The sequence below is a fragment of the Sycon ciliatum genome, chromosome 5 (assembly GCF_964019385.1).
Source record: "Sycon ciliatum chromosome 5, ocSycCili1.1, whole genome shotgun sequence".
In the NCBI taxonomy this organism is placed as follows: Eukaryota; Metazoa; Porifera; class Calcarea; order Leucosolenida; family Sycettidae; genus Sycon; species Sycon ciliatum.
The window spans coordinates 30,070,570-30,212,985 of NC_088647.1; the positions used below are offsets into that span (position 1 = coordinate 30,070,570).

General features: G+C 48.0%; 7 protein-coding genes and 6 non-coding genes across 18 annotated transcripts in view; 6 read left to right on the top strand and 7 right to left on the bottom strand.

Annotated features, from left to right (window-relative positions):
* LOC135818279 (nicotinamidase-like) overlaps nt 1–2,856 on the top strand; it is a 6,282-nt gene extending 3,426 nt beyond the window's left edge. The window contains exon 5 of the mRNA XM_065331626.1: nt 1,988–2,856. Within this exon, the coding sequence (XP_065187698.1) occupies nt 1,988–2,017 (30 nt within the window). The 3' untranslated portion in view covers nt 2,018–2,856. The remainder of the gene's footprint in view (nt 1–1,987) is intronic.
* Nucleotides 2,857–20,689: 17,833 nt separating this feature from the next.
* Nucleotides 20,690–47,827, top strand: LOC135818280 (rho guanine nucleotide exchange factor 5-like). 4 transcript variants are annotated; one of them, XM_065331628.1, is made up of 17 exons: nt 20,690–21,488; nt 35,369–35,608; nt 36,248–37,009; nt 37,846–38,070; nt 39,660–39,889; nt 40,382–40,438; nt 40,749–40,921; nt 41,319–41,394; nt 41,863–41,939; nt 42,268–42,397; nt 42,764–42,838; nt 43,698–43,790; nt 44,315–44,460; nt 44,971–45,216; nt 46,024–46,103; nt 46,496–46,600; nt 46,916–47,827. In XM_065331628.1, exons 1-17 carry the CDS (start codon nt 21,383–21,385, stop codon nt 47,119–47,121), a joined length of 3,027 nt encoding a protein of 1,008 aa, XP_065187700.1. In that variant the 5' UTR covers nt 20,690–21,382; the 3' UTR covers nt 47,122–47,827. The 4 variants fall into 4 exon arrangements, with proteins under 4 accessions (XP_065187700.1, XP_065187699.1, XP_065187702.1 ...); XM_065331627.1 differs by lacking the exon at nt 20,690–21,488 and adding an exon at nt 30,446–32,150; XM_065331630.1 differs by lacking the exon at nt 20,690–21,488 and adding an exon at nt 32,854–33,351.
* A 324-nt stretch (nt 47,828–48,151) lies between these two features.
* On the bottom strand, nt 48,152–75,203 carry LOC135818282 (serine/arginine repetitive matrix protein 2-like). 3 transcript variants are annotated; one of them, XM_065331631.1, is made up of 17 exons: nt 74,002–75,203; nt 70,023–70,067; nt 66,593–66,697; nt 59,270–62,769; nt 58,011–58,067; nt 56,683–56,779; nt 55,491–55,566; nt 54,949–55,024; nt 54,709–54,785; nt 54,412–54,538; nt 53,223–53,297; nt 52,389–52,472; nt 51,851–51,993; nt 51,493–51,657; nt 51,019–51,101; nt 50,284–50,388; nt 48,152–49,198 (listed from the first exon to the last, which is right to left on the bottom strand). In XM_065331631.1, exons 1-17 carry the CDS (start codon nt 74,318–74,320, stop codon nt 49,053–49,055), a joined length of 5,280 nt encoding a protein of 1,759 aa, XP_065187703.1. In that variant the 5' UTR covers nt 74,321–75,203; the 3' UTR covers nt 48,152–49,052. The 3 variants fall into 3 exon arrangements, with proteins under 3 accessions (XP_065187703.1, XP_065187704.1, XP_065187706.1); XM_065331632.1 differs by lacking the exon at nt 70,023–70,067; XM_065331634.1 differs by lacking the exons at nt 70,023–70,067; nt 74,002–75,203 and adding an exon at nt 67,373–67,959.
* On the bottom strand, nt 53,700–53,772 carry Trnar-ccu (transfer RNA arginine (anticodon CCU)). The gene has a single exon. It is a non-coding gene; the product is annotated as a tRNA-Arg (tRNA).
* A 10,398-nt stretch (nt 75,204–85,601) lies between the features above and the next one.
* Nucleotides 85,602–96,816, bottom strand: LOC135818284 (uncharacterized). Its single transcript, XM_065331636.1, has 9 exons — nt 96,651–96,816; nt 95,910–96,149; nt 94,604–94,687; nt 94,086–94,174; nt 92,896–93,075; nt 92,567–92,704; nt 91,686–91,741; nt 90,513–90,649; nt 85,602–86,737 (listed from the first exon to the last, which is right to left on the bottom strand). Exons 1-9 carry the CDS (start codon nt 96,715–96,717, stop codon nt 86,460–86,462), a joined length of 1,269 nt encoding a protein of 422 aa, XP_065187708.1. The 5' UTR covers nt 96,718–96,816; the 3' UTR covers nt 85,602–86,459.
* Nucleotides 96,817–99,230: 2,414 nt separating this feature from the next.
* On the bottom strand, nt 99,231–107,193 carry LOC135818285 (uncharacterized). The gene is made up of 9 exons (XM_065331637.1): nt 106,960–107,193; nt 106,190–106,431; nt 104,757–104,840; nt 104,361–104,449; nt 103,649–103,828; nt 103,098–103,235; nt 102,747–102,802; nt 101,777–101,913; nt 99,231–101,025 (listed from the first exon to the last, which is right to left on the bottom strand). The coding sequence occupies exons 1-9, from the start codon at nt 106,980–106,982 to the stop codon at nt 100,742–100,744; spliced, it is 1,233 nt and encodes a 410-aa protein (XP_065187709.1). The 5' UTR covers nt 106,983–107,193; the 3' UTR covers nt 99,231–100,741.
* Nucleotides 107,194–107,597: 404 nt separating this feature from the next.
* On the top strand, nt 107,598–116,631 carry LOC135818286 (EARP and GARP complex-interacting protein 1-like). Its single transcript, XM_065331638.1, has 10 exons — nt 107,598–107,787; nt 110,583–110,666; nt 111,120–111,196; nt 111,720–111,775; nt 112,008–112,176; nt 112,400–112,499; nt 112,978–113,108; nt 114,004–114,171; nt 115,298–115,447; nt 115,774–116,631. Exons 1-10 carry the CDS (start codon nt 107,746–107,748, stop codon nt 115,946–115,948), a joined length of 1,152 nt encoding a protein of 383 aa, XP_065187710.1. The 5' UTR covers nt 107,598–107,745; the 3' UTR covers nt 115,949–116,631.
* Nucleotides 114,622–114,693, top strand: Trnaq-cug (transfer RNA glutamine (anticodon CUG)). The gene has a single exon. It is a non-coding gene; the product is annotated as a tRNA-Gln (tRNA).
* A 398-nt stretch (nt 116,632–117,029) lies between the features above and the next one.
* On the bottom strand, nt 117,030–136,499 carry LOC135818283 (peptidyl-glycine alpha-amidating monooxygenase A-like). Its single transcript, XM_065331635.1, has 14 exons — nt 135,959–136,499; nt 132,367–132,421; nt 131,709–131,793; nt 130,210–130,295; nt 129,717–129,800; nt 127,706–127,757; nt 126,915–126,982; nt 126,152–126,235; nt 125,098–125,177; nt 124,682–124,735; nt 123,318–123,370; nt 120,531–121,285; nt 118,651–118,689; nt 117,030–117,959 (listed from the first exon to the last, which is right to left on the bottom strand). Exons 1-14 carry the CDS (start codon nt 136,109–136,111, stop codon nt 117,667–117,669), a joined length of 1,941 nt encoding a protein of 646 aa, XP_065187707.1. The 5' UTR covers nt 136,112–136,499; the 3' UTR covers nt 117,030–117,666.
* Trnaq-cug (transfer RNA glutamine (anticodon CUG)) lies at nt 118,875–118,946 on the bottom strand. The gene has a single exon. It is a non-coding gene; the product is annotated as a tRNA-Gln (tRNA).
* Nucleotides 119,733–119,804, top strand: Trnaq-cug (transfer RNA glutamine (anticodon CUG)). Its single transcript has one exon. It is a non-coding gene; the product is annotated as a tRNA-Gln (tRNA).
* Trnaq-cug (transfer RNA glutamine (anticodon CUG)) lies at nt 122,271–122,342 on the top strand. The gene has a single exon. It is a non-coding gene; the product is annotated as a tRNA-Gln (tRNA).
* On the bottom strand, nt 129,398–129,469 carry Trnaq-cug (transfer RNA glutamine (anticodon CUG)). Its single transcript has one exon. It is a non-coding gene; the product is annotated as a tRNA-Gln (tRNA).
* Nucleotides 136,500–142,416: the final 5,917 nt, after the last annotated feature.

Below are 142,416 nucleotides of genomic sequence, written 5' to 3' on the forward strand. Positions count from 1 at the left end.
TTACATTGGACTACTGTTGGTCAACAAAATTTAATATTCGACGCCTATTTATTTTCGGCCTGGGCATTTTTGGCCGAAAATTTGTTGCGACCGGAATTTTGTTCTGCAAGGTTCAGTGTGACAGTGTATACAGGCAGCACCAGTACAGGCCGACATTTTAATGCGTCCGAAATGAGTTTTAGTCCTGGGAGGCCGAAATTTCAACACGCCGAAAATTTGTAGATTTACAGTATCCTAGAGTTTGGAGTCTAACCTGGTAGGGTGTGATTGTTTTGGGGGCTGTGTGTCATAGTGCTGTGGCCACCAAGGTAGGGTGTGATTGTTTGGGGGGCTGTGTGTCATGGTGCTGTGGCCACCAAGGTAGGGAATTCGTCATCGCTATGGTGATTACCACTGGCTAGTCATGATGGCACTCATCATAGCAGATAGCAGATGCTGCTGATCGCACTTCTGTAGAGTCATGTACGTGTGTGTGTGTGTGTGTGTGTGTGTGTATATATATGTGTGTTTGTATAAAGCCTGTCTTGTATAGAAGCCTGTTTTGAAGACAAGCCTGATTTTTCAAGATTCGCTGTCGGCACATCAGCATGTCTTTAGTGTTGATATACATAGATATACCTGACTTAAACAGAATCCTAGCACTGACGACGGCTTCTACAGGAATATGCCAGGCTTTAATACGTGACATTACGATATGTGTGTGTGTGTGTGCGTGTGTGTGTGTGTGTGTGTGTGTGTGTGTGTGTGTGTGTGTGTGTGTGTGTGTGTGTGTGTGTGTGTGTGTGTGTGTGTGTGTGTGTGTGTGTGTGTGTGTGTGTGTGTGTGTGTGTGTGTGTGTGTGTGTGTGTGTGTGTGACGGATACCCTGATGCCGTCAATCCTTTTTCTGCACCTTGTCCTCACCCACTTACTGAGGTGTGGTGAGCCCATAAGTGGGATCATTTTCAAGTCCACCCAGAGTTTTGGGGATTTCAGGGGGTGTCGGCCGTTGGGCGGTTCAATAGCCAATTGAGTCATCTTTCCAAGATTCCTTTTGAGTCTCTCTCCCCTCTCCCGGGGAGACCCACGTGACCAGTTTTGGCAGTGAGCAACAAGTACAAGTAAGTACAAGTGTGTGTGTGTGTGTGCGTGTGTGTGTGTGTGTGTGTGCGTGTGTGTGTGTGTGTGTGCGTGTGTGTGTGTGTGTGTGTGTGCGTGTGTGTGTGTGTGTGTGCATGGACACACGGATTTCAGTCAGTTAGGATGAACTTGTGTCTCTTGCTAAACCATTACATGTACATGTAGTTTTGATTTGCATGGCAGCAGGCAGCATACAGTCGACTTTGCTATTAACGACTGCGGATATAACGACAATTCGCGAATAACGACAGAATTTCCATGCCCAGAGCAAAGTCCCATCGAACTGTAATACATAATGATATAATGACTGAGACTCCGGTTATAAGGACACTACGCGAATAAGGACAATTTTCTGCCGCCGAGTGTCGTTATATGCAAATGTGACTGTAGTGCGTAACACTTGACGTATTGTTGTGGACATTGAAATCCGTTGAGGAGTCAAGGAGCCACGGGGCACTGGCCTTGCAGCCGCGAGAACTGCTGGTCCATTTTACAGTGTGCTTGTGAAGTACAGTGCGTGTACGCGCTAAACGCAGTAGACTCGCCGGCCCCGGGTCATCCCATCGGATTTCAATGTCCACGACAGTAGGCTGCTGAACATGCACTGCTTGCCCAAATTTCGGTACCTACATGTGTGTGTGTGTGTGTGTGTGTGTGTGTGTGTGTGTGTGTGTGTGTGTGTGTGTGTGTGTGTGACTTTTCACTTTCAATGCAGTGAAAACATAATGCGCTTGTCATTAGTACTCTGTATGGTTGGGTAGACAATGGCAGTTTGCCGACGAGCCCAACCAGTCCACTGCACGCACTGTAGTTGTCGGGCTCTTTTCCTTTCCGTAACGTTCTGCTCTGTGCTTGCTTGTTAACTTCAGGTTCCAGGACTGTTGGCAGAGGCAGCATAGACCTAGGTGATCCTACCCAGCGTGTTGTGACTCAAGATTCAATGACTCCTGGTGCGATCGTGCCCAGCTTGCTTTGATCAAATGACTTCCAGAAGAGAAATTTAAACTTAGAGAAATCAGATATTTACCTTTCTAGTTATATCCATGCCTGTAATATTTATCCAGAATAATCAGCACCGTTCATCGAGAAAGCCATCAACAGTATTCAGAATTTATATTCTACGTGACCCAGCAGGTCAAAGTACGCACCCATCATGTATTCTTAGCCCTCTGGGGGTATTTTCTAATTAGGGTGTACAGCCCACGCAGCAGTGCTGTCCACCAATATTTGTATAGGCTGTGCTCTCTGCTGTGCAGGCACTTCTTACTCGTTGTGTCTCTTGCTCTTCGCCAATTTGTTGACCAACTCTGTTGGCCCGTAACTACTAGCCTTCATATCGCCCGGGCCGTTACTTCTTGTGCGGCTCTCTCTCTCTCTCTCTCTCTCTCTCTCTCTCTCTCTCTCTCTCTCTCTCTCTCTTTCTTACTTTCTCTCTCTTGTTTGTTTGGTTTCTGTAGAAAGGACTATCCCTTTTTTCTATATTTTATTGGGAGGAAGACATCTTTGTCAGCTTGTGCTCAGCTCTACTGCGTGAAGTAAATTATCTTTCCATGCTGTCATGGTGATCTTCGCTTTCTCCGCTTTTTTCTGTCCATATTTTCAGCTTTCTGACCCCGTGTTTCCTTATTATCTTACACGTTCTCAGGCAGTCACTGGAATCCTTGCTTCAGCCTTATTCTATCAAATTTCTGTATTATTATGTTGGAATTGTCCCACAGCGAACCATTGTGGAGATCTATTGCCTAGTTTGTGGGATGTGTTTGCGTGCACACTGTTGTTGTTGTTGTTGGTGCGAGACGAAAGCCATCCAGCATGGAAACATGCTCAAGATGCTGGGCATGGAGTGCGAAAAGACTGACTCTTGTGCTGGAACACGCAGCTATCTGTGACTCTTTGCTGGAACACGCAGCTATCTGCAAGTGTACAGTCATGTAGATATCATAGCTGGTCTCTTGTCTTGCCACACTTGTTTCCTGCTCTGTGTGTACCAGGGAGTACAAAAACCCGGTTTTTAGCTGCATGATCCGCCACCCTGGTATCACAGGCATGGTGGTGGCCTGGCACGAGCGAAACTTCCTAAACTGGTTTTGTTTCTCAACACAATTGTATTGCCTGTTGTAACACGGACGTGCAAACTTACAACTACAATAATGAATATGGCTATGTGTATATAATTATTATGGTGTACAAGTTAGTTCGGCTGCGTGCGCTGTAAGCTTCCATGATCAGGACTGGATTTTCCTGATACAGTAACAACAGTGAAGACTGCTCTCTTATTCAATACCCGACTCGACAGCCGTTTGTTCTGTACGATACAAAAAATAGCCTGCGACTGGTGCATGGTGGACGGCCGCGAATAGTTTGTACGCGGCACACACCTGAAAAGGTTTTGCCTTGAGTGGCCGGATTCCGGCTGAGTCCCAGTCCCCCTCGGATCTCCGCCGCAACACGCATGGTGCAAATTGTGTATGCCAGGATCGAGTGCAGTAAGAACAAATGTTAAAACTTTAAAGTGTACTCCGCCTGGCATGTAAGTAACCATATGGCCATAGCCGTTCTTGACTCCGACTCTTGATAGTAAAAATCATTTATTTATATTTTTCACCGTCCAATAGCAGGAGCCGTACATATCAAAGTGGCTTTACTTGTACTGTAGTCTGTATCATTGACTATGTAGCCAGTCGCGGCAATTCATATCTGATCTGAATTTGAAAAATAAAGTGAGTGAGACTCAAGTCAGCAGCAATGCATAGCATCATCCCGTCGCCCTGAAGCCGCTGGGACGTTGTAGAGAAAGATCAATGGCGTTTTTCTAATGTCAATGGTGGCGCTCATGGCTGCGTACACTGTGTTTTTAGTAACTTTATACGTGTGTGTGCGTGTGTGTGTGTGTGTACGTCCGCGTATTGGTTTAGCACAAGCTGCACACATGGATGTGCGCCCACTGGCTCCACTGATCTAGCAGGTTGTGGCGTTGGGCCCGCGCCAGTAGCTCTGGAACGGGTTGGAGTAGCAGCGCTCGTTCATCTTAGCGTACTGCGGAATGCTGCTGTAGTTCTGCAAGGTGAGCGTATAATCGCCCAACACCTGGCAGTAGGGAACGGCCGGGTCGTAGAGCGGCGAGGACTTGCACCGGGCCGGAAACCAGGCGGTCGTCTTGTTGTAGATGTCCACCTGGTATAGATCCTTGGGCGTCTGTTCGGTTGCCTGTATGCTGTCCAGGATAACGCCGGCGCTCTTCAGCATGCTGAAGATGAACACGTCGCAGACCATGCTCCGCTGGCCCTCGTAGCGATACGTGTCCAGCTCCGGCATCAGCGCCACATCGCCGAAGAGCACGTCACGCCGCAGCAGCTCCTCGTTGACGCACTCCAGTGTCTCGCACTTCGTGCCTAGCCGCTGGTTGAGGCCCTGAGTCAGCAGCGAGTAGACGGACATCTGTGACGTGCGGTTGTCGGCCAGCCGATCGGCGATGTTGGCGCCGGCGTGGAACAAGTAGGGTGTCACCGGGAACGGCAAGCTGTTCCAGAGCGTGTCGAAGAACGAGTAGATGAAGTTGTGGAAGCCGTACGGGTCGCCCTGTGTCGCGTTGAAGAACGCCCAGGCCTGGTCGACGTTGTTGCTGAACGTCTCACTGGCTTGGTCGTTGAGTCGCGTCAGCGCCAGCATGTACTTGGCTGCCGCGGCGAGTTTGAACCAGCGGCGGTACGGTGTGATGATCACACCGTACGGAGGCGGCCAGTAGACGGCACCGAACGGGTTTGCCGACGTCGACTCCATGACGAACGTTCCTCCGGTGCTGTTCTTGATGATAATGGTTGTATGGCCCGTATGGCTCCCCGTGCCCCAACCGATCAGCGGATCTAGGCCGTCCAGCTTCAGCACCTGCAGGATGTCGCCGCTCCGCACCTCCGACTCGTCCGGCACGATGGACGGTGGATCGTCGAAGCGGTGCATGGTGAAGTTGACGCGCTCACCCATGAAGCCCGCGTTTCGCTCCGCCACCACCTCATCGTCCGCACCGACAAACAGCTCGCTCGTGTTCAGCACGGATAGAACGGTGCCCACTGCTCCCAGCGGCCATACGTTAACGTGCATGCCGGACTGCTGCAGGAATGCAAACTCGTCCTTGGCCCAGGCCAGGATGGACATGTGAAACGTGGTCATTCCTCCACCACTGCTGACAGGGACTGGCTTGACCATGTGCACTTTGGGGTAGCCCAGCGAGCTGGAGAACGTCAACATCTCCTGGTCCAGGCCAACGCAGTCCGTGCGGTACGGGCTCGTGTGGTTCACCGTCACCATCAGCGTGCCGCCGGTCTCGTCCACCTCCTTGAACTCCGCCGTGTACTGTCGATAGCACGGGCTGGCAAACATGACCGCTGCGCCAGGCTTGGCCGGAATCGCGGCCAGCTCGCGCGGTATGAAGTCGAAGTAGCCCATGACCTTGTCCTGCAGCTGCAACAGCGGGTCGCCATCCTTCAGCGAACCAGACCTGAGCTGCTGCAGCTGGCCTCGGCCCAGCAGTAGGGCATCTCGCAGTACTCGCCAGTTAATGAGACGATTCGTCGGATAAGTCACAACTACCTGGTGTTCGAAGGAGCTGCCGTTGGACGCTTCCACGATCTTGGTGAATGAGTGATGGAAAAGCAACTGCTCGTGGCTGTAGCCGTCTTCAAGTAGCTGTGCGACTTCGGGCGGCTCTGGCATGGGACTGAAATCTGGAGGCGCAAAGCCCAGCTTCTCCTGTAGAAATTTCCACAGCCCGTCCAAGTCGTTGTTGGCCTGCGTAGACGATGCAGCGCCTACCACCACGAGCACCGCAAGCGCTATGCCCGTCGTAGCTCGCATCATCTTTTCCTCAGCTGTAAGAAGGCACGATACAGGATGTTCTTTGGCCGGGGAGAACGACCAGTGAAAAGAAAGTAGACGAGCATACTAGTATGCCGCAGTCCGCGATCCGATCCGGTTGATCTTGAATGAAGCCTGCAGGCCTGACTCATTATGATAATGTTACTGTTTCTTGAATTATTTTGGCGTTTGGCCTGGGTAATCCTGAATATTCATTTTTATTATAATATTTAGCGCAATAAATAATGCGAGCTGCGCACTCACAAACACCATGGCATAAATTAATGGCATACAATGTTATACGGAGGATTAGCAAGACGAAATTCGCGTTCGCGTTCGCAAACATTTTTCAGTTCGCGGGATTGCGAACTATTAACTAACTTATTCTTTCGCATTTTTCGTTCGGAAAAGTAGTCGGAACACGAATCGTGGATTCGTGTCAGGGCAGTCATAAATTTACCACGCTGTACTGCCTACGTCGTGTCAACATCATGCATGTGCGAATTCTGTTTGCTAATCCTTCTCATAACGCGAATTCCGTCACTGAGTTCGACTTTCTTTGGAGAGCGAACGCGAACGCGAATTTCGTCTTGCTAATCCTCCGTATTAGCAAATCTTGTTTTCATATTCCTTGAACGTTTTCGAGGCCATCTCATCAGGAGGATTACCATGATTACTGGCAAATCGAAGTCAATACAATAACTCCGTATAAATAAGCAGTCAGTGCAAGACTGCAAGTAGTAACTAATACTTAGACCCTATTTAGTGCGAGCAATGGGAGCTGAAAGAAATAATCATACCCATCAACAATATCAGGTTTGAAGAAGGGCTGAGGCTTCCTGCAGCTTCATCTGTGAAAAGAATTCGGGTGGACACACCCATTCCCATAGCGCTGCACATCACATCCGAACCAGTTCCGTTATTTTTACAACGTTTCGGCACTTGGCCATCGTCAGGTAATAACAATGAATACCGTGGAAGCCACACAAGAGCAGTATTATACGCAGAGTGTAGCGCCAAAAAAGATGCGAATTATGTCTCTCTGCCATTATGCCAATGATGGTGCTATACCGTACCCTCGCACTCGTGTTGCACTTTGCCACGTTACAACGACTCTGGCACCATGACAGCACGGCTTATACGTGTAAGGAGTAAAATTCACCAGGTGATTTCCTGTATTGTAAACGTGCCTAAAATAATAGTAAATATGCCTGGAGCATTAATTTTCAGCCAGCATCGTAAGGTTATGCTGACCGTCTGGTCTAATTTTTAGACAAAATCCGAAAATTATGCCAGAAATTATGCCAGCACAATCCGCCAATGGCTAATCGATAGGCACCCATGCAGTCTTGGGCATTTGTATGAGGGGTCCGAGGTTTGCGTCTCGCAACTTACCATGGGCCTAAAAGAATGAAAGACGTGGAACTATGTACATGTAGTACAGTACGGTACATGTACATGTACATCTACATCTACAATTATTTACAGTGACATTGTAGCTACAGGCAAAAGGAACAAAGGAGGTTTACAGAGTTCGTCGCAACTCGGAGTTTCTTGCACAATACAATCTGCTTACATGGGTGTTTAATCCTGACGCTTCTTCCTATGCGTCCAGGGCGCTCTTCCGGCAACATGAGGGCGCTAAGAGACTTCAATGTCAGGAGAGAGTAGTGAATGTTGAGCGTGGTGCCTTTGCACCTCTGGTGTTTTCCGTGAATGGGGCTGCTGCGCCGGCATCCACGGCCTTCCTCAGGCGCCTTTGCCTCCTTACATCTCTATCTTCGGGAGGTAGCTATTCATCGTTGATGGGTTATTATCGCTGTTGGGTGTCTTTCGCGCTGCTACGTTCCGCTGTGTTGTGTGTCAGGGGTGCTCGGTCGGCCCGTCACCGTCCAGTTCACATGCTTCGTGAGTTGGCGATGGTGGAGGGTCGGGTTCCCCTGCCGTGATTGGTGCTGCACCGAGCTTGTTTTGTGTGAAAGTATAACTATTATTATTATTCTTATTAATGAAAAACAATCCAGAAAGATACTAATAAAGAGAAATGGAGTGAGAAGAAACAACACCTATGAAAATGATAATCCTAGCACTAAGGTAATAACAGGAAAAACTGCGAAAGCACTTAACGAACTTGTAAGGACTACTAGTATACTATATGACCTATTTCAGTACGGAAGTACCGAGCCAAAGGAATACACAACAGGAACGTGAGACGAGGGATGGGAGGAGACGGGACCTGATTGCTCCGAGGCAGGAAGTCGTTGAGGAGGATTCGGCCAGTGAGTCCAGTGATTCCGGTGAGTGTGAGAGCAAGAATGATCGTGTGAGTAAGAGTGGGTGCGAGCGTGTGTTTTCTAGTAGGAAGTCATCAGTGTATAAGCATCTTGCATCTCGTCCTGATTGCTGTAAGGTTTATTCTGATTCTTCTTTTTCTGTTTTGTGCCGTGCTCGTCATGGTTATAAGTTGCAGTTGAGTGTGTTAGAAGCCGTTTGTCAACGTATTCATAAGCCTAATCTGTGTGTCCAGAATAGGCCTTGACAGATTATGCTAGCATAATTTTTCGCATAATTCCTACCAAAATCGAATAATCGCATAATTCGAGGCAAATTGCATAAATTGGAATAATCCGCCTGTTCGCATCAAATTCGATACAGTTGTACATGTTCTACAAGTACAAGTACAAGTAGATCATACTAGATGCACCAGGAAGTCGTAGGTTTACGACTCCTTTGATAACATGTCCCATCCACTACAATCAGTGACGGTCGTAGCTTGGTGGGACGGTGCGTTGACCCCGACGAACTTTTGCTACTACAGTACAACGCCCTCTACAAAAAAATTCCCCTGTCATTTTGCATGCACAGAACCATCATATACATGTACACTGTACCTGTACATAAGCAGCATATGTGAGCATAATTTGATAAGTTTTAGCATAAAAATAGCATAATTCTGCAATTTTTTCAGCAATGCGAAAAGCATAATTTCACGAAAATAATAGCATAATCTGTCAAGGCCTAGTCCAGAAGGACAGCATTATTCGTTTGAAATTGTTTTAGTAGCAACTAACGGTTACTTGTTCTGTCTGTTTGGCTCTGGTTGGCCATTGTGTCATATCTTGTGTCACAGTATACTAGTAGTCCTTACAAGTTCGTTAAGTGCTTTCGCAGTTTTTCCTGTTATTACCTTAGTGCTAGGATTATCATTTTCATAGGTGTTGTTTCTTCTCACTCCATTTCTCTTTATTATTATTATTATTATTATTTGAAACTCGGATGTTGAGCCATAAATAAATGTGGAAGAGAAAAAGACATATGGATACGAGTTAAGAGTAACTCTCCATCACTGTAACATGATACTATATACAGTCAGAAAGTGCAATAACTAGGCACAAAACTGACAGAGTACTGAAACATTCGACGTCCTGACACCTAGCTTCAACACATCTCCGTAGCGCTAACCGACAGCCTTCCAACTTGGAAGGTTCAAGGTTATGGAAAAGACCAAAGAGGGGAAGGCAAGCGCAACGAAAACGAGCAAAAGCTACAGTCCCAACGGAACAAAGAATGTCGATTGTTACTGGACGATGACGAGACCAGTACGATATTTGACAAAGCGGTCTAACTACAATTCGAAGCAGCAAAGCAGCACACCACCCAACTTGGGTGGGTCATAAATATCAAAGATAAGTAAAGAAAGGGAAGCTTTGCGAAAACGAATTCGCTACGGAGATGTGTTGAAGCTAGGTGTCAGGACGTCGAATGTTTCAGTACTCTGTCAGTTTTGTGCCTAGTTATTGCACTTTCTGACTGTATATAGTATCATGTTACAGTGATGGAGAGTTACTCTTAACTCGTATCCATATGTCTTTTTCTCTTCCACATTATTATTATTATTATTATTATTATTATATCTATACATCAAGTATTACAAAATAATTCAGAGGCTTTGAATCGTTTTTATCAAAATCAAAATATTTGCCGGGTTGGAAGGTGGGATCAAAAAAATCTGCTTACATGACACGTGATCATGGACAATGGGCGGTCTTCCCTCCGTGGCCATATTCAGGCCACCAGGACCGTTTGACGTCACTTCGGGAATAATTCCACCTTTCGACCTTTGACCTTACATAATACGTTGCTTCGTGCTGTAAGAAATCAAATCAAGCACACTCTGTCTTTCATGATGGCTGACTCTGCCCTTGCCTGAAGCCCTCCGGCCTTTGGGCAGCAGGCTCGAGAGAGAGAGAGTGAGAGAGAGAGAGAGAGAGAGAGAGAGAGAGAATTTTAGCTTTTCTTCCTTCTCCTGCAGAAGATTCCAACCTCAAGCAGAAACAACAAGAGTTCAGCCATCAGCAAGCCCAGAAGAAAACACTTGCTGAACTCGCGATCGCCTCCACCGACTTTACCACGGCGTACACGAACGGGAAGATAGCCACTTGGACACAGCAGGTGAAGCGACTGGGGGAGATAGCTACCTCACAGCCACAGGCAGCGTGCTCTGCGTTCACCCGCGGCCTCCAGAGCAAGTTGACCTTCCTTTGCCACACCATGCCCGGTCTCACTGAGCAGATGATGCCTCTCCATGATGCAGTCATCAATTGCCTTGTTCCTGCTCTCCTTGGCCGTCAGGTTAACGACACGGAGAGGGCAATGATCGCCCTACCATGTCGCCACGGTGGTCTGTTTGTTTGTTTGTTTGTATACTTTATGTCTGGGCCTGACACCTCCATCGTCAGTTGCCCAGCAACACGAGTCGTCAGTTCGGATCTCTCAGGCGTTGGCCGAGTGCATTCTACGGCAGGACGTCGAGCCGGGCAATGCCATTGCGGGCGTTTGGCAGGCAAAGGCGCAGGCCAGATCCGATTCCCGGGATAACGCTCGGGCTGATGCTTTGCTCCTCCACTCATCGGTGTCGGCGGAAATGCAGAGACACCTGGATTTGGCAGCGGAAAAGGAGCCTCCAGCTGGCTCACTTGCAAACCGGGAGAAGAAGAGGGCATATGAGCAGCGGGTGCGCGATATCGAACATGCCTCCTTCATCCCAGCCGTCCTCTCCACCACTGGGGGCATGAGCAGATGCGGCACTGAATTCTACAAGAGAATTGCTAGTCTGCTAGCTGAGACGACCACCGACTGACCGAGCAACGTGATGGCCTACCTCCGCTGCCGATTGAGCTTTGCATTGTTACGTGCCACTGAGCGTCATGTGCCTGCGTGGGGCTCGCAGCACATTCACAGCTCACCTCCCTGCTGATCCAGTCTCTGCTGAAGTTGTTGTTGCAGAACCTGGCGTTGCCCGTGTTTGATATAATGGGCATGTGTTCCTGTGGAAAAGGCGGACAGCCGGAAAGCAACCACTATTACTTTTTCATTTTGGTCATCTTTTGTATTTTCATGACATGATTGCATTCAAGAGGTTGGTGCGACTTCGGCGATAGTAGGGGAAGAGTGTGTTGCTCCCTACATGGGAGCTCGCGGTTTTCCTGCCGACTTGAATTCTCACTTGACTGACTCACGACTGGTGATTGTATTGGTTTATTTATGTCAGACTGGATAATTTTGCCCGTACAAGAAGAGGCTTCGTGCCGAAAAAAATATTGGGATTTCCCCTACATAAACGTTTTGCTTCAGCAAAATGTTGTGCTTGACCGCATTCCTGTCAGCTTCGCAATGCTTTTCGTTGGTGCAGTTTGTAACGTTACGTTACTTCGCCATTGCCGAGGCACCGTGCTCACAGCAGCGACTTCTGTGTGTGTTATTATTGTGAAAGCGGACCACAAAGAACGTCTTTTTGCATACTACAGTGCTGCTCAATGAAATCCAGTCGCGTCTTTGTGGTCCACTTTCACGACAATAACACACACAGAAGTCTCTGCTGCGAGCACGGTGGCTCGGCAATGGCTTTATTAATTTTATTGATATTACAAGTATATCCTCTTCCTGATTTTTTTAAAATAATTGTATACATAGAGATAAGAAAAAATTCAAAAAAATAAGCACAAGTTACTGCTGCTAGTCGCACAGCAAAGCACACAGAACACGACAAGATGTTACAATGAATAACACCCGTCCAAGCTAAAGGACACCTACATGTACATCCCTGCCTCAGGACGGTATCCGTTAATTTTTTCTTTGTAATTTTCCACTCATTTTTGCTTTAATTAATATTTGCTTTGTTTTCCTAGCTTACTATTGCTGTGGCTGGCTCAACGCCCTTGTCTCAGGGGATTCTGTCCCTGCATTTGTAGCGTCTCTGACGTTCTCGCATCATGACATCATCATTTGTTTGCATGTACACGTCATATTTTCCTCATCATCACAAACACTGATTCACCATACTCTCGCACACATTGTAATACCTACCTACACGTACTTCTCTACCATAATAATTACGTAATGTTTGGCTAGCATAGTTCCAATACACATTACGACATCTTTTGATGTTACGCACTCCTCGCCTACAACGCTATTGTAGAAAAGTAGTCTTTACTCATCTCTTGTAAGTTCTGTTTGCATCCAAACACTTCTTCCAAACAGCACACGTCAGATATCTAACAAAACAACAAACTTCATTGCACAGTCTTCTATCACAATCTCTTTCCTATATAAACCTCCTTTCTCTTCACTTTCTTCATGACATTTAGTGTTCGCCAGTCTTGTAAAGATCTTGGAAACTAACACTCGTTGCACTGTATCTAGACTACTAAATTGGTGACCCCCGACGTGAGTAAAGTGCAATATGTCCAGCGACGATGGTTCTTCCGCTTCCGCCTCTGGAGCTTCAGCTGCCGCTAGCTCCTCCGCCCCGGCCCAAAACCAACCACTCGCCCGCAACGACCAACACGACGCACCGGACCGTCCGGTGTCTGCCATCACCTTCCGACTGCCGCAGTACTGGCCCGGCGATCCGCAGCTTTGGTTTGCACAGGCAGAAGCGCATTTTGCCAACCATCGCATCACCAACCCGCGGGCCAAGTATAATGTCGTCGTGAGTTCGCTGGCTCCTGAATACGCCGCTGAGATTCGGGACTTGCTCCTAGCGCCGCCAGCCGAGGAGCCGTACCAAGTCCTGAAAGAGGCGCTCACCGCACGCACACAAAAGTCCGATCAGGCACGGTTGCGTGAGCTACTCTCAACAGCCGACATCGGGGACAGCCGACCAAGTCGCGTCCTCCGACGCATGCAACAGCTTTTAGGCAGTAAGTCGCTAGACCCAACTATCCTGCGCGAGCTATTTGTACAGCGTTTGCCCGTGACGGTCCGCCTGATTCTGGCTGCAACACCTGCAAGCCTCAGCCTGGACGAACTTGCAGCGCTTGCTGACAAGGTGGTTGAAAGCACGTGCTCAACCCCACTCACCGGTACAAGTGTTCACGCTCTGAGTGAAGCCCCTAGCCCTGCTCGGTCTAGTACGTATACGGCCTTATCATGTAGATCTACAGCGTCCACAGATGCGGAACAGGCCTGCACCGCTGACAGGGCTGAGATGGCCCAGCTCCGAGCTGAACTCGCCAAGCTGACGTCCGCTGTGAATGTGATGACCCGTGACACCGGTGCCCCTTCCCAGCGTGGCCGCCAACGAGAGCGTAGTCCCGGGCCACCGTCACGCCACCCAAGTGCCTCCAGGTCTCCCGGCCGTGACAATCACGACGACCTTTGCTGGTATCACCGTGCGTTCGGTGCGAAGGCGAACAAATGCCGAGACCCCTGCCGATTCCTGTCGGGAAACGGGAAGGCCAGCCACTAGTCGCGACCGCTAGTGTGGTTGGCCCCTCGAATACCGCTACCGGTCGCCTACTATTCGTCAAGGATCGCTCCCAGTCCGTCGAGTTCCTTGTCGACACCGGCGCCGCCGTCAGTGTTCTTCCTCCGTCATTCGTAACTCTGTCTCGTCGTGTTCATCGCAATAGTCCTCGTCTCCGTGCAGCGAATCAGAGCAGCATCGCCACGTACGGTCAGCAGCTGCTAGATTTAGACTTAGGTCTCCGACGCACTTTCAAATGGGTCTTCGTCGTTGCTGACGTCAGCTATCCGATCCTGGGTGCGGATTTCCTTGGCCACTTCCAACTCACTGTCGACCTGGCCGCCAGATGTCTCCGGGACTCCACTACTCAACTTGCCGTTGTCGGATCCGCCTCGGATGTCAGCACCTCCGCTACCAACCTGCTGGACACTGATAGCCCTAGTGAGTATTCTGCCCTGCTGAGTGAGTTTCCTGACCTTGTCCGACCGACCACTGGTGACTCGCCTGTCAAGCACAATGTGACACACCGCATAGTCACAGATGGCCACCCCGTCCACGCTAAGCCTCGCCGTCTGGCACCCGACCGCCTTGCTGTCGCTAAGTGTGAGTTCCAACACATGTTAGATTTAGGCATTATTCGTCCCTCCTCTAGTGCATGGTCATCCCCTCTGCATATGGTGCCAAAGAAATCCGGTGACTGGCGACCCTGTGGTGATTACCGAGCCTTGAATGACTGCACGATCCCCGACCGCTATCCCATCCCGCATATTCAAGACTTTACGTCCCACCTGCATGACAAGATCATCTTCTCTAAGATTGACCTCGTCCGTGCATACCACCACATTCCTGTGCACCCTGACGACATCCCGAAAACTGCCATCACCACCCCCTTTGGACTGTTTGAGTTTGTCCGCATGCCCTTTGGCCTTCGCAACGCAGCCCAGACATTCCAACGCTTCATTGACCAGGTAGTTTCAGACCTTCCCTTCTGCTTTGCATATCTGGATGACTTGCTCATTGCTAGCGCCTCACCCGCTGAACATATGGCCCACCTTCGCTGCATATTCTCCCGCCTTGCTTCACATGGCATCTTGATCAACGTCCGGAAGTCGCAGTTCGGCCAGGATGAGCTTGACTTCCTGGGACATCACGTGACTGCCTCAGGTATCCGACCTCTCGACGCTCGCATGACCGCCATTCGTGAATTCCCACAGCCAGCTAGTGTTCGTAAGCTCCGTGAGTTCATCGGCTTCGTCACGTTCTATCACCGATTTCAGCCACATCTTGCTGCTAAGCTCGCACCTCTGCACGCTATGCTTGAGAAACGCCACCGCACCAAAGGCGCGCTCGTCTGGTCCGACTCGGCCATCGCTGCTTTCAATGATGTCAAAGCTGCGTTCACTGATGCCATCACACTTCACCATCCTCGCCCGGATGCCGCCTACAGCTTGATGGTCGACGCTTCAGACATTGCTGTTGGTGCCGTCCTCCAACAAGAGCTAGATGCTACATTGCTTGTCACATGCTATGAAGTTGTGTCTAATGATAATAATAATATCTTGAAAACCCCACACATTCACCACACGGTCATCATCTAGCTTCAGTTCAATCACAATACAGTGGTATTCTTCCCATGTAGATTCAACTCCCCTGGCACTAGCCATACAATCTGAAGCTGTACGTAACCATACAAAGGCCCGCGACGCACACACCGCCCCATTTAACTAAAAAGGAAAAGCAGTCGTAACTGCCACAGCCACATGGCCAATAAGAAAGCCAATACGATTATATCGATAAACATACACCCAGACGTCAGGGGTGGGAGGGTGGGATACAAACTGCACCAACGAAAAGCCACTGCGAAGTGACAGGCATGCGGTCAAGCACAACATTTTTGCTGAAGCAAAAGGTAGTTGCAGGGAAATCCCAAAATCAGTGCGATTTTACATGAGCCCAAATGTTCAAGTTAGTTACCCACAAAGACACAAGCTTTCCAACTCTCTTTGGCCGTTGGAAAGCGTACCGTCACTCAAGTTTACGCCTTGCATCATTTCGCAGCTCAGTGTTCGCAGGTCTAGGGCTGCGCAACGCCCGGCGCGTACTTGAGCGATGCGACTGGATTTCATTGAGCAGCACCGTAGTGGTCAGAACTGATCATTGAAAAGAATCCACTCCGGTGCCATTGTCTAGAGATTTCAAGACCTGAGCCCGATGGCCAACCCGATCAATAATACCAGTATTCTGCTCATTGATGCGGTAGAGTGGAAGAAAGAGGGCATCGAACATTGACTTGACTTGAGCCTGTCTATCTGCCAAACAAACATGCTGGGCTCGGGCACAACACGGCTACATTCCGGCGTTGCAATCGAGCACAATGCAGACCAAAATAGACTGAGTGAAAAGGGCATTGTCTATTGATCTGCCTTGCTATTGAGTATCCGGTGTACGCGTGCGACTTGCTGAGCCGCGAAGAATCGCGACTGTAATGATCCTGCTGATGGTGCTACATTACTACTTCAAAATAGTAAAGTGTTTTTGTTCTTGAATCATATTCATAGTCATATCCCGGAATCAATGCAGAACGCACGTTGGGAATCCTCATGTATCCCTTATAGAGTCAATTCGTGTATGTGGGAGTCGTTTCCAATCACAAATCAGTATAATAGTTATTACTATTAGGATATTATTCATACTACCGGTAGTAGTAGTAGTACGTTTGATTGAGTTGAAAGTGGGGGAATTGTGTGGTGTCGCCGAAGTCGCAACAGCCTCTTCTTCACAGTGTTGTCCCCTAACTAAAATAAGCGGCGAGCTTGCGAATTACATGAGTTGAACATGGGGAAGATAGCACCAAGGAATGATTACTAGTATGCAGACGTGCAGAACTGCACCCACCTGAGGATCACATACATGTACAGTCATGTACACATACACTGTAAAGCCTGCAAAGGCGACCAGTCGGATAAGGCGACCAGTCGGATAAGGCGACCAGTCGGATAAGGCGACCAGTCGGATAAGGCGACCTCCTAGTACAAGTACTTGTCCAAGAAGACTACTGCAACCAGCACCAAGGGATGCTATTTCCAGTCAACTGACCATGGATAAGAAGACCACCTGGTAGCAGAGACCACATTTTTGAAGGTCCCTTGAGCGGTCGTCTTAGCCAGGTTTCACTGTACATTATACCGGTACAGTAGTAGTAGTGTAAAAATTGGTATGATTCAATCACAAGCAATGCCTCATCCTGCCTTCTTGGGAGGTACACGTACATGTCCCCAAGTAAATCTACTACTACTACTACATGTACAAGGCCCGTATACGCGTAGTGCCCGGCCCGTAGTGCCTAGTGGTGCTGGTGACGATTGGGACTGATTACTAGTACATGTACATGTATGTGCATGTACATCGATACTTTTAAAAAACAATGGAGAGCTGATCGGCCGGAAAGACTGACTTGGTGACCATTGTCTGCACGGTCAGTGGTCACTGACGCGCTAATTGTGCTTTCCAACTTGAGAACTGGAGGTTCAGAGTCGTAGTCTTAGCTTCTTATTTTCACGTGGAACTGTATTGTAAAAGCTAGTACAATGTAGTTGTCCAAAATGTCAAGCCACCGTTATACATGCGGATATCCTGCACCTGATAAAACTCTAGCCTGTTCGGCCGCCAGGGCCCGACGGCACTGACTGTACCACGGTGTCTGTTATGTACATGTACATGTATAATTATGTATATGTACGTCATTCTACTAACTTCTAACTACGTTCTAAGTTATATTCTGGCTGCCATGCTAATAATAATACAGGTCCCATATCCTTCGATTGTTTTCTCTCGGACTGTACTGGCCAACCCGTCAATTCAAGGAGATTCCATTTGCGTCCACCAAGGTGCATCATACATGTACATGTCATAGACTTGGACTTTAGTCTTTAGCATGCACAGACATTAAGGAGTTCAAGCTTCAGCTTCTTCGTCCTGAATAATCTCACCATTTTCGTCATGCCTCCCCTTGCAGTACTCTCTTTGTTTCTCTCCTTATTATTCAGTTCGCCGTGGTTGGCTACCACCCGACTTCTCATATATATTGGCAGTCTTCTGACGAGCCAGGAGATGTTGAATTAATAATAATAATAATAATAGCCTTTGATTTCGGAGCTCTTGGTGCCAATGCAATGGTCCTGGCTTAGCATGATTGCGTGGAATGGGCACGGAAAAGCCTCACACTTTCACACTGCTCAAAAAAATCATCTGGGGGAAAACCCTGAATTGAAGTACAAGTACATGTACGGTAGTACAATGTACCAGCTATTACAAATTCAGCATTCATCACTCTCGAAGTGTATAGCGTTATACAATGTAGTTCGAAAATGGTCTTAAACACAAGTAAAATAATTTATAGGGAACACAAATACTTTAAAGGTGTTACACTAACACTGTTAGGTCAATTTCTGATTTTTTGAATTGTCTTGTCAAGCAGACCTCATGAATTCACGCGAAGTGCCCGCACAGTCGACGCGATACGCAGTGTGACTACTGACTAGGACTGCAGTAGGAGCCGGAGGAACACAAGCATTATTCTACGGGATAGTGGAAATCTAGAATGTGCTCGATAATAGCGATTAGCAGTACGTAAACATACAAAGTAGATGTACAATGTACAATGGACATGTACAAGTGCGTGCACATTTCCACAAAACGTGGATCTACATGTACATGTACATGTATGCAGGGCTGCGTCTAGGCGACTAGGGATTTTAGTGACTTTTAAAGCTGCGTTTACACGACAACGATTGAAAACGATTTGCGTTTACACGACAACGAAGTAGGACCTAAACGGAACGAAATCGTTGCGTTTACTACTATCGTTTACACGACAACGCCCGAAAACGATACCTAAACGGAACGAAATGGAAACGCACTTCAAAGTGTTTTGAAACGTTTTCAAAACGTTTTCAAAACGTTTTCGTTCTCGTGTAAACGGTGAAAACAGTGAAAACGATTGGAAACGGAGCGCGGTCATGGAAACCATTCCGCGCGGGACTATATTTCGCGGGAAATACCTGACCTTTGCGACCACCAGCACGTACCAACTCCAACTAACGTGTTACTTCCCGCCCTTGCGCCAAGCCAGCACGCACGTGCTTACTCCAGCCTGCTCGCCCGTTTTCCGTTCTCGTGTAAACGGTTTGAAAACGGTTCGAGGCCAGCCCGTTTTCGTTCCGTTTCGTTCCGTTTCGTTTCGTTTCGTCTCCGTGTAAAACGCAGCCTAAAAGTCTTATGCCAAAGACAAAGGTAGGGCAAGTTTCAGACTTCACTTGCGTTGAAACACGTGTAGGCTGTGCTGACAGTCTGTAGTCACGGTGAACTCTAGTGAACAAAATGAAAAGGCCTAGGACTCTCATTTCCAGTTTATAATAATAATATTCAATATCGAATTTATCGAATTGCTCAGCCAATGTGCCTATGCCCTATGCTTATGGGTGTGCACTGTGCACGTCACGTCGGTGGAGTCAGTTGCATCTGGATTGCAGAGAAACGTCAGGGATTCCTTGGAAAAGGAAGGCGACAACTGAACTGTCCTATTCATGGTGCATGGGCCACGCGTACTCTTCCGGCGGATATGGGTATAATGAGGAAACTCAAAAAAAAGAAGGAAGGAAGCTTTGTAAATGCAGTAAAGAGGAGACTCTGAGTAACAACGAAACAGCCCTATTTTTACTTCCTTTTGTTTACCTCTTGGGTCTGCCTCTGTGTAAATGTCCATGACTGTACTGAATGGCTAGTACGCAGGCAAGTACATGTAGCTCAAGAATTTAATCGCACTGCACGAGGTGTCAAACCAGACTCCTGCTGAGTAAGCATGTGTTCTATTTCAAATGCACAGTATGGTCAGTACAGACTAGTGACTACTGGTTTGATTTTGATATTACCTGTATAGTGTATTGACTGGCAGCTAAAACACGCACCAGTTCATTATCATGAAAGACAACGCATTGATGTGCTTTGTCAGTGATTTACTGGCTAAGGCTCCATAGTCTCACAGCATACATAGATCTAGCTGTACGTATCCAGGATGTGCGCCAGACTCACCACCGGGGTGTACATGTAGATCTACCTATACACAAAGGCATGCATACGGCCACAGTCATAGCCCGGGTTCTAACAATATCATCAGCGCTGTCAAACTCCAGTGCAACTAACACGTAAAAACCGTCGTTACTTCAACTTGACACTGACAAGTCATACAATGTCAACGGGGATTTGACAGGTGAGCAGTGTTGTTGACTCGGCAGTCCTTTTTCCAGCTCCCTGTATGGGGCTGTGACGGTAGCTAAGCCTTACAATGTAGGCGCGAGGCAGTACCAGAGGCAGAGCCCCAATGGCAATGATACCCATACACTAGTCCACAGTCTATAACGTGAATCAGAATCTCCGGATGCCATGTCACGTCACAAGAGAGGCGAAAACAAAGGCCGGTCGACGATTCCGTACCAAAAGAAGTCATGATGACAGCGCGAGCGTGAGCAGTGATAACTCAACACAACAAGCTGATCCCCAGTTGAGTTGTGCACTGCACCCGTATCGTAGTCTACACTACACTCTAGACTAGAGCTAGACTGAAGACTGCAGTGGCAGGACATGTCCTACTGAGTACTGAGTACTGTAGCCTAGGCTCACGTGCGATAAGCAGCATACAGTACCATGTACCTGTGTACCAGCTGCATGCAGCCGGCGATGATCGAACTCAAACAGTGTCCGTGATATGTCGGAACTCTCATCGAGGTGTCGATAAAAATAAAAAAAATGAATGGACTGTTTCGCCCATCATGATATCAGTGCACTAGTGCCATCACCTCGCTGAGTGTCAGACTCACTGAGACAGTGAGAGGCTGTGAGAGCTAGAGATGAGTAGACGAGACCTCTACTTCAGCCTATAGGCCTAGGCTAGCTGTTGTAAAAAAAGTCATTGTATGTGATCGATCGGATACTAATACGCCGGGCTCCGAGAGTATCGGAGTGGACGAAGAAGTAATACGACCGAACCCGCTCGTGTCGCACCTTGCACCCCGTGACTGTGCTCGATCGCGAGTGAACCAAAAACCTGTGATTCGAGTGTGAAGTGTGAGTGACTGTACGAGATTGACACCATTCAAAGTAAAGTCCAGCTCTGCAAAATGATCTAAAAACTTCTTACTTCGCTGGCCGCGTGGGATAGCACTTTTGGTGAACCTGGTCCACGGCACTCTATCTGGATGGGAGTAGTGTTGCACTGTTGTAGCTAATACTAGTAACAGTAATACAGTCAGTGGGTCAGTAGCTGAGTTGTGAGCGGCAGCTGCCAGGATAGATCAGAACGCCGCTGTTGGCTAAGAAGGTTTTCCGGTCGCCCAGACCTACTACCCAACCGCGTAGATCTACTACCCTGGCCCTGAAGTATCCACAAACCGAGGACAGGTGACGCAAAGCAGTTTGTAGAGGGAGTAGTAGTGCTAGCACTGTCTTGGACACCCAGTGATAGAAGCTGGACCTAGACTCTAGGAATTTCTCGCTATCCGGGAGTGTGCCGATTGCTTGCTTGCTGCTGCGAGTCTGTTGTGGTGCGGACCATACGCCTGCGAGTTTGTGCCGCTTGGATTGAGTTTGTGCCGCTTGGATTGACGCGATCATGTTGGCTACCATGGACGGCAGCAAGTCGAAATCCTTATCGGATTTGGACAAGATATCAGTGAACCATATCCGCATGATGCCTCGGCCCTCCGGAACGGCAAACCGTAAGTTTCATTGTTGTTTGCTACGTGCAGCGCTGTTGTTGTTTATTACCGCCACCATCTTTCAGATCAGATGTTGAAAGCCTCCAGGGCCTCGTGAAAGCGTAGGTCTACTATCGACTATCGTATTGTACTACATCATTGCCTGAACGGTGACTAAAAATAATGTCTGTCTATGTGCATCCCTGTAGTCATTGTAGAAGCATCGTGAGCGAGTGTGTCCTGGCGTGCGGAAGTAGTCGCACTGTGCTGCAATGTCTAGTGATAAGACAGCCATGACGAAGGCTTAGCCTTTGGTTTGGTTCATAGGCGTCGCAATTCCCTCCACTCCTACTCGGGATAGTGCGGGCGGATGGCGATTCGACACACGGAAAGGGCGCGACTGGACGAAAAACCGAGAGCTCAAGCAGCTCTAGTTCATAGTGGTTATGTGTGAGCTGCTCCGTTTCTGTGTAGAGCAACCAACTGGCGATCATGGTGGTGGCGAGCAGCAGGGAATGTAGAAACTAAAATGTGAGAGTAGCGGTGTGAAGGACCACAGCATAAGTGCAACGCACATTCGCACTGTGCAGGTGTTTTCAGGATACTAAGTATCATTCCTCCAGCAATCTGTCCGCGAACGAGCTGTGAGGGAGAGAGAGAATTATCGTTATGTTTTTGTGGAATCTCCAGTGTCTGCGCGTATACCTGTCAACACTAGATGTGTGCTTGTCCCTTATCCTGGCAAGTGCGACCCCTTCTGGCTCTGCTGCAGGGCCATATGTGCACATAGCCCTTTCAGCAAAGCCTGTCAAAGTCGCTGTGTGCCCACCCTGGCGTGGGCAGTGTATTTCCTGCCAGGTACTGTACAGCCCTCCCTGATTGGAACACAAGTAAAGGCTTTCAGTCAGGGAGGTTGGAGAAATACTTGCCTTTTGAAATAGCTTTCAAATAATAATGTTACAGTTATATTGAAGTGAAACTAGTAGCCCAGAGATCACAGAGAAATAGGCAAATGCACTGTGCAGACGAGTCAGATATACAGTGCAGTGCGTGGACTATATTCTCGTGCCATTTCGCCTTTTGGGGGCATTTGACGTGCTGCTCCAAGATGCCACTGGTGGCTACCCTGTCTGGTTTGCAGCTGCCGGTGACCCGAGAGTCAAGACGAGAAGTGTTGCTGAGACTCAGTCGCGGTACCGAGTATGAGCTCAGACTTGGGTGTTTGGTTACAGGGCAACTTTACCTATCGGCTCTGTTCCCCAAAAAAAGCATGGCTCAACAACCACCTACCCTACAGTCTTGGGCTTTTCCTAGCCAACCACTGTTGGGAAAGGCTCCAAGCCCTAGGAAGTTAGAATGCGTATGGCGTTTCAGTTCAACAGAATTCGCCAGGACATATCCGTGCAAAAGCAGGAGCTGTCTTAACCGATGTTACTGCCAACCGCGCATTGCATGATGTGGTATGTGCAGTGCGCATGAGTCGTACTGCGCATTGCGACAGTGCTTACTTCGATTGTAGTGACTTCTTGGCATTTCCCTGCCGGCATTGAAAGGAAATCTGTGTCCTTCTGACAAGTTCTTAGAAAACTCTGCTGAAATTTCTAATTATTACCAAAATCATTAATGATACATGTATATGTACAACATTTGACAGAGGTCGCCGCTCAACATTTATCTCATTGCGCATCTTTCACTTACACTGTTATGAGCAAATGAGACCCACTATGGCGTACCAGCTTTGACAGGGTAACAAAGGGAGATGGAAACACAGTCCTAGCAAGATAATTTTTTGAATGATGTCGTCATGTAAGCAGGGGAATGACTTCCGTAGAACATGTCGGTGATTCATATTGGCCAACATTTGTGCTAAACGTCCCCAGATGACGTGTAGTTGCAAGCCTGTGTTCTGACAGCGTTAATAGGGAAATTGAGGCAGGCAGTGGCACACCACAACAGTGAGACTTGACATAACCCGTATCCTGTATCCCTGCATTAAAGCTATTTTACCAGGTCAGCCTCACCCTCCAGTCCCACAGTCCGTCCCAAGTCATGCAAAGTATGATGTACATGTTCCTTGCATGTGATGGCCTGTACCGCCCCGCCCGTCCTTTGGGTTGGTCGTTTCCTTTGGGTTGGTCATTGAGATTCTCGCTGGGTTTGGTACCTGTCTATCAATTTACTGGGAAAATCCTGGCTGTCGCCGTAGGTTATAGTTTAGAAAATGGCTGTTGAGGCATATAAAACATATGGAGGTTGGTTGTTCCATATTTTGTACTGGCATAAACATGTGCAATTTAAATTGATAGTAGAAGCAGAACTTGAAACTTGTTGTAACCAACAACAGCAACTCCTGTTGCAACAAACGTCTATGATCCATACACCAATATGGCTGTTATCCTGGAGAACTCATCGTGCACAGCATGAGAGGACCTGTCAACAGTGCACAGCCAGTGTATGGTCCATAAGAAAATTATGATCATCTTGCTTGCGACCCTTTAAAAAAAAATTTTCCTGTGCGTATCGAATGTTCTTCCAATTGTGTTGTACTGTACCGGTATTTCTATAAAATGTTGATGACATCGAAGTTATTTTTGGCCAGGTTTTGAGTATTTAACCGAGTTTAGCATAATGATTGTGAAGACATGCAGGTCCAAATCCCATCTCCAGTCAAATTATAATTGGGTTTTGATTGATGGCAAAACCCTAATACGGCTTACGCCAGTCGGATTTGAAAAGGGCCAGAATCAATGGTTAAAAAAACTTCGTGAATGGATTGTAGTGTAGTGTATTGTGCCCATTTCCACGTGCATACTGGTGTCATTGTGTTCTTCAAAAACGGTGCAACACCTGTACTACAATACTAGGTCTTGTGATTGTTCCGTGTTACTGACAGTGTTACTGACAGTGTTACTGACAGTGTTACTGACAGTGTTACTGACAGTGTTACTGACAGTGTTACTGACAGTGTTACTGACAGTGTTACTGACAGTGTTACTGACAGTGTTACTGACAGTGTTACTGACAGTGTTACTGACAGTGTTACTGACAGTGATACTGACAGTGTTACTGACAGTGTTACTGACAGTGTTACTGACAGTGTTACTGACAGTGTTACTGACAGTGTTACTGACAGTGTTACTGACAGTGTTACTGACAGTGTTACTGACAGTGTTACTGACAGTGTTACTGACAGTGTTACTGACAGTGTTACTGACAGTGTTACTGACAGTGTTACTGACAGTGTTACTGACAGTGTTACTGACAGTGTTACTGACAGTGTTACTGACAGTGTTACTGACAGTGTTACTGACAGTGTTACTGACAGTGTTACTGACAGTGATACTGACAGTGTTACTGACAGTGTTACTGACAGTGTTACTGACAGTGTTACTGACAGTGTTACTGACAGTGTTACTGACAGTGTTACTGACAGTGTTACTGACAGTGTTACTGACAGTGTTACTGACAGTGTTACTGACAGTGTTACTGACAGTGTTACTGACAGTGTTACTGACAGTGTTACTGACAGTGTTACTGACAGTGTTACTGACAGTGTTACTGACAGTGTTACTGACAGTGTTACTGACAGTGTTACTGACAGTGTTACTGACAGTGTTACTGACAGTGTTACTGACAGTGTTACTGACAGTGTTACTGACAGTGTTACTGACAGTGTTACTGACAGTGTTACTGACAGTGTTACTGACAGTGTTACTGACAGTGTTACTGACAGTGTTACTGACAGTGTTACTGACAGTGTTACTGACAGTGTTACTGACAGTGTTACTGACAGTGTTACTGACAGTGTTACTGACAGTGTTACTGACAGTGTTACTGACAGTGTTACTGACAGTGTTATACATAGTGCTCGTGACACGGAGAGCTGTATTTCTAGACGCACATGATCTGAGTTGTCAGTACGACATAGTTCTCTCAGATTTCACAGTCTGACATTTCTAGCACGTACTCTCTCTCCCTAGTTCTCTCTATCTATCTATCTCTATCTCTCGATCTATCTCTCTCTTTATCTCTCTCTCTCCCTCTCTCTCTCTATCTATCTATCTATCTATCTCTCTGTCTCTGTCTCTCTTTGGCTCTTGCTCTCTTTTGTTGACACACTCCACTCAAGCCCTGGCAAAACAAATCACTGGAACATGTGACACATAGCCACACTGTGCTCTTGGTGGACTCCATACACTGAATCGTGCCTTCCAAGGAATGCTTTTAGTCTCAAGGATACAGTGTTATGTAGCCCCAGTGCCATGGTGCCAGAACTCAGTACTAATAATGCCAGAAAGTCCTAGTCTTTGCCGTTCCTGCACCCTCACCAGTACATTATAGAGAAGATTATAACTGGACAGCGATTCCTCGTGGTGGAATGCACACATGCACTCAGTTACATACATCACACACTTCAGTACCCGTTCTGACAATCCAGCCTCCCTCACACTACCAGTTACTCATAGAGTTATACTAGTTACTTTTACATTCAATGATTGGAAGGTGCCATATTTGGCAGTACATGTATAAAAAATGTTGTCAATGCATGGCACCGAGAAATATAAAAGCGCACCAGTTTACCATGGTTTCGCCCAGAGCTCCAGTCTACAGTCAGTCCAAGGTTACACCTCCACTCCTGTCCACTGACTGTACACTGTCCTTTACATGTGTGTGCTACTGGTACCCTATCTGGGCGCTGAAACAGGGCGCATACGGGTACTCGTACTTGACTTGAAGAAACGTTACTTCATACCTGTCGCACTGTAAAGCGCACTAGTTGTCTGTCCCTCAGTTGCCAATTTACACAGCAAATATTTGATAATTAGGTTAGCTCTGAGCCCATTTCTCTATGGATATTCGTTTTGTAGTGCACTAGTCAGCGGTGCATGTACTCAGGTTCTCGTTTCAGGTGGCCATTTCCCATGAGGGATTGATCCCTAAAATGTCCAGTATTTACATGTGTATGTGTATGTGCCTATGTATGTGATGGCCAGGTCCCTTTAGCACACAAGTACTTAGGCTAATTAAGTACAACTTCAGCACTTGGCTGAGTGATGCAGCTGCCCAATAATATGCCAGTGCCAGGGTCTGTTTTTTTCTTCGTCGTCGTTCTCCGTTCTCCTCGAGCTCATTCCACTCTCTTCACTTCAGTGGCCCTTGACATCTGAGATCAGGGCCTGGGGACATGTCCTCAGAATGTTGTGTGACGGTGCTATCGTTGTGGTTGACGTACTACATAATGCAGTGCTTCTGGGGTCAAGACGACTTTCTCTGGCGAGCTGGACTCTGGCTTCTGATGGCGCGGGTGCTGCTGACCTGTTGTTTTGTGTGTACTTCAGTTCAGACCTGCTGTATATCAAGAACCAAAAAAAGAAATCCGCGTCCTTATATGTTAGGCTTGGCCGTTGCGATGACACACGCAGCCGGTAGGTCTTCACCATGCTTTTAGAAGTCACAAGTGTGCTAGTACATGATTGTACTGCTCCATAGATTCTATGATACTTGTAGAGCGTCCCAAGTGGGACAGTCCTGAGTCCTGACGCTACGCACTTGTATTGCCTTCCTGTTCAGCTTGCACCTGTCAGGATGTCCTTGGCTTGGGAGTTGGCTCGTCCTGCCTGCGAGTGCGAGCACTAAAATCTATACAGTGTACTACATAACTAGTACTACACTTTTTTATGGAGCTTGCGCATCTTTTAAAAAGCAATACTCTTTCAGTTTACACCTCAGTGATTTCCGCGTGCAGCGTGCTGCCGCTTCGAGCCATTACAGACGCTGACGGTAGAACCTACATCGGATGATCCGCGTAACAGTGTCAGTGAAACTAAGTAATTAGTTACTTCAGCATGACGCACTTCCGCCGTTCTGGGGACGTAACAATCTGCACCTTATAGCGGGGGCACTGTATATCCGAGGTCAACGGACTGCCACTGGACGTAGGTCTACGTCACGGGTGTTTCGCAGTGGCCACTCGTCAAGATGGCTGCAAATCCGAGAGTACAACAATTTCGACTCTGGCTATGTGCGCGGCGGATGCGAATCTCGCACGTGCATGCAAAATCTAGCCTTCTGCAGATCTGGGTAGAGCAAGTGTGTTGGAACGACGACCTTTTCCGAGAGAGAATGTGGCTCTTTTCATCCCAACATTTTACTCGCCACGCTCTCCCTCCCAGCTTATTGGTACGAGTATCTGCTACCGAGTAGAAGTCTCCATCTTCACAGCAGGCCAGGCAAAATCGCAACGTTGAAATACTTTGCTCACTTGGTTTTTTGGTCCTTTGAGGTGTTGATGTGGTTGTTGTGTACAACTCGAAGTAACAAACTTGAGACCCCCGCGCCACAAAAAAACTAAGGCGCGCCACAAAGTTTCGTTTGGCTGTTCAATGAAAGGACGTATGGAAGCAGGGATAAAAACTATCGTGGCTGCCGGCAAAACTCTTAGTAATGTAATAAACGGGGATGTGACTTTGGTAATTCCAAGGAGAATGTACGCACGGCCATTCCACAACGAAGACGAAACTACGAGCTCAAAAACACTCCGATTTTCAAACAAACGACACAGGAAAGAAGATATGGCCGCAGTGTTCCCGTGTGGCCTTCAAAACACCTAATTTTACTCCGATAGCGGCTGGTTCAGGGCAAATTCAGGCCCAATTCGACAGCGTCGTACCGCTCAGATTCGCCCAAAACATGAGGAAATGTACGGTAGATCCGAATGCGTACGCATTTTGCGTACGGGGACGACTGGCCAGAGTTCATGCACTGCAAACACCCGTGACGTGTATTTTACTTCAACCCGCAGGCCCTGGCAACCCCAGCCTTCCACAGCCTGCCTAGCTTTTTTTCTATTTTTTTTTTACTTGAAATCACATGCTGGCAGCCAGGTGATTTAGGAAGAAACTCCATGAAACTTGAAAGATTCGAAGAGCTGCGCTATCGCGCCTCCGCTTGTGCCGAATCTCCATTTTCTTCTTGGCGGTGACATGCAAGGTGCATATTAAGATGATTGCACAAATCATTCCTACCTAATGCCTAATGGCTTGATGATCTTCATATGGTTACCATGGTTACATAGGAGATAAGGCACGCACATACAATGTCATGATAATAATTATCATAGTGCTGATGCTGTCTATCATGGCTGAACGAAGGTGTTCAAAGTCTTCGACTGCTGAAGTGCAATTGTTGACGCTTGATAGTGACCCGACTGGATCCCCGAGGAGAAGATGTTTTTTTACAATAATTATTTCTAACAGTGCCAGTACAATGTAGAATAGATTTCAGCATAATGATCCTTATACAGTAGTCATGTACTTAACTTAAGACATACATGTACATGTATTAGGTATGCAACGTTACCACGTCATGCTCACGATTGCAAATGCATGCATTGCTTGTTACTTACTGCTTTGTGAAATGTGTCCTAGGCTAGTCTGCTAGACGCATGCTGCCTATTGCCGTACTAAAAGCTCTGCCATTTTTGCCTGAAATCAGGCAATACATTCAGAAGACAAGCGGCCACATACTAGTATTAGTAGAAGCAGCCCTTGGGCCTGGCACGAAGCCTGCATAGATCCGATCACGCCTCTCTTTTGACTGGTATGCAAGCCACAGAATCTTTACACGTACAATGTATCTATCTTGGATTCACACTTCGTCGTTGCTACTGCAATTACGTCGATGTATTGTGATGAATTCCAACACTACACCCAGAATCGTGACATGTATCTGATTCATGTACACAGTGGATGTACACGAAAATGGGGGAAGGACCATAGCCCTAGGCTACCGGGCCTAGGTCGGTGGTGTGACGAGAGAGGAGCGTTGCGTGTCGCCCCCGCCGATACAACAATACGCAGGTCCGAGTTGGGGCGACTCACGGCGCGTACACACCGTGCTAGGCCTGTCCTTCGTCTCCATGTCAGGCTGCAGGGAACCGGATATCTACATAACTGGCGACCGCCGCATAAGCAGTGCAATGACTATGTAGAGCAGACGTACATGTACATCTTCATTGCTTATCCAAGTAACAGTTTGTGGTGCAAGTGTTGTGCCTGGTGGCGGATGTCGGTGTTTTCCTTTCACACGCTGCACGTACATGTTCATAAGTGTTTATGACAGTTATTGGCAACTTATTGCGGTAACTTTCTGCTATTAGGCAGCTGCTGCCTGATTTGTCATCGCCCAAACAGTATTCACCTGGATTGCACTGGATGATTCCGCCCCCCAGTCGTTACAAAATTAATTACTAGTATCTTGCCTTCTTGACTGACGTCACTAACGGAATACCGGTAGAGGCCCGATGCCTACTGAGTACTGACAGTACTGCTGGGTCTGTCACATGTGCAGACTCAGTGCTAGTAGTGGTCGTTATCGTGGGACTGGTATGCTGCGTCCATCATCATTCTGTGTCCCACCTCGTGCCTGTACTAGGCTGTAGATGTACATGTACATGACCACAGTGTACATGACATGACCCCAGGTAACTGGTTTTGCGTCTGGATACACTGCCATGTAATGATCCAGTACAGGCATGTTTGCCACTATGCAGTGTCTGGGATATAACAATTACATTACTAAGTATTCAGTCTTCGACGAGTTTCCCTTCTGCAGCAGCGAGGGCCCATGTCCAGCACGGGTAAAGTGGATCATGGAGCCCAGTCGTTTGACCTCGGATCAGTATATCTGATGTAAAATATAAACAAATGAAAATCGGGTGGAACAAAGAGTGACCATCAGGAGACTGGTGCTATACTGCGGGTTGTGTGGTCTCATTCACTATAGCCAGTATAGGTATTGTCCCATGGCAGGTATATTATGCAATGCTAGTGTTTCAGCGCGAAGGCAGTGTAAGTGATTAGTATAATCATAGTACTACACTGTATGCGGGCACTGTGACCGGTAGTCAAGGTTCTTCTAATATGATGACATGATGTAAAATATACAAATGAGAGTCCTCCGGCTCGGTAGAGTGCTCAATATTCGTTCCGAACGGTTCGAATAGAGCAATCTTACACACGCTGTCTGATGATTGCCTATGGGCATGAAACTGGTATTAATAGTATTACATGTAGTTACAACGAGCGATGCTTGGTGCTCTGTGCCGTGTGTGTGATGTAAAATATAGATGTTTACGTACCTTGTGCTGACGCTTCACTCTAGAATGAGATGATTACATCGAGGGATGCTCAGCGCGGATACTGGCCTAGGCGACGGTTCTAAGCTGAGCCCACCAAGGCACCATAATGGTACCTACATTACATGATTGCACAAACCTTGCCTACACTAGTACCCGGATAACTCAAGGTAGGTGTTGAGTTGGCGGTTGCAAAGTTCCTCAACCAGCTCACTGCTGAGTTGAGTAACGTTATTTCTCACTGCAAGCCTTGCCACGCGATGATTTCCCTGGAAACGTTGGGTTCACTTGCAATGATTCGGTCCACGACTCCGCGTAGATCTATGTGTACATACACATCCGTCACGACATCAGCGAGGTTCCCGTTGCACGCACGGGAAGGAACACTGTCGCAGACTGCGAGGGATATGCTGCTCTCCCCCGCTTCCCGACAGGCCCAGCATCAGCATGCAGCAGCGCCTGCGTTTCTGGTGCCGGCGCTGACTGGAGAAGGAGGTGGGCAGCTATGTGTAACACAACTAACACCAACACTAACAGTCGCTGTATTCCAGTGTGATCACAATAGATCTTCGAATCATTGTTCGTCTTCACACTATATCAGTCTTCAGACCACTACAATGGTTATGTTGTAATGGTCTACACACTGTACACATTTTTACTTCAAAGGTATGATGGATCGACTGTCTGTACTGTGTGTACATGTGCGCTATGTAGATCTACCAAGATGCCGTCTTCGTACAGTGGACGCTGGTCATGCACAATCGCCACGACCCCAGTGCCGTTCTGGCTGTTGAGCCGAGATATCGTGCTTGCGCCAAACACATGATGGCTGTGGCGGGCCACACGATACTCCTGCCTTTCTCTACCAGTTGTCTCCTCGCCCTTTCGACTTGCGAATAGCAGAGCTGCGCGATGTCCAGATCTCTGTACTGGCACACAGCGACTCGAGCAAGTGTGTACTCTGCACATACAGCGTCTCATGCACTGGCAAGAAGACTCACAACTAACGTGCTTGGCACAAGTTATCACCGTCTCTCGCTGTGCGATTTTCGAGAACATAGGCGATGTGTTACTTGTTCAAGTTGGTGTATTAGACTCTTCAGAGTGGTGGGCTTTTCGTGTCGGAAACCCTCCTGGAGAGGGATTATGCTGCGCTCGGCGTGAAAACTGCATTCTTTGCTGGTTGGACGTTACTAATGTGTCTAGAAGGGGTGGGCTTGTTTAGAAAATGAGAGATTTTGGAGAAATAATTCCACCTCCGCGTCCTCCACCTCCCATTCATCGCTGCTCACATCCAAGGGCAACGTTTCTCAATGGCAAGGAGGATGCCAGCGTGTTCGACTTCCAGGCTAGTAGGCCACCTCAGCCGCTGCCTAAAACCAAGCGTCGCTTGTGCTCGACCAAGACTTTGCCCGCACGTCCGCCGCCACCTGCACGTCCGCCACCGCCGGTCGTTACCAAAGGAATAATGGATCCTCTGCTGGTGAGGAAGCTGTACCGTGCCTTGTCGTCGCCTTCGGAAGCTAGATCGCCTCAGCAGTCGACAGGTCAGTCGGAAGCTAGAGCGGCATGTTCACCTAGCTAAACATTGACATGTGTGTTGACATGTTTTCTTACTGAACGTGTTTTTTTTAACTCCTCAACCATGCACTTCAAAAAAACAGGGTGATCTATTTCTTTTGACAATTAATTATTTGAGTTTTGCTAAGTTGAGGCCGAAGCTTCACATGGTTACCTTGGCGCGGCGCGGGACTTCATGTCGTTTCAATGCATTCCAAATACTTCCGTATTCATGGGATTGTCTTTCGTCAAATAATTGCAAAGACGTGGTTTTCACGCGAGCGACAATACCAATGGAACCATTAAATCATGTGCAAGCAGTGCTCCAGCCATTGCATAATGTAGGCATGCAGCAGCGCTGTTGCTCTCCTTCTGCCATTGTATTAATTTGTAAACAGTTGTCCTAGCCGTGCGAATCGTAGAGTTGTCGCTACATCAACGCCGAATAATCATGCGTTGTGGCCGGTGGTCTGGCAGCACGTGAGAACCCCTATCGTGGTTGAGACGCGTTTTATATATATATTATGTGCATTGGGTCTTCAAACGCTCCAAGCTAAGACATGCAGAACATATGTGTGGGCTTTTGATCCTCGTGGGCACGCATACAACTACTTGATCATACACTAGCGGTCTGTTTTCGTCACTATTCGCTTTCTTCCAACTCGATTCAAGCTGACTTGACTTGAATGTCAGTCGCCCGCGCCCGGTTCTGTATTGGATGCGTTGACGCGTGTGTACGCTATTACCTCTGCGCTGCACATTTCAGGAGACCTCTGCAAGCCTTTGTGGGTGATTTATGAGGAGGGCATCGGTCAAGCTGAGGTCTTGTTACAGATAATACCGGCAATTCCACGTGACAGTTTACAACCTCACTTCGCTATCTCCAGGAAGCTGCGGGCCTCTGTAGCCCTAGTGTAGGGCCGGGGAGATGTGCTGCTTGCAGGGCTACTGCTGTATCGTTTGCCCCCGGTTCACCTTCGCCTTGTTTGCTGCTTCATTTGTGGGGTGCCAGTCTCGCTCACTGATATCAACACAGTGGCTAGAAGCGGCCGCATACCTCCGCCTGCCTTATCTGCAGTCGTCGTCGTCGTCGATGACGATCTACGTGAGCGCCTGGCGTGCATGCCGACCGCTGCTACCGATCTGCCTGCATCATGGAGCAACTACCGGTCGACGGCGCGGCTAACAGTGAGTTGTGCTGTAGAGTCCCCGTGCAACGCCACGGGTCGGTGTAAATCCAGCGTGTAGGTGTGCTTGCTGCATGGGATGTGTTGCTTTTGCTGGAGCGCGCTTTTTTCTGAAGGTGTTGAGGCTTGTGCGCGGGCGAGTTTTCTCCTTCGTGGGACAGAGCGCCCCTGGCTCGTTTGAAGCTTACCCCCAGACAAGGGTAGAGTTCGCGAGCGCTACACCAGCTTTTTGCAGTCAGCCTCAATCCGAAAGTTGTCGGTAGTTGAAAACTATCGCGCCTTCAACATTGAAACTCGCGTGCTCTTTTGAATCGTGGTTGTCGTTTGACGGAGGGAAGGTCGTGTGAAGGTACTATTAACCTGGAGTCGGTGTGAAGTGAAGAATGGCAGCCTGCCTCTCCTCTCCTCGAACATCCACCCTGCCGAAGGAGTTGGTGCCGTACACGCCTGCTGGCACGCTGCCACCAATGTGCAAAGGTAAGAGACTAGTATCATTCTTCTGACTGCTCGCACGTGTGCAAGAAAGTCTGAGGCGAGAGGCGATCATGTACAGTAGATCTACTCGTAGTGCTGTGCTCGCCACATCGATCTGACCTTGCAGATGGATGAATGTACAACGAGCGTCGCGGACATCCACAACTGTCTGCAGAAACGCAACTGTGAAGAGACCTGTCAGCTAGAGATAGCCTGTATGGAGTGTCCGCAAATTGCCAGCTTTGCAAGGAGCACAGATGGCGCTCTTGATCTTGTCACTGAAGATCAGATGGAGACTACTGCCTGCTTGCGACCTCGCTCGAGCGTTTTTTTGTGTTGTGACTTGTGTTCCTAACGTAACGTCGTTACTTTGCGTGCTGTCCATAAAGGTTTGCGTGCTGTCCATACAGGTTCGTGTGCTGCGTTGCCCGGAAAGATTTCAGTTGCCAGGAAGAAATGCCCTCGTCCTTTTCTAGGCTGTGTCATGTGTGACATACGCGCGCTTGAGGATTCACCCACGGCTACGGTCCGTCCTGACTACATTTCGTATATATCCGCGTTCGACTGTGCTTTGTAGTCGCGAGCGCGAGCAAGCACTTCACAGATGAAGTGTTTGCTTTCAATACAAATTATTGCGGATCGCTCAGAAGTGATGAGCGATAACGTGTGGACATTTATCATGTTAATCCTGGCCCGCTGTGAGCATTTCCCAGCCTAGACGCCTGGCTATCAGCTGTTACCAGGTTACAACGCGGAAAGAGTGTGTGTCGAACACAGCTATTGCTGTACGTGGCGGTCACTTCAGCTCAGGTAGACCGCGCGCTCTGTCCCACACTCTCTCTAGTGTCAGGTGGCAGGGGAGGTAGCACGAAAAGGGTTGGCCTGAGCAACACCAGACACCGTGAAGTGCCTTCAAGACTGTTGTACTGCTGCTGCCGCGTGTCACTGCTGCAGTACAGCAGTGTAGATCTGCTGGTTTTGTAAACAGCATTGCACGCTTGTGTTGTAATAATTATACTTTACATCGTGATGTAACATAATTGTTGATCGACGTTAATCGATTAAACGTGTTGGTGCATACGTGGACAATGCAAGACTGCAAGTACATTGACATGAACTGCCAGCCCTGGCATGTCACTTTCTGAGTCTCTCCCAGCCAGGCATAGATTTACAGACTTGGCTGTACTGGGTAACAACACGACTTATTTTCACGACGGTATTTAATTCAGCTATGAGTGGCTTGCAGCTCCCTCATCAAAATGCGTGGTTGGTTTAATTGAATGCAGTAGTGGCAAACATGTTACAGTATTTCTGTACTGAATGTCTGTACAGAAGAGCTAATACAGGTATAGCAAAGCGTGGATTTCATCTATCCATATTTTTTCCATTTTCAACACGCGAGTCACCTCTTTTTCTGGCACCCTGTTGGGGGGGGGGGGGGGGTAAGCGAGGGGCTTCTGTAGAGGTATTCACAATGCTGCATGTGTATTCACCGTTCATTGTCTTGACATCGTGTTCTCTGTTGTCGTGCTCCTCCTCCACAGTGGAAGGCAGGAACTTGCTGCGGCAGCGCAATGCTCTCCAGCGCGTCGGTGCTGGCGCATCGCCACCACCAGCCTCCGACCGGTCTACAACACGCGTGGCATCTCTCTCACCGGACTCGCCCGCCGAGTCGCCGATGATGCTGCGCAGCACCAAGCGCCGGTCGTTCAAGGCGTCCATTTTCCGCATGATCGGCTCAAACACGCGCAGCACGAAGACCGTGTCTGCCGATGACCTGGATGGTAAGCCACACGGTACTTCACACACACAGTGCTTCATACACAGTACTTCACACACAGTACTTCACACACAGTACTTCACACACTAGAGTCAGGACCGCCGGAAGCAGTTTTAGGTTGGTCCAGCCATGCCATAGCTCTTACGTACGTGGTGTATGATATAGCATGAACCCGTGCCCTCCTCAGCAGTACACAAACGCTGGTGGCCACAAAGTTGGTCCGATGATGACCTGACCAACCGGACCGGTTCCGGCGCGCCTGAGAGTACCTAGAAATGAGAAAGGCAATGATGGTTGAGGATGGCTTCTACAATCGTCGCCAAAAAAATCCGGCCAATGCCGATGCAGTGGTATGGTGCGTGGACACGTACACGGCGGTGCCGCATTGGTTTCATGCATTATTTTACCCAGTCTACCAGCACTGCACTGAGTATAGATTCCGTGATGTAATCGATTTCTACGGAAATCTGTTTGACAACCTGGAGCCATAGTAAAGTGGCATGCCGATTTTTTTCAATAATCCGTTCAAGGCAGTAGGTATCGACGATTTCCACTTTTCAATTCCCACCTGTGTGTGTGTATCTCCCTGTCTAATGTATTACCTTGGTAATTGGTGTGTGTGTGTATGTTGTGATGATTTCAGCCCCCATCGACACCCTCTCTCCCTCGTCGTCAACGAACAGCTCTTTGCCCCGTGTGAAGAGTCTGCCCGCTGTCAGTGCCCTTGCGGCCACTGATGGCCAAGCTACAGCGGAAGGAACCGATGACAAGGCCAGTGACAAGGACAAGAAAACACTGAAGAAGAGCAAGAAGAGTAGGGATAAGTCAAAGGACAAGGAGAAAGCCGACAAGAAGTCCGAGAAGAAGACGAAAGAAAAGGAGAAGAGCGGCAAGGATGAGAACAAATCACCACGAAAGGACAGTCTGCCGTTGTGGGCGCAGAGCTCCAGGGTGTCGACGTCTTCGTCCAAGTCCGGAACGGCTAGCACGCCTGGAAGCGTGTCTGTATCTGTGTTCTCACCGCCCGAGGAAGGCTCCAAGTCCACCATGCTGGTGCAGGGCAGTAGCAGTACATCGGACAGCAATCCGTCGACGCCGGTGTCCGCATCGGGCAGCAGTGCCACGGGGAGCATCAACGGCTTCGCTAAGCCCGCGGACGCAAAGGCCCAGCAGACACCAGCCACTCTGAATCGCATGAAAGAGGCACCAATGGGTCTGGGTCTCGGCGAGGCTTCAGCAGCCCCCGGCAAGCCACCCAAGAAGCCCAAACCTGCCGCTCCCAAGACCCTGGGAAAGCCGCCGATATCTGAGAAGCCACGGCCTAAAATCAGCCGCTCCAAGTCAGCCTCTCACACCGCCAACAAGAAGATCGACACATCTCCACGGCCGATGATAACACGGCAAAGTAAGTGGCTATCTGTGCGGCTTACTCCGTAGCTATGGCTCTACCGGTATGATAGTGAAATTGGTGCATTGGTAGGTAGAACTAGTAGTGTGGGCTGTGACGATTGTGCAGCGACATGGGCCACAGTCAATTCAGATTTTGTTATGCAGTAAAACTCCCCCAATCCGGGCAGGCTGGGACCAAGCACTGCCCAGAACTAGGAATTGCCCAAAACTCAGAACATACAAACAATCTACATGTCATGTAGAAATGAAGACCAAGGAACTACAAGTTACGTTATAATATCCACTAACACCACCAGTTACTTTGCAATCAGCTCGTGCGATAACATTGCACGACACTCGCCAACGGTACTGACGTTCTACACCTAACTGGCAATCAGCAGTTCCTTGGTCTTCATTTCTTCTTGTAAATTAATCCTTGGCTCTCCACCAGAGTCTATTTATACATACATATACTTAGTATTGCATGCATGCAAGTAAACGTTTTTGAATTTTTCATACCGATCAATAGTTTTGGGCCGTTTAAAAGCCAATTCTGTGACTTGAGATCAGTCGGAAAGGTGCCCGGATAGACAGACGTGCCCGCATTAGGGGTGTGTGGATTAGCGGGGTTTAACTGTATATCCAAATTAACTGTGTGATCCGTGAAGCCTCGATTGAATCTGCAGATCGATGATATGTCACCGACTTACCGGTCACCCCTGCACTTCCAATCACCACAGGTGTATCAATGCTGGATGATGGCCTTGAGGCTTAATGGAATGCACCTAAGCAACTAATCAAAGGCCGTACACAAGTTTCAATACATCGTTTGAATTCTGTTTTCTTCTTCAGATGGTCATGCATACTCCTCCACCGACTCCGAGCCATCACGCGAGGCCACACCATCACCAGATCTGTTCTCCGAGACCCTCACTGCTCAGGTTAGCGTCACCTCTGCAAACCCCTCGGCCTGTGTTAGCAGTTCATCTGGAACGAGTGTGTTTGCTTCGGCGGGTGAGGCCACATCGGCCGGCGAAGTGGGATCCGGAGGTCGTGAGAAAGTTTCACCGTGTGCTGGTGAGTGAGAGCGTGTAACACTGTATTTGTCTAGCTGTCCTGCTTTCTCACTCTCGCTCTCGCTCTCTCTCGCTCTCTCTCTCTCTCTCGCTCTCTCTCTCTCTCTCTCTCTCTCTCTCACTCACTCACTCACTCACTCTCTCTTTGTTTCCCTCTTCTGTCCCCACCCGAGTCATTTTTCCACCATGTTGCATTCATATAAATATTATGTGCTTCTTCCCTCTATACTCTTTCCCCAAGAATTGCTTGCCCAAACTGTTCACCCTATTCACTATTATGCACTGTGTGTGCTAACTTCTCTTGCTTGTGTTTATGGGTATGTGTATAGGTGTATTTGCATGTCTGCGCGTGTGCGTGCGCGTACCTGTTGACATGGGTGTAAAACGTCAGGCGAAATTACTGGTCAGTCGGCGACACGCATTTTTCACAAAAATTTGCGTTTCACCTGCTGGGAGAGTATGCGTGTACTCGAGTCTCATCCTGAGCACGTTTTTTTCTTCTTTTTTTCAGCTCCAGTATAGCTGTATTTTTCATTGCAAAGCCGTCCTCGATTGTTGTGTTCGTTGTTCAAACGAAGTGGACATTCACTCATGAAGGCAGAGGACATAGGAGCCTGATTGGAGTTTCTCGTGGCATAGGACGGCCACACGGAGACACTTTGGGGTTTTCTGAATATAAAATACCGTACGCACGATGCTGAGATCAATTTGTGCGATATCAAATTGTTTGTGATCTACCACATCCAGCAGAACGGGATCCAAACACAAGCTTACCGACGGTTAGGCTGCCGACCTGACTGGACAAATGATCCCTGGCTTCACCCGACGCCAGAAGTCGGACACCATGTCCTTTGCCGCGACATCCATCTCCAAAAAGAACTCCATCTTCGTCGTGAAAAGGCTTGAAATACTCAATATTCAACCGAGATTCGCGGTCTCACCCTTTCTCAGATCGAATCATTTTTTGTTGTAGCAGTTGCAGGGCAGATCCCCGCCACTACTTCAACAGGCGATGGCTCCAAAGCATGCCTGGAACAAGCCATGTCGAGGTTGCAAGCCACCCGTCTCAGCAAAAAATCGAAGAAATTCGAAATTTCAATGGTGGAAGATATACTATGAAGAGAAATTCAAAAAGTATGTTTCGCGGAGCGATCGCTCAAACTACGTCATTCAAACTTTGCAGGATGGTTCAGACGTACATGCTAGGCATGGAACCACAGGCGATGATGCCATAGCTGACACACAGAGTAACACACACAGCAGATTCGTGTGCACAGATACTAAATTAGTGGACGTCGTCATCTTCTTCCCGCTGATCTCGAATGTACTATGACGTGCTATTTCGCCTGACGAATTCTTGCGTGTGTGCATGTGCGTGTATGTGTATGTGCATGTCTGTGTATAGCAGACTTGGCGGAGGACGGTCAGGTTGATTGTAACTCCTGACCTGAACATCCTCTGCTGAGTTTGCTATGTTCTAAGTTCTGTCTCTGACATTGAGTACTCTATGCAGCTCTCTAGGATCAACGGACTGCATGTTTGTGTGTGTGTGTGTGTGTGTGTGTGTGTGTGTATGTGTTTACGCTTCAGGACGTGATAATGAGTCTGGACCTGGACCTATGCTCTACCAGACCTGGCAGTTCGTCTCCACCAGTTCGGAACAGGACGACACGTCGGAAGGGGACACGCCAACCAGTCCCGTCCGTCCCCCCACCGCCCGCAAGCCGGCCGAAGAGCAGCTTCACAGAATGCACTCGTCCATGCGAGTCTCGGCACGGCGGCACGACAAGAAGAAGATGCGCTGGGAGGAGCAGCCCAAGGTACATCACCATCCGATGACCTCATCACACAATTATTTTGAAGTAGATGACCTCGTCATTAGCTGCGCTAGCATTTTGGTTATGTGCTTGCTGTATCTTTACCTGAATGTCTGTGTGTGCACGTGCATGGGTTTGCATGCATGTGTGTGTGTGTGTGTGTGTGTGTATGCATGCACGCACGAGCGCAGAAATAGCATTCCCTGTGATGCAGAAGTGAAACAGTGATGTGCATATCTGACATGTTTACCTTGTCACCTGCCCGCTGCTACTCGTGTGCAGATCTTTTTCATAACTCCAACCAACTGCCACCCTGTCTTTGTCCTTGCTTAGCATAGCAATGTTTCCAAGGAGAAAGCTGTTTTTCTGTAATGGTATTGCTAATCACCTTCAAAAAAATCCCAGACTATGTGATACACCTGGGAAGTGTCGGTAATACAGTTTTCCAGGATGCTCATAGTGTTTGTCCTGATCCCTGTACTACTTCCCCTGCAGGTCCGTAACAGCCAATATATCCCCGAAATGACAAAGGAGGAGCAGCAGCTGCAGCAGGTAGGACTCTTTTCAGCATTATCTCTACTAGATGCCGGTTCTTGTGTTGGCAGCAATGTATATCTCAATGACATACAGATAAGCCTTCGCGTAAGCTATTGCAAGGAATCAAACCAAGAGTCACATCTGCAAAACTAGGTCCAAGATAGTGATCTATGACAGGAAGTTTGTAACCTAGCTGTGCACTGATTCCTCTGTTACCACCCATCATACTGTCATCTGTCATTTGTGGACGTGATATCCCACAGATTAGCAACTGCAGCAATATCATGTGTGCTTCCCCCTTCATTCTGTTTTGTTTCCCGTCCAGCGCTACTTTGAAGTTGTGTCGTCCGAGCGCTCGTACAACCAGAGCATGAAGGTGCTTGTGTCGCACTTCATGGAGTCGGAGGCGCTCTCGCCGGGGCCAACCCCTGTCATAGACCCAGCTTGTCGCCACTCGCTGTTCTCCAATGCTAAAGCTCTGCTGGACGTCAGCGACCGGTAAGGCCAACTTGTAGCTCACCAATACAGTGTATTGGTTGTTGTATAAGCAGGTTGTATAAGCAGGGACGTCGGACACGCTACGGTCACTATGGTATTGATCACATCACTCCTTTCCCCAGGTGCCCATGAAATCAATCGAAATCGCGGATTTCGGCTGTAAATTTCAAAAATATTCAGCAGAGCCACCCCCTCCCAACAATTAGATTGTACCGGAGATGGCTGACCGTACCACCTTAAATTAACTTCCGACGTCCCTGAGTCGTGCATAAAAGCTCGTGGGGGTGTGATTTTCGTTCGCTTTCCACCGCAGCTTGGTCTATTTAACTGAACTGTATTGTGTGTGTGTGTGCTCTGTTTGCGCACATGCCCGTGCGTGTGTGTGTGTGTGTGTTAGATTTCTTGCCGAGCTAGAGGAACGGCTGCAGGAGAGTGTGGTCATCACCACCGTCTGTGACATCATCAAGCAACATGTAAGCAAAGATTGCCTATGTGTAAATACGCGTATGCTTTGCGGGTATGTGCTTGTGTGTGTGTGTGTGAGGGGGGGGGGGGGGGGGTATGTGCGTGTCATTGTGTATCAGATAACGCTGTGTTGGGCACTGTCAATATTCTTAGTGTGTCAGTTTCAACTCAATTCCAGCACAACTATATTCCCGTGTGTGTGTTTGCTGTATTTCGTATGACCAAGTCTCAGACAGTGGATTTGTCGACTCCTCTGCAGCTGTGTTTATTGCTGAATAACGTCATGGTGGTAAAGACACATAGTTTTGACAAAATCGCAGTAAACACATGCCTGCCCACACCCTGGCACAGAGCTCTCCTTCTCGCCACCACCGCCACTATCACCACCACCAGCACTCTGCCTCGGACGAACGATCCAAAACTCACAACTGAACATACATCTCGTATTGCTCTCTTTGTTGTGTGCTGTTTCTCAGGTGGAGTGCTACTTTGAGCCGTACGTGCACTACTGCAGTAACCAGGCCTACCAGATCAAGACACTGGAGAGCTTACTGTGAGTGGGCTGAGATCAGCTGAGAACACATGACGTAACAGTTACATGATTGTAAAGTCGAATTTGAAAACTATGCCACGATTGGCTTGCTAAGTTCACACTCCTGTTGTACGTCTCATCAGAGTTCTACTGTCTATGGTTATCACGTATCGCTTACCAGTAAAGCATGTTTATGGGTCGGGGAAACACTTGATCGTGCATGGTATACCCAGTGCATATTCAATTGTTATCCATTCCGTCTCTCTGTTCAGTCACTCTCCTGTCGTGCATATGTCAGCGTGGTATGGCTCTGGTCTAACTGTGTGTGTATGCTGTGCTGCTGTGCTAGAAAAAATAATGCCGCCGCCCGAAAGGCCATCACCGAGCTTGAGAGGTCCAAGGAGGCGCAGAAGCTGCCGCTGGTGTCGTTTCTCCTGCTGCCAATGCAACGCGTGACGCGCCTAAAGCTGCTGGTGGATGTAAGTACAGGACATGACACGTCTTTCAATGACCCACGATGTGCTCAGCATGTGTGCGTAGTGCGTAGTGCGTGCGTAGATGCAGGGTCACTGTGTGAAGTCTGGTTGGAGACAAGCAATGCACATATGTATCAAATTGTCATACTGGAAGTATATGGGGTTGTCTATTGTTGAGACTATTGGCACGTGAGACCCCATTGTATTGCACCTGATTGTGGGCAAGATACCTGCTGGCCCATTCTTGTGTCGTCATTCTACTGTACATCTGTGGGAGTCTGTAGCTATGTCTATAATATTCTGTTTGTGTATTTTGTGTGTCTGTGCGCGTGTATGCATGTTTGTGTGCGTTGTGTTGTATGCACGTAGGCAATTCTAAAACTGGTGCCCATCGGCAGTGGATTGTTTGCCTTGGCACAGGAAACGCTGACCGCTGTCAAAGAAGTAAGTCTTGCCTAGCTTCACCATTTCTGCAGGCTCTTGTTATTGGCCCAGAAATAATTTCCCGACGCACCAATGTTCATGTACTGTATGCCCCGATTATAAGTCGCAGCCCCATTTTCAGGTTTGAGCCATATTGTTTTGAGCGTAGCGAATAGGCTGCCATTCTTTGCTGGCCTGCGGAGAACTGACGAGGATGGACCTTCCAGCAATTGTAGCACTGGAAGTTGTCTCTCCTGCATTGATTACCACGGCTCCTTACAAAAGCACAGCGTTCATGGTGTATCTCAAAGCACTCCATGCACTGGACTAGGGCATTGAATGGCACAGGCATTGCACAAAAGCAAAACTGCGTGTCCACCTCTATAGGAGCGCCGGAACCAGTGAAGTGCACACCCCTCCGCCGACACCTTGGAAATAGAGTGAATCGCCATTTTCAATGCAATACAATAGCTGATCTCACCTCTTCTTCGGTTGAAACACACCGTGGATGGATCCTTTCCAACCGACAGCTCAACGGCAAAGGCTATGGCAAACAGACCACAATCGGCTGAGCCAGTTTGCCGCTGCACTGATGGCTGGAACATGCTAAGGTTAGCTCACTTCACGTGGGTCACCATAGATGCAGGCTAGCTGTTCTTCCAGATGGGGAGGAATAAGACTCAGACCCAAACTGTCGTACACCTTCTTTACCTCCTTGTCGAGAGGGTTCCATTATGTCATTTGTCTATAATGTCTGTGTGTGCATGGCGTGCCTGCATGCGCGCGCATGTGTGTGTGTCTGTGTCTGCGTATGTGTATGTGCGTGTGTGTCTGTGTGTGTGTGCCTGTGCGTGTGTGTTTTGAATATCTGTCTGGGCAGTGTGTGAATCGTTGCAACGAGGGCGCCAAGGCAATGAAGCGCACTGAGGAGCTCATTGAACTCAACAACCAGGTCGATTTTGGAAAGCTCAAGGTAAGTTGTTGGATTGATCGCAGTCAGCCGTGAACATGTATGTGATGACTGTCCGCCACTCACACATCCTGCATAGGGCATAGGGCATGGGGCATGGGGCATAGGGCATAGGGCATAGTAACAATGGTGAGACATACGTGTATCGTACGTCCAGCGAATGTACAAAAATCAGTATTTCATAACCAAGGTAGTGCTCTTCCACCAAGGTCAAATGACTGGAAAAAGGATACACAGTGTCCTAAAAATGGAGTACGCAGTATCCAACGCAAAGAGAAGAGTACGATATATCCCGGGTACGAGTACAGGATTGTACTTGATACTGATGTTTCACTGTGTGTATCCTGGAGAGAGGTTGTGAACTAGCTATGCTCGTGGCCGTGTGCACAGAGTATGAGAAGACTTGATAAGCAAGTGACTTGGTCTTCCGACAAGCTAGCGCATATCCAACATGTGTTAACGCTGTATAGCATTAAGGCTCATGACATTCCGCTCCTCCACGTGTGTCTTTATGCATGTTACTGTAGCCTCTGGCGATGGTGAAGTCATCACGCTGGTTGCAGCGCTCTGGTTGCATCAACCTGATCAACAAGGACAAGAAGAACAAGACGAGCGAAGTGCACCTGATCGCGCTCAACGATCTGCTGCTGATAGCCAAGGGCGGACGCAAGAGGTAGGAACAGGTGAAGCCGTACGCAAGTGGAGGCTTCTTTCAATTAAAGACAAGCCGAAGTTAAAGTGTTACGTGAACGTACTCGTACTCGTATACACAGTATGGTATCCATGCATGGGGCCAGCACTGCAATAAGAGACCTACCTATACTGGTCATTTCAAGTCCCTATCTCCAAATCATATATCTGCATAACATTGAACCTGTGTGAAGTCGATTGACTAAAAGAAGGCCTGCTTTCTTTGCACCTGTGCATAGTCATGTTGACTTCACTGGCTACCTTGGATGTGACTGTGTCATTGTGCGTGCGTGTGTGTGTGCGTGTGTGTGTGTGTGTGTGTGTGTGTGTGTGTGTGTGTGTGTGTGTGTGTATGTGTGTGTGTGTGTGTGTGTATGTGTGTGTGTGTGTGTGCGCGTGTGTGCACGTGTGTGTATGTGTGGTCTATGTGTGGTCTATGTGTGGTCTATGTGTGTGTATATGTGTGTGTGTATATGTATGTTATCACGCCCAGGCCCATGTACAAGATCATCGACTACTGCTATGCACCGTTCTTGGCCGTGGACGAGCAGGCTACTGTGGCCGAGCTGGCCCCTCCGCCGGGCAACATGCTGCGCAGTTCATCGGACAGTGCTCTCTTCAAGCTGTCCGTTAACAGCAGTACGGACTCTGGACCGCCGGAGAACCGCTGCTTCAAGGTCACCCTACTGGAGAACTCCAGCCGTCAGGCCAAGGATTACATGCTCGAGGCACACTCAATGTAAGACTTCTGCGCCGGGCATCAGTGTCGCTTGGAAAGACACGTTTTGTAGAACAAATCGGAAGCGTCTCCGATTCTTCAAGGCAGTACGTGCATCTGCGCCATCCACACTAGGGAACGGAAGCGTTCGGTTCTAAAATTTCCCAGTGTTCATTTGAAGTGGTGTGGATTGCGCAGATGCGTGCACTACATTAAAGAAATGCATTTTGCGTTCACTAACTTCAACTTCACTTTATCATGTGAGCTGTGGAAAGAGCGAGACTACAATCGATATACATTGCGGCTAAACAACTTTTACCCGAAATCAGGCACATTTTCCAGATGCCCAAGAAATGGTCACCTTGTGTGCTAAGGTAACATGATTATTGACTAGTTCATGAACTTCCTCTGGAAATATAAAAAATACCGTTTGACTTTGATTTACCTGTCAGTTCTGGTGAATCGAACTCTGAGGTATCGTAGCAATGGTGACTGCCGAGTGTAGCTCAATTATGCATGCTTACAATTGTAGCTGCCATGGCATAACCGGGGCGGCAGGACTGGTCCGGTGGGTCAGGCCACGGCTGGACCAACTCTTTGCCACCCATAAGTGTTTATACTGCTGAGGAGGTACTTGCCATCATCATGTGACCCAAGCTGTACTTGCCATCATCATACCCAAGCTGTATGAAACACTAGTATATGTCCGGACCGATCAAACACTGTTTCCCCGGTCTTGCATGATGACCAACTCGTTCTTTCCTGCTGTGTTCCATATGGCACGTAGTTCATTAGCATCTGTTTACTGCCTGCTCTTTTCTCACACAGAACGGAGAAGACGCGATGGCTCGAAGCCCTGTCACCGAACAAGGAAGAAGACGGCGATGAAAGAATCTACGAAGCATGGGGTAAGTAATGATAATATGTACTACACTGTATGTTCATCCTCAGTTCTGTGCTATCACAGCATGGCCCAGTCTCCAAAGCTGGAGCCGCTGCTATATGTATATTGTGTTCTGGAATGACGAAGATTCTGTAACACGAGCATAAATTTGCCTAAAAATGGTAGAATAACCCCAATTGTAATAGTAAGCTGCTGCTGTTGCTGCTGCTGTTGCTGCTGCTGCTGTTTTGCGGTCGTCGTCAGCATTGTAAGTAGTAAACCGATTTAGCCCACACTGGGCAACAGTGTTCCTCTTTCTGTAGCTTTATATTAGGCAACAATGTGCCAGCCAGCCTGACGAGCTGTATGCCATGCCGTTTGTCCCATTTGTCCTCCCTTCACATCACACCATTGCAGATTGTCCCGAGGGTATGGCCATTCACCCATACATGGCACAGCAGCCCGACGAGCTATCCATGGAGCCTGGAGACATCATCAGCGTTCTCAAGAAGATGAAGGACGGTAGGTGGCTAAGTGCCCCTGCACAAGGATTTCTTGAGGCAGATACACAGCACATGTTGGAACTACTTGCACTCTAAATGTTCCGTTTCTTTGTTCTGACCCTGCCTAGCCTGCGATTACTAGCACCCGTCCTAGCAATTACAATAGGAAGTTTCGATTAGGAACGGTTCAATTCTGTGCGCAACACAGTGCTTCTGAAGCGACTCGCTGTGCATGAAAATACTGAATCTCTGGCAATCTCTGGCTGCATAGCCTGTGACCAATTCTTACTGATGGAATACATGTTTTGGTTGTCTTTGTGCTGACTGCTGGCAGGCTGGTACCAGGGACAATCACAGCGTACGGGCGAGCAAGGCTGGTTCCCAGCCGCCTACATGAAGGAGCGCGAGACAGCGCACTCGCGGGCCCGTGACCTGCGCCAGCAACACCTGATGACCAAGAAGCAAGGCTCGTCGTCGACGACCGGCCAGCCGCAATGCTCTCCGTTGCACAGTCCAACCATCGCGACTGAGCATGATTGATTGAATGAGGCCAGCAGCAACACCAGCACTCACTGCTCTCCACTGCACAGTCCGACCATAGCGAAGGTGCATGATGGCTTTCCGCTTTCACAGTCCAACCATAACGACGGTATACGACTGAGTGAATTGACACCACCTGCCGGGAGAGGCTTCTCTAAAATAGCATTACTATAATAAGTCTTGTAGCCACCGGATGGATGTATGCCCGTAGCTTTCAACGGAGACACACGGTATCGCAAGCTATATTTGCGTGATATGATGGATGGAGAAGAACTTGCCACACTGCAGTCTAACCACTGTCAAGTCGCTCTACGAAAATAAAGATCCTCAGCCTGATACCAAACTTCAATTTCCTCCACCTCCTGTTTATTTTATTTTTTACTTGACAAGTTGAAATGCTGAGCATATAATAAGGAAGCCCGGCAACCCGGCACACTCCATATTCATTCGCTGGTGATTTAGTCTTAGGTAAGCTTTCTCTCTCCCTCTCTCTTTACTACGGTAATTAATTTCGTGACCCAGGCATGTGGAGTAATCTAGAGGCGCAAGAACGTCGTTCTTAGGTTTTTCAGTAATCTGGCTGCCTTCAGATAGCACCAATGATTCTGCCACATGTTGACTGCACGTGTAAATAAACACGCGCACACAATTGTAAGTATAATAATTATATTAGCAAAGGCTGTATTGAAGAACAGCAGAAAACCGACACCACCGTTCACAACTTTTGGCTGCGTGGAGTCTTGGGCTTCATGTTCTTCGGATGCACGATAGTCACTCTACTATTGAAATCCAGTCGTGGCACTCAAGTGCGCACCGGGCGTTGATTGTGCAACCAACCATCTAGGACCTGCGAACACTGGGCTGCGAAATGGTGCAAAGCGCAATCTTGAGTGATGTGACTGGATTTCACTGAGCAGCACTGTACTTACGACGTACACACCACCAGGGAGTACAGTATTTTACTACTCCCTGGTACACACCAGTACAATACCGGTATTTTACTACTCCCTGGTACACACCACTGGTGTAGCATTGTGTACAAGTTATACATTGTTATGCCAGAACTGTTAGGATGAAAAAATCAACATTGCCGAAAATAAAATAATAGAACGAAAAAAAAACAGCAATTAAACTCAAATGCATCATCAAACAGAGACGGAGCCACACTCAGAAGAAGAAGAAAAAAGAACTTGACTAAGCTTACTAGAAGGATATTGGGAGGAGACAATAACAACGCTACGCTGTTAATTCGGGACAAACGGAAAAAAGTGATAAGGGAATACCTGCTCAACATAATAATAATAATAATAATAATGGTAATAAAAAGGACACGGGAAATAATCTCAAGCTTGAAATAATTGTTCAATGGTGTTAGACTTGGCGAACGACTCAAGAGGACTGCGAAGCTGGGATTGAGGAAGAGAATGTGCGGCGGTTGCATTCGGGAGGAACGTGGAGCGGAGCTTGGATTTGGCGAAGGAATAGGAACCGGTATGAAACGACTGCACGAGATGCTAGAGTATCCCAACATTTGTGAAATCGAAGAAAAAAACCCTGCACACAACAAGAAATGAAGCGAGGCTACATGTCCTAATAAGGGAAAAACTACGCACTGCGCATATGAGATACTATTGATAATAGAAATGTTCAAAGTAGGTAGTATGCAACAACTAAGACTTCCCGGCGTAACTGAGCACACCGGTACAGATTGCTAGCGCAGTGTTTGTCAAATGAGTGAGTAGTAGTCCTGCTTTAGAAAACATTACGGAGCCCACGGTTAGAACCAGGTGAAAAGTTAGCCGATCAACATCTTCAGGAGGCGAACAGTGAGCCAAAAGCCGCACGCGAGGATCCTTCGAACCCTGCACTGACCGTGGATTACAGAACGGGCACAGCAAATCCACCGGGCTCTGCAGAGCAGACGTGCTCGGTTATGACACAGCCGCCTTGAGCAAGTGGTAGCGCTGGCGCACGTTCAGTGCTCGCCGATACTCGCTGGGAATGTCGGCAATGTAGCTCATGGGGAACCAGCCCTCTACAGGCGGCGAGCTGTTCATGACCAGTCCGAAACACCAGCCTGGAGAATAAAACACCATACACGCCACATTGGCACAGAATACAAAGTGACACAATTAATACACTATACACAACATTGGCATAGAATACAAGGTGACACAACCAAACAGAACCCCTGACAACAGCATATCTGGCACAGGAAAAGTACAATAAAAAGTCTAGGGGTCAAAGGGGTGTTCCGGGTACCCGCCCGTTAATCCCAGGTCCCTTAGTAAAAGGGTACCCGTTTGGATTTCGATGATCAGGTCAGTACGAAACAACACTGCTGGAATTGTGCATTCCAGGCGGGAGTCAATTATTTACAACTCCAAGCTGCATGCCTGCATTGTTGTTGCATTTTCGCACCTAGTAGATCTATCTCTGCAACTATCAGACTCAAATCAATTGGCGAATCACAATGTGATATCAAAATGCAACCTGAGAACAGATAAATTACTATCATGGTTTATATGGAAATTGCGCAAAAAATAAAACATGGCTGCTAAAGGGTACCCGTTAACCCGCCCGTTAAGAAAATTACCCGTTCGTTAGTTAAAGGTACACCCGTTTGACCCCTAAAAAGACCCAAGCACCAGTTGCTGAATATTCAAAAACGAACTCACGGACACACACACACCATGTACCATACACCACAAACACACAAACACACACACCTCAGACATGCCCATCGCGGAAGCGATGATAGCGACATAGCAACCTGTGCTGGGATTACACCATTCAACAGCTTGCAAGGCTGATGAATTGACCGCCACTATTTTTAGCCTGGTATCCACCACACAGCTGTTCGAAGTGACTTTTTCTGGCCAGTGAATCCCTATTTTTCATTTTTCCATTTTTTTCTACACACACACACCACACCACATACTCAGGCATACACTGGCTGTTGGTAACCACCCAGGAGAATGAAAGAAAGTCAGGAAGAGTTCGAGAAAGAGAAGAAAGACGCGTGCGACCATAATCGTCGGGAATTGGACCCGCAACCTCTCTATTGGAAATCGACTGCACATACCACTGCACCATATGGGACACACGCACACACACACACACACACACACACACACACACAGAGCTGTCTTCTCCTCATACCGTCTTCAGTACGTCGCAGCACCTCGATCTCCTGGCCCTCGACCATATTCAGATCGTCCTCCTTGTCACCTTGGAAAGCGTACAATGCACGACCAACTGGACAATCTGCACACAACACAGATAGACAGACATACAGATGCACCAATACACACACACACACACATGCACACACACACACGCACACACAACGGCAGAGAAGAGAGTCAGCATAGGCACTGGAGCATTGAACAAGATGATACAGAACTTCATAGCTAATCTACTCCACAAAACATCACGTGGAAAGTCAACGGGGAAACACAACACGCCACTCTCATGGAAGACATTTACGGTTACACACACCAACTGCACATGCAATGCTCTTCCGCTGCACATGCAATGCTCTTCCGCTGCTGACTGCCCATTGCACCAACTGCACATGCAATGCTCTTCCGCTGCTGACTGCCCACTGCTCAATACACACGATAAGCAGACTAGAGGCAAGGCAGGTACAAGGAAACGAAGGCGACTCAGGAGATACCGGGAAATGATTTTTTTTACACTTTTACTCCATGAAATTTTGTGCCACGAGCTAGCTATAGGAGGTCACAGCGTGGCCCCAGCACTGCTGCAAACACTAGACTGAGCACAACAGTAGGAAGGTAAGTTGTAGACGAGGCCAGACCTCACTGAGCACAGCTGCATATATGGCTAGCGCACAGGATGGATGGAGTACACAAGACGCGGCAGGGTACTTACTCCATCGGTTGTAGATTGTGTCGCCCTCTTCCTTGAGGCACATCGGAGGATTCAGCGATGACATCCACTTCTCCATATCCTTGCTGTACATTCACAAACAGAAGAGAGCTTTGTGTATGAACGTTTTGCGCTTCCATCATTTCTAATGGCGTCTGGAAGCAGAGCCAACACAGAGGCTACCTCCCATTGTAAGGAGGCAAACTCGCTCTGACTGGCGGCTTGCAAAGCAAGACACTCAGTGGCCTTGTTTCGCATATTATGGGAGCCAACAAAGCTCTACAACCTCGTATTTATGCTTGCAGTGGAGCCATTACCTACAGTAACTGCAGACTTTACAGGAAAGTCTCTATTCCTAAAGGCAGTGAGCAAAATTGCCACGACTTTGACGAATACACGTGGACACATACACGTGGACACACACATGCATACACACACACATGCTGACACACACACAATTCTGGCTCGTGTACTGACCCAGACGATGCCTCGAAGAAGTAGGAGCGCTCTTTCCTCTGATGGTTCTCTAGGAACACCAGAGAGAACCTTAGGTCGTTGGATTCATTGCCACCCTTGTACTGACCATGCACAATGACCAATGGCATCTTGCAGTAGTCAATCACCTGAAGATCATCCAGACCCCTGCACGGCGAAAGAAAAACAACGCACAAGAAATCAAAAAGACGTTCATCAGTGTGAGGTATTGAAATGGAAAAAGTCTGAACCGACAGATTCATAACTATTACTATGGATTCGGAAAGGCGACATGCATGTGGGCGGTTGTGTATGTGACTGGCAAGAAAATACACGTGTAGCGTGAGTGGACCCAACTCACTTCTTTTCGGATTTCGTTTTCGTCACGAGCACCAGATCGTTGAACGCGTACAGGTTGACCAGCTTCTTTCTCTTCTTCTGATTGATTCGGCGGACTACGCCCACCTGATAGATGATGCGATGACCAGCAATGATGTCCATTTGCTGCAAAGGGAAGGGAATAGAAAACCAGAAAAGTCCCACTTTTACTTGCCAAAACAACAATTCTCACCTAGGCCTTCCCTCAAAACGTGGTTTGTACATGCGCCAAGTTCAGGTAAAGAGAAGGGCCGAAAGACTGTGCTGTCTGATGGCCGCCTTATGCAGGAAAGAGTCATAGCTGAACAGCCCTTCTCTTCAGGTGTGGACGAGTGCCACAGCCAGGGATATTGAGCACTAGTTGGTTGCTCCCACACTGGTGGGAGCAATCAACTTCCCTATTCCTACTTTTATGATTGTAGCATTTTCAAACAATAGGAGCTAGGACAGAGAAAGTGTTTTTACTCTGAGTTTCACGCACTAAGCGATCATCAGAAAACAGTAAATAGTCTATAGCTTACCGTGACCTTCTCGAACTTCAGCTGGCTCTCTAGCTCGCTCATCAGTTCTAGTGATCGGGCACCCTCGTTGCAACGCTTCACGAGCTGCCAGTGAACAACGAACATATGCATTCATGTATGTACGCATGTACGCATGCATGCACGCACACACACACGCGCGCGCACACACACGCACACACACACACACACATGTGTAAACACAATTCATCCAATGCCCATGCGATATACAAGTACGTACCGACTGAACGCACATAGAAGGTGCAGAGTGGAAGAAAATCAGCACAGCATGTCGCTACTCAGAGTTTCTTGTTACTAAGCAATCAACAGCAGATCATCATCAACCGAGTAAACGGTGAACTAGAGCCTACAAAAAAAGAAGAGTCAACACCAATTGAATGCATGCATGCGTGTGAGGTTGCATGTGTGCATGTGTTTGCCTATACACGACGTCAAGAGTACATAACCCCCCCCCCCCCCCCCCCCCCCCCCCCAGAGTGTGCAACGCCTGATCCAGCTCTGCATAGGGTCTTGGTCGAGCGGAATCGGATCTTTGCGTCATAATACCGTACACATCTGAGGGGAACCCAGGGAGTCGCGGGTGCTCTTGGATCAAAAACAATGGTACCCTGCCTCGAGACCGGCCTTGCGCTGGTGTGGAGTGTACGCATGACATCAGAAGATCCGATTCCGCTCGACGAAGACCCTACGCAGAGCTGGATCGGCGTTGCACACTCTGGGGGGTTATGTACTCTTGACGTCGTTGATCTCTGCAAAGAAGTACACCTTACAGGAACAAGACCTAATACATGTAAAAAAAGGATGACGGCGGCTTACCTTCTGCGTGTATTCCATTGCTCGCAGGATGTTCGCCTTCTCGTCACTCTCATCAGGCGTACGCTCCACAACCGCCTGGATAAAACCCCAAAAAGGATGGATAGAATACCGGCACAACACATCACTCTTCAGTGCATCAAGCGTAACGTAGAATCCCGTGTATAAGCCAATCTACGTAACATAAGCCCATGCCCGCGCGCGCACACATTGGCCTATGCAGATATAAGTAAAGGGCACACAGAACGAGGCATCATCAAGCATGCCTTTGAATGTACAGGTACCTGTATGAAAAATGAAAAGTTACGCAGTACGTTGCTTTGTTTTCGTCGATGCATGTCTCGATCGGTGTAGAGACACGTAAAAGCCCACCCAATACAACTTTCGAAAAAGAGATACTTCCATAGGCTTATCCACGGAACTCTATGGTACTACGAAAAGAAAGGAAAGTCCGATGAAGAATAAAAAAAATAAAAAGTACACCTCCGACGGGATTCGAACCCGCAACCCCCGGCTTAGGAGGCCGATGCCATATCCATTAGGCTACGGAGGCAACCACGTGAGTAGAGCGCTGTGTGTGGTCAATATTCAGGATTGAAATGAAAGCAGGACGTGCCAAACGGGAACGGGTGGGGTGGGAAATGGTCATGAACTGGTTTCGCAACACCTCAAAAGAGATGAAAACTCGCTCCCTGAATTGTAAACAGGGAGGCGGGTATGAAGATAGACGATGCAATGCGATTCTTCGCGTGGGGTCTGTAATGACGAAAGCCCACATCACGTGGTACGCAACCCAAGCACTGATCTGGCCTATGCATAGCAGTGGCAAGTTGACGCCCGTATGAATAAAGGCCATGTCCGGCATCAACCACGGGAAACGCCAGGCATCATCACCGCAATAGCCAGTCTTCATACTCACACACTCAAATACATGTAGAGTATGTATTGTACACAAGGGCCCTGGATAAACAGTGCAACATTAACACTGCAACACGTGATGTGAGTTTGCACCATCGGCATAACCCTCAGCAAGCCCGAATCAGACCGTACACTCCTGCCGTGTCAGGTTGCTTCGGCAGCACCCAGGGTGTGCGCAATGCCGCTAGCACGAAGTCTAGCCCTGGGAGACGGTTCAATATTGAGTCAAGGTAGCGCAACTACACGAGATCAAGACTGCATTCTCCTATCTTACCCTGAGCAGTAGTGGCATTCGTGTTATTCTCTGCATTGGCAGCAGAAGGTAGGACGAGATCGGCAGCTTATGGGCATCGGGAGCCTGCTCGAGCTGGCGCAGTGCCTTCTCGAACGTGGGGTCGGTTCTGAAGGGTACAGCAAAACATATGAACGACTAGGTGAGACATTGTAAACGTGACGGTGAGGCCAGTAACAGTTGCACAGTAAAGCTGGCCACGTTTCCACAAGAGCACAAATACTCAAACAGGCCGTGAAAGCGTCCCGAGATGTTGTCACGGATACAGACAACACTTACTGTAGAAGATGGTTGAGTTTGGCATTCTGAAGACACTGCTCACGGCAATAGCCCACGTACGGCTCGAAAAGGCGAATCTACAAGCGGAGGCGGAGAAAAGACAGCACACGATGATGGTGATATCGGGCAACCAGGCACTGCTCGTAATAAGCCCATTACACACATGTTCTGAGCTCGCATACAACGGAAAGCCCCAAGAGACGAGGAGTACAAACATGAAGTGCAGGAGGGGAGCCTTACGTGTTGCATGATCAGGTCGGACACCGACTCGACGACAATGGACTCTTCGCTGCGTTGCCGGAGGTCAGCCAAGAACCTAAAACGACACGAGCCAACAAAGGAAGATATGTCAAGGATCCTGTGGCGAGGCAACATTCGGGCAAGAGGCAATGGAAGCCGAATCAGGAAAACACCATCGGAGGGAAAGCCAGTACTGGTTTGAGGTATGAGTACAGTGGTGGCAAGCAAAATCAGAGCCCTGGAGCCGTGTGCTCGCACACAGCCTCACGTTGGGATGCATATGTAACAGTATAATTAACCGCACACATGACTGAATGCACTAGCATACAAGCACACACAATGCCAGAGACTGAATGTCATAAAATTAATGTGATATCCATGCTTTGCGGGCATGCCAGGTGCATGCATTTTACCCCGAGGATTCATTTCAGCTCCGTACGATTTGTACAAGCACCCATGACCGCAAACACGCACCCACGCACACAGCCACACACGCACGTAAACGCACACGCACACACCCAGCCACCCGCATGCAAACGTACGTGCTACTGATCTCGAGCAAGTCAGACGAATTAGAAAACAGTGTATCGATGTCCTCCTTGCAGCAAAGCGGTGTTTCTGTAGAGTGAACACAACACAGCAAATACACAACACAATGTACATTCGGGTCTGGTTTCAACCTGATTTCGGAAATTTTATTTTCCGTAACACAACACAGCAAATACCGTATGCGCGCGAATACAAGCCCCCCCCCCCTCTCGAATAGAGCCCGTCCCTCAGAGGCATTCGAAGTAATACAGTCCCGTCTCGAATAAAAGCCTGGGGCTCTAATCGAGCGCCCACAGTCCGTACGTTGTAGTGCAGTACATGAACCATGTACGGTATGCACGATCAACACAGTGTGCTTTGCGGATCACTAGATCCATACTGGAGGTACGGGATCGCTCTGGCCCTCTGGGGTCAACGTAGAGACATGCAAAAATGAGAACACACTGCACCAGAAACGATCATCTTGAAAGGTGTGAAAAATTGACGTTTCTATTGAAAAAATAAAGCCCCCTCTAAAATAGAGCCCCTCTCTGGGTGTCTTCTGGAAAAATAGAGCCCCGGGGCTTCTATTCGTGCCTATACGGTACACACCACTATAATGTTCGGGCCTGGTTTAAACCTGACTTTGGAAATTGTATTTTTCATTGCTATCAGTTTCGGCCATTTTCTCTGTGCTGCGCTGATGAGCCCAAAAAAGGACGAAACAGTTCTGTCCGTAGATTGAGAACAACCAAGAGTACATGTACATAACCCCCCAAGAGTGTGCAACTCCTACATACCTAGCTGTCCCGACAGAATTTCAAGTTGACGTCATTATTTATGATGCAATGCTCCTTGCACCAGTGATTTACAACATGTGTACGGGTGTCAACGCATCACACGTTTTTCTCTGCAATAATCTGTACAGAATCAGATGGGCTTCGGTCCACCACACGTTCCGGATTCGTCTGATAATCCGTGTACAGTGCGCATTGCATCATAAAAATGACGTCAACTTGAAATTCTGTCGGGATAGCACCCATAGTCGAGTTACACACTCTGGGGGGTTATGTACCCTTGTTACAACACAAACCATAGGACCAAATGCAGCAGGAAGGAAGAGGGGGAGGTGTCAAGAGTTCACATGAGCAAGGCCGCTACATGCTGCTAGTCCGCTGCAGGAGAGGACACTCCACACGCACGTACCGTCATCACATCCTCGGAACTTGACCATGAAGAAGTCCACTAGGACCTTCAAGCTTTTGTTATAGGACTCCTCGGAGGTCTGCAGCTCGTAAATAGCCTACATGCAGCACACAACACAACACAACCAGTCAACCACAGCATACTTGAAGTAGATATTTGAGATGGCCAATCATGCAGCGTAAAAAAATATGGCCCACAAGAAGATGTAAGAAGATATTACACGAAAGCGTCTCTTATCCAGACGCCTTAGACACGGGCATGTCTCTCCAGCTTGGGTGACTCTGGCAAAATGCTTTGATTTTCAGTCAGTTTCATTTTCAATCACACACACACACACACACACACACAAACAGGCACATTATCCAAACTCTTCTCACTGCCAACCAATGTAATCACTGCACTTGCATGAATGTATTCTATTCTAGTATGCCGTACACGTGCAATGTGGGCAGAAATAAATTATTAAAAACTGATGTGGTACAGCATACTTCGAAGTATAAATGAGCTGTTAGGGGCCGTCCGTAAATATCGATATTTTTTTCAAGACGATATTTGTTCATATCTCCCCCCTCCCCCCTCAAAACAAACATACACACGTTTATGCAGGGTATCGATATTTTTTAAAGAAGTGTAATCTCCTTGCGAAACGTGACCAACAGGAACTCCAAATTCACCGTACCGGTACACCAAGATTTACATTGCCACAGTCTCTCAACCTTGCCATGGCTGTATTCTTGGGGTTGACTTTCCCTTTGTGTAGGTCATCAACTGCATGTCTGCACAGTGCCCGCCCAACGTTAGAGATCGATATTTTTTTCAAAAGGACGAGACGAACAGGGACCAAACCCCCTCCCCCCCCCCCCCCCCCAACGAACGAATATCTTCTGTAAAAAAATATGGATATTTGTGGACGACGCCTTATGAGTTACGGGAAAATCTGAAATAAGGGCAGGTTTCCAGACGCCCGGATAAGAGACGTTCAAGTGCAATAGTACACACAATAAATTAATAGAGATGGGACAATGGTTCACATTCACAAAGATCTAAAATTACAACTCCATGCCTCCGGCCACTCGGCACTTGCTTTCCCCGGACATCAGTGCACATGATGTGTGCCATTGGTGTCCTTCAAGCAATCATCTCTGAACCTAGCCTACCCCCCCCCCCCCCACCATCCCCCCCCCCCCCACCCATACACACATAACACATAATTATTATGACTGTGTAACACACACACACACACACACACACACGTGCACGCACACGCACACGCACACACACACACACACACATGCAAACATACACACACACACAAAACAAACACACACCTCCTGAAGCTTGACCTCCGATGACGATAATTTCTCCAGGTAGCCACCCTCTTGCACCTAAGCAGAAATTCAGATCGCAAAGCAGACCAAGAGCATTGACTTGCTCAGAACATGCGACTGGGATTCACCAACACCGTAACACTGTTGTATAGATGCGCATGCAGGTGCAAAAGTAGGTGAAATGACACCTTTATAGAGCAGTGAATGATATTAGTTCCGCGGTCATGCCACACAACAAAAAGTCTCAAAATTTGAGACTGTTCTTTGTTGTGTGGCATGACCACGGAACTAATATTATTCACTGCTATCATTAAATTATTGTCTCCATGTCTCCATGTTGCTTATTTTTATACAGCCCTTATCCTCCATAACTCAGACTACAGCAATAAAGCAAACGGTTAGGTCATCACTGTTCACTGTTGGTGTTTGGTTGAATGGGGGGTTTTCCCTTATTTATACTGCGCAGGGATTAGAACACATACCGTCAAGTCTTGTATAAAAGCCGCACTTGAATAGAAGCCGCAATTTTGGGCCCATCAAATAACACATAAGCCTGGTTTTAGTGTTGACATACATAGAAAAAACCTGTCTTGTATAGAAGCCTGAAAATTTTCACCAAGAAAGTCATAGAAGCCGCGGCTTTTATACAAGACTTTACGGTATAGTAAGAAACCAGAGCAGTTGACCAGTGCAGTCAGTATACTACATGGATAGCATGGACAGCCACTTCCAGACAGTGCTACCAGTCAACAGGACACCGGCAACACCAGGTCATTCTCAGTTTTTCATTGACCGCACACATCACTTCCAGGATGCTCCAAGTCAGGGTCTTGAAAACGGGATTCACAGAAGCATTTTCGCCACGAAATAAGGAAATCCTCAAATCACACCCATCGCGCAGCTCACACAAACGTCCCAACAGGTTCACTGCAGAAGTTGAGCTTGGTGATGCGATAATTATGTGATTCGGATCTTCTTTGCCAGGTTGTACGCTATGTTCAAGAGTTGCTTGTATATTTAAATATACTGTACTGTATTCAGCCACGCAAACGCCTGGTTGCCGCACACCCTTGCATTGTGAGTTTGCATTGCACTTCGGCATCGCAGATCGCATCACAATGAGCACTGCATCGCAAAAATGCTTCTGTGACTCCCACTTAACGTCGCCTCGAGCGCCTACGGGCAGAATAGATTATGGGCTGCGTTCACAGGCTGCGTTTACCCGCACGCAACATTACATGCACAGTATACTCACTCACCTGTGGTAGATCACGCCAAAGCGCTCTCATCTCCATCATGGAGACGACACCGGAGGCCTGCGGCACAGGCGGAGACAGGTCGGCAATCTTGGAGTCGGGTAGCATGTCGAATTCAGTCTCGTCAACATCGCTATCTGACAGTGCCTCCGTGACATCCGATATCTGCTGAGTGCTGGGGTCACCGGCTGCGGAGGAGACACTGGGACGGCTGGAACGGGTCCCGAGGTAGTCGCTACACGACGCCATTCGTTTACGGCACGTCTCCAGCGTTACGTAAAGGTCTTCTTCGTCCTTGAACGCCGCCGTCGCATCGTCGACTACGGGTGCGTCGGCTTCTGCATCTGCTTCCACCTGCTGCACGGGTGCCGGAGGGGGTGGTGTGGGCATTTCTACGCCTCGTCTTGTCACAACATCAACAAGATCCGCTCCTTTCCCTCGGCCCTTTGTGTGACGCGTGGCGGTCAGCTTCCTCCTCCGGTCATTTGACACTAGTGTACGCAGTGTTGCCCGAGGGAGGGTGTTAAATTTGCCGAAGGAAATCTCACTACTTTCCGTTGCAGTTGGCGACTCCCCGTCCACATCCGCTTTAGCATCCTGGTCCTGATCTGGTAGCTGTGCATGCCACGTGCTGGCCGGTGCATCAGGGATTGTTGTCGTGGCGGATTTGCGGAACGCCATCTTCAAGAGCTTTGTGCCCTCGCCGTTGGAGGAGGGTGCACGGTGCACGCGAGAGTCGGCGGTCGGCAGTGCGTTCTTAGCAGTGGTCTCAGCCTGTGTGCTGGTGCAGGTGCGACGCAGATCCTCACTCTGATGCTTGTCGCTAGCAGTCTTACTACTGTTACCGATGCGTGCGGTCACTGTTTGCATGATGGACTTCTTGCTGATGTGACGGCGGTTCGGCTTGGGGCTGTCCTTGTCGGACGAGTTGAACGAGCGAATTCTCTTGCAGCGCGCTTGCCGTAACTTGCCGTTCTTATCATGCGTTTGTGTGTCCACATCGCCCTCCGCGTCTTGGCCTGGGCCACAGTAATCATCCCCCATGGTTCCAAGTGCACTAGATGCAGCCTGGTCCGTTGAGCCAGATTTTGATTGTTCACTACTGCCAGCACCGCACAACACCCTGCTTTCATCAGGACTATCCATTGATGTTTGATCCGACGTGCTGTCTTGTGAAACGGATGGTGAGGCTGGACACACTGGTAGCAGTTTCGGCGGAGGTGGACGGGGTGGAGGCGCCACAGCACTTGCCTTTTCTCCCGACACGGACGAGAGCAAGTTTATCAGCTTCGGAGCTTTGCTTTTAGCAAATGTTGACGCACTCGGCAGCGACGAGGCAAATTTTGTTGGCGGTGAGGTACAGCGACGTGATGGCGACGCTTCCCTGGACGCTGCTGGCGATGAACGGATAGACAGCGGTGCTGGAGACCTACTTCGAGAACTCACCGACTCTCTTTCCATACGGACATTCGATCTGCCACGAGGTGGAGAAGGTGGCCGCCTCTGGGGAATGTTTATGGGCACGGTGACAGGCTTCGTAGCATCGGCGACAGTATTAGCTCCATCAGCCGCTGGCATTTCGTCATCAGCCGCTGGCATTTCGTCATCAGCCGCTGGCATTTCGTCATCAGCCGCTGGCATTTCGTCATCAGCCGCTGGCTTTTCATCATCAGCCGCTGGCTTTTCGTCATCAGCAGTTGGCTTTTCGTCGTCATCATCAGCCGCTGGCTTTACGTCATCAGCCGCTGGTTTTACGTCATCAGCCGCTGGCTGTCTGTCAGTAGATTCCTCTCTTGCTTGCGCTGAATGGCGCCTCACATTGGAACGGCGGACAAATGTATGTGACTTTGACTGGTAATCCAGCGAACTTGACTGGGATTGTTGAAGTGGTTTTTGTGGGGAGTGCTGTGGTGATGCTACAGGCATCATCTCACCATTGCCCATACTGCTGGAATCAACGCTAACCGTACTAGCACTACTACTATCATACGGCTCACTGCTGGTCTGCGTCACACTTAAGGACTCGGAGTTGCCAGGCAAGATAGTTCCGTCCTTCTCCACGGCACAGGACTCACGCTCGCCGTCGCTCGGCTGGGAAGCGTTAGCATCTGGCGGATTGTCACAAAGAGACTGTGGACCCGACAGATCCTGGCTCAAAATAGATTCCTGCTCTTTCTGGTCATCAGGACCCACAGCAGATCGGCTTTCTGTCGTTGGTATTCTTGCTTCTTTTTTCTCCTCATTGATTACATCACATGACTCCGCATTTGAGGACTTGTCTTTAGCATGTTCTTCTTTATCGGGCGTTGCTTCTTTTCGCTCTAACTGCTGAGTTGAAGAGGGGGATTTCCCCGGTGCTTTGTTCAGCGAGGAGCGTTTCGATTGCCTTCCCTGGCCTGGCTTTGTAAGGCTCGGCTTGGTCTTCAAAGGAGGCTTTTCTGGCCTTGGTTGTGATGGCGTAGATGAAGGCTGTCCTTGTTTGCTTGGCGCATGCCGCGGCAACTGGTTTAATTGCTTATCTTCGGTACCCTTTAGGTTGTTGCGGATAAATCCAGGTTTGGGCTTTGAGCCCGAGTCACTAGCATCTTTCATTCCCAGGGGCTGTTGTACTTTCTTGAAGTCGGAGGATGCAGCGCGAGAATCGCCTCCCGAAAACAGCTTTGCTCTTTCCGCTACAGACGTGCTCGTGGACGATGGTTTGGAAAACACAGTCGATGATGCGGACGGACTTTTGCGAGGTTGAGAGGATGCTGAGGAAAGTGCTGACTGGATGGGTCTATGGATAGCCATGTCCACAGTACTCGAAGAGCTGGAGATAGACTGAGAACTATTCCCTTCAGAGCTGCCGGGACGACTTGTTAGTCGACCGGACCTGGTTGGGACCGGTGGTTTATTCCCGGGGATGCTGGTTTTTCGGGCAGCCATCCTGTCGGGACTTTCTCCAGGAGAGGGGGTTAACGGCGCCGACGAAGAATCAAATGCCTCGGCTTTTTGTCGAACGGTACAAGAGGACTTGCTGGTGCAAACGGCAACAGCCGCGGCTGCTGCTGTGACGGTCCGGCGAGAGAACAGGGATGCGGATGTGCTTACCTGGGACTGGCCATTGTCGCTGTTGTTGCCACCATCATATTGAAAAATCTTGACAAGATTCTTAACATTAGGGGGCGTGGAGGATGTGGGCATGCCGAAAACACGTCTTTCAACAGGACCAACGTCGCAGTTAACGGCTGCAGGAATCTCGTTCTCGGATGCCGAGCCAAGTTTTAGATGGTGGCCACGGTAGTGGGCACGGCGATCAAGCGATGCAGAGCCACGCACCTGTGCTGCTGCAGTGGTGGGACCGCTGGTGCTGTTGCAGGGTAGGTGTCGGCACGATGACAGCGACTTTGTCTTTGTGACGGCCTCCTGCGCGATACTGACGGCCAGCTGCTGCTGAAACAGCGAGGAGTCGCCTCTGTCCTCGCAGAATATCTCTTGCAATGATCTGGTCAGTTTAGCTTGCTCTGCGGACAAGTGAGAGAAAGTCAGATGAAGAGAAAAACATGTAAGAGATATGCAGGAGAATAGACAGATTGATCTTTCTTGTACTATTACAATATACAGTGCTAGTTATTGGGTGCCAAAGAACTGGGGTATTCCTTGTAGCCTAGGTCGTTCCACATTTTCGGGAATACTGGCCGAGGCGCTTAGTAGTTTGCGAGCCCTAAAATTTCACCCAGTTTGAAAAAAATCCACACGTTAGGTGCCTCCTCCCGTACAATCTTACCTACAACCTTTCCTAAGCTGGACGGCCTGCATGCACCCGTACTACGTCATACTCACCTTTCGTTCCGTTGGCCTGGGTAGCTACTAGCGCCCATGTTTGCCATAGCTACCCAGGCCCTTTATATAGGGCTTGAAAGTGATGACGTCAAAAACGGCCTGGGAGTAGTAAATTGACATCAGATTTCTATTTTGGATCCACTAAGGTGTGACTTTGCTATTGCCTCAGTATGTGGGTGCATAGCAACCCACTCATGTCGTATGCAGGTGCAACTTTTACTTCGCCACCAGTTGTCACCCCGCCCCCACTAGCCAAATCAGTCAGTTTCACTGGCAACATCACCTTGCTGTGAGTGAGACCGCTTGAAATGTGCTTGGATCCATACAAAAACTGGATCCAGGTGGATCCAGTTTTCGAATTTTTCAAATTGTTGCCATGCCATTGCTATGGAGTGACGTAGCACTTTCAAGCCCTATTGCGTTGTTTCTCAGTCGATCTCTCTCTCTTCAATAATCTCTTTCTCACTCTTCAATGTAGTCGTTTCGTTCGTCTTGGTCTCTTGTCTCGTCGTCTATAATAAATGCCGTTCCCAATAATTTGTTCCCGTTGTCCGTTGTAATGCCTGGAGAAGATGTCGTCAGTTGTCCATCTTCGGACTCAAAACACACAAAGGGCCTTGACGTGACCAGCGCTAACTTCAGAAAAACGAGAGAGCTTGGAAGCTCAGGGCCCTACGCTATGCTTTTTTTGCCTTGATGACCTAGACCAAAAAAATCATAGGGATGTGAAAAATTCTTTTAAAAAAATCCTTTTTTTAAGACATAACCTGGGATTCGAACCCGCACTATCGCGCCCTGCATGCATCCCCCGATACACTTCGCATACATACTAATTCTTCCAAGTTGTTTCACATTATGATCTTGCATTTGAAAGCCCTATTTGAATATGCATTGTGGCCAGCCGTCTTTGATGGTACGGTACGGTAGGGATAGGTACGGGACAGGTACGATCGAGGGTAATACGACACCGTCTCCCGTACCGTACCATCAAACACAGCTGGCCACATACAGCTGCCCGCAATATTCAAATAGGGCTTTCAAACGCAAGATCATAACGTGAAGCAACTTGGAAGAATGGGAATGAATGCGAAGTGTATGGGGGAATGCATGTAGGGCGATAGTGCGGGTTCGAATCCCAGGATATGCCTGAAAAAAATAGGAGAATTGAAAATTTTATAACATCCCTATGATTTTTTTGCCGTCAGATACGGGATAGCGCCAGGCGTGACACAAACACACAAACAAATACCAAATTAAAGCTGTGTGGACCCTGGCTAGCGCCAGACGTTACTGAAGTAACGTCTTCTGCATAGCTACGGGAATAAAATATATTCATGTACTACAGTGTATGCACAGTTGAGTCACCATGTGTGTATCTGTACTACAGTGTATGCACAGTTGAGTCACCATGTGTGTATCTGAGTCACCATGTGTGTATCTGGATGTCATGCTTGCTGACATGCTGGCCGGTTCGTTCTTCGGCGCGCCATTCTTCGGCGCCCGACAGTGCAGCAATTAAAGTGGTAATGACATCCAGTGGCAACAGCGAGTAGAGGTTGGTGGTTGTGAAGAGGAGAGATGCAGCAATGTGATACAAAGTTGTTGAAGTTTTACTTGCGACAGTTTCCTAATATCAACTCTTCTGTTGCGAAATTGCGTTACGAGTATGATTTACGCATGTTGTTGTACAGTCGTCCCTCTCTAATCCGGCACTTGTTAATCCGGAACCCTTGCCAACAGGCGCACTTTCTGATGAAACCGATTTTTTCGTTCAATTCCTACATCGTAATCCGGCACTTGAATTCCGCCTCCGGCAGTGACTTTTTGAAACGAATCGCTCAAACTGCATGTAGTTTGATTTCATAATCCGGCAGTCGTAAATCGCGTACCGTACAGGTGCACTCCTTGCCAGGCCAGTCTGGTCAGTGCCGCGCGCGCGGGGCCACTTCAGAGTTCAGTTATCGATCGAATTCAGTTGACAACTGTACTCGACCTCGCGCGGGAGAGTTCAGTTCGATTGGTTGTTAGGACTTTTCCGAACCCGAACTCAATTTATACAAAGAGAAAGACCAAGGAACTACAAGTTACGCTATACTGTCCACTAACACCACCAGTTACTAAACAATCAGCGACGATGCACGACACTGACCGACGGTACTGACGTTCTACAACTAACTGGCTAACAGCTCTAGCACATCTTGGATGCGCACTCCAACAGCCTTCCAACTCTGGCACAAGCATCCAGTGCACTTGCTGATGCAATTGTTTGCTTCGAAGGACATCCATCGTTCGACCTGCATGATGTCGACTGCTTGCGTGGCCTTCTCAAGAGGGTCAATGTTGTCCAGGAGACAACTGCTAAGCAGTCAACCATACTTTCTTATTTTAGCAAGGAGTAGTGTCCTGCCAATTTTCAGGTCTGTGTGTGTGTGTGCGTGTGCAAGAGTACATGTGAACATGTTCTCTGTTTTACTTTATCACTTTATCACTGTGTATATTCCTGGAGAACAGTTGAGAATATAAAGTTGTGCACCAAATACTTGGATCGACACGGAAAACCCTGCGTTTTGACGTATGACACATGCATGCAATTGGGTAGGGCCGGGTCAGAGGGCAGGATTTCTTAATCCAGCACCCTCGTTAATCCAGCAGAAAACGCCGTAGCAAAAGGTGCCGGATTAGAGAGGGACGACTGTATTTGGTTCTTGTCTCGTAGAGGCCAGTGTCTGACGTCATATACGGTCTAAGTGTACGTGCGAGTATGGTGTGATGTGTGACGTTTACGATATGTGGTGCATGCAAGAGTACGCGTTGTCAGAGTGTGAGGATCTGCTTCCGTCTGTGTGAGAGTGCCTGTCAAGTGAATGCGGTACATGAGCAGTGCTAGTTTGGTCTGGGAATGAGAGTCATGTGTGATTTGTCTGTGGTCGTCTTGGTCATGTGTTCTGTACGTATTAGTCCCTGATTGGTCGTCCCGATTTGTCGTCGCCTTATTACTACTTGTTCTTTGTTGGTTTTTGGTGTCTTTCTCGTCGTCGCTTTGGCTCGGTCTAGTCTTTTCGTCTTCCTCCTCCTGCACCCTCGTCATTAAATTTTGTTGTTGATACTTCGAAGTATAAGAGTTGAGACACACAATGGAGAGTTTGCGTTGCTGTGTGGCGGGGGCCAGGGGGAGAAGGCAATAACCCAAACCTATTTTGGTTTCACTTCCACAGTGGAACCCTGCTCATCCACTCTTCTATGATCTTGTTCCATCGCCGGCCGGTGAAATTGTGGTTGGAGCAGTGCAGAATGAGCACAGTGCAGAATGAGCACAGTACGTTCAGTTATCCCGTCTCTCGTTAACTATTGGGGGGGGGGGGTTGTTGTACTTTATTCAGCTTCCGCTAAAGTCTGCGAAAACAATGGTTTAGACTGAGGACAAGCGGCTCTCCGACAAAGGGCCATCGCGAAGGTGAGAGCACGTTCAGTGGCAATACCAAATCATCTCTGGTGAGCACTTACTGGTAAAATTGAGTGCACCGTTGCTGCTGTGCTTCACTCTGCGCTGGGGAGCCTGGAATACGTCCCCGTGTGCACTAGTAGTAGAATGTACAGAGGAGTCGGAATCTGGAGTAGAAAAGACAAGAACATACAATGCACAGGACAACATGAAAACGTCACAAGAAACAGATCAACTGGATTCAATCCGCTACATACTGTAAGACATGTTATCATAACGAGTCGCAAATTTAACGATTGTCCAAAATTCATAGGTTAACGAGACGATATGTTAACGATCTTGCAGTATTCCGGCATATCCACACACAACATGTATGAAGCATTACAGCCTCAAAGAATCTTTGCATAACGAAGAAATGTCGATCGTTAAAACGTTAGATTTACTTCCTCGTTATATATACATGTCATACAGTATTCTGAAAGGCACAATCTACCGAAACCGCCGTTAGATACAGTCCCAGCACAACAGCTACACAAACCGTGTCCCATTAACACAAACTTCTTACTCAGACGGGTAATCGACTGCAGCATCTGAGAGTACGAGTATACCACGAGCACAATACATATAACACAGAGTACAATCGAAGGATATGTCACCGTCAGAGTCCTAGACGTGTCACGAGCAGCTGAGAGTGTACATGGCATGCACCCTACGCACATGTACAGCACGAGCAACAATTTTGCTTTGTTCCAAACAACATACACAAGTGTGCGCACGCTGTGGTGACGGGAAATCAAGCACACAAAACACATGGCCTGGCTATTTTTTGTTCAAAAACGTACACATGGCTATACGGCGGGTTCAAATTGCAATGTGGACTTCTGGGTGCAACTGCGGACACTGGTGGCCCAGCCAATACAATTCGTTGCTGTGCGCACTCGCTAGACTTCGACTATACCACCAGGACCACTGAGCAGACATTACGCCCTCTTCAGACCTCTCTGACTGGTCCAAACCGAACCAACTCATGAGGCAAGCAAAATAGCATCACGTCTTCCTGCAACCTGTGTTATGCTCGGTGTTGCAGGAATGCGAGCATGCTTTCCCTACACCAGCAGTACCGGACCTAGAGCGTGGCTGTGGGTGTGATACATTGGTGTGGCCTAACACTTAACAGCTGTGCTAGCCAGCGGCTTGCCAGCACACCCACCACCAGGAAACAGTGCACAGCGCACAAAAGCTCCTCCACTTCTTCGGTCAGAGTACTTGGCCGATGCTAGCAACTAGAAACAATGTGATCGCCGCCAGCCGAAATTCACGTGTCCTGATGGCCAAGCAGGGCGCGAGTGCTTCTGAAGTCCACAGGGGGCAAGCTACTCACTGCCAAGGGCAGCCAACCTTGCAGAGACATTAACACACCAAGGGACGTGATGCATATGAACTTGGTGTTCGGTCCGTCTGCAAACCAAATGCACACTAAGCAGAAGCCAGCATCTGTGTGTGGCTTGTCATCCTGATACTGGTCCTTGTACTAAACAGAGATTGATCTAGCTACGTCTGAAAGCGAACTGCACCTGACACACTGAGATGACGCACACAGCCAAACCAGTGTTGTGCTTCAACGATGACGACGGTGTCACACAGAGATGAACATCTGGCTGCCTGCCTCGAGAGCAGCAAAACAATCCACTGCCGTGGAATAGTACCAGCCAAACAAATTCAGATTTAGGCAGTGTTCGACACGTGCAGGCCACATGTGAAGAAAAAAAGCAGACGTGTGCGGACATGGGATGATGGTGGAAGTGAACGATGAATCGAATTGACACCGCAACACCTACACACTACAGCCACTAGTCTGTAAAGCAGCTGCAATTTTGGACCAGTGTGCAGAGTCCTTCCTTCAATACCTAACTCATCTGTATCACGCCCTGTACTAGTATGCATAAATCCACAAACTAACTTCTGCTGCACAACCGGAACCCATGGGGCTATGTTTTCGCAGTAAGTTCATCAATTCATTCACCGCAATCAACAGCTTACTCGATGTGCAGAGACAAACACGGGCACCGCCAGTCTTAGCCTGTCGCGAGACTCGTCGTGAACGCGCTCGAGCTTGCGTGTGTGTGTGTGTGAGTGTGTGTGCGCGTGTGTGTGTGTGTGTGTGTGTGTGTGTGTGTGTGTGTGTGTGTGTGTGTGTGTGTGTGTGCGTGTGATTGCGCACATGTGTTTGTGTGCATCCATGCTGAAGTGGTTGTTTGATAAACTGCAGACAAGTCACCCCTAGCCACAGACCACACAAGAACCTGTTTGACAACATCTTACATTTAATACCTCCAGGAATGACTAATCACCGACTGGAACGGCCTGGCGGAGGACTGTCATAAGTGGAGACTGGCCTGTAACACCATCCAGCCACCGAAACCTGTGTCCCGGGACTTCATTTGCAGCTGCGACCGAGATTTTCATTGTCACCGGGACCTTACTTGCCATTCAGAGTCCTGTTCTCCGTGTCGGTTAATTCAGGACCTTCCAGATCTCCGGATGGGCATTATTGCATTGTATTGTGTGTGTGTGTGTGTGTGTGTGTGTGTGTGTGTGTGTGTGTGTGTGTGTGTGTGTGTGCGCGCGCGCGCGCGCGCGTGTGCAAGTATGTGGACGGGAAGATATGGCATGCCAGTAGGTCGACTTCCAGGTACCAATGTTAGGTGGACACGTTCACAACAGGCAGAGATGACGGCACACCCAGAATACGCTGCGCTTCTGGCATGCTGCTTGTTCAGTGCTGAACCCATGTGTTCCACAATGTGGAAGGGCCAGCCATGCAAACTCGCCACACTACAACTAGTACACTCTCTAACGCAACTATTGCGTACATGCTTTTAAAGGGTGAAGTTATTTCCGCCACACCACTCTGGAACGAATAGAAATTGTTCGAAATCAATCTTCAACTTCGAAAACTGTGTCGATCAATCATTCAACAGCCGGTTGGGCTTGCTTTTGTTCATCTCCTTCTGGCGAAATGCAAGCGTTGAGCATTGCGCGTTGGTCAAGAGTGAACATCGCTCAATTACCAGTTGTTACAAAACGTTACCGCAATAGGACCACGCCAGACATACACACTACAAAACACTGTTTCAGCTACGGAATGACAGTATACGTGAACATTGAGAACTTAAATCTTTGTGAAGAGACTGACAGTGACACTCGAAACTGATGCAGAGGCCGACGCCGACGGCCTTCCGCAAAACAGCCACGCGCCACACTCGGCCACATGTCACTTTTGTTTCGAAATTATGTACCAACACCTGCTCGACACCGACCTTCACCTATGAAGCTGTGAGAAAGGAAACAGGCTAACTACAATGCTCGGCATCGTCGACCATTCGCAAATGTAAAGCCCTTCCTGCCATGATCTGGACCGGTCCTGCTCTTCGTACACCACGAAAGCATTACAGTCGAGCTATTTACTACACAAGTACGAAAGAAACTCACCGCATGAAGCACCAGGCGAAAAGAAAGTGAGGTTGGCCGAACAATCTGCAAGGAAGAAGGAGACATGTAGAACATATCCCTTCACTCGTCAGCTGCAGAGCTGCACTAGCACTGAAGTCCGAATTTTTTTGACCAATTTCAATCTGTGATCAGGCAAGGAATATGTACCTTTTGCCACAGCCACAGGTACACCAAAGGCCAAATCTATCAATTGTTTTTCTCCAGTGGCTGTTAGCTCCACTACAGTTGTAAGCTTGGGCAACGCAGCCGCAGTCCAACAGGAATACAAATTTCAAAAAATCTCCTTTATCTTCAGCTCGCGCTCAGTGCAGGCCAGGCGCCAGGATGAAAGTCTGCCACCGATACTGCTCATCTGCTCAATGCCTACAGCCGGGTTGTCGAGTCATTCGGCTCCAAAAGCAACCAAAAGTGCCATAAACAGCTACATACTGAAGAATCAAGGGCCAGGGCCTAGGCCAGGGGAGAAGATTCTCAGAAGAACTGCTGGAGTCGACGCGTCACGACACAAGTGCTCACGACACAAGTCACACTTGCACTCACCATGCTCACAGCTACATGCTACAGTACTGTAGCTACAATCCACGCGATCGATGTATAATGTGTGGGCCAGACTTTTTAGTCCATCCGTGCAAAAAAGCACGCGGAGGCCGGAAGTCCAAAAATATGTAGTACGTATTTTACGACTTCGTGCATGCACACGTACACAGCCACACTGTACTTGTAGCTAGCTACGATTATTTAAAAAAAATTATTAAAAAAATCAGCTACGATACGGCTCCGGCCGGCCGGCTACGATAAATAATTCGTACTGAGACTGTGCGACTCGTAGTGCAGCATCATTATTGCAAATGTGGTTGTAAAAAAAGCCCCTTGTACGGGCAAAGCAAATGTCACTTCCCAACACAAATCTGAACTTGAACTTGAAGATGTACCCAACTGTCTGGCAGACCGTTGGCGGTGCAACAAAAATCACCAAACGTATTAAGCACTAAATCTTCTATTGTTCTCTCTGTGACTTTCCGGGACCATAATTTGTCAACTGTTGCCATGACTAGTATGAGTATGAATATCAGTGAAGTTAAAGTTAGCCTCGGACTTTGGTCTTCTGTGGTGCCCTCACCAAAAAATCTGCCGGGCCTGGCCCGGTCGGCCATCCTCTAAAGGTACCGGCGTGAAAATGTCATCCTGAAGCAAGGCCCGTGTGACTTTTTTGAGGCCATGAAAGTAGGTGTACTACTTAGCCAGCAATCGCATGTCACCACGTACATTCAAAATCAACATAATTTTGCGAATCGACCTTTGAAGTTATGTAACCATGATTGAGTAAAGTAACGGTCTACCCATGAATGTCACTCACAGACCTGTAAAACGCATTGGCAAGGTACAGGCACCAGTTCTCCGAGTATTGCAACGGCAAACAGTATTTGAATCTACCACATCTCGGCTACTGTGACGGATAGGTGATACGAATATTCAGAACTTTTTGTGCTAATCTACTCCGGCAAAATTCGTCTCCGGCACTGCAAGCGGCCCTCCAAGGAAGCTCATCAGTATAATAACATCGTCGTGAGACGTCACTATCGAAACAGGAGTGCCAGGACGAATCCCAAGGTGACAACCAGCAACGAAAAGAGAGAACAATGGGAGTTATTGGCCACCCTTGCTCCTCGACTATAGTCACTGTTGAATTAGTACTCCTGAAAAACGAATGGGAATACAAAATACATGTCCCAACCACATCACCACCATGAGTTCGGAACTTAGAGGCTTACCACTTTGTAGGGCTGAACTTGACAATCATACCGATAACTCCCATATCGATCGATAGTAAGAGTGCAATCGATAATCGTTAGTGTTCACAACGAGTGCTAACGATTTTTTATGCATGCATATCACGGTGACAGTATTCTAGCCCTTGCACTCCATCCGATAGTGAATACGAGTACAATCATGCACTTTCAAGCGCAGTAATATTGATTTGTGGCTTTGATATACCGGTACTAGGCACCGGCGGATTATGCTCGAAAAGGTGGCAGATTCTGCTCGAAAAGCAGTGAAATTGGCAGAACCATACAAACCTTATGGCGGGCAATTCCTCGAATTCTGCTCCATTTCAGTCTTTATCCACATACCAAACATGCATGAAACTTACCAGAAAAAGTACCGAATTCTGCCAATTTTTTCTGCCGGCATTATCCGCCGGTGCCTAACCGGTACTGTCGTCAGCATTTCTGGTAGACTCGCCAGCAACGCTTCAGTAATACTGAAGGTACATGTACATCTATGTGTACGGAGACCTATGATTTTAAGAGTTTACCGGACAAACATACTGCTGCATTCGCACACTTCAAGTGCCATATGTAGTACATGTGAACGTATGCTTATTCCGATCAGCAACGAGTACAGGGAGAGTTTTGCCGAAAGTGCAACCAGGGCTCAGAAATCCTTGACAAATTGGTAGATTAGCAGTCATCGCGATCGAATAGACGTTCCCATGTCATGGTTATGCTGTGCAGGTTGGATCGGACGTTGTGTGTATTTCCACGTGTAGATCCACATGTGCGACAAGTAGGGCTGAAACGATCATTCAATAACTCCTAACGATCAACCAATATCATTAACGATCGATTTATTGGTTTTATCGATTCGTGTTGGCTGTACCCGTGTACCTCGAACACCAGTTTATGAAGAAATTCCATGATACCTTTGGTATGTTAGAGATTTGTGGTACCGCACTGTTGACATCTGAATCTTGTCATCACCCTCTGGCAACTGCTCTTATCTCCGACCTCTCCCAGAAATGCACAAAAAAAGAGCAAGTCTTCTCTCCCCATCTCTTTCAAAGCCATAAATCAATTGTATTGCGCTTGAAAGTACATGATTGTACTCGTATTCACTATCGGATGGAGTGCAAGGGCTAGAATGCTGTCACTGATATGCATGCATAAAAAATCGTTAGCACTCGTTTTGAACACTAACGATTATCAATTGCACTCTTAACGATCGATATGCGAGTCAGTATCGGTATAATTGTTTCAGCCCTAGCGACAAGCAAAGTTGCGTTTTAGTTCTATGGATTGATTTGAAATCATGTTTACACTATCTGCACTGTGCACACGCAACCAATAAAGTGATTGGCTGGAACTCCATCGACAATCGTTCAACCGGCGCACCTGGCAAACGTAAGAAATTCAACCATGCTGAAAAGTCCCGGATGATTACCGCTGATTCTCCGAGTCCTGGGGTCAGGCTGGATTAGGGGGCAACAGCCGGTCACGGTCGGGTCGTAGAGCATTCGCATAGTATGGCAATTCGGCCAGACCCTGCAGCTGATTTCCGATGGGCTGAAACGGTCAGGTTGTGAGAAATCGGAATAATTATGCGAATACACCGGGATTGGCCATGCTCTGAACAAGAACTTGGAGTGGTTAACATTTCAGTCAGGGTTGACCTTACCCCCATCCAGGGCAGTATCCGGCACAGTTGAAAAGCAGTGTATAATAAATTATACAGTGGTTCAGTAGAAAGACGTTTCGGGTGTAGTTCGTAACTTGACACTGAAAAGACATTTCTCAGAAGCTTGATTTGTGCGACGCGCTGTTTTTGTCCAGAATTGTTTGCCGGTGTGTATCTCAGCCTGCGGCTCGAGTTTTGTACAGATGACGGAACTGTATTGGATCACGACCCAGAGTTTCATGTGCAATGCAATCCACAGCCAATGTGTGCGTATGTGTGTGTGGGGGGGGGGGGGGATCTTGACATCTACGGTGGAACAGCGGTTGGTTGGTCGAATTCGCAAGCCGAACAGGATTTTCTATTTCCAATTCCAGGCTTGCCTGGGCAGGTGTTAAAATTATGCAGCGAGAACCAGGGACTCCATACACACACGCACACACACACACACACCATACACACACACACGCACACACACTATTATAACCGGATCATTGCGGCCTACCTGAGAATACTGATGCTGGCGATATATCCGAAGCGTCACTCAACGAAACTGCAGCCTTCCTTGGCTCGTGAGCGTCGTCGTCATGGCTAGGTTGTCGCTGGTGCTGCGGATTCGTCCAAGCTGTCGATGCCCTGCCATTTCTGTTGGGAACGCCATTGGCGGTGACCACATCGGCCAGCAGCGCCGCTGCAGCACTGGGAACAAACTTCTGATAGGGACGCTCCACTGCCGTGTCCTCGACAGCGGGCCTCTGCTCGCAACAATCCTTCATCTTCCCTGCCTTCCGCTTGCGCGGCCAGGGCACGCACGAGGCAAACATAGTATTCTTTCTAGAGGCGGTCAAACTGACTCAGGCCTGCTGCAGTAGCTGCAACTCTCCGCGGTGACGCGGCGTGGCTGAACGAGCTCCTGAACAACTAACGTTACCTCACACAGCCAGCATCCGGGCTGATCGCTGCGCAGAGTTTGTGATCCTCACGAGTAGGACGTTGCCGATCACAATAGTCATCTGGGTTGTTTGCAGCTGAGCAGCGTTTTCAGACACGCCTTACCCATTTGCCACTGCTCGGATTGAAGCCCCATGCAACAGAAGTCCCTCTCGAATTGCGTTTCTGGTTCACACTCGTCAGAGTGCAGCTGGGAAGGAACCAAACTATCACTAGTATCACCAAGCAGAAGGCGATCCTGGGTCTGAATACTTTCCGATACTAATCCGGCCGGGATGACTTTCTCTTCGGCCTTCCACGACGTTTCTAGGGGTGCAACGCGTGTCGCTTTCTTGACCCCGATGCCCCTACCTCTGCAGCGTCAGTTTCAGTTTCTCACGTCTGAAACTGGGCAGGAAGAGTCTGGGAAGGGAGCGAGTTCGCTGGCCAATGCGTGGCCGTGGCATTCTGCACGGTCTGCTGTCTCTGGCTTGGCTCGAACAGCTGGACCTAGAAACTCTTGGCGTGATGGTGTCGCTGCATGATGAGCGTCGTGTCCTGCTTGACTGCCACTGCTGATAGGTACGTGTTCTGTGGCAGGCTCGTCTCCAGGAGAGCTGTATTAGACGGAGCTAGTGGATGGGCCTATAGGCTATGGCAGACAGTAGGTCTACTCACACACAGCACTCAATCTACACATGTGCAGAACGCATTTGCACTGCATTAGCTTCACCACTACCACAGTACCAGGGAGGGCAGGGAGGGTTCATCACTAGTAAATTTAGTAAATAAACTGTGCGGCTTTGCCGCAGTTGCTCAGCCAAGTGAAGTCACATACAACCACACAATGGTTGGCGCTATGCTTCAGAATTCAGGTGCACCTCCTGCTAGCGGTTATGGTATGGCGCACTCGGGGCGATATGCATGGTCGGCGCAACAAGAAGACGTCCGCACGACAGGCAGCGTGCAGATGTAGCATCCCTGCCGAATAGTGAGTGTCGTATACCGTTCTGCACCTCTAACTTACTAACTTGGAGGCGCACATGCACACACACACGCACATAGATCTACGACGACACGGTGCAACACTCCCCGGCGATGACAGCATACCATCCGCCCTGCTGCCCTGGTCTCCCCAGCAGGACTGGTAACCAGAGAGAACGAGAGAGAGCCAGAGCGAGGGATGGCTGCTTCTCGCCCGTTTGATGCCGCCGGTTGCCTTGGACGGCGGGTGACCCTACTCTCTAGAGGCAGCTTTAGACCTACTGTTGAAATTGCTTGTGAAAGCGTGTACCCATGGTAAGAACAATACCATTAGCCGCACTAACAACACATAGTCAGCAGGATAATTGTGTAGTTGCAGCGGATGAACTCGGCGAAAGTCACTCGACTCCATCTCCGCATAACTAACAACTTCCAAAGCAGGAGTCACCGCATAACAGTCTGTTTCGCTTCGTGGACGGTCGACTATTAGCAGGATGGTGGTGTGAGAACGTTGACCACTTTGAATAATCGCTCTGTTATCGTGGCATGTTTATCATCCAGTACACATCTGTCGAGCGTAAACGCAGCCAGCAAGCAGCAAAGAAGGTACATTCAGCATTATACTGACATAGTTTTCAGGTCGGTTGCACTTTCGATTCGCTACGCTCGCTGCAATCATCGCCATCGCAAGTAACGCTAACAGTTTCAGCAATCAATGTGAGCGACATTATCTAATCGTGTAGACCATCTACCTCGTATGTGTGGGAGCCCTCTCACCTTCAGGTGAAAGCGCGAACGATTTTTATGTTGTATGATCTGGCAGCATCACCGGAGGATGCACCTAGCGTGCTGCGTGTTTTCAATACCTCGGAGACCATCACACTAACGTTATAATGTTGAGTTAGTCCTTTCTGCTACGATTCCAGTAAGAAGATGATTTTTATTGCGTCTTTCTATTTCAAATAATGATATCCACATGATGATCCACAGCTAGGTGCAAGCACAGTGACGGGAGGCGATAAGGAGAGGTGTGAAGTGCCAAACTACAAGAGTAAGAAGCGCGTTTCATGCCAGCATTAGCGGTCGCCTGCCATCAGCCTTTCCGTAGCAACAGCCAATCACCACACTGTCGGTGTCAATACCACACTGGCAAATTACAACGGCGCGTTGAGACCCTCACCAAACAGCTACCACGAGTTCATACACGACATTGAACGTGAAGAATGTGTTTTGTATATACACAGGTGCTTTCCCTCACGCCCTTCGCTTCCCACGCGTGTGTCGGGGAGATTCTTGAGCAATGCGCTTAAAGGCCTTGTTTACAATGGAGGCAGAATTATGTTGTTTGACACATGCGCTGTCTCCGGTTCTTGACTTGAGCGCCGTCTCTGCGTCGACAGGCTGTCAAGGCTTTGATGAGATCGAGACCCGCACGTTCTATGCTTGTTGTACGAGGCACGTTGTTGTTGTTGTTGTTGTTGTTGTTGTTGTTGTTGTTGTTGTTGTTGTTGTTGTTGTTGTTGTTGTTGTTGTTGTTGTTGTTGTTGTTGTTGTTGTTGTTGTTGTTGTTGTGGTTGTTGTTGTTGTTGTTGTTGTTGTTGTTGTTGTTGTTGTTGTTGTTGTTGTTGTTGTTGTTGTTGTTGTTGTTGTTGTTGTTGTTGTTGTTGTTGTTGTTGTTGTTGTTGTTGTTGTTGTTGTTGTTGTTGTTGTTGTTGTTGTTGTTGTTGTTGTTGTTGTTGTTGTTGTTGTTGTTGTTGTTGTTGTTGTTGTTGTTGTTGTTGTTGTTGTTGGTGTTGGTGTTGGTGTTGGTGTTGTTGTTGTTGTTGTTGTTGATTATTTTATTTTGTATCGCAGACCAAACGGGTAATGATGTCCAACTTTATGATGGCAATCAAGTGACGGCCAAAAGCCAAGAATACATCGCATGTTCAGGAGAGTCCGAGATGCGCTTCACTTCCAAGTGCAAAGCTACTACAGCCATGCAGTTGACAGCATGAAACAAGGTGGAGGACACCGTGTTCGGAAACAGTGACCTTTCTACAACCATCCACGGTTGGTAGAGGGTTGTAGAAAGGTCACTGTTTCCGAACACGGTGTCCTCCACCTTGTTTCAAGGTGTCAAACCAACAAAATGTGTGAACTAAAACAAGGTTTATCCAATACAGTCATGTAGTACCAAGACTCCAAGAGTATAATTATAAGCTCCCAGCTCTACTCTTGGTAGTACTAGATCATAAACAACTAACTTGTCACTTGACGATTCTACGCAACTTTACCAACATGGTGTGCGTCCGGGTACCTGCAGTGCGCGTAGTGATTGAAGAATTACTCCATCTTCTAAGAACATCATGCGGAGGTCTTTCTGATTCACCAGGCACATCGTGTGAGAGTCTCTGCCTCTCGAGCACTCTGATAATTTTGTGATCTGGGAAAAGCGCTCCGTAGAATCATTCTCCCGGCTCACCTGGGCGCATTTCACTTCTCGATCCAAACGGATGCCAATACTTTGTTTCGTGTTCGTGTCGACTGACCGATATGGAGTGCGGGGGCAACGACCGTGAAACGGCTGAGGAAAAACTGAATCCAGGGTTCGATGTAGAGGAAGACAGGGAACAAATTTCTCCAGTGGATACCCGTTAGCGACAGGACGCACGCAGGCTTCCATGTTCAAAAGTCATTGCCTTTACTGGGACATTTAATTGGGATCAATGGTTTACAGGCACATTAGCTCACATCATCTCCTGTATTGAATTTCTGTAGCCGTAGAAACCTGGTATGTATAATAATGTCACGGGGTCGCGGTAGAGAAACCCGATCTACAATTCCTCCGGTGGCAAACCTGATATATGTACGTTTACAGTATGTACTGCGTTTCGATAGTGGGAACAAGACCGCATATTCATATTCATGTATATACAAGACTCCAGGTGCCAGGCGATAGAAACAATACCGGTACAGTCAACTTCGCTTATAACGACACCCGGCGGGGCATTTCGCGAAGTGTCGTTATAACCGAAGTCTCATTATACATGCATGTGTTACAGTTGGATGGGACTTTGCTCTGGGCATGAAAATTCTGTCGTTATTCGCGAATTGTCGTTATATCCGCAGTCGTTATTAGCGAAGTTGACTGTATTGGTGAGGCGTTGATATGTTTGTGCATGTACGAGTAGTCTACTACTAGTCGATACGTTCGGTAAACTGCATGACGAGTGATCGATGTTCAATGTGCTGAGCCGTTTTACATAATATGGAAGAGATGGGATCCAAGTGGAAAGATGCTGTAACTTAAAGTTTCATGCCGAAGCAATCATCGGACAACGTTTTGTTTAAACCTGGAATACATGTACATGTATAGACATGAACACGCCAGCGGAGTTGGGATGGCCTCAGCATCATGCACAGGACACCTGGTACTGCTTTTCTTTCAACTGGAACGTGAGTGAGTAGATACAATAGGTCGGGCAGTTTTGAAAAACGGGGAGACATAGAATTATCACAATGTAGATGTACGTGTAGATGGGGTACATCTGCCAAAGCTATAAAGGATAGGCTAACTCTCCGGCAGGCACAGATGTATAATACACCTGTATTAATCGTGTGAAACACTGCTCTGGATAGGGTAAAACCAGTGTCCAATGCCGTGGTTCATGGAATGCTTGCCCGTTGCCGCCGGCACACTTTAAGGCAGTCATCATTCACGCATCAGGAATACCTCCTCCACGCTCTCACACCTCTCTTTCTTTCTCTCTCTCTCTCTCTATCTCTATCTCTCTCTCCTCTCTCTCTCTCTCTCTCTCTCTCTCTCTCTCTCTCTCTCTCTCTCTCTCTCTCTCTCTCTCTCTCTCTCTCTCTCTCTCTCTCTCTCTCTCTCTCTCTCTCTCTCTCTCTCTCTCTCTCTCTCTCTCTCTCTCTCTCTCTCTCTCTCTCTCTCTCTCTCTCTCTCTCTCTCCCTCCCTCTCTCTCGGCTAGCGAATACGGTAGGCAGCAGCCGGCTAATGCTATTATTGAAGAGCTGATAACAAGGCCTTTATGGCCAAGCGACAGTACACCTTGTACAACAAGTTCAGCGGACTATTTCTAAAGCTGTCCATGCCACGATTCGTTCCAGCACTTGCATCGCCACTCGGCCAAGCCGGCTGGCCTGGCACTATTCGTGGAGGAGTAAAGGGCCCATGGGCTAGTACATGTACATGAAAAGAATGGCTATGAGGTTGTACTTGGGATTTACATGGGGATACTGACTGATCAACAGAGACTATCTCAAAAATGGAGTTATCATTGTGTGCAGATTGTAAAGTTTCATTTTATTTTTATTTACATTTTTTTGTTTTGTTTTGCTTTGCAGTTGTTGCCGCGGTCAGGCCAGTGAAATCATGTTCTGTGATTGCCCGTATAAGAGGCTTAAGAAAAAAAACTTGTGGTTTACATGTAATATGTGCAGTACAATACACAATCCATGTACAGTGCTGCTCAATGAAATCCGATCGGGTGAATCAAGTAATAGTTGCTATAGTACGCGTATGCTCCTAGCACCAGCTCACATCCTAGTGGTCACCGGCCTAGGACTGCACAGCTCCTGGCCTGTATGGAATTCACGCCCTTGCTCGGATTTCATTGAGTGACGCTGCTGACTGAGCTCAAAATTTCCAAACATCTCCGGAACAGTCCGTGGGAGCCCTATTATAAACGTGGTAAGGTACCAAGTCTAAGGAGTAAGGATGATACGTGTCGTCGGTATGATGGTGTTGTAGGTTGTCATCATGCCATTCATGGCACTCACTGACTCAGGTCCCACGTAAATTGACGGATGATAGCAACGCATCTTCAGTTCTTCACCGACATGGCCTTCTCCTACTCTTCAAAATGGGTTTGTTTGTTTTCCTCGGCAAGTCTCTTATCTGGAATCAGCGCCGGATGCTAAGAATAGCGCCCGGTCTTTCCGTGCGTTGACATTCTCTTCGGCTGAAATGCAAGGGAAAGTACCGATAGCCAGTCAATCAATAATCTAAAGTCCCTGCTCGCACTCTTGAGTAGCCAGCTGCACCTAGTAGTACAGTACCTGCGTTCGTGTCGCCTGGTCCACTCCTTGTAAGTAAGTTGTAGTGACTACGTGTATTTTGTAGTATGTCTGTTGAGCATTGAGAGACGGGAGATGACTGTACAGTTATCATGGTTATGCACAATCATGTAGAACAGGTAACGACCCCATCATCATGCACAAGAGAAGAGACAATGTCCGCAAAGAATTAAGTGCAGGTCACACAGTCACCTGAATCTTTCAGCGTGAAAACTACGGAGTGCAATGACATGCTTTCCCAGTGAAACACGCGAATACTCACGCCAGACAGGGAGTAGTAAAATACCGACATTATATTATTACATGTACTTCCTGGCTACTGCTTGAAAAGTACTGGTTGATCCTATCGACCATATGGCATATCCAGCGCAGGAAGGGGGTGAGACAGGCTAGGCCAGGATGAGGCCCACAGACGTGTGCACAGGTTGTCCACGCAACCAGTACTGCAGTAGTTTCTTCTTTTACTTCGGCCAGTATGACTTCTACAGTATTCACTTCGTCTTGGGCCCAGCTGGGGGTCAGGCATGGGGAGGTTGCCATGCTGGAGTGTGATAAGACCAGCAATACCCACATACGATGTAGCCTGGCCTATACATACACAGGGAACTTTGTTTCTGAAACGTGGAAATGCTGAACAAGCTCGACGGCTAACGTAAGAGGCTAGCATGCCTGCCAACAAATCCCACTGCATGCCATTAGTAGTATGTTTCTTTCGAAAGACACTAAAGCATGACCAAGTGGGCTGCCGATGTCAACTTCTCCTGAGTGCTGTGAGCTGGAAATGTGCTTCCGATGGGTTTATGCATCCATGGAATGAAGAAAGCCTAGCTGTTGTCGAGCCTCATGAGCATGATGAAACTGCGGTGCCTTTCAGTACCTTTGGAGGTGCCCGACTTGCCACGCTCCACAGCACTGATTTTGAAACTCCATCATCTAAAGAGCAGACTATAATACAAAGTAGATCTACAATGACTATGTAGTTCAACTGATATTCAATGCGGTTGCTTGGGTAGCACTTGTCAATACTTCTGAAGCAGTCGACCATGTATGTACATGCACTTGTTTCATGCAGTGTGTGTGCGGTGACTCTGTGAGTTCGCTACTTTTGATTATTATGCGTTACTGGTTTGTAGATGGTGATGGTACGTACGTGTATTGTATGACCCCGATGGTTGTAGAGTTGGTCAATCTTCATGGTCCTTTTGGGGTTACGTAGATCTAGATCGTACATGACTGCTACCATTGGCTCCGAGTGTATGTAAGCGCTGCATCACAGCCAACGAGTACTAGTAACGTTACAATTGTATGTACAATAATGCATGGTGGTATTATGGCATGAGCGGGCCCAGGGACTGTCTGTACATCATACAGGTAAATGCATTCAAACCACTCGCGAGTATTGACACTCGTCTCAAACATATCCAGCTAGAGTGTAACCCTTTAAAAGCCGCTCCATACTTGAATGTGTCGAATTCTACCCATTCGTTTGTGAAACTTCAACAGGTCGTAACTCAGTCAAACTTAAATACTTTCTTTCTGTTCTTTTCACGAGAAACCACAAACTTCGAGAACAGCCTCGGGATACTTCCTGATAGAGGTAGCTGCGGTTGCGTCTGTGGTGGTGAAAATGGAGTATCTCCGCCTACCTGAGGTCTCGCTTGAGCGACACTTCAGTGCACCAAAGAGCGGGCCGGAAGAGTAGACAAATGGGGTCGGGGGGGGGGGGGGTTGGAGTGGCCCAAATATGATACATGTTCAATGAATTAAGTACAGCAGAGAGGTGGTAGAAACAGCGCAACGAAGAAGAGCCCAAACAACAGTGTCAAATGTGCCTTTAGGCTTTTACCCATTACCGGTACTTTCGATGTGTATGGGTCACACATTTAACGCTCTTGTTTTTGGCTCTTCTTCCTTCCGATGCTACATGTACATGGACATGTAACACCAAGAGAAAAAATGAGCTCCAAGCTTTAAACTGCTTACGTACTCTTGCCGCTTGGTAACCATGGTAACACTGTACATCTACTAGGCTAGTGGGTCGGTGCTTAGCTCCGGGATGGGCATCCGGACCTTGGGCTCCGCGGACTTGGAACCTCAAACCTGCAACGCTGCCGTGTGTGTTTTGTGGTCTATCAATACAAGTAAAGACTCATACTCATAGAGTCACACGCTTCCAGTAATATGACTACTAGTACTGCATCCCCGTACACTGCACGGTGCCCGGGCAAGGGAAGAACAGACAGTACCAGTGGATTCACAGTCTCGCCTAAACCCGGCTTCCATCCTTCACCGAGCCTCTGAGTCTGATGTACTCTTCTCACTAGCCCTTGGTCGATAATGCCGGCAGAACAATTGGCAGAATTTGGTACATTTTCATGTTTGTTTCATGCATGTTTGGTGTGTGGATAAAGAAATGGAGCAGAATTCAAAGAAGTGCCTGCCATAAGGTTTGTACTGTTCTGCCAATTTCACTTCTTTTCGAGTAGAATCTGCCAATTTTTCGAGCATTTCTCCGCCTAGCATGCAAGGGGTTTTTCTTACACAACCTTCCTAATCCAATGCACCTCATGCCGGCTGCATGCTCGGCGTTACGACCTAAGCGTTCCTCGCGACTATGGCTCCAGGCGCAGGGCGTTCGGGTACTGCCAGCGCTTGAGATGATCGATATCTCAACTGAACGATGCACTGATCGACAGGGAAGTAAATTGCCTGAAATTATTTGAATGATTGTCACTGCGGAAACCGCCACTGCTGCTCATTCTCTGAACACTTGTATGTACCTGATGTACCGGTACATGATTGAACTGTGCACCTGGCGTATACTACGCGCAAATATGCACAGGCAGTTTTCACACGCGAAGATCGTGTACATGTACTGTTGTTGTAGGTATGCTATAGCGCTAGGGCATGCTGCGAACTCGATGAGGTGTGTGAATCCATCGCAACCCGCACAGGAAACACAGGTACCGGTTGACGCCATGTTTTGTTTTGATACAACCAAAAACTGAAAGCGGATAAGCTGCTAGTGGAATGCTGGGGAACTGGAAACATCTACCCGGGTCTAGACCAACAGGCTGCAAACAAAGAGGATCTTCCTCTTGCAACTGTTACTTCGACATTGTGTCATTCATACCCGTGCCAAGGCGACCACCAGGCATCTGTCCTGGAGGATTACTGCAACCACTGAACCAGTGTCAAACTAGTAAGGGCAGTGTTCCCGGTCGCCAACCGCCAGTTTGCACCAGGTTCGGCAAGGGTTGCCTCGCGTTCCGGGGGGGGGGGGGGGGGGCGCCCAGCTGTGGAACGCCTTACCCAGCGATATACATGTACGTGCCATCTCCACGCTCCGCCAGTTCCGCGCCAGCATGATCCCGCACACCCTTACGGCCTTAGTACCTAGAGTACCAAACGTCCTGTTTGATGATCAGCTGGCTTAGTTTTTCTCCACCTCTATCCTTATTACATCCCTCCCCAATTTCATTAATTCCTGCTTTCTGTCTGCATTCGCCACCTTTTCATTGGGCAGATCTGCTCGTTTGGTTTGCGAATTAAAATAAACACAACAACAACAACAACAACAACAACAACAACAACAACAACAACAACAACAACAACAACAATCGTTACCCTAAATAGCCCCGGGTATGGAAACTGTGCACCTGCCACATACATTCATAAGTTGTTTTGTTGGACCTCATGACCCCTTCCCTCTCCCCTTCACCCCCCCCCCCCCCCCCCCCCATCTCTTTGATAACTTCAGGGCTCACAGTCGGTATGCAGGATCGACAAAAGCGTCGTGCGAGGGCGGGTTTGGTGCACGTGAGTCGCGTGACCCCACGAGAGCACGATCGTGTACATCCTACGCATCCCAACAGAACAAAGAAGAGAAAGAACCTTGGCTTGAGTAGCCTGTTCTTGTCTTGCAGAGCCGATGTTCGCGATATTTTGGTCGGACCTGTCCTTTCCTCGCCTTCTCTTGGCATGCAGTGTCAAACCATTCTCGTTTCCGTTCGTCTCGATCTTGTGCTTTTACGATCGTGCATACTCCAGTGGAAATAGTTTGCTTTATTATTTGCACTGGGAATTGCACTGCAACACTGAACAGTTACTGCCAGCCCTCGGCAACGACTTGCCTTTCACTGTGCCTTGTAGAATTGGTCCACCGAAGGAGAAGGCGACAGGCAACCTGTGCTAGTCCCAGGAAATTCATGTCATGTAGCCGCTGTTCGACCAAATGCTGATGCTACAATGAGCGATCGCGATGTTCCACAGGTAAGAAGACAAACAAACGAGTCAGAGCTCGCCAGGCAGGTAACGCCGAGAACATACCACACAGAGCTGCTGATCGGATGGAGGCGAACGGGACCAGCAAATCCGCCAGGCGTTAGTTGAGGGCCACTGAAGGCCAGGTTTCCAGAGGTACCAGTTCCTCCATGATGGCGAAATGCGCTGCCACAAGAACTCCAGCGAGAACGAAAGCACAGCAACCAACTCCGCGGGCGAACTGAGGAGAGAACACTGAAAAATCTGTGCGCAATGATTTTCTGTTGGACGGCGCGCGCGTTGCTGTTCCGCTGCATGCATGCGTTTTTCTTGTTGTTTGATCTGGTGCTGCTTTTGCACTTTTGGCGTTCTGCGCGCTGAGTGGCACTCACTCAAAAATGTCCACTACATCTCATTCTTGGCGGATTTTGATCATCTATGGCTTATTTTTTTCAGCGTGGAATTCTCCAGACATTTACCGATCACTTTTCCGATTGCTGTGCCGAAATCGAAGCCAAAACGACCAGACTTTGGCTAATCCGTGCCGGAAAACTGGAGGGAAAATGGTGAAACGCTGCGGTAGATCACTGAGTTTGGGGGTTTTGAATCAGCATAGCGAATCCCAGCTTCGTGGACATCAGGGCCGATGTACATGTAGTGGACTAGATCAAAGATTTGAGAATAGAGGAGAATAGAGGCCTGTGATTGGTCAGTTGTCATCACGTGACATCCGCGCAAAGCCGTGCGCGACTCGACGCTTTTGTATTGGACTGTGAGCCCTGAACTTGCTATGACATGCTCCAGTTCGACAATTCGGCGATACCAGGGATACGTCACAAGCTGCAGAATACCACTCCACTGCAGCCATGGCAGCCATGAAAACTGACACTGAGCAGCCAAATGAAGAAAACAAGTACAATACAGTGACAGGTGCGCACCGAAGCCTGGACCAGAAGGTAATCACTACCCAGGTTTCTCTTCCATGTGTTCTGTCTTGCTGCTATTAAAGACTGGAAATACTGCTGCTGAGACTGGCCATTCATATCAGGCAATGAGAGGCATTGCCATTCAGAAGCGAATAATTTTTTATAAAAAGATCCTCAGAAGTTTGAGTGAGCTGATATGGGAAAAGTCTGAAGAAATATTTAAAAAACATATTCAATAAAAATACCTTCGGGAACCGGGGGTGGGGGGGGGGGGGGGGGGAGAGAGGCTAATAATTATTACTAAATATAGGCAAATACATACAATACTTTAACAAAAATTGAGAATTGAAACAAAATTCCACAGTCCATAAAGATCCACATTCAAACTGTATGAGCTCCTTTAGAGTGTCTACATGCCTGGCCTGGTGGGCAATTTTACCCATACAAACCTGCCGTGTCTGACTGACCTCCGTCCGGTCTGAACATCATACAGGTGGAGCACACGAACACGTAGCCTGGTGGCCAGGGGGGTGTACACCGTGTAGAGTGGGATAGCCAGAACAGCCATTCTCACGCCGCCACTGATCTCTTAGTCCTGGTGACACATGCCACAGGTTTGTGCTCAGTGCATGCGGTACCAGAGAGAAACTATATCCGGAGCTGCGGTCATCCGAAATAGGTTCGATGGCATCCCGTGCGCTCAGCCGGAGCACTGCAGTCGGTATACGTCGCATTTCAAGGTCATGAACCACTGCCGGCATATAATACCCAGAATCACCGTCAGCTCAGCGTGCGTCTAAGACGGACCAGGAACGCCTCGATGTCGGCCGGGCCAATCTGATAATGTACGATGGCGCGGATCAGCGTGTCGCTGAAGGCTAAGAGCAGGAACCGCTTTCCGCTCTCGTCCGCCACAGAGGGGTCCTCCTTGTCAAGAATGTCGACCAGCTCTCCGGCGCTATACCCACACACCGCTTTGTCCACGGTGAAAAACACAATATTGGTCTCCGTCACCTCCGGGTTGGAATCTAGACCCAACTCTTTCATGGAGTGGCAGCCTGGAGAAATAAAAGGTAGATGCAGAATTTAACATTGTGGAACTTTGATGAGAAGTTGGGGAACTGCATGCCAAACTACTGTTAGAGACACTTTGACAAGACATCATGCTTTTCTCAGGACTCAAAAACCCCGCAAGACAGTACAGCACCGTACAGTTGCCGCCGACATGTTGTCGGTTCTAGCATCTACTTCAACATACATCAGTACAATGCTACAACTCCTAAACGTTATGGAACCACTTTCGTTTCTCTCTCTCTCCCCCCCCCCTCGCAAACTGTATTTTCACTGCGAATAACTGACTTCACATTTCACCACATTTTCGTCCACAGCCCATCAACCATACCCTTCGATGAATGCTCCTTACACGTCTCTGTTGTTTTCCATAGCTAGTCATCATTGTTGAGACGGATTTCCCTCAGTGATAATGGTCTCATGAAATCGATTAGAAAACTTCTACGCTCATTACATTTGAACAGGCGATGTGGAGACAATAATCTTAGTAAAGCAATGAATGCAACTGTCTGCGCATTTATATCACAATCATAGCAACATTTTGAGGTTTTCAGAACGTTTTCTTGCCACAATTATCAATGGATTTCGCGACTAAAGGCAATGATGAAACTACAATAGGATTTATACACTTTTAGAACGAGGTCTGTCTCGTTGTCCAGGAAACGACCAATCAGCGACCAATTAGCGGCATTCTCGCCAAGCGCCTTATCAGAGTTTAAGGAAAATGAACTCTGCATAATATGTACGGTGTGCTACTAAGGGTGTGTTTGGTTGGTACGATCTAGAACAGGATCGAACAGCTGGTGCACATGAAGCAGCCTCATGTCAATCAAACGGTACTCCAGAAACAGAGCACATTTTAGTGAAAAAATGTGCCAAACTTGGTGCATTCTTCAAAATGTGTAGGGGTCACCATGGTCACTTTGTACGGTACAACGAGTCCAACCCAAAAGCGTATGCACGTGTTCTCTGTCCACCCTGCACTCACTCGTTGCGCACACATCCGCACACTCACTCATACGTGTACACCACTATTGAACACGTGAACACTGCCAGTGGGGGCCACCACAGCACGGCGCCCCAACTTATTGTCTTTGCACACAATTCCGCGGTCATGACTATACAGAACCATTGCCTAGTCTAACCAAAAACTCCAGCTACGTACAACCAGAAAACCACGCCCGATCATTATGCATCCGCACACTCTAGAATAATCAAATCACTAGAATAATCAAAGCGATGATGTATGAAATTACATGATGATTACTGGGGTGGGTGGGTGGGCACTCTCACTCAACTCTCCGCACAAAGACAAAAGAGGCCGACCCTGCACTCGTCACCTCCTTTTATCCCACACCGTGCTCCCTCGTACCCGTTCCCGGGTGGACAGAGAACACTACTTCTCTGCTAATTCTTATACTGTGACGTCAACCGCAGAGAAGTGACATATCATTTGGGACCAAAATCGATGTTCCTGCCAGGCTTCACTGTGAAAAAGTGAAGCTGCTCGGTCTGCTCCGGCCTCGAGGCCGGAGCAAGCAGAACATGTTCTGGCCGACCCACAACAGGTGCAGTCCCAACCAAACGTGCTGTTCTGGTGAATCCTGTTCTAGGTCGTACCAACCAAACGCGCCCTTAGGGCATGTTCGATTGGTAAGGATCGGGATCCCGATCTCAGATCCGTCGGATCCTTCAGAGTCAACTGAACACTTTATTTCGGACCTTGACTGTTGCCATGTTGACGAAGTAATAGAATGGCGCTCACAAGTCACCCAAAAGGGTGAAAGTCGTACTCATCGCACACATCGTACAAAAAGTAAACAAACTCTATCTCAATCCACGTGTGCGTACCACAAGGTGTACAAAAATGATTTTTACCCGCCATATACACACAAAGGTCACATTTGGATCCGTTGGATCCGCCCAACCCTGCTCCCGGAGGTGGGTTGACCGGATCCAAATCCGAAGGATCCGGATCCGGATTCGACCAATCGAAAGGGTGCGAATCCAGTGGATCCGGGGATCGGGATCCCGATCCTACCAATCGAACATGCCCTAAAACAGCTACAAATTTGTTAGAAGTGTGTACGGCTTTTGCCTCCCGTACTCTTTCATCTGTACGATTTCCCTTTGTCAAAAGCTGGCGGAACCCTATAAAAACCGAAGATCAACGTCATTATCGGTATCGAAAAGGGGCTCTCGAAGACCCTAAATAGCTCCACAAGCTACGGATACGAATGAAGCTCGCAATAAGAGCTCAGCATTTCATTTTCTTCTATTCTACTTTTAGTAGTCCTCAGTGGTGCTGAGTTACAAGAAGAAAAATTAAATTCTATACCACACCAATTCTGTCTGCACACAATCCACAAAACTACCCAATATAATGGGTACACAAGCACAATGCAAGTGAGATAATGTGCATGTAACCTCGTTCTAAAATAGTTAGTGCATGGCAGGGAGGGCTTTATGGCTTGTTTGTGCCGTTCAGGTTACCCCTCGGGCCTACGGCCCTCAGACTAACCTGCCGGGCACTAACAAGCCATAAGGCCCTCCCTGCCATGCACTAACCTACTTCCTCCGTTAACAAAAACTTCGTGATGGATTTTTGAGGGACTGGTTTGCGCACAAACTGCCATGAAATGAGTCGCGATCACTTTCCCGGCCTTCCCTGGCATGCCATGGAAGAGGTCTGATGCAAGGAAAGTGACCTTTCACGACAAGCCGAGCGGAATCGATGGTTGCGCTGTGGCAACAAAGGTGATGACAGTCATGGCAAGCGAAACTGAAATAACACTTCTCCGAGGGGATAGTGTGCTGCACGCTTGGCCTCTCTACTACTCTAGCACTGACTCTGAGAGTGATAGAGAGTGATGGAACGGAGCAGCAGGCCTACACAATGAGTGAGTGAACAAGCAGCTGCTCCGATCGCACGGCATAATGAAATAATTCTGAATTAAAGTTCTTGTTCAACCTGCGCAAAGCCAAGATTCGAATGCCGATGACCATGCATTCTTTCAGAAGTCTGCAGTCCGACGCGAGTCTCGTGGCTAAGGAAAGTCGACTGGACTTGCTAGTCGCTGCCGTTCAGTGCTGGTAGGAGTATCCATCCGAGAAATTGGAATCAATTTGGCTGTGACTTTACTCCCGTGTTTTCACAGTTTCTCTTTACTCCCGTGTTTCGCGGAGTTCTGGAGAGTGGAGATGAAACCAGGAGTCATAAAATATTTTTACGACTCCCTGGTGGAAACGAGTAATCGCCACCGCAGCAGATCAAGCAGCTTGAAAGCCAACTTGAACGACGGCAACATCACCAAGGTTCAGCGGAGGGTGATCAAAGAAGCCGAGGAAAGGGTGAAACTAGCTGAACAACGACTCGAGAGAGATGACGACTCGCGTGCAGCAGATGACGACAGCGACGCAGGGTCAAAAATGAGTCGAGCAAAAGCGACGCAAACTGAACTCTCTGCTCATTCTGCCAACAGGTTCTCTTTAAAGATGCTGTACATGAGCTGAACTACCTTCGTCCAGTGATTTGCAGTCGATACAAACTGTTCTTGACCTGTTCTAAGCGTTTTCAAATCCATCAAAATTCATCACGAAGTTTTTGTTAACGGAGGCAGTATAATTAAAATAAAAAGTGTATGTAGTGACTCATTATATAACTTGCTATTGCTAAGTTCAATGTTCACCTCACTAAATATTTTTTGTTATTGCTGTAATAAAACAGTGTGAAAACTAAGTAATTGGGGTCTACGAGTCTACCTTCTGATAAGTGTTTTGCAAGGATGTGATCCTTGTGCAGTCTCTTTGACATGACCTCTAGTGCAATCAGGCCGGGTGCAGCCAACACTCCGGCCTGCCGCAGTCCACCGCCAAGCAGCTTGCGGACACGGATCGCCCTGAAAACGGAGAAAACACGTGAATATGTGCACCAGAACCTTTAAGCGAAGGTAGAGCACACTCTTTATAACACTTGATAACTTCAAACTTGTAACATTCAGGGTACTAGTTGTGATTTAGGGAAGAGGAACAGTGACCAGCTCTAAATATCAGGTAGCATGACTGGTGTGATGATGGCATTGTGAAATAATTTACCACCTAATGTTCTTGGCGTATTGATGCTTGCAATTTCTGTGCGGAGAGCGTAAAACGAATGCGTTGCAAAGCCAGGGTGAAGTACAATTCCAACAGTGCACGTGTAGGGCCACAGTGCTCGTTGCGCGAACATTGGGCAACTTACATCACCAACTTTGTAGTTAGCGCACACACGTTCACGTGTGCTGGCATACAGTACTGCCTGGTGCAGAACCGGAACGTTCAGGGTCGTAGCTTAGGCCGTTCCTATTTTCCTACGGTAGAACTCTCAAACTGTCAGCCACCATGTGTGTGCCTGTAGTCGACCATGTGTGTGCCTGTAGTCGATATCATGTGTGTGCCTGTAGTCGACCATGTGTGTGCCTGTAGTCGATATCATGCAATAAGGGCAATACTGCCTGTTTATTCCTCGACATTAAATATACCAATCCTATCCAATGTACATAAGGGTACCCTGCACCCGGTGAATTCTAGCCTCTTCGTTCTTTAGCGTCCAACAGCACTTAGTATACCCATGGGTTCCATTGAGGGTATCATCATAATATGATACCTATACAGTCAACTTCGCTAATAACGACTGCGGATATAACGACAATTCGTGAATAACGACAGAATTTCCATGCCCAGAGCAAAGTCCCATCTAACTGTAATACATAATTATAATGAGGCTTCGGGAAAAAGGACACTTTTCTGATGCCCCGCCGAGTGTCGTTATACGCAAGTTGACTATAGTGCAATGTGGTACTCAGGGCAACACTGATGAACCCAGCCTTCCCGGGCAAAACACAGCTGCTGAATGCCAGTCGCAGAAGGGAGCATGCGGCCGTGCGCTGCACTTACTTGCGGATGAATTCCTCCGAGCCGGCAATCACCGAGCCGACAGGAGCTGCAAGGCCCTGGTCCAGCACATTGCGACAAGAAAGAAAGAGCACACAACATGCAGGTAAGACAATAAGAAGAACAACTGAAACGTATCCTTCCTGCAAAAAGGCCACGGCTAATTGGGAAAACCTTGCTTGACGTTGTGACATGAAGGCACAATGTCCAGTTGAGCTGCATTCGGAGAAATCAAAACATTACATGATCCGAAGGCTGCCAGGTGCTAAGCACACTATCCTGTACGGCTTTGCAGACACGACCTTGATTGCTGGGTACATGAAGCGTACATGAGGCAACCAGCCTGGTCCTGGCCCTGGGCTCCACCCTGTGCTAAGCTGACGTAGCCACGTAGAGACCGCAGAAAGTTTGAAAATTCACTCCGGCAGAACCCCGGCCAGTGCAGAGTGTATTGTACACTTGCAAACGCTGTGTGTTCTGGACTCCTGCCAGTATCAAGAGTAGATAAACAAGAGTGTGCAACTCCGGATCTCTCCTGCACAATCCGCAGATACCCCTACTCATGGCGGAATTTTTGTTGACGTCACCTTTTTTTAAAGAAAAGCACGCATTTTGCCGCACAGCAGTGTGAGAGCACGTGCTGGGCACCGACCTTGTAATATAAAGCCCAGCCAAGTGCACGAGGCAAAACTTTCCAACAGACTCGCAGCGCGTGGGTCGTAGAAAAGATTACGTCAACAAAGTATTCCACCGTGGGCGAACCCATCCGCGAGTTGCCCACTCTTGTTTACTTACTCTTGCTAGTATCAAGAACAGGTGATCACCAAACACACATGTGATGCTGTTTAGCAATGGCTATGCATGACATACATGTATTGACTGACCTTGGAGAGACAGACGCTAACACTGTCCACGCCAACTAGCAACTCTGACACGGGAACGTGCAGTGCGGCAGCGGCATTGAAGATCCGTGCACCATCGACGTGAAGCGGTATGCCGAGAGACTTGGCAACCTTACTCGTCTACACACACGCAAATACAAGACGAGAGGGTGCCGTACATACATAGTATCATTGTTGATCCATAGATTCTTTCAACAACAAAATAATACGACAACAGCAGCAGCAACTAGGACAAGGTTAAGAACACCATCATTTTTTCGGCCATCATCCGTCACGGGAATGAAGATCTGAAAGCCTCACGGCTCGCTCACCTCCGCAATAAAATCCGGCTTCAGCACACGACCGCCGCACAGGTTGTGCGTGTTCTCCAGGCAGATTGCCGACGTCACGGGGTAATGCACGTCGTCTGCGCGCACCTTGGAGCGAAGGTCGTCCAGGTCAAGTCTGCCATCGGCCAGGGTCTTCACTGCCCTGGGATGAATGCCGGCCACCTACATGCCACACACGAAATACTCACACAGTACATGTACTGGGGACGGTTGATAACACATTCTCGCACTCATGGGCAACAGGGAAGTCTCAGTGTACTCGGTATCCCAGGTACAGTCAACTGCGCTAATAACGACAATTCACGAATAACGACAGAACAAGGCTTAGTTTTTTGTATCGATATACTGTGATACATACAAAACAAAACTGACAGGTCTGAATACTATCCTGATTTGAATAGAAGCTGTGCCCTTTCAACAGAATACGCCTGGATTATATTATAGTTTATCACTCTCTTAATATTGACCCCCACAGAAACTTGTGTGATCTCTAAGCGGTCAAATATCAGCATATATTGACTGCTTATATTGACCACTTAGCCCGAGGACTTAGAACTTTTTCCTCAACTTAGAAAAAAATCTGAAGCCAAATGCTCGGATTTGAACCCAAACTGTCAGATTCTCAGTCAAAGAACTTGGGGAACATACTACAAGAGACAACTAAAAACTTCGGTTTACACAGAAGTAATGTCTAATGTAAACGGCATATGTACATACTATTATACTATTACAATAGTATTCCTTTCTTCCTATAGCAAAGCAAAAACAGCTTTAGGTATGCTATGTCGTGATAAATCTATTATTGCCCTCATAATCGGTCAATATATGAAATATAGACCTCGTAAAAGACCTCGGGGGACCTCGGTCTTTTACTCGTTCTATATTTCATATATTGACCTCTTTAATCGTGCAATAATAGATACATATTATATAATATAATTTTACAGCAACAAGCAGGACAACTGTATTGTGATGGAATAGAGGACATGAAGATCATGTCATCAGCAAGATGATTGCTCAACTCACAGCTTCAACCGCCTCATCATCTGTGACACTGCAGCATATAACCCATCTATGTTCTGCAGCTGACGGCTAGGTGGTTTCAAGTTTTAAAAAATGCAGCATTCTCTTCACACACATGCAGCCTGCATGAAAGCACTAATCTGCAATACCTGCGCAATGCCGCCTTGTTCGTACTCTAGAATATGGCAGCGGTCACCGAGCAGGACCTCTGAACCCCGCTGCCAGCCGTGCACCATCACTGCACCGTACAACAACAACAACAACAACAACAACAACAACAACAACAACAACAACAACAACAACAACAACAACAACAACAACAACAACAACAACAACAACAACAACAACAACAACAACACACACACACACACACAGCAACAGAGTTGCTATACATGCACCCGCCATTGTACCTTCGATAGAGTACCTCGGCTCAGTATACTGAACATGTTCAAGTGTTAACAACCCATGGACGGGTACTAAGCTTGGCATTGAAGTTTCACTCAGCTTTGGCAAAGGGCTCAAGTTTTAAGTTGAACTCGGCACCACCTTTGGCTTTATATGGAGCAAGCTCACAATGGTCCCTCCTAATCCCAAGCAGCAGCTGTGGCACTGGAACTATGCACGAGTATGCGAAGTGCGGCGGTGACAGACCGACACTCTCGCTTACGTGAAATGAGATTTCCCATCGTGCCCGACGGAACGAACAAGGCCTTCTCCATTCCGAACATCTTGGCCGCGGTCTTCTGAAGTTCTGGATACGAAGCACACAATAACACGAGCCAAAAAGACGGGCAGCAGAATGAAAATAATATTGTTACACCATTTAACACAAATGCCCAGACCCTCAACAGTCTTCACGTACGCATGAGACCCAGTGCTCAAAGCTGAATGCAACTTAGGCAATGCCGCGCAGGTTTGCTCTTAAAAATGTCAGGCTTTGCACGTATTTCCAATGTATGTACACATTTGAAATGCTGATCTTTGCTTCACCCTCCAATGTTCACAGTTCCTATTGTTTCCACCTTACATACATGTATGTGTTCTTGGTAGGGGTGAAATGGTTACCCTTTAAGGTAACAAACGGGTATCTGGCTTAACGGGCGGGTTATCGGGTACCCTTTATCCGCCATACTTTTTCCAAAACGTTGCATTTGCTTGGGATCGTAAGCGCAACATGTCTTTTGCAGGCATTCTGATAGGAGAGCGATTTTCGGGCAACAATTGCTACAGTAGCCTTCCGGATTTCACGCCGGGAGAATATGCGAAGTCATACAAGTACACTACACCGCGACAAGCAGTGTGCACAATCACTGCGCTACATGCTAACAGTCGAAATTGTCGTAGCTACAATGGATACCATGATATGTAGCAGGATTGAACGAGGAAAAACACACTCAAAACTGTGCACTGAACTGTACAACTGTACAAGCAAGCTTCTAATACTGTACCCTACAATCCTACACGACTATCGGGTACTGTATAAGCAGAAAATTTCGTCGGTCAATAATTTCGTCCAACTCCAAAAAAAGGGAGTTCGTCCGGTTTTAAATTTCGTCCATGGATCATAAGAGTGTATTGAAAAGCTGGACAAATCAATATTAGTCCGGCATCTAATTTAGTCCAACAGCTCATAGGACGAAAAAGACGAAATTAAATTCCAGACGAATATTTCTGCTTGTACAGTACTCGTTTGCTAACGGATCAGCAGCTAAACAGACGGGTACCCGGGTTACCCGGATCACCCCTTTCACCCCTAGTTCTTGGTCCTCGCGTTCTGGATGCCATGCTAATGAGAGTGCCTTATGTAGCAAGAAGGAGCCACACGTGTGTGTGTGTGTGCGTGCGTGCGCGCGTGCGTGCGCGCGTGCGTGTGTGTGTGATCCCCGGTAGCCTAATCGGTAGGGCACTGTCGCGGAAAGACAGGGATGCTGTGTTCGAATCCCACTCGTGGATCCTTCTTTTGCAGCACTTACTGTCAACTGATGGGTCATCACCGTACACGTCGTCACCCACCGGTGCACTCAGCATTGCCTGGCGCATGTCCTCGGTCGGCTCAGTCACCGTGTCCGACCTCAGGTCCACGCGTCGTGCCGACGATGGCGATGTCATGCTCGACATAGCCTGTCGCCGTGGATACTGATGAGCTGATGTCGCTGCACGGGCAATGTCAGCCGCGAGTCGACTCACGGTGTGGTGTCCCCGGCAGTGTATAGCTGGTCAGGGTCAAACAATCAACAGCATTCGCTAATAATAATAATAATAATAAATACTTCAACTTCTACAAGAAGAGTATAACCCCTGGAAGTATTGAGGACGTTATAGCCCTGCCCTAAAACGCTGAAATGATAATCATACTCGAATAGCACGAATGCATTGTGGACCATGCTCGGATTTAGGACATCCCCCCCCCCCCCCCTTCCTTCCCCTAGCCTAGCCCTCCTCTCGCGCTGAAAGAAAAGATTATGTATATGACCGGTAGCCGGTAGTTACGTAGCGTGCAAGTCGCATGTACCATCCCATGGTGTACTGCTGCGAGCAAAATTTTAATACAGATTTACAGAGTGTAGACTGTAGTGTGAGCGGAGCTATGATTCTCTACAGCCAGTATGAAGGAGAAGTAAGAAAGTTTCCTTCGACTTGTTCAAGCATCAAATCGGATAGAGATGATCACGTATGTTTTCCGCTGGCCGTGACGCAGGGAGGACGTTGCCTACCTTTCGCTCCACTGCTATAGCGCCAGGTCCGAGAAAACTGAGCCAGGAGCTTGCCGTGCCAGGTCATCTGCGCTGCAGATCTGGTGTCGTGATGGTTGATGGTGGAATTGCAATGATCCCAATAATTATTATCATAAACACACTATCCTCCCTTCGCCGATGCAGAATGGAAACTATAATTTTTTTAATTGAAAATCAACATGCATACGCGCAGGTGTTCACAAAAAAGGAAGTCACGCACGCGATCGGCCGGCCCGGTGGGCACACTTTTTACATGTACCGGTACATGTACCGGTACATGTACCGGTATCACGTATATCCGTAATAATCGCTAGATGATCAGTCTGTTGTTGCTGCTGCTGCTGGTGACAGGCTGACAGCCACTGGTACGTATTGCTACATTTTTGTGTAGTGTGTATTGCTGTGGGAGTGTGGACATACATGATGTAGTCATTATTGACGAATACCTGCACATCAGTGTGTATTGTGTAACAGTAATACTGTCAGTACTGTAACAGCAATGCCAGTGGCTTCCCAAGCACCAACTGGAGGAGAGAGAGGGGGGGGGGGGGGGGGGGAGGTTGATGCAAGTACATTCTGTCTGAGGCAAGTTGCTCCGCTTCCAACACAACAGAGACGGTACGATAAGGTCATGTTGAGAAGTAAAGCGACGTTTAATACTTACTAAAAGATCACTCCTAATGTTGTCCCCATGGACACAAAGCACTGTCCCTGCACAGTAGCCTAGGTTACTATTACCAATGCCAAGAGTATAATACCCCCCCCTCTATATAATAGTATTCAGTATTAAATTTATACTCTTGGTAATGCCAAGAGTACATAACCACTACTGGTTATGTACTCTTGGTAATGCCTACCTATGGTAACTGAGTACAATGCACTTCAGTACACCACACTGGTACACGGGAAGCCTGAAGAAGATGTTGAGGTCTCTGCTGGGGTGACAGTTACATGACTGTACACGATACTGAGCTTGGTGGTTAGAAGAGTATCGCTGGCCGAGTCCTGGTGGTGACAATCAATTTTTTCTTCTTCAGACTTTTCCCGTTTGAATCTTTCCCTATCAAACTAATGGCTAAACCGGTGGTAACGCGAGATTTTAATACATGGCTTTTCTACACTGCTTATCAAAATTAATTATGAAAAGCCAGATTGGATACCTTATACAAGTACCTTGACCCTGCCCAGGGAGTTGTAAAATACGTTACATACATAACTTGTTACTTTACGAATTCCTGACCCTGCCAACACTTCTTCCTTCCACCTCTTTGACCAGATAGTTTTCTAACGGCCATGGCCGGCTCATCTCGAGGCCCTGTCCACTCGATCACATGGTCATGCATCAATATTGCCATACTATCACCATGCATGCAGGTCACTGGGAGGTGAATTGTGAGAAAACTTCACAAAAGACATGCATAACATACAGAATACAATGTATCACCTGATGAGTGGGGTGCATACGGCAACTATTACTTGGCTAATAACGACTGCGGATATAACGACATGAAACTTTAAGTTGTGACTGATCAGGCCATCTGTTGTTCTGACTACAGTGTATAATACATACCGGTATTTGTATACAGAAGTATAAACATACAGGGGGAAGTGGTCCCGTCCACCGCAAAGAGGGCTCAACAACGCTGGGGTGCACTGGAGCTAGTACACAATGGAAGCGGTCCTCACCAAGAAAACACAATCCGTTGCTACTCCGAGTTTCTTGAGTTTTTCAATCGTCAGGCAACTTTTCTAACTAAAGCAGGGCTGTCAGGTCCACTAAAGAAATACACAACCACACAGCAAGGCGCACAAAAGAGAAAGCGTGAAGTGTGGAGAGTGAAGAGTTACTGCTAGGTGCAGGCAGTGTAAAATATTGATATCAATTGTCCATTACTGTAACAAGCGCTGAATGGAGCACGTAAATATGGAGTTAACTAGCGCATGCCTGGCGTCAGGAGGTGTAAGGCCATTACACCATTACATTTCAGCCGTAACGTGAGAACAAACGTCGCTGCTGCCTTCCTCACAATGATCGACCGGCATTTCAAAAACACCCCCCTGAAAAAGATCTTCAACCGACATAACGTGAAGGTTAGCTATTCATGTATGCCCAACATCGCAGCGATTATCAGTGGGCACAACAAGCGGCAACTGATACAAGAACCTCCTGAAAAACCTTGTAATTGTAGGAAAAAGCAGGAATGCCCCATGGAAGGACGTTGCCAGGCCTCTCACATCATCTATGAAGCACACGTCACCAGCCAGGATGAGCTCAGGACATACATCGGCTCAGCAGAGACAACGTTCAAAACAAGATACAACAACCACACGATGTCCTTCCGCCACGAAAAGTACCGCACTAACACGGAGCTCTCCAAACACCTCTGGAAAAAGAAAAACGACAACAAAGAGTATCACCTGTCCTGGAGAATCAAGGACAAGGCCAGCTCCTACAACCCCGCAACGAAGAGATGTTGCCTTTGCACCACGGAGAAGGTGCGTATACTCACTGCTGACAAGACCAAAACCCTCAACAGGCGAAGTGAAATCATCGCCAAATGTCGTCATGCAAACAAATACCGGCTCGCTAAGTATAACGGAATCACGTAAAACCGGACATGGACAGAACAACCTGATGCCCAATGGAACCAGACACACTGCACCATTATTGTTATGATTAACGCCAAATATAGCACCGTAATGGCCTTACACCTCCTGACGCCAGGCATGCGCTAGTTAACTCCATATTTACGTGCTCCATTCAGCGCTTGTTACAGTAATGGACAATTGATATCAATATTTTACACTGCCTGCACCTAGCAGTAACTCTTCACTCTCCACACTTCACGCTTTCTCTTTTGTGCGCCTTGCTGTGTGGTTGTGTATTTCTTTAGTGGACCTGACAGCCCTGCTTTAGTTAGAAAAGTTGCCTGACGATTGAAAAACTCAAGAAACTCGGAGTAGCAACGGATTGTGTTTTCTTGGTGAGGACCGCTTCCATTGTGAAGTATAAACATATTCGCACACATGTACCGATAGTCTGGCCGTGGTACCTTTTTCTTTAAACGCCTATAGGCTCCAAAACTTGATAGAATTGAGGTGCAAAAGGGCGACGAGACTTACAACAGCGGCCGACCTGAGGTCTCGGCTTCATTATGATAGAGAGCTACATGCACAAATACCATGAAAGGAGATAGGGCAGGGGAGGGGGAGAGAGAAAGAAACTAGGCCACGTGTCATAACACATGAACGAAGAGAGAAATACAGTGGCGCGTGTCGAAAAGCGCAGAGACCAACGGTACACAATAGTGGTGGTCGGAGTAAGAGTAGGCACATTTGGCCTTTGGTGGTTTGTGTGTGTGTGTGGGGGGGGGGGGGGGGATTGGGAGGGCAGTAGGAAAAGAATATGTGGGAAAATATTTCTATTTCTATTTGAGCAGTTTGAACCAGAGGAGTCACTCGAATGAAACTGCACTTCTCTGGTTCAAAGTGCCGGGTACTAGTACAGACAAAGCACGTGACAACACAGCCCGGCACAGTGACACAATTTGGCCATTGTCAGTTCCTGCGTGAAAGAAAAATAAAGAAACGCGCTTGTGTGTTGGTACAAACAGGAGCCTGCCACTGGTGCTCTCTGGGTGCGGATAGAAAAGCCTCATACAGCACTTGCAGACTACTACACAATGCTGGTAAAATACTATCAGACAGAAATCCACAGAAATGAACATTGCAGCATAGAGACTACCTGTAGAGACATCTGTAGCGGCAAAATAAATAGGACAGGAGCTCAACAAAAATATTCTTCGTTCATCATTGTGTCAAAACATGGTGGTATGGTGGGGTTGAAGTGGCAATGTCATTGCGTTAGGTCTGATCCGATGAAGAAAGTGACGTCACGCAGACGTAAAAGCCCGCGTAGATGACTAGATGTATTCTATGGGGTACCTACAGGACGGTAGTTCAAGGCAACACGAACCTGTAGGTTTGATATTAAAGAAAATAGACCGGAGTAGTACGTTTCCATTCGTAGAATCTGTGATGAGGCTAGGTCGCGCCGCACAACGTCAGAGTCATCGACGACTCAGCGTGCGTCTGAGCCGGGCTAGGAACGCCTCGATGTCGGCCAGAGTGAGCTGGTAGTGCGTGACGGCACGGACCTGGGTGTCGGATATTGCGAAGAGCAGAAACCGCTTTCCGCTTTCGTCCGCCACAGACGGGTCCTCCTCGCCGAGCGCATCGACCAACTCTGCGGCACTATATCCGCACACCGCTTTGTCCAAGGAGAAAATTACAATATTGGTCTCCGTTGTCTCGGGGCTAGAATCTAGACCCAACTCTTTCATGGCATGGCAACCTGAAGAAAGAAATAGAATTCAACATTGCAAACTTTGATGAGAACTGCACGCAAACCAGCCTTGTAAGCCTTATAACCTGGGTTACCAGGGGCATCGAAAGGTATTCCACATTGGTGCAGCCATAAAGAGGCGGGTGGGTCAGAGCACCCTCCCGCTGGAAGATTTTTTGGAAAATTGGGCCCTAAATAGCCCATGTCGTATTGCTTCTAAAATCACAAGAGTGAATTATTGCCGGCTCTGACGCCCCTGGCTAGAAAGAATTTCATGAGAAGGATTAATCATCTCATTGTAATGTATATGGCGATGGTTGCCAGATCATTGAAAAACGGGGAAAGGAAACTGAACTCAAGTCAACGTTTCTGCCGCGATGGATATGCGTCACGTTTCCCAAGCACGAAGCGAAGTATAAACCAGTTGGACTTGTAGCGAGCATATGTGGAAATGTATTCTCCTTTATAATACAGCTTGAATTGAGCAAAAAGAGGGAAGGAAATAAAGCACCCCCCCCCCCCTCCCCTGGGCCCCTTGGTTCTTCATTTCTTTATTTGTTTCTATCTATCTTTCTCTCAGCCCTCCCCCCCTCTCCCCAGATTAGATTTCGTTCTTGAGCAAGCCACATAGGCATCAACCGTCCCAAAGAAGAAAGGATTTCCCCGTACAGATTTGCCCCCAAACTGCCCCCCCCCCCCTCTCCGGTACAGCACTTGCTTGACTGCCTGACAGCCAGCCTTCCTGCTCTGATGTGCTTACCTTCTGATAAGCGCTTCGCAAGGATGTGATCCTCGTGCAGTCTCTTGGACATGACCTCTAGTGCAATCAGGCCAGGTGCAGCCAACACTCCGGCCTGCCGCAGTCCACCGCCAAGCAGCTTGCGGACACGTGTCGCCCTGGAATAGGAAACGAAGCAATCGTGCACAGACGGAATTCCGTTATGTTGCAGCGTGGGCCCAAAGAAGGAGAACTGTTTCGGGGAGCGAAATCTACGGAGTGAGTTGGGAGTGACGTCAAACAAGAAACAAACGATGAACCTAACATCCCTTTAGCCTTTCTCTGTTCTTCGACGGGATTCTGTTCTGACACAGACTGAGAACATCGGTGAAATCACTAACTTCAAACTGGCAGGTACAGTATGGCATCGCCGTTAGCCAAACCTTTTCCTGACACTCATAAACTCCATGGCAACCATCCATACCGCATAAAAGTCACCAATACAGCGATCGCACTGCATAATTGTGTCGCTGCAAAACAAATACTTTCAACACTGACTGTCTATGATAAGTTGCCATGAAGATTGGCCATGGTTGAAGTTTTCGGAGAGCATTCGGAAAACATATTCGTTGCAAGGAGGCTATGCAGGTGGCTATCGAGGTGAGAGCTAGTCAAGACGACGATATCAATGCACAGACATGTATACAGGTCTACCCTTGTTAGTACACAACCCTGGGGGTTTCAAGTTTTTTTGTCTTGTAGCGGATATTATCTACTATCCGAACTTGCATGTACGAAATGGGTTTCAGGCCTCAGAGGATTTTGGATCGTTGTCTACTAATGAGGTTCGTCTTGTAACAGATGTCGTGCTAACGAGGGTAGACATGTACAGAGGAGGAGGCAGTGGAACTCTGGCATGTGTTGATGAACTCGTTCGGGACAACAATGCTATCATGTGCAGATCCGAGAGAGGTACTACTACTGTAGTAGAGTTGTCCACTGCTGCACTCACCTGTGGATGAATTTTTCTGACCCACCGATCACGGAGCCGACTGGAGCTGCAAGGCCCTGATTGCGATAAACAAAGAAAATTCAAAAAAGGAACAAAACAATATTACGAGCTGTAACCCCACGAGTGACATGACAAAATATGATCCAAAATATATTTCAGCACAGGGGTTAACGGAGCATTGTCTGCCGCTGAAAACACCAGACTACCACAGCATACAAAGACAAAATGGGTAGTTACCGGCAATTTAACAGCAGTCGTGTATGACAGCTCTGCCCATTACGGCATTGTACATCATGTGGACAGAAGAGGAAATATACTGTGTTGTGCATGAAGCATTATCACTGCACTGACCTTGGAGAGACAGACGCTAACGCTGTCTATGCCGACTAGCAACTCGGATACGGGAACGTCCAGGGCGGCGGCGGCATTGAAGATCCGTGCACCATCGACGTGAAGAGGTAAGTGCAGCGACTTGGCTACACTACTAATCTGCAAACACACACACACACACACACACACACATACACACACACACACACAGACACACGCACGCACACACACACGCACGCACGCACACAGACACACACAGACACACACACACGCACGCACACACACACACACAAGAAAGAACAAGAGAAGGGCATATGTGTCGCTTTTTCATTCTCAAGAGAGATAGAGATATAGATACAGATAGATACCCAATGCTGTAGACAGCACTAAGATAGCTCGTCACTCTAGCGCCAGAGGGCTCTAACTACGAAAAGTAGCGGGCAAATGCGTGATGCAACAGCACTAGAGCAGCCTACCGAGAGTGCACAGTGTAGAGATGGGTAGACAGCTAGATAGATAGATAGATATATAGATAGATAGAGAGAGAGAGAAAGAGTATTGTGCCAACTCACCTCCGCAATAGCATCAGGCCTCAGCACACGACCACCGAACATGTTGTGTGTATTCTCCAGACAGATCAAGGACGTTACTGGATAATGGATGTCGTCCTCGCGCACCTTTGAGCGAAGATCATCCAAGTCCAACCTTCCGTCAGCAAAAGTCTTCACTTCCCGTGGATGGACACCGGCCACCTAGGTGCAATATCAATAAGAATTAGAATGAAAATTTTTACATTCATATTGAGGGAGTTGAACATATTTAAGATCCGCATACAGGGCGAGAACACCCTTTCCGCTTCCGTGAGACGCCACCACGCCATGACCAGGCGTCAGATGCAGCTCCTGAACAGCGAGGGAGGAAAGATCAGATCCACCAACGGCCAAAATCCAATGTGCCATATCCATAAGACAGAAATAAGGGAGACGTAGCATTAAACACTTGTTGTAGAGGTGGTCCACCGTTATTTCTTCTTCTTCTAGATTACCGGATACCAAAGGCACATACCATACATACTCACTCGATTAGAAGCCAGGGGTTTCTATTTTTTCAATACCAATTTTGAGGAGGCTTCTATTCGAGAGGGGCTTTTATTGTTTCATTCCATACCAGTATTCCAATCGAATCTCTAAAACTTTCATATTCACAGCAACTCGGCCAATGTAGCATTTCTTATACACATGCACACGTCTCCGGCATAACGTTATCAGCAGTTGCATACACTACCTGTGAGAGGCCGCCCTGTTCAAACAGTAAGATATGGCAGCGATCACCGAGCAGAACCTCCGCACCTCGCTCCCAGCAATGTACCATCACTGCACCGTACGGCAAACAAAGATGAAAGAACGAACACACACACCCACACACACGTACACATACACACACAAGAATAGGAGGCAGATGGATAAAGAATTATCAACACATTGATTGGTAGTGAAAATCAAAACAAAATCAATTCAGATGGAGAGCCAAGGTTTAATTTATACAAAGAGAAACAGGTGACTGGTAACTAGTGGTGTTAGTGGACTGTATAGCGTAACTTGTCTTTCTCTTTTGTATAAAATCAATTCCTTTCCATGCAGAACACACACCCATTCAGTGGTTACGGACACGGTTGCTCACATGAAATAAGATTTCCCATTGTGCCCGACGGAACAAACAAGGCCTTCTCCATTCCAAACATCTTGGCCGCGGTCTTCTGAAGTTCTGGATGTGAAGCACACAGCACGCGCAAAATAGTCATTAAAGATGGACACAAGAAAGAATGAACATGTGCGAGACGATATCAAAGCAACAGAATTTGTTGTTATGCTGTTGTGGGATATCCTCGCTCAGCAAAGTGCTGTGAGTGATGAACGAAAGACTAAGGCACAACTTGTTCATGGACCATTCATGAAACATTTCCCAATTTCGACCCAAGGTAAAAATGAGACTAAAGAAGATTAGAAAGGGCTATTTTCCAGTGAATCAATTCAGAGCGTGACTGTTCAATTTCATCTCCATTTTGAAGACAAACTCGAAAATGTAGTCCACAATAAAGAGATGTCAGTAATGCTCAGTGCAGCAACAATATTAAAGGGGAAGTTAAGGCAAAAATTAAAATTTCACCAGTTGTAGTCTTCGGGTGCTGAGTCGAATGGTCTTGGTCCGAGAAAGCTGAGACGCTCCCTTCCTACTTGAATCCCAATCGAACTCGCGCACTTCCACCGAAACTGGGTGACTGCGCCCTACTAGATGGGGATTTGTATTCAAAATGTCACTAAAAGCGCCATTTCGTTCTTATAAAAGCACGGATGACCGCGATTGGCCCATATGTTGTAGTCTTTTGGACGCTGAGTCCACTGGTTTTGGTCCGAAAAGGCTGCGATGCAGCGTTCCTCCTTTATTCCCAATCGAACATGGTTGAACAAGTGGTCACGTGCTCCTGCGTACACCAGTCAGCTGGTCACCGTGCCTGCAGGGTACAACTTACTAGCCTGTTTGACCTTTTTTGGGTGCAGTCCTGTCACTCGAGTTGAACTCGAGTTGAACCTTGGTGTGAAAGTTGTCGCCTGCTGGCGTGGTGACCAGGTGATTTGGGCACCCAGGAGCACGTGACCACTTGTTCAACCATGTTTGATTCGGAATAAAGGAGGAACGCTGCATCGCAGCCTTTTCGGACCAAAACCAGTCGACTCAGCGTCCAAAAGACTACAACATATGGGCCAATCGCGGTCATCCGTGCTTTTATAAGAACGAAATGGCGCTTTTAGTGACATTTTGCATACAAATCCCCATCTAGTAGGGCGCAGTCACCCAGTTTCGGTGGAAGTGCGCGAGTTCGATTGGGATTCAAGTAGGAAGGGAGCGTCTCAGCTTTCTCGGACCAAGACCATTCGACTCAACACCCCGACGACTACAACTGGTGAAATTTTAATTTTTGCCTTAACTTCCCCTTTAATGAAGTGTACAATCCAAAAGGCTCGAGGGGGGGGGGGGGGGATGCTGAACTGCAGGACATTCATGCCGGAGGGTTTAGAGACGAGATGGCTGCTGCAAAAGCGGACGGGACTTACTATCAACGGATGGATCCTCGCCATACACATCATCACCAACTTGTGCAGTCAGCATTGCCTGGCGCATCTCCGGTGTTGGTTCAGTGACCGTGTCAGATTTCAGATTCACGCTTCGTGATGACGATGCCGTGCTAGACATACAGCGCGAGTGCTGGTGACTGCAGCAACTGGTGTCGGCTGCGGTAATGGTGCGTTGGCCCCTGCCGACCACGTCTGCAGCATTGGCGGCCTTGCGCAGGGCCCTGTCCAGGCGGACGCACACGTGTGCGCATGTATAAAACCCACATGTGTATGGACACACACACACACACACACACACACACACACACACACACACACACACGTACACCATGACAGTCCACATCCAACTGTTTAAAATGTTCAGGAAATGGCATCATCCTTATCTTTGCAACAGTGCCGGCAAAACGCTGTGCAGAATATGTCATCTATGGTACAGGTGATGGAATTGCTGTTGTCCGCATGGCGAAAGGCAACCTATTGGATGCAATGTACAAAAAGAAGCTACCCTACCCTTCCTTCCCTGAAACAGTGAAAGAAAATAGGACATGCATGTATGATCAATACAGCACTATGCCTAGCTATGGCTGCTAGAAATTTTGACTTTTACAGCACACCGCTGCATGTACATTGTACATTGTACAATGTATTGTAGTACCGGTATTCAAATGCGAATTCAAATACAGTACAACTACAAGGGTGCCAAAATAATCTTGGCAGAAGTGAAGAACGGACCGAACTAATGGTAGTACCTTCCAAGAAGTCGACAAACCATTTGGCTGGATGGACTGGTTCTGTCCAAAGGGGCCAAGTCCAAAAGATCAAGACGAGAACAGCTAGGCCGTGCGAGCTTCGACAAATCCTTTCGTCGTTCTATTCGTCTTGCGAAGAAGCTTCAACAAAGCAGAGGTCACTTCCTTTTTTCGAAAAGTTTCAGTGGGTTCGAACCAGCCAGGGCCTAGCGCTAGCTAGGCTAGGGCGACTCCCTGGTTCGAACGTTACGTTCGATATCGATACACAGGCCAGGATCTAGGACCACAGCGCTAGCGGTACGCGGTGGTGTTTGATCCGGTTCTCACCATGTGGTACGCACGCCGCTCGTACTGTTTTCCCGCGGAATAACCGCAGACGCCACATGTACGTCATGTACGAGCACTCGAGCAGTCGACCAAAAATGACTGGCAACAAAGACCGCGTACCGCCGAACCGCGGCCGCCGCGCCGCGCGTTAGTAAAAAAACATGTGTTCAGTGCATGTCATGTGCACCAGACCTGGGACTGGGAGTACTAAAACTAAAAGCCCTGCTTTTAGTACTCCATTGTGAAGATCATGCATGTGCACCGGCCTACCACGGCAGGCGCACCAGACTGAACACACATCGTTGAGCTGGATCGATTTTTCTTTGCTCTTTTTCAAGTAACAGTTGTTATTGGTTTTTAGATGAAGAGGCATGTTCAGGTATTTGACTTTGTAAAGTAAACCTCAAAATACCCCAATAGCTGACTCGCTGCGGACATTGTCGTGCAGATCAAGCAGCAATGGAGGACGATGCACCCGTCATCTATGGCTTAGAATTCCAGGTATACATACCACTGTCTGCTGAAATATTCAGACGTTTGAGAATTGTATGCACTTGCTCGCTTCTCAAACCCATTTAGTTACGATCACTTAGCTGTAATTAGTTATATAGACGTGATATGTTCAAGAAAAATGTGGGTGTCCTGGGGAAATAAAGAGACAACGGATAGAGGTGAATCTCTCATCCGCACATTTTGAAATTCAATCAAAATTTTGAAATCTGATTGTCACAAACACATCACTGATTTTCCCAACACGCCGAAAATGTATCCATAAATGTTGAGTATTTTGTGTACGTAACAGCCTGCAGGACTGTCTGCTTGGCGAAAGAATCGCATCGATCTACGAATGAAAGGTTTTGACAAGTGCCTTCTTTTACATGCCACGTGAAATCTTGCTATGTGTGTTTGAGTGATTTTGATTTCGAAAAACGTAGATCTACGCACCAAATACAGTAGATAGGTTTCTGCCCTGAGCAGCTGGCACACTGAAATATCACTATAATTCACTTGCTCCTCTCACTCATTAGTTTATGGCAAAGTTGCAAACGGGAAAATTCTAAAGAAAAAATTGATTGTCATCACCAGGACTCGAACCAGGGACCCTCGCTTATGGCCAGCTGTGCTCTGCCACTGCTTCTCTTAGGGCGCGCTCACACTGCGACCAAAACCAGCGGCCATGCGGCCAAGTTACATGGCAACGGCATGAACTTGACCAAAACGTCGCGACCTCCGGAGGGGGGTGCCTCGACTTGGCGGCAACATGATCGTAGACGTGAAGCGTATTTGTGTACAACCTGGCCTGAAGTATGTTCAATTTCTCAAATTCCGGTGTGTTGATTCATGAAACTCGGCGGTTGTCGATGTCATCCTCGACATTTGCACATTTTTAAAATTTTGTAGTTTTGGTCCTGCACGCACGCACCGCCATATATGCATTCTTTGCCCTTTTTGGACGATGTCAATTTTGTTTTTGTTTTTGTAGTTGCTTCCTTGTCAGTTGATCGGGTCAGTGACCAATTTCTTCAGTGTACTCGTTCAATACGGTATTGATTATTACGATGGCAGCTTGGTCTGGCTTTTCGGTTTGGGAAATCATCCTTCTCTACTTTTCTGCGATGATGGAATGCCATACCTCAAGACATTTCAGTTACATATCATCGGAAAATACAGTTCTCATCTCGGCAACAGACGAAAGAAACCACTACCGGAATTTCCACTGCACTGGCACTTGCTCTGACCACGAGGTCAGGAAAGCGAAAGCGCTTGGATGTCAGCGGCAGTCCCTCAAGAGTCCAAACCTACCTTATTGTATGAATTATTTTCATCGACTTCAAGAATACGAGCCACGAGGCACTTCCTCCAACATACAACATGCGAAAAATTACATCCAAAACGGGCCACAACTTTATTAGGAAACGCACGAACTCTTTTGGATACGAACTGCAATTCGTTAAGTTGATGTGACAACTTCACGTCTACGCGTGTACGAGGCCTAATGTGAGCACGACTGCCACGTTTCTGCGTTTTGCTGACGCATAGACGCGTGCTCATGGTCGCAGTGTGAGCGCGCCCTTACGTTAGAATTTTCAATTTCTTTGATCGTCACTATCCGCAATGACAATAACTTTTAAAACAAAACTGAGCCATGCACAGGTCGTAGTGAAGGTTGAAGTTCCACTGTAAGAGAAGCAAGTGTGCTGTACTGCTACTGCAAGACATGTCATTATAGCGAGTCCCAAATTTAACGATTGTCCCGAATTCATAGATTAACGGGAACATACGTTAGCGATCTTGCGGTCTTCAGGCATATCCACGCGTAACGCATAATGAGGCATTACAGCCTCAACAGAACTTGTTCAGACTTCTACGCCTCTTGAACCCAATCTTTGTCTTCCATTAGACATTACAGTAACTTACTGTTTCATACAACGATGTTTATTTTCGGGGACCCCTTGATTTATGCGTCTGCCGTTGAGGAATCGCTCAAATAATAATTATTCCCGTAGCTATGCAGAAGACGTTACTTCAGTAACGTCTGGCGCTAGCCAGGGTCCACACAGCTTTAATTTGGTGTTTGTGTGTTTGTTTGTTTGTGTCACGCCTGGCGCTATCCGTATCTGACGGCAAAAAAGCATAGGATGTTATAAATTTTTCAATTCTCCTTTTTTTCAGGCATATCCTGGGATTCGAACCCGCACTATCGCCCTACATGCATTCCCCCATACACTTCGCATTCATACCCATTCTTCCAAGTTGCTTTACGTTATTATCTTGCGTTTGAAAGCCCTATTTGAATATTGCGGGCAGCTGTATGTGGCCAGCTGTGTTTGATGGTACGGTACGGTACGGGAGACGGTGTCGTATTACCCTCGATCGTACCTGTCCCGTCCCTATCCCCTACCGTACCGTGCCATCAAAGACGGCTGGCCACAATGCATATTCAAATAGGGCTTTCAAATGCAAGATCACAATGTGAAACAACTTGGAAGAATTAGTATGTATGCGAAGTGTATCGGGGAATGCATGCAGGGCGCGCGATAGTGCGGGTTCGAATCCCAGGTTATGTGTTTAAAAAGAAAAGGAATTTTTTAAAGAATTTATAACATCCCTATGCTTTTTTTTGTCTAGGTCATCAAGGCAAAAAAGCATAGTGTAGGGCCCTGAGCTTCCAAGCTCTCTCGTTTATTTCATTTGACCAAATGCACGATTATACCCTTTTTTATGAACTCAACACTCACAGACCCACAGTGTAATGCCTTCATGTTACTTCTTATCACTCTGTTAACCCTGCACAGGGCCGCGCTGTTGCGGCACGTGCTGGTGAGACCGACTCGATCTTCTTCCTGGTCGGGACGCAGAGCTTGAAGCATGACAACCAGGTGCGTGGGTGTGTGTGTGTATGTGTGTTCTTGAATCTTGTTATTGTTCTCTTTGTACTGGGGAGGGCAATTGATGAACACCTATTGAAAGCCTTGATCTTTGTTGTATTGTTCTGATGGGTATTACCATCCTACTAGTATTTTTGTCTGTTCACTTGAATTTGGCCAGGTTTGCGTTTCTGATGAATCACTGTTCTTCTCTCTCTCTCTCTCTCTCTCTCTCTCTCTCTCTCTCTCTCTCTCTCTCTCTCTCTCTCTCTCTCTCTCTCTCTCTCTCTCTCTCTCTCTCTCTCTCTCTCTCTATCTCTCTCTCTCTATCTCTCTCTCTCTCTCTCTCTCTCGCTCTCGCTCTCTCTCGTGTGTGTGTTTGTGTGTATGTGTGCGCAAGCATGTACGTCTGTGTGTGTGTTTGTGCGGGTGTGTATGTGTATTTGTGCATGTGTGGGTGTTTAGTTACATGTCCTAGAGTTTGATGACGAGAGCAATTACATAGAGAAGCAGATCTTCTCCCATCTTGCTGGAGAAATCAAGTAAGTGCTGGCGTATGGACGTATGAGCACATGCATGCAACGTGTTGTAACATGAAACGCTGCAACTGCTGCTTGGAGTTTGTCTGGTCATAGCTGCATGGTTTAAATATACCGTAAAAGTCCGTAAATAAGTACCTGCCCGAAAGAAATACCCCCTTCATTCTTTTGGCTCCGTCTGTTGAAGTCAAGTCAAGCCCGATAATCATACTGCCCGAAGTAGGTGCCGGTACGATGCGCACATGCAGTGTGTAGCATGTATATCTATTATGAAAATGACTTCTCCACTACACACAAGTCAGGTCCGAAAGTTAGTTCGTGCCCGAAAGTCAGTACCCGCCCGAAAGTCAGTACGGGTGTGGTCACTAAATTCGAAAGTAAATACGTACTTATTTACGGACTTTTACGGTATTCCAATAAGGACCGTTTGCTTCGCTTTCTGTTCCTTTGCTCGCAAGTTGCTGGGCCCTGATTCAGCTGTGTCGCCAGTTGATTTGCTGGAGTTTTGTACATGTTCTGTGCACAGTCATATCAGTACGAGTGTGGCCGATAAGGATTTGCTGGCAACCTGTCACTCTGCAGGTCAGTACCACCTGTTTTCTGCTGGTGTCTTGCCTTTTTGTTCAGTGCTTGTGCTTGAGTATTTTTGATGAGGATTCCATGGTTGTTTTGTGTCAGGTTTCATGAGTGAGTTTACTTTGATTTCTTGGATGTGTGTGTGTGTGTATGTATGCGTGATTGTGTGTGTGTGTGTGCGTGCGCGCGTGTGTGTGCGTGTTTGTGGGTGTGTGTGTGTGTATATGTGTGTTTACAGTTGTCGAGAACAAAGTGAAGAGCGGTGCTACGGTGTGGCGTCTGCCCAGTGGCACACCGTCCACTCTGGCTCTGGACCTGAACAGCAGCGGATCTCAGATTGGCTCAGGCACGTTACCGGAGCTGGAGCGTGTCGCGGAGCTAGGTGGTCATGATGGTGTCGTGAGAGGGTAAATACGGAAATAACTCGCTGGTGATTGGTGCTGTCGATAAATTAGTGGTAGTTGTGCCGTTTACAGCAAGCTCATGAGGGGACTAGTACCGTAACGTACTGCGAGAGCGCTGTCTTTTTCCATCGTTTGCCTTTCTGGTTGATGGTATTGCCCGTCGTCGCTACACGGTGAAAACATGACACGTTTTCTTCTGCTCCATTTTTCTCTTTGTCCGCTCTAGGACGCAGTGGCACCCAGGTGGTAATGGCAGTCGACTTGTCTCCGTTGATCACAAGAACTTGCGAGTGTGGGACCTGAAAGCCTCCAGCGGGTCTGCAAAGGTGAGAGAATGCCAAATGGTCGGTGCTTTGGGCGAAGAGCAGGGCCAGTGACATCACTGCTTCCATGGGCGTACTTGCCTCTGGAGCTCTGGAGTTTCTCTGCGTACTGGAGTATGGTGCATGCAGCTATCACTGCATTTAGTCGGACCGTGCTCTAAATCCTGGTACTAGCCAGCAAACTCAACACCTCTGTTTGTCTCTCTCTCTCTCTCTCCCTCTCTCTCTCTCTCGCTCTCGCTCTCTCTCTCTCTCGCTCTCTCTCCCTCCCCCCCCTCCCTCTCTCTCTCTCTCTCTCTCTCTCTCTCTCGCTCTCTCGCTCTCTCTCCCTCCCCCCCCCTCCCTCTCTCTCGCTCTCTCTGTGTCTCTGTCTCTCTCTCCCTCTCTCTCTCTCTCTCTCCCTCTCTCTCTCTCGCTATCTCTGTGTCTCTGTCTCTCTCTCCCTCTCTCTCTCTCTCCCTCTCTCTCTCTCCCTCTTCAGCAAGTGAGCTGTGCAACACTGGATGTTCGTCCAACGTTCTCCAGTGTGCGCTGGAACCCACACTTCAACTGCTCGCAGGTTGGCACTGCGGTCGACTCTGGCGTGCAGGGCTGGGACTTACGATCGATGAAGTAAGTGCCGTACAGGTTGCTTGCTAGCGTATCTAACATATAGCTGTGAGCCTATACAGTTTTCTTGTGCAGCTCTTTCAAAGTACAGTGCTGCTTAATGAAATCCGGTTGCGTGAGTCAGGTTTGCGCCTTGCACCCTTTCGCAGGTCTAGGGCTGCGCATTGCGCAACGCCTGGCGCGTACATGTACTTTAAGCGACTGGACTGGATTTCATGGAGCAGCACGGTGCACATGTGGATCTGACTCTAAATGTGTTACATGGAGTGATTGGTCACTGATGTATTGCTGCGACATGGTGTGACATGCGTTTTTTTGCAAACAGCGCCGGTCACTGCACAACGGCATCAAGCCGTTCGGCATATTCGCCGTGCTATCTTGCACAGACACCAGCTTATTGCTTGTTTTCTCGTTCAGCTGTTCGCGTACGAGTGATTCAGTTTATGCCGGTGGCCCTATTGTGGAGTGTACTCCATAGTCCATATAGTGTACGTCCAAGCTTGTATGATATTACTGCAAAGTACCACGAGATCGCCCCACCATCCCGTCCTTTCGTGGCCGTTTTGTGGATGTGGTCTCCTGTCTGTAGGTCATACGGCACGGACCTTGTACACATATTGCGCTGTGCAGTCAATCCATCCCTTTGAGTGGACACACGCTCCGTGTAAAAACCTGCTGAGTGTGACCTTAGGCTTAGTACACTAATGTTCTCACGCCGTACAAACTTCGTTGCACTCTGCCATACGATTTTCCTTTCTCTGGCTGTAAAATCAAGGTGGGGCGCTCTCGCGAGACGGGGCGCTCTGGCGATGCTTTACAGTACATGCTATGCAGCATCTTCTGGATTGTCCATTTGCGCTGGTGACCTGGTTTTAACCTCTTTTTTTGGTGTTCACAGGACCGCGTTCAGCATTGAAAATGCTCATGGTCAGCTTGTGCGAGATTTGGATTTCAACCCGAACAGGCAGTACTACATGGCAACGTGCGGTGATGACTGCCTGGTGAAGTTCTGGGACCAGCGCAAGATCGACGCGCCTCTCAAGATCTGCCAGAGCCACTCCCACTGGTATGGGGCTGCTGTACTTGTGTGTGTGTGTGTGTGTGTGTTTATTTATATATTTCTGCACCTCGTAGCATGTCAAGACAGCCGATTGAATTGAGAAGAGGGTGAGACCAACCACGGAAGAAGAGAAGAAGAAAAAACACGTACACAAAAGGGGTGTGTTGGTGGGTGGGTGTGTTGTATCTTCATGCATTTTTGCGCGCCATCTTGTGCATATCAGGGAGTCATACCAAAAACAGTTTGTGTACGACTCCGTGATATGCACATGCAGCATTGGTGTATTTATACTTGCTATGTAGCAACACCGACCCTACAATGTAGTAACCGAATCATGCGAATGCTTGCAGGATAATCAACAATTGATGGAGGCTATCACGATGGAGTAACAAAAATCCAAACAGCAACACCACCAAACCCTTGTGTCAGCATTTTTACGAAGCTACGAACAGCTGAGGTTCTATGGTGTAATGGTTAGCACTCTGGACTCTGAATCCAGCGATCCGAGTTCAAATCTCGGTAGAACCTGATTTTTTTATATATTTTTTTATTTTTTCCGGGTCAATCTTTGCAATAGCCCCGAGTGAACCATCGCCCTTTGAAAGTCACAACTGACAATTACTCTTTTGTTGTTAGTTCCTCATGTTGGCAAGAAATGTTACAAATTTGTAATCGATGGTCGTGGAAGGCACCTAGGAAGATGTACTAGTACTGAAGCAGAAAGACGACACTATGCGCCATCGCTACATAAGCATATCAGGGAGTCGTCCGCAGACTGTTTTCGGTATGACTCCCTGATGCACAAGAAGGTGCGCAAAAATGCACGAAGGTACAACACATCCACACACACACACACACCAACGCACGCACCTGGCACCACCAAATGATGCATGAACAACTCTTCAGTCCCTCTCCTTGTGGTGTACAGTGGTACACTTGACCGAAACTCTTTCTCACCGGTGGTTTTACCGGTAGGTTTTCTTGAGCAGTGTTTCTGCCACTTGCCTTTCATCCCATCCAACCTTCCAGGAAACTCCCCTGATAAGTACACACATCCGTTTTCTTTTGGAGAATCCTTCGAGTAAAGTATGAATGAATGAAACCCTTGGGCATGGTCGGTGTTTTCTCTCAGGGTATGGTCGGTGCGATTCAACCCGTTTCATGATCAGCTTGTGACGAGCAGCAGCAGCGACAGCCGTGTCATCCTGCACGGCGTGCCGTCGCTCTCCTCCGAGCCCATCGCTTCGGCCGACGATGAGGAAGACCCGGACACCGAGAAGAGGTCAGTGCTCGGTGCTGCCTGTCTCTCTGCTGCTCTCCTTTGCATGTGTTGTCAGGGTCCGCCGCCATGTGTAACGTGTACCGGCTGTGTTGACTGCTGCAGCTGTGATTGTCACATTGTGTTGTGTGGCTGATGCTGCTGTTGACAATGCCCACGTAAAATAATAAAAATTCATTGCAAGACGAGATAGTGGTAGCGACTTTGGCGATGGTTTTATAAGAAAGTGTCAAGTCGGCGGGAAAGCGCGAGCTCCGGTGAGGGGAGCGAACACCTTTCTTACAATACAAAAATACGCTGCTCTCTTCCTGTGTTATGCCCATATCCAGGGACCAGAAACCCCTCACCGATGGTGAGCTAAGCCGCTACGAAGAGCACGAGGACAGCGTGTACGCGGCAGAGTGGAGCGCGGCTGACCCGTGGGTGTTTGCGTCGCTCTCCTATGATGGTCGGCTGGTAATCAACCGTGTGCCGCGCAACACCAAGTATCAAATCCTGCTATGAGCGTGATGTAATAGTCCGCGCAACACCAAGTATCAAATCCTGCTATGAGCTATGTGACGTAATATGCCGCTCCACGGCTGAGGATTTTTTGATGAATTGCTGGTGTGTATAGCTGTTGGACCAGCATAGCACTAGTAATTCCGGCAGCAGGCCGTAGAACTGCACTTGTCTGTTGTGCGATAGTGCATTGTTTGTTTCATGTGTATGTGCGTTGTTCGTTTGTGTATTGCTTGCTTGTTTTGTGTTTGTTTGCGTGTTTGCTTGTACATACTGGTAGTTGTTTGACGATTTACTTTACTAAAGTTAAGTGCGCTGCTCCGCCTCTGCTGCTGCTGCTGCTACCGTATACATAGCGCTTGTAAATTGCCTCTCTCCTTGCTACACATACCGATCCATTGGCACTGCCTTCACGCCAACCCATTCACCCATTGCTCCCATGCACCCCTGCTAACCCATGCCTGCTAGTTCTGATGTCGGTTATGCCAGGAAGTACCCGTACTAGCTTCCTGGCTTATGATGAGTATTGAGTATGTTCTATTTTTCGATCCGGTTCTATATTTTATTGATGATTTTATTCGCTGTAGAATTTTTTTTAACATGCTATTCTGTACCGTGAGCCCAGGGCACTTCACGCTGTACTCTGTGACTAGACAGACGAAGAAATTAATGTCCTGATCCAGTTACACCATGGCTGTTCAATAGTGTTGAAGGCTGATTATCATCTCATTGGGCTCCACTGCATATGGCATGTACTATAATTATATAGTATGCATATCAGGTCCTGGCCATGGCATCGACTCAGGTCCTGGCCATGGCATCGAATTTTTTTGGTGTGCACCTTAAATTACATGTTATACAGTACTCGGAAATTTACTTCTGCTGACATGCACCGCACAACAAGACCAATGTTACAAGACGGTGCAAGTACAGTTAAACATGTGTTTTGAGGCCACCCGTCTTATGAGACCGGCGGTCAATTCAGGAGCCAGGCCATGTTGCAACATACAACCATTCGAACATGTGCGTTTTGAGACCACCTGCCGTTGCTTCGTAGGTATCCTGTTCACCAGAGATGGGCCAGTTGCCAAGCACAGATTGTTACAATAGGGAATTTTTCAGCATGCAATTGCACCAGCTGTGAAAATAATTGCTTTGAACAGAAGGAAATGGCACATAATGAACTGCATTGTACTTCAAGAACAAAGAGGTAAAGAGTAGGCAAAACCTGATAACCTAAATTAGCGGTCCAATTCCTATTGAAGCCACACACACCGTTGGTTGCAATGTGCGTGTGTGTTTACGCACTCTTGTTGTTCGCGCAGCTTATGTACAGGATGCGTGACGTCCAGGAGCAAATGTTATTCTAGTGGTATGTGCTCGTCAGGAAGACCTCTCCTGGTACAGTGCCGGCCAGAGAAATCCAACCTCGTGAATAAAACAGCACCGGGCGCTATGCAGCCCCAGCACTATAATTATATGTATATGCTCTCGAACGCGGCGCTATTTTATTCATCAGGTTGGATTTCTCTGGCCAGCACTGTACTTGCATGGCTCACATACACACCGCCAGTACTTGCATGACTCGCTTTCGCACAGGGGATCGGGAGTGAGGTCATGCGTGCATTAGCGAGTGATAACGTCCAGATGGCCATTGTCGAATCTAAGCACGGCCACAGACACTCAACACTAGGCGGTGAGGTCCAGAGTACCAGTAGCTGTTAGATATCACCGTCGCTATCCGAGTCGGACGACATCGGCGGTACTATTTGATGAAACGAGACCGGATTGGAGCTGCTGAAATGACTGCCACGGTGAGTGCCATTGTTGCTACGCGTCGGGTCGATTAGCAGCTTCTTGGAGCCGCCACCGTTGAAGCGATCGCGCCACACGTTCCGGCGTTTCATCATCTGATAGTGGCGTACCACCGCTCCGCTGAGCAGGCCCCCGAAGGACATGGCCAGCACGACCAGGAAGATCACCACCGCCCGGTTTCCCAGGATCTTCACGTACTCTGCAGGTCGAGTGACAACAACGCACATGGGGACACAAAGAGAGAAAACACTGCATTGGGAAGATCCCACACAAACATGTGTAAACGTGTGTGGGTTACGGGTCGGGTGGGTGTGCTGCGGTCACGTGACTGGCAAGTGAAATTCCCTCATATGTAATTTACACCGTTAGAGCCGGTCAGGGCAATTCGAGCGAGTCCTCAATGCAGCTGAGTGTGCAGAGCGGCAAACACTAACACAGGAGATCAGCAGTTATTCAGTGTCCTGTAAGTCCAAGTTTAGCAAACCAGTTGATCATTAGACAGCACGCAGGCTGATGATCAACTACAATGCAGTGTGGCGTGGAACTTGGACTTACAGCACACACAGCCCCTCATCTCCTGTATGTGCATACTTCGGTGAAGTCATAGTCAACATGACATTGTACGATGCCCTGCCTCTCCAATCACATGGCTGGCTGCTGAAAGCGGTGCTGCATTACTATGATCCAATAGGGCGGGTTTCACTGGCCAAGAATGTTGTAAAACAAAACAAAACAAATTCGACGGGTTCGCGTACCGGGCAGGTCAAGAACAAGGAGTCGTACAACTCCCTGGTCAAGAACCACCTTTCCGCTGCCCGATCAGGTGTCAGATGCGGCTCCTAAACGGAATGAATGAATGATGAATGATGTGATACTGGAAAATCTCTCACCTGCAGTGGCGTTAAGGGACTGGGCATTTGTCGTCGTCACTGTACACAATGGCAACCAAGCAGACACAAACACCGAGAGAGAGACACACCAGCTACAGTTATACAATCATGTAGAAAGAAGGTGACAGGGGCAATAAGTCATTTCGTCAGGATCCCTTCCTTGCCCCCTATCTCATTCGCCTCCCTGGCCTGGCCTTTCGAATGGGGAAAAAAGAAAAAAAATCAGGTTCTACCGAGATTTGAACTCGGATCGCTGGATTCAGAGTCCAGAGTGCTAACCATTACACCATAGAACCCTGTACGATGCCATTCCCTCAGATATTGAAATTGGGTAAAATGAGAAAGCGTCCAAATTACCAGACTGCAGCACATGCACTAGATCACATCCCGGCAGCGGGATTACACTAAAACCTGCCAAGGCGACCACACACCCGCGACCACATGTCCCGAGGACCACTGAATCCAGGTCCGGCAGGAATATCATTTCCAGTCAAATAACCCTGGATAAGAAGTCCATCTGTAAACAGCAACTGCTTTTTTCTCTTCCTTTTTTGAAGGACCCGTGAGAGATCGGCTTGGGCAGGTTCCACTGTATCAGCAAGCTCCCAGGGTAGAGTTGTTGCATGCCTGTATCTGTATTTCACTCTCAGTACTATGCTTGCCCTGACCCCCCCCCCCCCTGACCCCCCCCCCCCTGACCCCCCCTGACCCCCCCTGACCCCCCCCCCCCCCATCTGTATTTCACTCTCAGTACTATGCTTGCCCTGACCCCCCCCCCCCCCTGACCCCCCCCCCCCCCCTGACCCCCCCTGACCCCCCCTGACCCCCCCCCCCCATCTGTATTTCACTCTCAGTACTATGCTTGCCCTGACCCAACTTCAATACAGTGAAACCTGGCTAAGACGACCGCTCAAGGGACCTTCAAAGTGTGGTCTCTGTTACCAGGTGGTCTCCTTATCCAGGGTCATTTGACTGGAAATGGCATCCTTGGTCCTGGAGTCGCAGTGGTCTTCTTAGACAGGTGGTCGCCTTATCCAGGTGGTCGCCTTGACAGGTTTAGTGGAATCTGAAAAGATAAGCAGGGTTCTATGGTGTAATGGTTAGCACTCTGGACTCTGAATCCAGCGATCCGAGTTCAAATCTCGGTAGAACCTGACTTTTTTTGTCCCGTGATTCTGCAATACCCCTGAAACCATGGTCATTGAACCTCAGTTCTATAACTTATTAATTTTATTTTATTTTTTGACCTGAGCATTTTTGTCCATAATTTTCGAATTATAGTGTCCGGCCAATGAGAATTTGATCAGAACCTCTACTATAAGCGGACTTTCGTCTCACTATTCGAACTCTCATCGAGTCAGCCCTCGCCTTGTAAGCACGCCCTATTTGATCAAAGCATGGGTCGAACTGTCACGTGCTCTCCAAATGCTACAGTCATGGCACCGTGACGCACCATACCCACAGAGAAGTGCCACATTTTTGTTAGCAGATCAATGCAGTCCAAGTCCACCGCAAAGTACTTGTACTCTTATCTTGGAGGCAGCTGGGCGGTGATATTTCTGGGCTGAACTGGCCATCAAGTTTTCTCGGTCGCGGGCCACCAGCACTCCAAAAGAAGTTAGAGAGCACACTTTTCTCCAGACATTCACCGACAAAACTTCGTGTCCATCTAGAAAATGCTGTATAAGAACCCTTAAAATTTGTCCCATTAGGCCTGCCACTTCAAGTCTGACCAATGTATGTATGTATGTATAACTCATAATCACAAGGTGATCGTAGAGGCATTAATCAGCGAGAGAATTGTGAATGATGTCTCTGAATCCAACTCTATCGTGTGACCAATATCTACCAAATATATTTCAACAATGTGTCAACGGTACCTGCAATGTTCTGAGTGGCAATTTCTTGAGGCCTTTCCTTAGCCGGTGGCCGAACATCAGGTTTCGGAGGAGTTGCGGCAGCTGGCTGTGTCTTAGGTACAGCTGATGCCGGGGCTGGCGGGTTCACCTCGGGCTGTGGAAGAGCTGCCGCTGGTGGTCTTCGTGCAATGGTTGCAGGAGCTGGCGGATTTACCTCAGGCTGCGGAGAAGCCGCTACAGGTGGCTGTGTCTTGGGTGCAGTGGGTGCAGTGGGTACAGGCGTTGGAGGCTCTGGCTGTGGAGGAACTGCTGCCGGTGGTGGTGTGCTGGGTTCAGCAGCAGCTGCAGGAGCTGGCGGGTCGGTCTTGGGTTGTGGAGGAACCGTTGAAGGTGCGGCTGTAACAGGCATCACCACCGGAGCTGCAGGCGGCTGGTGCCGGGTTGGAGGTACGTGTGCTTCAGTCTCGGGTGGACCAGGCGTCACAACTTTAGGATGCGTTCTAGCTGGTTGTGCTATGGTAGTGGCCCGGTGCTCGGTTGGCGGAGTCGTCTTTGCAACTTCCATGACTGTTTCCGGCATGGAGCTGGTCTCTACGATCGCCACAGCGGCATCAGTACTCTCCGTTCGAGGACTGCCAGACAACTGTAATCGTGGCATTGTGCTATAGTCTAGGGCATCCAAACGGCCGGAGCAGCTCTTCGGCAAGCGGTCCACCGAGTCGGCACGCGCGTAGAACATCAGATAGAAGTTGCACATCTCCGCGTCGCGGGTCATCCTGCAGCGAAAAAGGGTATGTGGCAAAGTACAGGACGTACAGTGGCTAAATTTTGTGTTCCCATGTTCCCAAGACATTGACGGGGATCCAAAATTTGACTTTGATGCTTGCAAGATTGTGCGTTAGGCCGGCGGACATACACCAGCTAGTGTGCATACTGTAAGTCTAAAGCCCATTTCGGCCGCATCAAATTTCGGCCTCCCAGGGCTAAAACCCATTTCGGCCCATTCAAATTTGGGCCTCCCAGGGCTAAAACCCATTTCGGCCTATTCAATTTTCGGCCTCCCAGGGCTAACACCCATTTCGGCCGCATCAAATTTCGGCCTCCCAGGGCTAAAACCCATTTCGGCCGCATCAAATTTCGGCCTCCCAGGGCTAAAACCCATTTCGACCTATTCAAATTTCGGCCTCCCAGGGCTAAAACCCATTTCGGCCGCATCAAATTTTGGCCTCCCAGGGCTAAAACCCATTTCGGCCGCATCAAATTTCGGCCTCCCAGGGCTAAAACCCATTTCGGCCTCCCAGGGCTAAGGCCACACCGTTTTTTATCTATGTTTCGCGTCCCCGCGCGCATGTATTTCACAGCCGGAGTTCAAAAAAAAACGGAAAATTTTTTTTTTTTCGGAAAATGCAATACAAATTTAATGCAAACCCAGAAAACCGGAAAATTTAACTCAGCTCACACACATGTACATGACATGTGTGTGCAATAAGCTGGGCCGCAAGTCACAAAATCATCATGCTAAAACCCATTTCGGCCGCATCAAATTTTCGGCCTGTACTGCTGCCGCCTGTATACACTGTCACATTGAACCGTGCAAAACAAAATTTCAGCCGGAACAGATTTTCGGCCAAACATGACCAGGCCGAAAATAGCTGAAAATTAATATGCGCCAAATATTTGCTGACCTACACTGAGTATGCAACAGTTGACTGCAAATGTGCTTGGTCATATCCGCTTCCACCAGCAACTGGTACATGCCTGGGTTCTATGGTGTAATGGTTAGCACTCTGGACTCTGAATCCAGCGATCCGAGTTCAAATCTCGGTAGAACCTGACTTTTTTCTCCGTTTCCCCAGGAAAACTAAAATTGCCCAGTACGAGAATGGAATATTGAGGAGTGAAAACGCAACAACGCTTTGTCTTTTCTTCTCACGAGGTTTTTACGGTGCGTGCGACTATTTCTTCTATTTTGCTTTGGAGAGAAAGTGATAAGGAATGCCACAAACGCATGGTAGCCACAGCAGTCTGATTTTTATTCACTTTTCCATTGGATGCTCTAAAAAAAAAGAAAAAAGAAGAAGAAGAAGAAGAAGAAGAAGAAGAAGAAGAAGAAGAAGAAGATTCGCGGTCCGCGTGACACTCAGCTGGAGACCGAATTTTCCGCCTCCGCTGGGACGCCACCACCCTCAAAGATCAAGGCGCAGATGCAGCTCCTAAAGCGGTGGGAGGTGAGTAGATGAGACCCACCACCAAAGCGGTCAAAGACCGAAAATCCCATTCGCTGCATCCATCAAAAGAGTGAGGGATAAAACTCTTAACAAGAGGGCCGGAGGGGTGAATTAAAAAGAGCAAACTTGACAAACGGTCAGGATTCGCAAGCCTGTTGATCTGCAGACTGGTCAGAGCAGTGCTTTCCAACTCGGTGGAGGGTGTCACCTGTCAAGCAGCAGTGCTTGTCCTCCATCCCGCACATCCTAACCTAAATTGTATAGCCGATGGTAACGCGGATCTGTGAACTTTACTTGACTTTACACCTTAATAACCTACGAGCTTAGAAGTTGCGACTTCGGCGGTATTAGTCATGCTTTTAAATAACCTAGCTTTTTTTCAACATCTTTGCATATAGCAGAAGCCGAGCACCACCCTGTATGAAGAAGACATGGTGGTGGTGGTGTGTGTGTGTAGAAGGGGGCTCGGATGCACATGCAAACCATCGATAACTCCACCAAGCATCAGTCAACAAAGCCTATAATGTTTGCCGAGCCTAATAGAGAACGTGACGGTTCGTATAAAAGCATGTTAACTCACCCTATTGCCAAATCTGCTGTCTCGTCGCTGGTGTTGTACCTGCACCTTGCAGCCTACGAGGGAAAACAAACGGTAGTTGTAATATTACGACTACAAGTAAAGAAGGACCGTGCGTTGCAGTCTAGCAGGTTAAGATATGCCATGCAGCAAGCAACCGCTACGAGCACGGCAAGTCAGCAAGAGAACACATCACTGTGACTTGTACATGCTCATGTACAATCGCACTACGCGTCATCCAACCCAAAAGAGAACAGTTCCTGCTACATCACTGTACTGTAAAAGCAGAAATTTTCGGTGGTGTAATATTTTCGGTATTCTCCAAAATCGGCGGTTCGGTGGAGGGAAATTTTCCATAAAACCCGTTTTCCAGGGAAGTGTACATGACGCACCGAAATTGATACTATATACATAGGCCTTATGCACATTGTACAGATGCACGAAATCCCGTATAATCTTGTAGAATCCCGTAGACCCGGTTGGGTGTTGAATGTGCAGGACCCTATTGTGTTTACTGCTATTTCCACTATGAAATGGGCCATGAAGGCATTTCATACGAAATCTTTTTCCGGCAGAGATCTAGCTAGTCGTTAGTTCAATCCCAAAGTGAAGAAGGCTTGAAAAGTGATCGTTTGCCATGAATTGTGAGGCTAAATGGGTCAAACGCGCATGTATAGCACACAATGAACACCCAACCGGGTATGTACACACCTACGGCCATAGTACAGAACTTCGTACATCTGTACAATGTGCATAAGGACTATTGTATACAGTATCAATTTCGGTGCGTTTTATTTTCGGTAAAAATTGTCGGCAACGAAATAACCGAAAATAAAACGCCACCAAAATTTCTGCTTTTGCAGTATTTGTACATGTGAAGTCCAGCAGCATTTGCACCACTTCCAGCACATCAAGGGATGTGCAAGTTAGGGGCACAAAATACGCACTTTAGGTCGGTTTATATACCACCTAACAGTCAATCTGCGGACAGAACTGTTTCGTCCTTTGTGGACTCATCAGCGCAGCACAGAGGAAATGAGGCCACCTAACAGCCATAGCTATCACAGCACTGAGACTACGGTAGAGATCTCGAGCTCGCGGCCCGGTTGATGGCTTGCTGACTCCGCATCACCCCTACGGTACAGATATGGCTACAAACTACACTGTCTACAGTCAAGACAGCAGCACTGCACGCATGCAGCATGGACACAGTGCTGGTAGATATCACGTGACTCACAATGACATCACCGGACTGGACTACGGTATATACCACAGATGTATCATGTACGGGATAGAAGGCACTACACTGTCTACAGTCAACACAGCACTACGCCCATGGACACAGTGCTGCTGGTAGATATACTCACAATGACATCGCCGGGCTGGACCACCACAGATGTATCCTGTACGGGATAGAAGGCCTGCACGGCAAGATAGAACACACAGTGAACAAAACACTGGTCAGATTGTTAGCCATGCCCACAACATGTCTTGCCCGGAAACTCAATGCTACATGCTCAAAACAACCTTGAGATCATGTGTTTGATGCAACACAATGTCCCTCATGGATTGCGCAATAATGCGAGCACTGCGTTTGCGCTCAAAGTCCGCTGAGGAAATTCGGCGGATAACGGCTGCTGACAGATCTATAGGGAAGCGCACAAACGCTTAGCCTCAGTGCCTCACCGGGTGCTCAGCTAGTACCCCTACCAGTGCACTTCTGACGAAATGCTCTGCACTGCAGACATCATGCATGATGTCATCATGATGTCATCAGTCTTACCTGCGGCTGCCGTGGATCACGGGTGCCCAGCAGCGACCAGCTGCCCGTCCGGTCTACTTTGAATGCTGAGACTTGCTGTCCTGTACACACGTACACACATACATACATACACACATATAGGCCCACACATACACACACGCCACGTGACACACAGACACCACACAACACACAGCCCGTACACCTCAGACCTGCCCATTGCGGAAGCAATGATAGCGAACAGCTATGTTAGACATAGCAACTTGTGCTGGGATTGCACCATTCAACAGCTTGCAAGGCTGATGAATTGACCGCCACTATTAATTTTTTAGCCTGGTATCCACCACACAGCAGATAGAAGTGACTTTTCTGGCCAGTAAATCCCTATTTTTCATTTTTCCATTTTTCATTTTCTTTCTTTTTCGACACACACACACACACACCACACCACATCACATACTCTGGCAGCCACTGGCTGTTGGTAACCACCTAGTAGAATGAAAGAAGAGTTAGAAGAATGAGAAAGAGAAGAAAGACGTGTGCGACCATAATCGTCTGGAATTGAACCCGCAACCTCTCGCTTGGAAACCGACTGCACCATACGGGACACGCACACATACACACAGATGCGAATAATACAAAAACAAATCGCCAACATAATGAGCACAGCAACACATCAGCAGCAGCAGCAGCAGCAGCAGCAGTGCCAACAAGTCACTGGGGCATCTCCATCGACCTGGAATACTGGCTTCGATGGTGCTACAGGCCACCAGAGTAGGGGGGGGGGGGGGGGGGGGAGCTTGTAACATTTGTGAGGAATTAACCCATGGCAGATTGAAACCAGTATATGTCACGTGGTGTGTCAGGGTGCTTGAGGTAGGTGAGTGGAGGGGGGGGGGGTGATGGGACTGGCACAGTACTTACCTTGACTATGGGGGGGGGGGGGGCACAGTGCTTACCTTGACTATGGGGGGGGGGGGGGGGGCACAGTGCTTGCCATGACTATTGGGGGGGGGGGGGGGGAGGAGACACAGTGCTTACCTTGACTATGGGGGGGGGGGGGGGCACAGTTTCTTACCATGACTATGGGCATGCACACGGAAGGCAATCGGATGCAGCGGCACATCTCCCGTATACCTGCAGGATATATCCCGGTTGTACTCTGCACAAACACAGCGAACACTGGCAATCACTGAACATGTCCGGGTGACCGCAGCAAGTTCTAACCGGGATACGTAATGATGTTTCTAACGCAGCCGCGATGAACTGACCTTGCTACTGCATGTGCACATCTGCGGCACAGCCGTGGCTTGTCAATAAAGTGGTTCAGTCATAGCTTTGTTATGTGACTACATTCGTGTAGAAAGTACAGTCAGACCGTGCGCTACCGTAATCTCGCGTAGAAAAGCAGGTGCTTGCGGCCGTATAACCCGATATCAGTGCTAGGATTCTATTCAAGTCAGGCTTCTATTCAAACCACGTATCTCTATGTATGTCAATTGTCAACACTAAACCAGGCTTATGTGCTGACAGTGTATCTTATAAATCAGGCTTCTATTCAAAACAGGCTTCTATACAAGACAGGCTTTTATACAAGACACTACAGTAGTTTATCTGGATCCCTCGCCATCCGGAAGAAAATCGTTGGTTACAGATTAACAGCATATGTCATGCATACATACAGTATGTGTGTTCAATTATCCGGTTCCCTCGCCTATCCGGATATTTTCGTGGGAAATGGACGTGTGCGGTTAAGCGACGTCTGACTGTATACATGGTACAGGCGGACAATGGAAGCGGCGGCACAGGCGACATCGTGCTTAGCTAGCTAGCAGTGTTACCTGACTGTCCAGCTGGGATATCACCGGTGTTCGACACCAGCAAGTAGATAGAGGAGAGATACTGCGGCCTGCACAACATAGAAGCAAAGCACATTCTCACGGCCATCAACTGTTGTGCACAGGTACAGTGAGCCTTGCAAATAGCGACCCTCGATTGTGCATGAGAAAAGCGTCGTTGCTCGTGAAGTTCACAGTGTGCAGTCAAATGGTCACTACGTGTCGGTATTCGAGAGTTGTTGTTATGCCCGGGGTCGTTATTCACGCGGTTGACTGTGCCGTATCTTCCGGATAAGCCGCATCCCCATTGCTTTTGCCACGAAATACAGACATCTATCCTATTTATCACCGTCAATTTGATCATCGGAGAATACGCCGCACCCCCCCCCCCCCTTTACTTTGGCGTGAATTTGAGTGTTGAAAGTGCGGCTTATACAAGCGCGTGCCCCGTATGGGTTCCTGGGTGCCCGGAACTCCCCCCCCCCCCCTTTTCCGCTGAAAATGTAGGATTTTGCTTCACTCAAATTTGTTGGAAATTTTCCCGGGGAGGCACCCCGGAGCCCCCCCCCCTTGAAGGGCACCGGCGCACGCACCTGTTATACTCCGGAAAATACGATACAAGCCAGACTTCGTTACATGTTGTAGAATATACTCGAAGTAACATGTAGAGCAGCACATCGCTCTCCCACAAACCGACCACACAAGCGGAATATCGTCCAAATCTTTCAATAAATTGTCCGCATAGGGGAAATGTACAGTTGTTAATGCATGCCTGTGCCGGGGAACAGACTTACCTCTGGCGCGTCAAGTGCACAGCCACTCCACTGTCATCACCAGCACCAGCCACTGTATAGACAAACAGAGACGGTTCAAACACCACCAGCATCAGTACAACTCTACACACAATCTTGTAGTGCCGCTGACAGTAGATTCTGTGTGTTCACTCTACACACAATATTGTAGTGCCGCTGACAGTAGATTCTGTGTGTTCACTCTACAGTAAAACCTGGTTTAAGCGACCACCCCACGGTGCAAGCAAAAGCGGTCGTTAAAGCCAGGTGGTCTTTAGAACCAGGTCCCACAGTGTCTGTGTAGAACTGTCGGTGCATGGAAAAACTGCGTTAAGAGCAGGTGGTCGCTAAACCCAGAGGTCGCTTACACCAGGTTTTACTGTACACTCAATTCGTGAACAATACTGTCTAGTTTGTTACATTGCTGTAAACCGTGAAATTATTGCGATGGTCTAATTTCTGCGAAATTCGCGACCGCGTGGAAATCGCGAAATTTAGACAGCGCGAAAAGGAGATCCATGAAAGGGTTAGCAAGAACGCCACAGGTTTAGCAAGAATGCCATTCTGCAATCGCAAAATTGAAACCTCGCAAACCTGTCCGGATTCTGAAAACGCGAACTAAAAACGCGGCGAAAGTTTCACTCTTTACAGTACTCTAAGTCAAAAACTATTCGGCGCATATTTATTCTCGGCTATTTTCGGCCTCATCCTATTTGGCCGAAAATTTGTTGCAGCCGAAATTTCGTTTTGCAAGGTTCAGTGTGACAGCGTATACAGGCAGCAGCAGTACAGGCCGAACATTTGTTGCAGCCGAAATGTGTTTTAGCCCTGGGAGGCCTGAATTTGAATGGGCCGAAAATTTGTGGACTTACAGTATTATAATGACATGACGGAAACCAGGGACTACCCTCAAAGAGACGAACAAGAAGACTGACAAAAGGACTATCGACTACAAAATCGCTCATGCTCATATCACACGTGCACGCAACTAGACAAAGACTGTTCGGGGAATGCCATCATACAGGAAAACAACACATCATTATACAACACACACGTGATGTCGCAGAAGTAACAGCTACCACCTGCAGTGCCGCACACCCTAAAACGCCATCAGTTCCGTGCCTGTGGCCAAGTTAAGTGGTAATACACTTTCTTATCTTCGAGCACATCATAACATCACATCAGTTCACGTGGGGCACACCGTCGATGTTGCAGAAACATCCAGCTGCGGCTGCAACTTGAGATTATTGCTGCCTTGACTGACCAATCTTGCGTGAACACGCATGTGTATTCATATATAGAGGTTGCATCATAGTAGACAAATGATGTGGAGATCTTGCTTCAGCCCTCCTTACAGTCGAACATGTGTGTGTCAACAAGAGCCAGACATTGCAAGCTTGCACGGTGCCAACACGCGCCAGGCACAAACTCATGGTGGTGAGTGGCCATGAGAGACGACAGTGCAGTGTTGTTGGACACCAGTTGCAGCCCAGAGGGCATGACGGGCCAGATACTATTTTTTTCTCTCACTGCGAAGAGCTGAAATGCTTGCAGCGAACGAGTCCTTGTCGCACAGCAGTTTAAAAGGCTACACAATTGGAGTACTACAGTAGTGCCCCACCGAATGATTAGTACTTCACATATTACACCTGGCGAGGTGGAGCCGCAGTTGCACATTAAAAAAATCAAAAAATCAGGTTCTACCGAGATTTGAACTCGGATCGCTGGATTCAGAGTCCAGAGTGCTAACCATTACACCATAGAACCATACATGTTCAGAATTTACGGATAACGATCTCTACAGCACACACAGACCGAAGCAGCACGCACCGCTACATAATCGAGCCCAGCGGGTAGCGGCTTTGATAGAGAATCAAAACTACACAATCTCTCTTGCGTACAAGGCTATGCCCTACATGGGTATTGAGCACTCTTCGGACAGTGAAGCAAACCACTTGACTACGAGAATCAAAACTATAAAGTAGGGAAAGAAAAGATTAAGATCGTGACGTACGTGGTACTGAGTCTGCGTTGCTATAGTGAACCCGTAGGACAAGATGGCGGGATGCGGTTGAGGGACCCACAGGCAAGCCAACACCTGCATGGAGATAGAAAGGCGCACATCCACCCGGCAAGAAAACACCGTAAAACAAATTAAATCAGAGCACACCTGAACTCGGCAGAGGTCAAGCACCGTAGCTGCTGGAGTGCGCAGAAGAGTATGATCAAGCATATGAGCACTGCATACTAGTGGAAGTGCCCTACCCTTACCCTGTCTTGCTATCTGGGAAATCCCCCCCCCCCCCCCCCCCACACACACCAAGTCCTTCTAGCTAACATGTAAGACCCAGAGATGCGCCGCACATGCGCAACTTGGTCCGGTTTCCATGGTTTCCAAGTCGCAAGCCGGGTGGCATATACAAGACGCGGATGAGGTAATGGTCGGTAGCACCATGGAAATTGAGGGAATGTCGGTAGCACCATAGCGTGCCATGATGCATGCTTACCTTGTGGAAGGTGGATGGTCGGCGCACCAGCTCCCCAGCTGAACATGACGCGGCGACCGGACGTGCACACATGCGTGCAGTCGTGCCTGCCGATAGAGAAGCACAGCGTACACGGAGTTCACTTCAGAGTCGGTCTAACTCTGGTGTAAGCGACCTCTGGTGTAAGCGACCTCTGGGTTTAGCGACCTCTGGGTTTAGCGACCTCTGGGTTTAGCGACCTCTGGGTTTAGCGACCTCTGGGTTTAGCGACCACCTGCTTTTATTAAGGACCGTTTTCTCCACGCACGGACAGTTCTACACATCAACTGCACCGGATACAGCGACCACCTGCCTTGCGCGACCAGCGACCGACTTTTAGTGTACCAAGTGCCATATTGGACCTGCACACAGCGACCAAAACTAACTTACCAAAAAGTGCCATCTTGGCTGTCAGGTTTGGCGGCAACAGGGTTGAAGTGCGCTCTGAAGCATGTGCATGCAGTCAACAGAAGTGACAAGTCGGACAGTGCAGGATGCGCTGCATGCACTTGAGTGAGGTGGGCTTTGCCTACCGTGACGAAAGTATTCTATGCTCCACACCTGTCAATATGAGAACATGGAAGTACAATCATGCACATGTATGCACACAATCCCTTACGCCACGAATGTATGGGACCTGGTTCTAAAGACCAAAGTATCCAAGATTCCACGAACAGCATTCTTATACTAACTGTTAGTAAACTCGTCAGCTCAGCTCGTCCTCCTAATTGCGATATTAAAATTGTTGTCTCCTCACAGAATATTGTTAGTACAGTGGAACTTGTCTAACACGACCGCTCAAGGGACCTTCAAAATGTGGTCTCTGTCATCAGGTGGTCGCCTTATCCAGGGTCAATTGACTGGAAATAGCACCCCTTAGTCCTGGTTACAGTGGGCTTCTAGGACAGGTGGTCGCCTTATCCGAGTGGTCGCCTTGACAGGTTTTACTGTACTTCGAAGTAGACTTAAATGTGTTTTCTTCTGCTAAAGTGCTCTGGCCCCCAGAGGCAGAAATTTGTGGACTCACAGTTAGGCCTTGGCGGATAATGCCGGCAGAAAAATTGGCAGAATTCAGTACTTTTCTGGTAAGTTTCATGCATGTTTGGTATGTGGATACTTGAAAGAAATGGAGCAGAATTCGAGGAAATGCCTGCCATAAGGTTTGTATGGTTCTGCCAATTTCACTGCTTTTCGAGCAGAATATGCCACCTTTTCGAGCATTATCCGCCATGGGCTACTCACAGTACATGGACCCCATACATTCGGACCTGGGAACACCAATTAGAAGCTTCACTGAAGCTATGTGACAGCTCGTGAGGAACGTCTCATCACAACACTGAATCACTTCAGCTCAGCGATCACCAGGCATAACCATCAACAAGAACTGAATAGGTATGCGTGCACGGCACAGCTTCCGTTTCACCGTGCAGCACGACCCCCTGCTGCGTGCGTGCATGCTCACGGAAAGCTCCCGGGCTTACCAGACTCCCATGACAAACGGCTCATTGCATGCGAACACCAGCATGTGGTCCACGGCTTGCCTTGCGCCGACCAGATCAAATCCAACTGTGATCACACAGAGCAGGCAGCCAACACCCAGTAATGTTTACATATGCCCAACACCCAGCAATGTTCACTGGGGCATCACACACGGTACAGTCACTACGGTATTGACCGTACCACTATTTGCCCCAAGTACCCCGTGAATCAATAAAATGCACTGATTTGGGCTCTAAATTTCCAATTTTTTTCGGCTCAGCCATCCCTTCCCCATGAGCAAATTGTACTTCACCGTACCACATTAAAATACCTTCCCACGCCCCTGGTTTACATATGTCCAACACAAGATTAGTGTACAGCTCCCTCCAAAGACGTTTAAAGACCAAATTAAATTCCGGGCTATCGGCAATTTGCCTAGCCTTCCTATATAGGTGATATCAATTATGCGCGAAATTGTTTACAGGATCGACGGACTGCCTATGATGTGAAAGTGAGGACGAATGCACTGGTAGTAGTAGACATACAGATAGTATACTAGTACATGCAGCTTGATGCCGCACATGGGACTAAGTATGGCTTGGCTCATTATGCTGGACGTTATCGGCCCTGCAGTACACGTACTGATTTGTTTTGACTTACCTATGTAGGAGTCGGAGGCTGGTAGCTCTATGGACTGGCAAACAGAGTCATCATCCTGAACACGGAAAACCAAGCAACAACCTTTAAATAAAATACAATGTGCAGACCCGCCAAGTAAAGGCTTGTCCTGGTGACCAGGACAATAGGAAGCGGTTTCTTATCGGTCCGGCCATGCCATTGCCCTTTCATACGTGTACGATATTAGAGGTACGATATTAGAGGTACATTTATTGTACAGTTTCTACATGTATAGTAAAACCTGGTTTAAGTGACCACCCTCAGTGACGGTGCAAGCAAAAGCGGTCGTTAAAGCCAGGTGGTCTTTAGAACCAGGTCCCACAGTGTCTGTGTAGAACTGTCGGTGCATGGAAAAACGGTCGTTAAGAGCAGGTGGTCGCTAAACCCAGAGGTCGCTTACGCCAGCTTTTACTGTAACCTCCTCAGCAGTAACTGCGGCATGCGTTGGGCAGACAACAAGTTGGTCCGCTGATGACCGGACCGACCTCACGTACTAGTCAGTTCCGGCGGGCCTGCACAATGCTGTGCATGTGACACAGCGCATGACTAGATACTGTGTATGAAGTACCTCGCTTAATATCCGGAAGAAAATCGCTGGTCACCGATTTACAGCATATCGGTCATGCATGCATACATACAGTACGTGTGTTCGATTATCCGGTTCCCTCGCCTGTCCGGATATTTTGTGGAAAACGGATGCGTGCGGTTAAGCGAGGTCTGACTGTATGTCACTCGGACGGCTTCACTATTCCAATTTCGGGCACAGAGAACTGGGACAGTGAGTTCAGGATTCGGAAGGTGGTACCGTCTTCCTATCACACCCTGGTTTCTCATCATTGTGTTGCTTTTGCCCGTAAAAGAGGCTGTTCTACCTACCGTTACCATGGTTACGGCTATGTGCATATTTACAGGTTTTTACGGCATCAGTCATGGCTCATGTGCTAGAATCATCATTGTGCAAGCCATTCGGACCACCGGCTCTGCGTATGCAGTCAGGCTCTCTGCTCGGTGGTAACCAAATACTAGGTCGCATGCACTGTCTAGCACTGAGCTACTGTGCGGTGACCGCGAGACCGGGGCACACATATCCGTGTTTCTTTCTCAACTTGCTGTATACAGTACCGTCTGGTGTCGGAGAACTTGCAGCTTAGCCCGTTCCTATCTTTCAAGTATAAATACATGTGTATACAGGTTTCCTGTACCTGGCAAAATTCTAGCCTGTTTGTTCTCCAATGCCTGGCAATACTCATCATCATGGAGCTTGTTTCAGGCTTGCAAATCAAGAATCAATGGCAAGATGGACAGGTAAATCGTGTTCCTGCCTCAGAGGCGTTTTCATACCCTCCCGCTCCCTCAGGGTCTCTTCCCTATGCATTGGACCTTCTTCAGATACCAGGCTAAGTACCACTACATTGTCATACGTGTATGTAGCTGTTCCCCCGACTGCCCACCAATGGACTCCAGTACAGTCAGACCTCGCTTATCCGGTCCTCTTTTTTTCGGATCCCTCGCCATCCGGAAGAAAATTGCTGGTTACCGATCACGGGTGTTTCGCAGTGGCCACTCGTCAAGATGGCGGCAAATCCGAGAGTACAAAAATTTCGACTCTGGCTATGTGCGCGGCGGATGCGAATCTCGCACGTGCATGCAAAATCTAGCCTTCTGGAGATCTGGGTAGAGCAAGTGTGTTGGAACGACGACCTTTTCCGAGAGAGAATGTGGCTCTTTTCATCCCAACATTTTACTCGCCACGCTCTCCCTCCCAGCTTATTGGTACGAGTATCTGCTACCGAGTAGAAGTCTCCATCTTCACAGCAGGCCAGGCAAAATCGCAACGTTGAAATACTTTGCTCACTTGGTTTTTTGGTCCTTTGAGGTGTTGATGTGGTTGGTGTGTACAACTCGAAGTGACAAACTTGAGACCCCCGCGCCACAAAAAACTAAGGCGCGCCACAAAGTTTCGTTTGGCTGTTCAATGAAAGGACGTATGGAAGCAGGGATAAAAACTATCGTGGCTGCCGGCAAAACTCCTAGTAATGTAATAAACGGGGATGTGACTTTGGTAATTCCAAGGAGAATGTACGCACGGCCATTCCACAACGAAGATCCGAACGCGTACGCATTTTGCGTACGGGGACGACTGGCCAGAGTTCATGCACTGCAACCACTGCAACCACCCGTGCGATGTGCAGCATATGTTACGCATACAACATAACCGGACCTCGCGATCCGCATACCGGTGCATGATTTTGTGTACAAACTGGTTAAAATGTGTACAAAAAGCTTCATCGTATCTGGTTGCATGTGGCTTGCAGAAGCTAGAATCAGGGGAGTTGTACAAGCAAATGAGGTCCTTGACCTGCTGGGTGCATGCGGACAGCACCCAGTTGCATGCACTTATCATTTTCTCGCTTGTTTTACATACTGTGCACGCTAGTTGTACTGCATAGCAGCTGTCTACATGTATGTACAATGTCACTGCTTTTGACATGCCACATGCATAATTATACAGTATGTGTGTTCAGTTACAGCATACATGATTCATCCAACATAACTGGTGTTCGGTTATCCGGTTCCCTCGCCTATCCGGATATTTTTTTGTGGAAAACAGATGTGTGCGGTTAAGCGAGGTCTGACTGTACTGTCGGTCGCCGAAACACTGGGGGTTAGCCTTGTAGCCGACATGTCATGTACACCGTTCTTATTCTCATGTACAGTCAACTTCGCTAATAACGACTGCGGATATAACGACAATTCGCGAATAACGACATAATTTTCATGCCCAGAGCAAAGTCCCATCCAACTGTGACACATATAATGAGACTTCGGGGATAATGACACTTCGTGAATAAGGACACTTTTCTGATGCCCCGCCGAGAGTCGTTATAAGCGAAGTTGACTGTACCACAGTCTACAGTACTGTCGATCGCCGAAGAACTGGGCGGGGAGGGGGGTCAGCCTCCTAGCCTAGACTGCTCCTATTTTCATGCATTACAGTCTATGCACAGTTGAGTCACCGTGTATACATTGGCATGCTGTGCTTGGTAAAGGGTCTAGCCTGGTCATTCTTCGGCGCTTCGTTCTTCGGCGCCCGACAGTACTGTACAAATTGGGCCTCAACAAATGTGGATCACAGGGTTTTCAGATTGGAGGTAAGGCTCGGTCGGTGGCAGGTGTTGAGTAAAACTTGTTGGCATCATGCCGACATACAGAAAAACATCAGAAATAATGCGAAAACTAGTTAGCGAAAACAAAATAGAAGTAATTTCATGATCGCCCTGCACATTTTTTGTTTCTCTACATTATTTTCACATGTTTTGCAATATTAAAAGCCGTTTCACATGTCGATTCAGCTCGTCCTTTTGTTCCCACTGATTTAGAAATAATGAATTTACTCATAACACAAAACCAGAAATACATGAACCCCTAGCCCCTAGCCCTGTGCAACACTACATGACTAGTATGTGTTGACTGCTGTTGTCCATCGCGTGCCTTGCTTCGTAAAATAAAAACACACGCACTGAGTAGTTTGCTCTGGCCCTTTTGGGGCATCAGGATCTAGGAAGCGGCTTACTTTCATGGGTCTAATGTGGGGCATTTGCAGATGAAGTGTAGTTTCCGCCGCAGTGCCCCACAAGCTGTCACCGTCCCAGCTAGCGTCGGTGAGGCGCAGAACAGTACAGCAGAAGCATATCGTCAGTGCCACGCACAGAAACCGGCTTCTCATCGTGTCGCTCAGGCCAGGCGATATGGTCACCGATGCGTGAAGTAGCGACGTTGCTTCACCGGCTTCGAATACCAGTACAGTCGAGCTACCTAATCACTCCACTGGACCCAGTGAAAAATGGTCCCGATATAAATGACAACCTCCTAAGTGTATATCGGAAGCAGCCGATAACAGTTAGCTCCGGTACGACTGGTGTGACACTACCTCGTACACGCAGAGCGCAGGTCGACCAAATAATTGCAAACTGCACGAAGCAAACCTGCTCATCCTACCTCATCTGCTACACTACACCAGAAAGCGCAGCAGCAGTCGGGTCATCCACCTGAAGAAGATCGCAAACCCTCAGATTTTCAATATCCGTCTTCCAGAATGTCCAATAAAAAATTAATAATGTCAACGCACAGGAGTACTCCGACTCCGAGTAGTCTACGAGGTACGAGTTCGACTTCTTCTGCAGATCTGATCACTCTACTTTGTAGCATTGATTCTGTAGAGTGTAGATCTACCGGTAGATCTACACTCTACAGAACATGATTGTAGATCTACATGACATTACAGACTCAGTCTACAAAGACCATGAAGACAAGGTCATCCACCTGGTGTCGAGTGCCCTAGTAGTGGTGACCGGTGTCACACCCTACTCATCTGTAAAACCGGTTTATTCAAACGATAGGACTTGGAAAGAAGGAAGAAGTAGTGCTCAAGAACACCAAAGATACAAGTACAACTAATTTACTTGTACTGGTATTGGTTGGGTCTTTGGACTTGTACTTTATTTTCATTTTCATTTCATCTTCGAGTTTCTTCCCTTGTACTTGTCTATTTTCATCTTCGCATTTCATCTTCGAGTTTCTTCCCTTGTAGTACAAGGGAAGAAACTCGAAGATGAAAATGAAAATGAAAATAAATTCTAGTCCAAAGACCCTACCATACTCGAAGGTTTCACAACACGGGGGGGGGGGGGGGGGCAGTACAGTAGGCATCATCCCCCGCCGCATGTAACAATAACATTCACAGCGCGCTTAGTAACAGGTCATTGTTGTACGGACAGATCTACACTACACTATGTGACACTATTAGTATTGAATACAACTGTAGACAGTGTAGTATCCCTGCTTTACAGTTTACACATGACTAGTACATGTACAAAATGTATTTTGCATGACTCTTTATAATATAATTACTCTTGTTACTACTTTCGGACAAGTCCTACATCATGTACCTCACACATGACTTGATTACATCAGGAGTACCGCACTTCTAGTTCTAGAAGATCATAGATCTTCCATGCATGCTGCTGTCATCACTTCTAGTATCACTTCCTTTTAGTTACTAGTCATGTACAGTCATGTACGTCATGTTGTTCCGGACTATTCCAGACTTTCCACGTCATATGCCCGATGAGTAAGGTTGCTGACTAAATTGCATAATATAGATATCTCACCTTCTAGAATACCTCGCTTAGTCACTATGTTAATGTTACGCAATGCTCACTTCGTCTACGTGTATAGCAATGATGATCTAGATTTACTTCTCCCCTATTCTAGAACTTGTAGAAGGATGATTTCGTAATCACTGGCTTACCAACCTTAGTTCCCTACCTTCGCCTGTTTGCTTTGCAATGTCATTATACTTTGCTCGCCTATAAAAAGCTGCTGTCTTTTCTGCCAACATCAGATTAGATTAGCTCATATCAGAGAAGAGAGTCCCTCCTGGCAGATTGAGCCGGAGCAGTTATATTCCTTTCAGAGTCCCTCCAGGCAGATTGAGCCGGAGCAGTTGTATACATAACTTCAGGCAGATTGAGCCGAAGAACATAATATTAGTCAGTCTTCTTGTGTGTGCCTCCTGATACCACTCGGCTACCTATTACACAACCGCTATACTAGCGGCTGTCTAGACTAGAGCTCGCTGTAGACTGGACTGTAGACTGACTCACTGTAGTGTAGATAGTGACTAGTGTAGAGTGTCTGTGTCTGTGTCTGTCATGACTGAGTCATAGTGACGGCAATGACATGGTGATCAAACACTGACCATGATTGATTGTCGACCATTGACAATGATATTATGTCAATGACAGAACTAAACCACTTTTCTCCGGACGACAAGAGTGAGGATCCTCCAGCTCTGTCGTGGATGATGCGTCGGATCCGGTCTCTCCCTGTCTCTCCCTGTCTCTTTCTCCCCTCTCTCTCTCTCTCTCTCTCTCTCTCTCTCTCTCTCTCTCTCTCTCTCTCTCTCTCTCTCTCTCTCTCTCTCTCTCTCTCTCTCTCTCTCTCTCTCTCTCTCTCTCTCTCTCTCTGTCTCTCTGTCTCTCTGTCTCTCTGTCTCTCTGTCTCTCTGTCTCTCTGTCTCTCTGTCTCTCTGTCTCTCTGTCTCTCTGTCTCTCTGTCTCTCTGTCTCTCTGTCTCTCTCTGTCTGTCTCTCTCTCTGTCTGTCTGTCTCTCTCTCTGTCTGTCTCTCTCTCTGTTTGTCTCTCTCTCTCTGTCTCTCTGTCTCTCTCTGTCTGTCTCTCTCTCTGTCTGTCTCTCTGTCTCTCTCTCTGTCTCTCTCTCTCTCTCTCTCTTTTTCTCTCTCTCTCTCTCTCTCTCTCTCTCTCTCTCTCTCTCTCTCTCTCTCTCTCTCTCTCTCTTTTCTCCCCCCCCCCCCCACACACACACGATGAGCGCCCTGAGAAGCTCCTTCAAACAAGTACAGACTCAGACAGTACTTATCCGTAGTTGTCCATTGTGACATCCAAAGCACGGTATTGCTCTGACAGTGACCTGCTGGTTGGCATCCCTGGTAAACTGAGAACACTACACTACTAAGTAACTTTGTAGTATCGGTACTAGGGACCGGCAGATTCTGCTCGAAAAGGTGGCAGATCTGCTCGAAAAGCAGTGAAATTGGCAAAACCATACAAACCTTCCTTATTGGCCATGGGCCATCGTGGAAATAAAGAATAATAATAATAATAAACCTTATGGCGGGAAATTCCTCGAATTCTGCTCCACTGTTTCTTTATCCACATACCAAACATGCATCAAACTTACCAGAAAAAGTACCGAATTCTGCCAATTTCTGGCGGCAGAATCCTCCGGACCCTCATCGGTACACGCTATGATAACAGTTGCGACAAGGCACTGGGCGCCTTAGCTGGGCTACACTGCCATTGCTCAAGTTCTCCTCGATCATCTCCTACCCGAATTGGGTTCTTCTCTGTTAGGTTTGCTCCATTTTTTGCACACCCGGCTTTCATGGAGTCATACGATGCTCGGACAAGCCACTATCTTGGTCAGTCACCATGATCCCCGTTAGTCCTTGGCGGATAATGCTCGAGAAATTGGCAGATTCTGCTCGAAAAGCAGTGAAGTTGGCAGAACCATACAATTACAAGCCTTACCGCAGGCACTTCCTTGAGATCCGCTCTATTTCATTATGGTTGGTTGGTTTGTTTTTATTTCACTTCGCACATTCATATAATATATAATAATCTTTATTTCAGGATTACCCAAAGGCTAACGCCAAACGGGATGACGACCCAATAAAATGACGGCGAAGGCTTAGCCTAGAAGTGGCTATGGAAGAACATAGTAAAAGCTATGGTTATCGACATACATGTACCAAACATGCATGAAACGTACCAGAAAAAGTACTTCGCTGTCATTTGTCAGTTCTGCCAATTTTTCTGCCGGTATACTGGGGTTTCGGTCTTTGACCACTTGGTGGTGGGTCTGATCTACTCACCTCCCACCGTTTAGGCGCTGCATCTGCGCCTTTGATCCTAGAGGGTGGTGGCGTTCCCATGACGGATGCGGAAAACTGGGTTTCCAGCCGAGTCTCACGCGAACCGTGAAATTTATTTATTTTATTTATACTTGTACAGTCATGTACATATATGCTACTCCCAGTTGATGATGGTTGCCGGTCTATCGCGGTACTTCGAAGTATCAAGGTACATGTACATGTATGTACATGCATTATTGTTAGATTGACAGCATGAAACAAGGTGGATGACACTGTGTTCGGAAACAGTGACCTTACTACTTGAAGTACAACCTTCCGCGGTTGGCAGAGCCCCGATCCCTGCGGACCATTTGAACCATATGGGTGTTGAACCCGGTTCTGACCCTCATTATGCTAGGGGGGTTGGAGATTACTCCTTGCGTCCGTCGTGTATTCTTTGATCGTTCCTGGATGTCGTCCTGGTAGTCATGTAGCTGCTTAAACCTCAACTTCTTTTCTTCCAACTTCTCCCCATGACTTTATCTAATACTAGTTTCGAACTAGTATAGGGCTTGAAAGTGCTACGTCACAGCATAGCAATAATTTCAAAAATTCAAAAATTGGATCCACTTGGATCCAGTTTTTGTATGGATCCAAGCACATTTCAAGCCGTCTTCCTCACAGCAAGGTGATGTAACCAGTGAAACTGACTGATTTGGCTACTGGGGGCGGGGTTACAACTGGTGGCGAAGTAAAAGTCACCCCTGCATACGACATGAGTGGGTTGCTATGCACCCACATACTGAGGCAATAGCAAAGTCACACCTTTGTGGATCCAAAATAGAAATCTGATGTCAACTTAGTACTCCCTGGCCGTTTTTGATGTCATCACTTCCAAGCCCTATTGGGTTATATAATATGCATGTGCATGTACATGTATTGCAGCACCTCTCAGTAACTGTATCACTATCGCCAAGAGAACCAGGGAGTAGTACGTACTAGTAGTACTACTCCCTGAAGAGAACAATAACCAAAAGCAGTTCTTACTGTACTTTAGACATCATGCAAACACACCACTACCTTTAGCCCCCACTTGCCCCTATGAATACATGTACCGTGACTTGCAAGTGTAAAATAAGCTCCCAGGGAGCTTATTTACTTTTCCATGCACACGAGCGTTCCCCTTGCAAGTTACTGTTCATGTACCCTGTCCTCATCAGTCGATCTACAGTGACCCTCCTCCTCTAGCTCTGCGTTGAGTCTTGTTTTATTCAAAGCCCCACATTAGGCATATGCGGATAATGCCGGCAGAAAAATTGGCAGAATTCGGTACTTTTTCTGGTAAGTTTCATGCATGTTTGGTATGTGGATAAAGAAATGGAACAGAATTCGAGGAATTGCCCGCCATAAGGTTTGTATGATTCTGCCAATTTCACTGCTTTTCGAGCAGAATCTGCCACCTTTTCGAGCATTATCCGCACACCCTACCCCACATTGAGTGAGTAATAGCAAGAAGGTACAAGAGAAGGGCTAGAGAGAAAAGGGAAACCAAGGAGGAGTCCAGGTGGAAAAGTAAAAGTAAAGATAAGAACGTTGAAAGGATCGGCCACACAATCACGTGACCTCCTCTAGCTTTGCGTCGTCTCATCCAGGGAGTAGTACAATATTGTACTGCTCCCTGGTCTCAACCACCCCTCCCGATGGCGACGAGGCTGCTCCTCTATTTCCAGTTGCCACCTGTTTTCCTTTTTTTGCTGGCTACTACCCATGCTAGTCAATGGGTGTGTTACCATGGTTACAAGAGTACATACACTGTAGCATAGGGGGGGGGGGGGGGGGGTATGTACTCTTGGTGTGTTATCGATATCATAGGCTCTGTTTTCATTCCCTTTCCATTTTCTGTGAACTACTATTACTAGTGCACGACTTGTACGTGTACCGGTATACTGGCATGGATGAAGCTAGTGAGCTTCTCTATTTTACTGCTCCCTGGTATGAATACATTAGTTATGAACCGTATGCATTGGGGTCGTAGCCCAGTCCCTCTGTGTTCTTGTGTGTGTGTGTGGGGGGGGGGGGGGAGAGAGAGACTGAGTAACCGTTTCCGGTCCGGCGGATCCCCTATTTCGCACTTGAGAGTTGGAATTATGTGGTCGTAAGCTGCGTGCTGGTGTCTGTCGAGTTTCCTCCTTCATTTTCATTCCTGCCTGTGTGGTTGTGTCAGGGAGCAGTGAGCATCAGGGAGTCCTAACATATTTTACGACTCCCTGACAAGCATGCTACTGGTACTTCCACTCCCTGGCAGGAGTCCATAAACTGTTTACAATGCACTCTTGCTTTCTTTATGTACAGTCATGTAATTGTTACATGATGACTGTACACTTAGTCTGTACAGTCAGTACAGCAGTACAGGCATCATGACTGCATAGGGCCGTGATAGGACCAGGCCTGCAGGACTGTCTGGACCAGGGAGCAGTACTCCCTGCCCCTGGCCTGGACCTGGTCTGGACTGGCAGTCTGGCACCGTGGCACGACCCATGTCGTTGATAGCGACTTGTCGTAGATCTACCTCTGCCTGGCCTGGGTAGCTGGTACAC

Excerpts from the sequence above, each read along its gene's own strand:
- LOC135818282 (XM_065331631.1), bottom strand. The coding sequence starts at position 74,320 with ATGTTTGCCTCGTGCGTGCCCTGGCCGCGCAAGCGGAAGGCAGGGAAG. Across the intron at positions 51,658-51,850 it reads AAAACGAAATCCGAAAAGAA|GGGTCTGGATGATCTTCAGG; the intron begins GTGAGTTGGGTC and ends TTCGCCGTGCAG. Across the intron at positions 49,199-50,283 it reads GCTGCGACGTACTGAAGACG|GCTGGTGTTTCGGACTGGTC; the intron begins GTATGAGGAGAA and ends TTTATTCTCCAG.
- LOC135818286 (XM_065331638.1), top strand. The coding sequence starts at position 107,746 with ATGGAGGACGATGCACCCGTCATCTATGGCTTAGAATTCCAG. Across the intron at positions 110,667-111,119 it reads GCTTGAAGCATGACAACCAG|TTACATGTCCTAGAGTTTGA; the intron begins GTGCGTGGGTGT and ends GTGGGTGTTTAG. Across the intron at positions 112,500-112,977 it reads CCTCCAGCGGGTCTGCAAAG|CAAGTGAGCTGTGCAACACT; the intron begins GTGAGAGAATGC and ends CTCCCTCTTCAG.
- LOC135818285 (XM_065331637.1), bottom strand. The coding sequence starts at position 106,982 with ATGGTTTGTCGACTTCTTGGAAG. Across the intron at positions 103,829-104,360 it reads AACAGGGCGGCCTCTCACAG|GTGGCCGGTGTCCATCCACG; the intron begins GTAGTGTATGCA and ends TATTGCACCTAG. Across the intron at positions 101,026-101,776 it reads TGCGAAGCGCTTATCAGAAG|GTTGCCATGCCATGAAAGAG; the intron begins GTAAGCACATCA and ends TTCTTTCTTCAG.
- LOC135818280 (XM_065331627.1), top strand. The coding sequence starts at position 31,832 with ATGAGAGATTTTGGAGAAATAATTCCACCTCCGCGTCCTCCACCTCCC. Across the intron at positions 41,395-41,862 it reads GTGACATCATCAAGCAACAT|GTGGAGTGCTACTTTGAGCC; the intron begins GTAAGCAAAGAT and ends GCTGTTTCTCAG. Across the intron at positions 46,601-46,915 it reads TCTCAAGAAGATGAAGGACG|GCTGGTACCAGGGACAATCA; the intron begins GTAGGTGGCTAA and ends GACTGCTGGCAG.
- LOC135818284 (XM_065331636.1), bottom strand. The coding sequence starts at position 96,717 with ATGACCTGGCACGGCAAGCTCCTGGCTCAGTTTTCTCGGACCTGGCGC. Across the intron at positions 93,076-94,085 it reads AACAAGGCGGCATTGCGCAG|GTGGCCGGCATTCATCCCAG; the intron begins GTATTGCAGATT and ends TGTGGCATGTAG. Across the intron at positions 86,738-90,512 it reads TGCAAAACACTTATCAGAAG|GCTGCCACTCCATGAAAGAG; the intron begins GTAGACTCGTAG and ends TTATTTCTCCAG.
- LOC135818283 (XM_065331635.1), bottom strand. The coding sequence starts at position 136,111 with ATGAGAAGCCGGTTTCTGTGCGTGGCACTGACGATATGCTTCTGCTGT. Across the intron at positions 125,178-126,151 it reads TGTGCATGCCCATAGTCATG|GACAGCAAGTCTCAGCATTC; the intron begins GTAAGAAACTGT and ends ACGTGTGTACAG. Across the intron at positions 123,371-124,681 it reads TCCAGCCCGGCGATGTCATT|GCTGCAAGGTGCAGGTACAA; the intron begins GTGAGTATATCT and ends TTTCCCTCGTAG.